At 55.1% G+C, this 121,896-nt stretch overlaps 2 protein-coding genes and 2 long non-coding RNA genes across 33 annotated transcripts; 1 reads left to right on the forward strand and 3 right to left on the reverse strand.

Moving 5' to 3' along the window:
• Positions 1 to 1,038: 1,038 nt before the first annotated feature.
• LOC137842206 (uncharacterized) lies at positions 1,039 to 17,596 on the reverse strand. The gene is made up of 5 exons (XR_011088958.1): positions 17,416 to 17,596; positions 16,373 to 16,597; positions 15,318 to 15,587; positions 13,406 to 15,035; positions 1,039 to 2,428 (listed from the first exon to the last, which is right to left on the reverse strand). It is a non-coding gene; the product is annotated as an uncharacterized lncRNA (long non-coding RNA).
• Positions 17,597 to 28,530: 10,934 nt separating this feature from the next.
• Positions 28,531 to 102,270, reverse strand: RAP1GAP2 (RAP1 GTPase activating protein 2). Of its 29 annotated transcripts, none has more exons than XM_068655840.1 (26): positions 102,064 to 102,270; positions 99,809 to 99,925; positions 84,996 to 85,031; positions 54,428 to 54,512; positions 46,425 to 46,478; positions 46,186 to 46,230; positions 45,625 to 45,657; positions 45,104 to 45,313; positions 44,752 to 44,855; positions 44,129 to 44,207; positions 43,888 to 43,941; positions 42,826 to 42,909; positions 41,821 to 41,921; positions 41,101 to 41,230; positions 40,711 to 40,866; positions 39,910 to 39,981; positions 39,507 to 39,593; positions 39,104 to 39,238; positions 36,877 to 37,014; positions 36,364 to 36,482; positions 35,922 to 36,035; positions 35,361 to 35,478; positions 34,993 to 35,119; positions 33,833 to 33,912; positions 33,412 to 33,450; positions 28,531 to 32,621 (listed from the first exon to the last, which is right to left on the reverse strand). In XM_068655840.1, exons 1-25 carry the CDS (start codon positions 102,111 to 102,113, stop codon positions 33,442 to 33,444), a joined length of 2,337 nt encoding a protein of 778 aa, XP_068511941.1. In that variant the 5' UTR covers positions 102,114 to 102,270; the 3' UTR covers positions 28,531 to 32,621; positions 33,412 to 33,441. The 29 variants fall into 29 exon arrangements, with proteins under 29 accessions (XP_068511941.1, XP_068511943.1, XP_068511942.1 ...); XM_068655842.1 differs by having other exon boundaries at positions 33,833 to 33,909; positions 46,443 to 46,478; positions 102,064 to 102,269; XM_068655841.1 differs by having other exon boundaries at positions 46,443 to 46,478; positions 102,064 to 102,268.
• On the reverse strand, positions 82,476 to 84,989 carry LOC137842136 (uncharacterized). Its single transcript, XR_011088926.1, has 2 exons — positions 83,744 to 84,989; positions 82,476 to 83,650 (listed from the first exon to the last, which is right to left on the reverse strand). It is a non-coding gene; the product is annotated as an uncharacterized lncRNA (long non-coding RNA).
• Positions 102,271 to 105,555: 3,285 nt separating the features above from the next.
• CCDC92B (coiled-coil domain containing 92B) lies at positions 105,556 to 121,568 on the forward strand. Of its 2 annotated transcripts, none has more exons than XM_068655878.1 (4): positions 105,556 to 105,729; positions 110,984 to 111,137; positions 114,820 to 114,867; positions 117,880 to 121,568. In XM_068655878.1, exons 1-4 carry the CDS (start codon positions 105,685 to 105,687, stop codon positions 118,527 to 118,529), a joined length of 897 nt encoding a protein of 298 aa, XP_068511979.1. In that variant the 5' UTR covers positions 105,556 to 105,684; the 3' UTR covers positions 118,530 to 121,568. The 2 variants fall into 2 exon arrangements, with proteins under 2 accessions (XP_068511979.1, XP_068511980.1); XM_068655879.1 differs by lacking the exon at positions 105,556 to 105,729 and adding an exon at positions 109,628 to 110,221.
• The last annotated feature ends 328 nt before the right edge of the window (positions 121,569 to 121,896 follow it).

Consider the following 121,896-nt stretch of genomic DNA (forward strand, 5'->3'; position numbering starts at 1 on the left):
CTGCACCTCCACTAACAGCCACAAAAGAATGAGAAAATCCAACAGTAAAACAACAGCTCACAAAGGGAATCATTTTGCTGCGGAGCAGAACAAATTGAAGCAAAGAAACGGAAAAAGGCCGGGGCGCAGTGGGGAGGGTCCCAGGGGGCTGCGCACCCCTGGGGGAGGCGCTGAGCACCATGCGGAGCAGCAGGGACCCGCGCCACCATCTCCTGCTGTGCATTCAGGACTGCAGCAGTGCCTGCGGGAGGGAAGATTTGGCTATGGCTTGGGGGAGGTTGGATGCAGCATGCAGCATGTGTAGAAAGAGGGCATATACTGCTTTTTAATCACTGAGCCATTTACACACAGAGAGCACAGAAAACAAGCACAAAGCAAAGACGAGCGTTTTGTATTTCACTAAGGATTTTTTTATTTTTTCTGCCTTTACAGAAGACTTTGTTAAATCTCTTTACACATATTTCCAACAGGCCACAGCAGAGCTAAATACATCTAATTAAAAAAAAAAAAAAAAAAAAAAAAAGGTTGGTTTGTATTTCACCAGCAGCCAAGGCCTCACAACAGCACCACACAGCGATCCATGAGCTGCGCCCAGCAGCACAGCACAGCCCTGGGACCACAGGGCTGTAGCTGGAGACTTGGGGTGTTCCTCCTTCCAGCGGCCCCAGGAAGACATCTGCACAGTGCCTCCTTACAGGTTTCATGCCCACATCTTTTTTTCTGGTACTTGCAGCAAAATACAGACCTTTTTGTAAACCCTAGTTCCCTTGAAGATGGACTCCAGGGGACGGTCCTCCTCAGCCTCTTGGGACAACTTGAGTCAGCCTGGAAATTACATGAAGCTGGCGAACATGGGAAGGATCTGTATTGCTATTTTGTAAGTTTAAGACCTTCATATTAGAGCTGGTCTATGCAGCAAACTGAGGGATGAATTTTTACTTCGCATCCATTTTTTTTCCCGAAAAAAAGAGAATAGTATCTCAAAATCATTACGTCCCCCCAGCTGGTATGGCAGCAGGACCACCTAAGCCAAAGCTGTGCTGTTGAGAATTTAGCTCTTCTGAAAGGCTGACTCCGTCAGAGAAACGTTTGTAGGTGTCAGCGGGAGCCTATCAAAATGAATTCATTATCAAAGAGGCTGTAGCCGTCCCACTGCTTCCTCCTTGCTCAGTGACCCACTGCAGCAAGGATAGCTACAACTACATCACCTTAATTAACGTGTCATGTAAGTAGGCTTGCCTGCCGTTTTGTTTCAGCTACCCTGCCACCTTCCCTGTCCTTTGACTTGTTTCAGCATTTTTCATTTCATCAAAATGTCACTGAGAAGCCCAACACCAGCACCATCAAATTTGTTCTCTTCTCCCTCTTGCAATATCCCAAAGACTTCACTCGTTACTGGCATAGAATCAGGATTTTCATAAGCTACAGCTTAAAAAGGGAAAATTAAGTCTGGATCTGACTCAAATGCAAGTTCCATATTTTAATGTTTTATCACCTCAAAATAACATCCTCCTTTTAATTTCCTGAGTAATTCTTGTGCCCAGCTCACCAAATGCTAATGCACTCCATAGGATTCCTACCCAGATCTTCCAAAGCCTTCCACGTTTTCACTTCCATTTCAGTAAGATGTCAGGTTTCTGATCAGAAGCAGCAGGAGCAACAGGCTGTAGCTTGGTGTCTAACGTGTCACTTGCATGTAATGAGGATGTATACAAGAACAAGAAAAATTTCCATAGTTGAATAGGAATCACCAGGTATACATGAACCCAGCAAAGAATTACCTCTAATGTACTGGTAAATTATCTGGAGTCTGGCCAGATGCTTACATTTTCCAGTTGTCTGAACTTTCCCAGGTTCTTCAGTCAAGGCCACTGAAATCTGAATAGTTGCTTGCTTGGTAGGCTTATCATGTAATGATGCTTGGCAGGTTTAATTTTCTTCTTAAAAGCTCCATATTATGGCAAAAGAAACACTATACAGTTGTGACACGAGTAAATTGCTTGGTTATCAGACAATAAAAATGTTCTACTGGTTGCTTTTCAAAGGTGCTAAGGGCGTTTTCAGCCCGGCGATGGCCCAGTAGCAGCCAGTCTTTGCACTGCTTAAGGCTCATGTTAGCACTGCTTCACTGGGATCCACGGCACAGCTTCAGAGGCAGCACTGGGAGCTCCTCCTCACAGACAGGGTGCCGAGGCACCCACAGATCCTCTGCTGGCGATGGGAGTTGCCTTCCCTCCTGGTGCAGCTGCGGGCCTCTGGCAGACTCCATCCTCACTCCTCTGCAGAGCTCACGGCTGTGGAGCAGGACCCAGGCTGCAGCCCCAAATCCCCGAAACGGCCCGGCCCGGCCGCACTGCGCACCGCCTGCCCCCGCTCACTGCAGGTAACGAAGGCGAACAGCAAAGCTGGAAGCTTTTCTGCACCAGCACTAGGAAAAGAAGGAAAGGGAGCATTTAGCATGCGGAACCACATTTCCAAAATATTCAGCATCAACCTTCAGATTCAAGGCCACTCTCTCACACGGTTTCTGTGCAAGTCGGGCATCCAACATCCACCTGAGAGCTCCAGGGGCTGAGCCACCTCCAGAAAACCTCCCGGGGCAGCCTCAGGGAGACAGAACCAACAGCTCCCCTTGGCAGCTCGTTCTGTGGTGTTATCCTTACAACTTTTCTGTCATAATCTACACTTAGCTTCTGCAGGGTAAGCCGTTACTTCTTGTTCAGTTCTCACTGACTAATGAAAGTAATTGGTCCCTGTCTTCTTTATTATGTCCCTCTAAGTATTTGTAAAGAGCTATCATGGCTCCCTTTAGTCCTCTTTTCTCTTCACTTGGAGAGTCCCAATTCACTTTAATCTGTCCTCCCTGACCCTCACTCCCACTCCCACCTTATACATCAAATAACTAACCCTAATTACTTTGCAGATGGATCACATCAGGATGATAAAATTAAGGGGGGAACAGCAAAGTGCGTTGTAAAAACAATCATTTGAATTCCCTGCAGACCCAGAGCTTTCCCAGAGGGGTAACCACAGCTCAGGTAGGGGCAGTGAAGCTCTGCAGCTGTGTTGCACACCCGCCAGACCCCAGCTGGGACTGCAGCTTGAGAGGGGATGTGCTGGGCGGGGGGGCGAGGCAGAGACGTGAGCAGAGGCTCAGCGTTCCCTCTCGTGCTCTATAGCATTAAGTCAGGGGTTAATTTGGATTTACAAAGTGAAAATGTCAAGCTTCATTTATATTCTGGCACCCAGCATTAATTACCTTTCCCTTTTTTAGCAACCATTCTTGTATTCTGTTTCTTCACTTAAAGCTGATAATAAGCTGTCCGTCTATATAACCATTCTGCTGACACAAATCATGATGGATATGAAAAGCAATAAAAAGCAAGTCTAATGAGACATTGCTCAGAATGAGAGAAAAAAAAATTGAACCACGTTCTTTAATCATCAATGTGCAAAGCCAACTGGAATAAATTTGTTTCAAGGAGGCTTCATTTCTATTTAAATGTAAAATACACTGAAGTGTTTTAAGAACCACAGAAAACTATGGATTTCTGATAAAGCATTATCCTTGTAATCCCAGCCAAATCAAAAAGAAAAGACAAACCCAAAACAACCCTCCAGGCATTACAAAGAGGCCAGTGGCTTCTCTTGCTTAGAGTGAAGCATAGAAAACTGCAGGTACGATGGGGTCGCTGAAAACTTGAGTCACTCGTTTGCTCTGGAAGACAAAGGAAACACAGGTTGCCCAGAGAGGTAGTGGAGTCTCCCTCTTTGGAGAGCTCCCAAAGCCACCTGGGCACTGTCCCGGGCACCCTGCTCTGGTGTTCGGCTGGAGCAGGGCTTGGGCCAGATGGACCCAGAGATCCCTGCCAGCCTCCGCCCCTCCATGATTCTGGGACTCGTAAAACTGGCGGCATCATCACAAACCTTGGTAGAAAATCCCTAATGCCGAGGTGACATTATAAATAAGACTATCACCACATAAAATCACTGAAAGAGCACAAACAGTTCAAAAGGTTCAGTCCTTCCTGGAGCTGTGGCAAAGCCAAGGCATCCCTGTGACCACAACCAGCTGGGAGGGGTGGGCTCAGAGCAGCCCTTGTGCAAGCTGCCTGCAAACCCCCTTCACCTTCAGCAGCCGCCCAGCCTTCCCCTGGCTCCCCGCAGCTCCGCTTCCCGCACCCTGCCCTGGTGCCCCCGGACCTGGGCACGGCTCCTGCTGAGCCCCACACCAAGGCCCCCAGCTGGCCAGGGGCCAAAGCAAAGCCCCGCAGTGCCATTGCTGCCAGGCATTGCCCTCCCGAGGCTGCTACCCACACGGCTCTTCAGACCTTGCTGAGTCCTGCAGGGGCTCTGAGCAGCAGCTCCCACTGCTGTGCTGCAGCAAGCGGTGTCCTAAAAGTGCCCCAGACAGACAGAACGCCCCATCTGGGGCACGCCAGATTTCATACTGATGAATTAGCCATCAGTCTTTTTCTTCCTAGATGAGCAGGCTCCGCTTCTAGTCAGTACTTTTCCTCTCCTCCCTCTTACCCTCCCAGTACTCGTATTTTCCCAGATCTAACTCTGAAGCTGTATCTCTAATTGCACCCATTGCAGAGTGAAACATAATGGCTAGCTATAACACCCAGCTCCACTGCAATGATCCAAATGTTTCAGTGCAATATTCCAAATGCTGTGATATTGAAGTGAGCTCTATATTAGGAAGAATTATGAAATTTAGAGTAATAATGACAATCTTAGAGAAGAAAGAGAGTCAATTATACAGCTCAAGGCTTCTGCAATGATACCTTAAAATAAATCAAGATGCCAACGCTTGTTCTATTTGCTCCTCCCCACACACCCACTCAGCACAGCGTATCTCAAATCACCTTTACGTATCTGGCACCCACCTGTGTGGGCTGGGCAGAACTGGAATCTGCCCCTCGAGTTTCTCATCGCCATCGCCACAGCAGTCACAGCCTGTTTGCAAACTGCTGTCACTGCACGCTGTGCCTTGTGGCAATGTCACCCCTCTGTACTGCTGCAGCTCGGGGTGCGCAGCTACAAAGGTCAGCCCGCCGTAGGAGCAAACGGGTGGGCACAGCTCTCGGGACAGATCTCCTGGAAAGGGGCCGGGTCGTGCAGAGGGCTGGCAGCCAGGGAGAGGAGCCGCCTGCAGCAAGGACTGCCTGTGCTCCTTGGTGCTCCCCTCCTGAGCTACCCCAACTTTGTTAGGAACTCTTACACACACTTCACCAACATAGCTGAACTGAACTATACATAACAGCTCATAATCCCCCCCTTCATACAGACTTCTCCCGTAACAAGTGACATCCTAGGCTTTTTAATCACGAAGCAGCCAGAGCAATCAGCAGCCCTACAGCGTGCTTCTGCGCGGGGGCTTAGCAGAGCCCCCACCCTGCTTTACCTCCAGTAGCTCTGGTTTACCTTCTGCTAACCATGCACTGCTTCAGGGACCCACTCCCTCCCTCCTGCCAAGCTGAGTGCGATCAGCTTAAGAGTTGTAGGACTTGAGAACAGAAATTCACTTGAGAGTCTTTGTTTACCTTCCAGATATAGGTCTTTTGGAACATGTTCAGAACTCATTCCCCCCCGCTTTATGCACTAATAAAACCATTAAGAGAAAGAAACTAGATTCCTGCCCAATGTCTTCAGAAATCAAGGCATTAATAAGCATCAGATGTTGTAGAAACCAGCAGTGAGATTTTTGGATAAATGATGTGAAGAAGGTGAGACTATAAATGGCTGTTTCTTATGCTCGGTACAACAGGAACGAGGCACCCAGTTAAATCATCAGGCAGTGTGTAATTAAACTGTAAGAGGCATGACAGCCGGAAGGATAAATGGGTTCAAAAAGGGATTCAATTAATTCAGAGAGGAGAAACCTATCTGTGGCTATTAAGCACCTCAGTCCCAGTGCAACTTCTGGCTCAGGAGGTCACTAATCTGCTAATTACTGGAAACCGGGAGGCTTGTTTGCAGGCAGGGGGCACTCAGTATTTGCCCAGTTCCTGCTGGAGACAGGGTACTGGCTAGATGATTTTGGATGTTCTAACATGCTTCATCTTTCATTTGGGTCTTTTAACATCTCACAAGACGTGCTGTGGTGTCCCCAGCCTCCAGCACCCCTTGTCCACGGGGAGCTGGGGGCCACCAGCTCGGTGCCAGGGACACCCCGAGCTCTGCTCCCGACAGCACTGCAGAGCACGGGCAGAGCAGGCGTTTACCGTAGAGCTTTCAGCAGGTCTGCAAGCCCGGGCTCGGGGGTCAGCCCATGCCCCAGGAGCAGCAGCAGTCAGCATGGCAGAGCCACAACGGGACCGGCCAAGGGCAAGCCGTGGCACTGGCTTCTGTGTCTGATGCCGCCAGAGCAGGACGAGGCTAACACCCCCCCCCCCCCCCCCCCGGAGGTGATGGCCTGAAACTCCCTGGGTGCCTGCACCACAGCTGGGTGCTCCATGTGCCCCAGTTCAGTTCTCAGTGGTTATGAGCACAAAGCATCCCATGGTCTGGGCCTCTGACACCACAGAGACCCCTGCTCCACACAGCCACAGCTGCGAGCCTACAACCTCCTGTAAAAGGCAGGCATTTGTGCTGTGGATACTTGAAACGCCACCCCTGAGCACTGTGTGCCTTCAGAACCCCCCCCCAGGAGCCTCCCCAGGACGTCCCCTGCTGCCCACATCCCTGTGGTGCCACCCCCATGCCCCTGCAGACACCCGCAGCGCACCAGCACCATCCCAGCACAGCTGCCCCTTTGGTGCTGTGGGCTCCTTTCCCCTTTGCATTGCTGAAGTTTAGGTAATAGTTTACTGTTGTAATAAAGTAACTGCATTGGCACAAGATGAACATTAACATTTGCAGTGGAGGTTGAGAAAAAAAACACTATCATTAAGCCTCCACACAGAAAACAATCCCGATCAACAGTGGTGTCACAGCCACAGCTCCCTCTGCAGCACGTATCATTGCTTCTCCTTCAGGTCTTCCCAACTTGAATGCCTCTGCTGCAAACAACAATAACAAACAACAAAATCAAACATTTTTTCCCCAACAAACACCCAGTCTTTGTGATTTCAGATGTTTTTGTTTCCTTGTTTTATCTGCATGAACAGTTTGAATGGTTTTATAATTTGCCTGCACTTCCATTTTATTATATCTGTCTTCCATCTGTTATTTTTATGGCTCATGTTACCATTCTCCTCTCGCTAATGCCAGCGGCTCTACTGTAAAATCGATGTTGCATCCTACAAACTTATCACCTCACTCCAAAAATATATCTTGTGCATGATGGTATAAGAACTGCCTGGAGAAGAATGAATGGATCTTTTATTAATGATTTTCTTGTAGGAAGAGTTTACGCAATAGTTGTACGTGGTGCAAATACGTCTTCTCACTGCACTTTGCAACATTCCCACTGAATGATACAGAGCTCATTCACCAAATGTGAAGAAAAATTGGGCTACATGGGAGTGTCTAGGCTTTAGATGACAATGCTTTCCACATTTTTAGTGTAAGCTCTTCACCTGGAGGGAAAGCCCTCTGCAAACTGGCCCTGGAAGCCCCAGCATTCCTGACACTGCTGTCACAGCAGGAGGTGCACACCGATGCCAAGGTAGCATCAGCTGGGAGAATCAACATACATATAAATATAGATACCCTTAATATTGCAACCAGTACTAAGTTCTCAACTTCAACTAGATAACACGAGTACCTGAAGAGTTACAGTATATGACCAGTTCAAATCCTCACTTATTTGTGGGCAACACTCTGTTTTTCTCCTTGTTTCATAATTTTACAAGCACAAGTATAATTGGCTTGCTACCAAGAGGTTTATTAAAACGGAGGGGGATTAAACTAATGATTGTTAGGAAGACCTAATTTCAGGTATATCAAGTTGTTCATTACACATTTATGGCTACTAACCAGCAGAGCTCGAATAAAGGCCTGTGGCTTTGTTTACCTTGCCAAGGCACTAAGATGCATCCAGTCATGAGAATTCAAAGGTTGAGCGCTACCACACACCCTGCTATGGAGCTGGAAGAAACTAAACTGGTGATGAACCTGAAAGTCCAATAAATATGTGCATAATTTAAAATGTATTAAAAACCCAAAACTACTAAAACATTAATATTTAAATTCCATCCCCTGCAGTGTCACTACAGATTTTGCTGGCAGAGCAGATATTTCTGAACATGAAGGTGATGAAGTCACAGGAACTGCCTGAAACACTTCTTTGGCCAAATTCCTGACATGGATTGGAATAGAACTGTCACAGGCATAAATCTGGCCGCAGGTGTTCTCTCTCCCTCACTGTTAAGAAATACAGCAGTATGAGTTTCTAGCCCCCGTGCAGGTGAAGTGGAACTCAGATGAACGCAGGGAACTGATTTCAGTTGGAGACCTCAGCAAGGAGCTCATGCTGCTGCAAGCACCAGGAATGGCCTCGGGGCTGCAGCCAGTGGACACGAGGCTGGGTACCGCTGTGTGCTGCTGGGTTGCAGTCAGGTAGGAGCATTCTGCAGCAGGTCTTCCAAGCACCCAGCTGTAGGGCAGAAGGCTCAGGTTTTAACAGCCAGTGGAGGGAGGCTGATTTGCCCTCTGGAACTTACCTTTTCCAGTGGGACTCCTGCTAAGAGCCTGACGGTGAAGAGGTGAGGGAGGCTCAGACCACTTCAAATGTGCAAGTCACATCTAAACAGACTCAGGACTACGTCACCTGAGTGACTCCGAAAGCTCCTGTGCCTGCTGCTGGTCATATATCAGTTCAAACACTGCTGGAGGGAACTGAAGGCTGCTTGAGAGAATGGGCTTTCAGTGGTCATTCCTAAATCATTTATTATTTGCTTTCCAGCACCACTTCATGCAAAGTGCTTCAAAACATCAGGATTATTGACAACGCAAAAGAAAATCTTGTGCATGGTCGCACCAGGAAACAGACGCTATGGCTGAGGTGTGTGTGGGGAGAGCTGAGTGCACGCAGAACTCCCACCCGTGATTTAGGGGGAGGGAGGCAGGTTTGCTTCTTACGAGGCTGGTTCACACAGAACGGAGCTCCATGGCTAGCAGGGGACTGAGGCTAATGTTTTACTGACCGAGGACTTGTTTGAGGCTTTCTCTGTTTTAGACACTACAACGCCAAGCCTGTGTAGCTCCCTAGTCACCTTATCCAAAGCAGTCTTTCCCTTCCAAAGGGGCACAGAGACCTCTTCCTAATGCTGCCAGGAAGCGCAGGAGGGTCAGCGAGCACAAGTGCAAGCAGCAGGGCTGTATGCAAATGTTTCAAACCCTCAAAGACACCAAACAGCAGAGCTCCTGGAGAACTGGATGCGGCAGTAAGCTTGCCGGGACCTGGCTCTGCAAAAGTGAAGCTCTCAGTTCCCCGTCTATTGATGATGGTGGGCTAAAGCACTTAGACACCAAGCACTTGTGCTGCCTCTGGCTAATTTGCTCTTTAACTAGCTTACTGTTAGAGCGATCCTTGCATTAGTTAATCCAGAGGCCATCTGCTGAGGATAATGCATTTATTACCAAGAATCTACCTATCTCTATTGTACTAAGCACGCACATGGTGAATCTCAATCATTTTAACTTAGACACTCTATTATACATACCATGAAATTTAACAAGGTATGTCCTATATGGGGCTGTAACATTGCAGCTGTGTGGACTAATTAGATAACACTCATTATTGTTCATTCAATTTGCGTTTGCAGATGCAGGGAGCTGAGTGCTGACTGCTCTCGAGTCTGATTGATTGCTCCCACTTTGCATTCATTAGGAAGGTGGCCTCAGCACAGTAGTTTTACAACATGTGTTTGCTACCACTTAACTGGATGTGCCAGTCAAAAGCCTTGAACTGTGTCTCTTGATTAACAATATTTTGCAAATATGGTGCGGTCTATTTTAGCAGCTTGACAGGCGGACAGCGGAGGCAGCGTGCCTGGTGCGTGCTACTCCCTGCAAAGCCTTCCCCTTCCCGCACGCCAAGTGGGAAGAAATACAGCTGTGACAGTAAGGGCTCCTGACAGCTAGCCAATACATCAGGTTCATAGGTGGCAGTGTCCATTGCTCATCTCCTCCAGTAGGACGTGAATTAAAGAAATAAATGGGCTTGTCAGAAGGTTTGACTTTGTCAGACAAATACCAAACCCATAAAACTAGGACAAACATGGCTCACATTGACCGCTGCACTTTTTCCTTGATGTCTCTTTGCAGCCATAGGCTGGGCTTTTTGCTCTGCTTCTTCTCAGCTCCTCCTGGCCACTGCCAGGCGGCTGCTTGGGTGGACCAGCTCTCGCATGGCTCTGGCCAGCCCCACAGCACCCAGTGCTCTTTATGGAATCCTAAGTGTTCCGTAGGGCCAAGGTTCAGATTATGGCTATCTGTAAATTGGTCAAGATTAGACTACATTTTGTCCAAGCCCATGATAAAGAAACAGTGCAAAAAGCAAATGACATTTGCTAAAAGTAAGTATCATCACACCACCCCCATGTCCAGGTGAAGCAGCAGACCAAGCAGCCAGACTGGAGCAACCCTGAGTGCCCACCCAGCCAGAACAGCCCTGTGCCAGCGGGATGGCAGCGCTGCCAGAGGCTACACCAACCCGCACGGCACCATCAGTGGCGATACTGTGTGCACCCTCCCCTGCCCTTCTGGGAGGCCACAGAGGAGATACTCCAAATGCAGGCCATTGCTGACTGTGTGCATCAGTTCCTTGCAGGAAGCTTTCACAGCTGTGCCTGCCAGCCAGCCCTGCAGTGCATGGGGTGAATTCCAGAACAGCCTCAGCGCACGGTGCACAAGAGCAATCGATCTGCTGTTATCCCTCTGCTTCTTTTGAAAACATTTATTCCAGCTTTGCAGACATTAGTTTAGAGGGTAGAAGAAACTGGTTCAGAAGCATTCCATGCAGCCCTGGGGGCTTGGTTTCCTGGGTATCTCCAGAGCAATTCATCAGCTCCATACACCAGCCCCACTCCAGTGACTTCCAGTAGCAGGCATGAGGATCACTGCAGCGTTCTCCCATACATCAGGTGAGGGATTTGGGCATATGGCAGAGCATTGCGAAGTGGTGAATTTAGTGTGCTGCTGAAGAGGTAGGATTGGGTCAGCCCCATTTCCAGCTGGGTCAGCATTGGAGTACACTTCCCCAAGGACCCAGCTCCCCACTGACCTGCTGCAGTGCGAGCTCTAAAGCCTAATCCTGCCTTCAGCCCAAGTGTTGACTCTGCTTGCTCAGCAAGGCTTCTCAGCCCCCAGGGGCCTCATGCTTTCTTTTTCAAAACAATGTAAACTAAAACCCAGGGAATAACTTCTTCTTGCAATAAAAGCTCCCCAACCCAGGGAGCTGCACAGCCCATCCCGCTGGTGCCTGGCCTCAGGGAACACAGCGAGTGCCCTCGCCAGAGCTGTTCATTTGATGCAAGCAAAGCTGACAAGGTCTCCATGAGCTGATGTCTCACAGGCACTAGGAGTGGTAAAAGCACAGGGGGAAGAGAGGAACCCCACTGGGGATGGCTAAGAAGCTTTAGCAGCCCTTTGTTAGGAGCTGGGATGCCCACACAGAAGGGCAGTGGCATCCTCCTGCACCTGCTCTGCCTCCCCTGGCCAGCACACTGCTGGGCAGTGCCATCCCCAGCTGCACGCTCCTGCGCTGCTCCTGTGGTCCAACCTCACCACACTTCTGCCTCGACCAGGAGACTTGTTCGATGTCACATCAAAACCAGGCACGGGCTCTGAGTGGCAGGTGCAGTGTTACATTTATTAGCTGCAAAACCTGGATGTGACAGCACCTTTACACTGACGAGGATTGACTTTACTACCATTTTCTCTCAATTTACCTAATTAGTAACTAAATTAACTCTTTACCTGTCTTTACCTTGAAGCTTTCTGCCTTTTTTAGATGCTGAAGAATGGCACCTGTCTGACAGCTTGTATTTCTCTTCCATGCATTATATCAATCTGTCTTAATTTAAAAAAAAGAAAAAAAGCTTTGTACACCTTACACCATCTTCCCTGAAAGCTTGTGTCAACTTCTCAGTGGAGTAAAGCCTCCCTGGTGCAAACAAAAACATTTAAAGAAGTTCCTGCAAGAAGCCACACATTACTATGAACAAACACAAGTGATGCCGAGAGATATTGGCATTTTCTTGACAAAATTAAAGTTGTGACCATGTGCTTTACAATCCAGAACGTGCTGCATGTCTCCTTACAGCTTTAAAGGAAAGGCTCCTTGTATTTAAGATTTTGGATCAGCAGGTAATGGTCTTGAGTCAACGCCCTCTGAAACAAATTGGGAACTTGTCAACAGAGGTGGGTGGGTGGGCTTGGGATCAGAGCCACATACCCCACAATAACCACCAAGCTGTTCACCTTGGGACCATTTTGGGGAGCAAGACAGACCAAGAACAGGTAACCCTGCCCAAGGAGCACCCCTGCTGCCAGCCCACAGCAGGGCTTGGCCCCAGATCTGTGGAGGAGCAGCCCGGGGTGCGGAGGGGCAGGGATGCTGCACCCCACGCAGGAGAGGGACGCCTGCCAACGAAAGGAGGATGCTCCGTTCAGAGGGGAATCTCTCTATGGATACATCCCACATGATGGTTCACAGCTGGCTTCCCAGCCCAGGCAAGTGCACTTTAACAGCAGGATGCTGCCATTCAGAGCTGAACTGATTCCAGGGGATTTTTTCATCAAACTCAGTGTTGCTAGGCTGCTAACACAAGGCAGCTCCGCTGCCATCATGTTAGCCAGATGATCTGTCGCTTCAGCTCATTTCAGTGTGAAACACTGTCACTTTTTTTCTCTTTGCATATGCAATACTCACTGGATAGTTCAGGTCTACACATAACATATTTATTCAACAGTAATCGTTTCATTTCTGCAAAGGAAATATGTTCCACTATTCCTGCAGCTGATGGGCTCTGGCATAAGTAGGGAGCCAAGGCTCCAAAAGGAGGGAGAATATGTTTATAGGATGAACCACAGCTGTTTGCAGTATTCTTCTGCCCTAGCAGTTATTTTAATAGGAAGAATTCCTGGAGGGTTATTTGGCTTCTGCACAGCGCATGCTGTGTTCACAGTCTCTAGTTAGGGTATTAGACAAGTGAACCTCCAAAGGCACTCCTGTTCTTGTAAAGCATTTTTAAAAGGGAACAGGGTTAAATTCTGCAGCCTGCTCACACACCAGAAAATACTTGCTCCCATGGTAGCACAAGAAATGGTAGGAAAAATGGTACATTTACATAATCTGCATGATCACAGTGCTCTTCATTAGCATTGCTGAACTGCCCCAACTCCCCCAAGGTACAAGAAGAAATTACTGCCCAGCTTAAAGATGCAGAGCAAGGTGAGTAAGACACATTCCTATAGACAGGGTGAATTGTCTGCCTTCATAGGTATTTACCTGAGGATGAAAAGCTGGAACACCTTGATCCTCTTGATCTCCACGTTGCACTGAGACTTTTATGTGTGCACGCTCACACCGAGCCACAGAGCAGTTTCTGGAGGCAGCAACCCTGGCCAGGCTTTCTGCTGTGGTGCAACAGGGACTGTTTGCTCCATTGCCAAACTTCAATAATAAACTGAAGTCTATTAAAAATTCAGCAGTTCCCTGTGAATCTGTTGCTGCTTTGCCTCAGAGATAATCACTGTCAGGACAGTCCTCAGACAATACTGCTCACTAAATGCAAAACAAAACCAAAAAAAAGAAAGGCAAAAAAAAAATCCTTGCTGATGGGGAAAGCCCCCTGGGAACTAGAATTATTTTAGCCTGCTTGTCACCCAAGGGTTTCAGAATCCTTCACAAGCATGTCTCATGACATGCCTATAGAGCAGCAGCTGTGTGTTTGCAGAGCAGCAGGTAGCACCAGCACCTGCAGGTAGCACCAGCACCTGGGCTGGTCTCTGTCAGCACCAGCAGAGAGAAGGAAGCCCCCAGACCCCAAGGCTCCTGCAGCAGTCCTGGCTCCAGGCGACACTGGCAGCACGACAGAGCAGTGACAGCCTCATCCCTCAGCGGAGGAGCAGCAGGTCCAGCCCACGCTGGCCTCAGCCATGTCCTTGTCACCCAGCCAGAGCAGGAGCCCCAACGTGCCCCAGCACATGCTGCTTTCGTTGGAGATGGCAAATGTTTGTGTCCGTCCCTGCAAGCCTCTTGCAAAGCCATTGTGATTTGCTCTATGTAGCTTAATGAGAAAATGAGTAAATCCCTCCCTGGATTTTTACTTTCAATTCAGCTGTCCAAAACACTGAATATTTGAATCTCTTATAACTTAAAATGTTATGCTCTCATTTTTATTTTAAGAGGCACATGTGCTTTTACAGCATAGGAAATCTGTAGCAGTGCTTCCACCAAGAGGGCTTTATTCACAAACTTATGAATATGTATTGCTGACTATTCATTTGGGGAAACACATTTAATAGCCCTCGTTAGAAATGAAATCAAAGAGCAACAGAAGGGCAGCGGCACGACGCAGCCCTTGGAATGGCTCAGGTCTCTCCGGGAAGAGAGGCCCGGCTGCAGCCCCAGCTGAGCCACTGGCCCGGCCTGCCCGAAGGCCCAGCCCCTGGACCAGCCCAGGGCTGCCGGTGGCAAACCATCGGTCCCACCCAGCCACTGCCCCATGAAGTTTGTTACTCGACCTTTCAGTGAGTAATTGGCCATTTTGTAGAGATACTCGCTGTCATTTCTAACAGTTAATATGCTTGGAAGTCCACTGCCATGCACAGACATCCAATGGCTCTTCTTACCCCAAAATTGCCCTGCACCCTCCTGTAAGAGAGCCGAGGTAGACAGATGTGGCTTCTTTTGCCACAGACACTGTCGGGCAGTTCCCAGCTTTAGCACCAGCTATGGCGTGTTCATCTGCAGCCGGAACCCTCAGCTTTACCACTTGCACAGAGAATTTGTGAAAGGTCTAGTTCATTTGCATGACACAGAGGAAAATCACCTGTTCTCACCCTCTCAGAGACTGCAAACCGTTCTATAACTGTGGCAACAATGGCACCATGTTCTCAGGATGCTTCTCATCTTCCTGGGAAGAAAGAGCACATTGCTAATGGGGTAATCACAATGAGAAAACTCCCCAGACTTTACCCCCCAAAATGAGACTTTTAGATTGCCATGCAACAGAAGAAAACAGGTGCAAACTCAACCAGGCTTGTGATTATAAACTCTAGATTACAATCTGGATGTTCCTAATGATTTGTGCATGTCATGTTTAAGAAAGCTTAGAGCATCTGACAAGAGTTAAATGATTTACATGCCTTGAAAATCTAAGCTTTTATGATCACACAACATAAAAATCAAGTCTCACCTCACATCCAACCCCATTTCTGGAAAAAGGTTGGATCCAACTTTTGACTGTGCTTCATCTCTCCAGAAGTGCCTGCTTGGGTGGATTTGCAAATCACATTCCAGATCAGAGGTTTCAGGTTTGGCACTCTTAAAGCCAGCAACTGCAGAAAAGCATCACTGCCTGTCAGAGCTGACTCGTGCTGCAGACACGCTGTGCAGTAACCACAGTGCTGCAAGGATCAGCACAGAGACTGAGATCCTCCTAGGTATCCAGACGTGTTATTTCTAGCTGAAAGTAATGGAAAATCAGTGGCCTAAATGAAAGTTAAATGCCTTAATACTTCTGTGGAAAAAGATGTAAGAGACCAAGGCTTCAGTAAATAACATCTGCCAAATCGTGTTTCAGAAAGCTGGCCAGAAAAAAAAAAAAAAAAAAAAAAAAGAAAGAAAAACCTAACAAATATCCTGTTACCCACACAGAAAAACAGATAACAGTTTGCTATCACCAAATAATGTTTCTCGCACACAGAAATGCCATCTTTTATCGAGATATTTAGATGAGAACAGAACTTCAGTGTTTTTTGTCAGTGCCATTAGTTTCTCTAGAGAGAATATTAGAGCGCTGCTACCGACAGAACATCAATAACATGGAGATAAATTCTTCTGAAGCATTAATTTTCTCAGCATTGTGAAATCTAACTTATGCATCATCACTATACATCAGTGAGGGGATAATATGAGAAGGCACTCTAAGCACCCTGCTACAAATAAAACAATATAATTCAAGTGGAATTTGTTTTTGAAAGAGGTTTATGTTTTGGTGCCAGACCCTGGGTTTCAACAGCTTCCAATTATAATGCTGCAGCCTGACACACTCATTGCTGCCTCTATCTGCCCGTTTCACAAAAACCTCTGCAATAAACACAAGTTAAAACAAGGGCCAGATCTGCTAGCTCTAAATCAACACAGCCCTATGAATCCAGCAATCCTCTAAGTGCCAGAAAGATAAAGAAAGGAACAAGTGGGAAAACTAAATGCAATTTCATTACTATGGACAGTTACGTGAAAATTCACCTTTAGTTGCGTTGAGTGCAATACCACGTAAAAGACCATTTTCCCTGCATTTCTCAAGCAGGCTTGATCTTTTTCTCATGTGGATGCCCCAATCATTTGGACTCTGTGAATATTTAATGCCCACGTAGCCGATTCAGTGGCCAGCAGTTCTTCTCTTACTGTTTTCTGCACCCCACAGTGAGGATTAAGAGAGAAAAGGACCTCTTGGACCATCAGTCAGCGTTCCTACGAGCATAGGACGCAGGCTCCCTGTCAGGATAGCACAGCTGGGTTTTGGCTTTCTGACAAGAACTGTGTACGAGATTGTGCCACTCTTTCCTCTTATCTGCTTTCCCTTGTGTTTACCTTATCTAGGCCATTACTAGCACCAGGCAAATACTGCAAACATTTATGCATAAGTGTTCCTTAGAATTTTTTTAATTAGTCTCAACCATTTTCTCACTTCTTTTCTATTCTGTTCCTGTGACTTTATTCTAACAGATCTGTTTACTATCAGAGTATTCACTGAAGCAGCAAATTGCACATGATTATTGGAGATTGTTCACTGAGAGTAAAGTGATAAATTCATTATTAATTCTCATTATTAGCTTCGCTGTCCTGCTGCCTAGGGGCCTCACTGAAACCAGAGCCCCATGCTTTTGGTGCTGTAGGAGCGTATTTTAGGAGGCCTGGGTTTTAATGTCACCATCTGCAAATGAAGAAAAAAAAATTTACACTTTTCCACTCCCCAGGGGTCAACTCTAGGAATGAAATAACATATCTATGCAACACATGAGTGTGTTCAAAAAAGTGCTGCCACTTAAGCTCCTGACATCCTTTGCTAATGGCCAACTGTTTTTTTGTTTGTTTGTTTGTTTTGTTTTTGTTTTTTTTTGTTTTGTTTTGTCGTTCTTGTTGTTGTTTGTTTGTTTTCACCTCTAATACTAACCTTGAAATAAAAATGAAACCTGCTGTCTGCTCCTTTGCTACAACACTTCAGTGGTTTGCTTCTGCACTACAGACAGGCCTGGACTGAAGAAGATGTTGCATCTTTGTACACGTACCTTAAATAGATGCTAGTGTATGTTCAGGTTAGGGTAGCATTTCAAAGCCTAGCAGATTCTGCAATGAAAAGGTGCCACAAGTTTCCTCATTTATTGTGTTAGCTGAGTTGGAAGAATACTTCCTGGACACCTGGAGAGTTCACCATCCCTTCTTCAGTGCTCCTAGAATTACAACACCCAAATGACCACTCCTGATATTTCTGTCAGTAACAAACACCTCTTACAGCTCTACAGATTTAGGAGTGGTCATTTTCTTTCTTTGGTATGTTCTGATCATTGGCTTAGAGGTTTTTTCTGAGCTTCGTCTCCAACTTCCAGATCGGGAACCTGGAAAGCAGATGCTGAAACTGCTGAGGAAAGGGTAGGAAAGGAAAAAAATACTGCAGAGGAACAGCTTCTAACACATCCACAGAGTTTGTAAAAATGGGATCAATACAATGTATAAGTGCCAAAAAAACACTGTGCACACAAAAGTAAAACAAAAAGGTGCTGTAAAATATGTTGGGTCAGGAAAATGAATGATCTCTGTCAGCTATTTAAAAGCAATCCAGTAATGCGAACAATCAGAAGTGAAGAAAAATCAATACATTTCTCATGGTGCAGAAATGGAAAACAAGCTGGATTTTGCAAGAGCAAAATCCATGCAAACAAAAAAAAATAGATTATTTTTTCTCGTCAGTAGCATGGTCATTTCTTCAGAGACAGAACCACATTTAGAGCGGCACTGTTTAGATGCAGTAACGCATTTATTGATGTCAGTCAAAATCCCCACTGGGGTCAGTGGTACACAACCAAGTCTTTATACAGTAATTATGAATTATGAATAATTGTTTTATTCCCATCACATTTAATTTAACTGAAAGTCCACTAGGAAGACCTCAAGCAGTGAGAGGAGAGAGCATGCCAAATTCAACCCACTCGCCACTCCTCTGCCTAATTTTCAAAAAGAGCAGGAGAGCAAAGAAGAGAAGTAATACTACTCCTATTAGAGAAACCAGACAATTAGGGGAATGAATGGAGTGTCCCAAAGTGGCCATTTCTATATTCCAAACCATAGCCAACTTCTAGCTTCAAGTAACAGAGGGAAAATTGCATCAGGATGTGCAAGGAAGACATTTCTGTAGGAATTTAGGTGGCTAGCAGGGGAGCGGGGCAAGAAGGAACTTGACTGAAACTGCAAAAGGGATTTGGTAATACAGGGGGAAAAACTTAAAGGGGAAACGGATTGGTGGACAGAGCAGAATGTAGCAGTCCAATTTTTCATGCTGTCCAGCACTTTACAGAGCTACACAATTTATCTCACAATTTATGTGCACAGAAAGACAGATCTATTAATTTTCCTTTCCAAACTTTCTTCTCCTATTGGACATACAGCTAGAAACATCACCGAAATTAAAGACTACAGAACTGTCTCTAAGACAATGGGAGCTGCCAGACTTTAAGTCAGCTCTGGAACTTCAGCCAAACCTTTGTTTGTCATTATTGGAGGAACACAATTATTCAAAGCTCTTCTCTCTGTATCTTTTGGTTGCAAATGCAGTAGCCAGCACTGCTTTTAATTCCTCTAGGCTTCTGAATGTGAAAGGGTAGCCACCCTTGACAGCAGAATTCAGGAAACCTGTGCTTTTAGCAATCTGGGTTATATTTGGCCAGGACACCTAGCCCAGGCAGTGCAGACATCAAGTCCTCTAAAACGAGGAGGCAGCCTCTGTACATGACCCATACACCGTTTCCATTTGGTAACCCAACGCAAGTTTACAGGCACAAAGGCTGGGGATTTTCTGTCCCCCGCAGTTATCCCCGCACAGCACGTTTACTCATAGACTGGTTTCCTGCAGCGCTGTTACAGTTGGGTGACCTCGTCTATCCCAGCACGTTCCAGTTATTGCAATGGACATTCCCACTTACTAACCTAAGTGATACTAACTTCCAGAACAGCCCTGTGCAACACAGGCCTTCACAACACCCTCCACACATCTGTGGTAGTGCTGCAGAGACTGCCCTTCCTTTCCTAACAGCTTACACACAAACGCTTGTCTGGAAGGACGCAGAGCCACAGCCCCGCGGTGGGCAGGGATGCAGGGCCCCAGCTGACACAGCACGACTGTGGGCTCCCAGAACCCAAGCTCTTCCCTGAACAGAGTGTTTAAAGGAGTGACACAGAGGAATGGGTCTCACTGACATAAAAGAGCAACACAGGACGTGACCGACGGCCAGAGGGTATGCAAGCACTACAGGAACCAACCAAGGAACAAAATCACTACTGCCAAAGGGAATAAACTGGTCACTGCTCCTGTTCCCAAGGTCCACTCTTCTGACTTTGCCCACATCACGCTTCCATTTTGCTGAGCTGCTTGTGGGATTAGCCTCCAGATCAAACTCTTCAGAAAAAAAAAAATAAAAAAAAATCTAAGTTCACATGAATCTGTCATCAATCTTATTCCAAACTGTGTGGGGGTGAAAAGCTTCATGAAACTACAAAGAGTTCTGCTCAGTTAATTGGCAGACAATGAAAAGAAATGCAAGGGGAGAAGGCTCTGGAAAGCTGTTTCAAAAAAAAAAAAAAAAAAGTGAGATCAGAGCTTTAATCTTCACAGCACCACAGATGTTACACTCAAGAGTCAAGGCAGCTTTACCATTTTTTTCTACAGCAGTTTAGGACTGTGTTAGCTCCAGTGGCCAAAGCAACCCCTTCGCCAGCAGACAGCTTCTCCAGGGCTCAGGGTGGCCCCCTTCAACTCCCTGACTTCAGCAGAGGCTCCAGGTCTTACCCAGCCGAGGGTGGGTGAGGCACAGTCCTGCTCCTGGCCCTGCCACCCTGGACCCACCACCAGGACAGAGATGCCACCGCACTCCGCACCACCCCCCCAATACAAATAGTTTCTTGGTCCCTTCAGGCTAACTCAAACTGAGGCTGCCATCGTAGGAAAACATCAAGGATGGGTTTCCAAAAGCTTCCGGGTGCACAGAGGGGATGCAGGAACACCCCCCACACACAAGCAGCTGTGGCTAGCTGTCCAGGCACCTCTGAAAGCCTGCCTTCCCTCTTCCAAAAGAGTCCCAGGGATGTCAGAACCTGCTTGACTCCAGCTGATTCCCAGCCCCAATTCACTCCTGAGGATTTAAGGCACTGCTGATAATACAGATCAAGTCATGAAAGTGCTTCTGCAAACACTGTGCCTTGTCCCCTGCTGCGGCAGGAGAGCAGAATTACTCCTTCACTTCTCTTCTGCAAGAGCTCAGGGAAGGAATATGCATCACGAGCATGGTCACCATGGCGACAGCAGGGAAACAGTGGGAGCTTTCCTAGAAAACATTGGTTTGGATCAGAACAAATGCAGGAAATGAAGCAGCTGCAGAAAAACCTTTTAAATTATTCAGCTGGAAGAAATTGTCAAAAGTGGTGTTTCTAAACCACCAGGCAGCAATCGGATCTTCCCTGGAAATCTCAGATAAGACCCTGTCTCCTGAGGGCTGGCAGTGCCATAAGCAGTAGGGACCTGATTCTGTTTTAATGTAGAGACAACTTGTCCTTATGCTAATGACACAAACTGCAAGGACTGAGACTTCCACAAGTGTGCCACTTCCAAACCCACTTCGCTTTCTGATGTCACACCTCTCCACATACCCGCATCTTAATGTCATTCTAGAGCAGCAGAGACAGCAAAAATGGCAAGAACCACTTCTAGGAATAGAGCCAAACTCATTAAACTAAAAAAGTAGTGTAAATGGCATAACTACTGCTTTTTCTGCATATAACACGAAACTCCATAGCAACTCATCAATAACTATAAAAGAGCCCTGCTTAGGACCTGTAAAGATGCAGTGTTATGGCACGGGAAACCTCACTTCAATTAAAGATAAAATATTATTTATCCAAGTATAGTTGCTAGCAGTACAACAGAATGAAAGCCATTATTTATCTCTTTCCTCACATTGCTGAAATCATTCACCGTATCATCAATTTTAATTTTATAGGAACTTCCTGCAGAAGGAACCCTACATCATGCCACAAAAACATAGTGCATATGGAAAGCACAGGGAAGACAATGCATGGCAAGAGAGACATCAAACTACCACTTAAATGTTGCCCATGCAGACACATCAGGAGGTATTGTTGAACCACGGTAACTTCTGAATGTCTGGTTCTCCTGAATTTTAGGAGCTATAACAATTTACATTATATCTAAATTCATCTCTAGAGCTCAGACATGTTTTTAAGATGCTGCAGTAATTTCCATTATTTTGTATTCGTTCTAAAGCTCTGGGCACATAGGCTGGAGGAAAACAACCTACATTTCACAAAACAAGTCAGCTGTGCTGCTGTCTGAATGATCTGTGCAGATCATGCCAAATAGAAGTACTTAGACCTAGAGCGAGTTGGATGAGCCTGTCCCCAGCGACCTATTTCCAGACCGGGTGGGACCCAGAGCACATCCTCTCCATTTTAAGCCTCCGGAGTCAGTACAAGTCAAGTTACAGATAGCGCCTTTGCAAGAGGCTGAAGTGGACGCTTAACAGCCGCGAAGGGGGCAATGCTCTCTCTGTGAGGGTGAGAATCGCTCTCCAACTCGTTATGCAAATACGAGGCTTGCAAAAGAAACCAGAGGATTGGGCTTCCATGCGCGTGTTTCCAGTGCCACCTGCTGTACAGAAGAGGCAGATTCAGAAGCTCCAAGGAACGAAGCCGGAAAATTCTTCCCCGCCCACCTGGGAGCACAGTAACTACCGAAATTAAACACGGAGACATTTACATTTTCAGTAGTTCAACAGCATACCGAGTTGTGTGTTAAAGACACCCACATGTGCCAAACACTTCTAATTTTACAAAGAAAGTACAGCAGCTTCACTTTGAGTTTTCCATAAATTCATACAGCTTCTGGGATGACATTTAATGGATGAAAAAAACATCCATTGTTACAAAAAAAAAAACAACAGGTCCGATGGGATTTCCAGTTCCATTGGCTATGCCACACTACAGTGCCACGTGTCACGGCCACACTGCATGCACCTGGGGATGCACCCCTTGTTCCCAAATAACTCTGCTTTATCCAATAACATGTACAAATGACTGCTACAGACTCTTGCCAGGACTGTGCTTTTCATGTTGTTTCAAGAGCTCACCAGATATAAAATTCATAAATTGGATTTTCTTGTCCATAGGTCCAAACTCAAATGTTAAGAGCAAATTTTCTTTTTAATTAGCAGTCCCCTTGATGGCTGCCAAAGCCACACAAAGCCGTTGATCAGAGCTGAATTGGAACTGCTGACCTAGAAGAGATGCCTGGATTTCATTCTTCTTTCCAGCTGTGGCTAGAAAGTTACTTGATAAATTTCATTGAGGGGTTTTCCAAGGGCTGCAAATCAGCATGATTATCTAGTGCGCACAGACTTTCATTAGGCAGAAGACAAGGCCTTATCAGCTTCCCTAATAGATGTACGGCGCTGTTCTGCCAGATCTGATAAGCGCTGTGGTGGCAGAGCGGGGCCTCAAATTTCAAGCAGCTTCCCCCTGCCGATGCCCACACCGCTGGCTCCGACCCAGGCAGGCAGAGAGCTGCCCTGAGCCAGACCAGGCAGCCCTGCTCGCCTCGCAGGCAGCTCTGGAAGGAGCCTTTGTCTAGCTTGACGGAAAATAATGATCCCAGGAAGGAGACGGTGCTCTGGTTTATCCCAGTTACATCTAGCAGCTGACCTGTGCTCCCTTCCCCGCTGTACCAGAGGCCAGCTGGAGCAGCACAGCCGTTCTTCTGCTGGTTCTGCCACTTCTCATTGCACGTCCAGGTTTTGCTCAATTGTTTGGGTCAGGGGTTTCAATCCAGGAGAAGCAGAACGTCAGCGTGGTGAGTTATGCTGGGTTATGGGCTCAGCACAGTCAGCCAGCAGCATGGAGGGCTGGCGGCTGATGTTTGCTTCTGCATTTGTGGTCAACCTGATTCAAAGTTTTAGGCATGATCTTGTGCTGTGGGTGTAGCATCAAAGACAGCTTCCCATCTGCAGCTGCTTCTGTAACTGATTTCATTATTCTCTTCTGTGATCAGAATTAGAAGTCCATGACATACCTACAAGAAGCAGTGAAGGTGCTTGGACAGAAAAAAATCCCCAATCACCTTTCCATCAGTCCAGTCCTGCAACCAGGTGAGCAGCCTCACAAAAACACCATGTTCTCAGCTGTCTTTTTGCATCTGTACAGCTCAAAGGCAAGTTGAGTAGCATGCCTTCGTTCTGCAGCCTGAGTTTCAAGGAACTTGTTAAAACTAAAGTTTTCAACAAAATTTTCCTATTTGATTGAGGTTGCTGATAGGAATTTTTTGACAGTTATTCACCAAGAGAAGTTAAGATAATCAGGCTAGCTTTCTGCTCTTCTTAAATGAGACTGTCTTTGAAACTAGTGAGATTAACAGGGAAGCTGCCAAGGAACGAGATAAGTTATTTGTTGCATTCCTGATGTTTAATTTCAGTCTTCCTGGCTGACTTTCTCATATCAAGCCCAAATCACTCGAGTCCATACAGGATGCTCTGTAGACTATGTGGATAGTCACTCGAAGACAAAAATCCCACACATGGTTACATGAAATTTGTCTTCCTAATGGCCATGCATGAGAGATTCCCATGTTTGGAGTAGCATGAGGAGTTTTCTTGACTGATGCTGTTGATGAGCAACAGCAAGGGAGAGCTGGAAGCAAATGAATTAAAGACCCAAGCAAACCATTAATGCCTTCTGAAGAAGAGAAAAGGAAAGATCACTTCCAGGTGAGAAAATTAGTCAAGCCTATAAGCAGTTACATATGTAAAGAAAACAGCTTAATTTAGCAAGTAATCTAGTAATAAACTTCTAGGAGGTAAAATGCTCTAATGATTATTTTTATTTTCCGCTTATGCCTGGATTCATGTTTGATTAGATTTTCTGTAGTTCATAAGAAAAGGAAGAGCAACACAGTTTCCAAGTGCCATTCATCCTGTGCATCTCTGTCTATAGAGCCTAGAAAATTAGGATCCTGATTTGAGCAACTCAAGTTCAAAATTATATGGAATAAGACTGAGCTGTAAATTTGTGTACACAGCTTATCATAATTGCAGCTACTTCTGGAATAAATTATGGCGAGTGTCTTAAACATGCTATGGCTGAACTGAAACACGTTCTTCAGCTAAAATTGGAAGAGCTTCCTGTCCAGAAAGCACCACCCAAACTCAAGATCAGACTTAATGGCCTCTTGGGAAAAGGATTTGCAGTATTTGGTTTTACATTTCACCTGATGAGCAAGGCTTCCAGCAATTGAACATTATGAAGCATGTCACTTAAGGATTTGGTCAGTCTCAGCTGTAAAAGTGAACAATTTAGGTCAATTGCTGCCCTCCAAGTCCTGGACTTAAATGGTTGTTTCTACAGCCCTCACATTTTGAGCTATAAGAACTAGGGAAGCAGCTCTTGCAATGAGGTCTATTATGAGAAGTTTTTCAAAGCTGTCTGGAAGTTGTTTCTCTCCCAACTGATTTTAGAGTCCAGATTATTCGGGCAAGTTTCCATATTCTGGCTGGAATATTCCTCTGTTAATTCAAAACTCACCCATCTGCTAGGTATACAAAATATTTATATACATCTTTAAAAGGTATACCTAAATTGCTTGTTTAACTGTCATCATTGTCTCACACTACTCAAAGTTTAACTTTAAATCTCTTGGGGTCGATACTTCTCTGTATGTGAGGCACTGTCAAGGATTTCACACTGCATGAAAGACCTGTGCATAGATGGTGGGCTGCTTTTGCTGCACACTTAGTTTGGTCAGGATCATAACAAATCCATTAAAAAAATATATTAAAAAAAATAAAAAATCATTTCCAGCTGTGCTAGAGTGCTATGAATTCACAATTTAGTTTTGTGTTGCACCAGTTGTTGCTTCATGTCATTTCCCAAATACTCACGAATTTGCAGGTAGCTTAAACTAACTTTTTATCATACTGTAATACAAAACGCTTTTATTGAAAAGTATACATTCTCCCTTGTGTTGGAGGCTATGCATACATTGCAGAAAGTAGTAACTTCAAGCTTCTCAAAAGCATAATTGTTTTCTGTTTGCCTAGTTCTGTGTTATCATCACTAAAAGCCCTAACAGCAAACACTTAAATCACCCAGGCTTTAATATGGCCACACACATTAAGCCTTATCTCGGCTTTTCAGCAGGCGGAGCACTTGCACAGTATTTGTGCTGAAGGGAAGCACCGCAGCGTAAGCTGCCCTTTTAAGGTCAGGGAGCAGATTCAGGTGAAGAAACTGAAAGCAGCGGGTTAGCTGGCATCTGCAAGCAGGCTACAAGCCAGCACCAGGTCAAGAAAATAAGCCTCCAGTTCCTGTCTGCAGGCCACAAACTTCTGTTACTGAACCCACAGCCCCACCAGAAATTTGCCTTAGCTGATGAGAAATATGCAGCTGCAGTGCTTAAAAACAGCAGGAGCAGGGCTCCACAATCACGCAGATGGGGCTGTGTCAGCAGGGAGGAGCAGGTACCCCCGCAGGACCAGTGACACCAGAGCAGGCAGCACCACACACGTTAGAGGGAGCTGAGGGCACGTCGCAGGCACCCACGTTCCCACGACACACACCATGCTTCCCGGGTTCTCCCACTGCCCTTAGCTTATATCAGCCTTTCCCCCATCCCTTGTGAGAAAACAAAGCAAAACACCTTTATATTTATTGCTCACCCCATCAGAAGGGCTCCTCTAACACTGCTTCATCCAAGCGAACAAAATGCCTGGGAAACTCAGTTTGGAAACCTTAGCATCGTTCAAGGAGCAGCCCAACATAGCTCTCCCTCTCAGTCCAACCTTTCTGCTGCCACCCATCTGCCTCTTCTAACCTCCCCAGCAGGTTAATCAGGCTGTTCAGCTGACTTTGATTTGCCACCCAAAGCATTTGGACACTCCTTAGCTCTTCTCAGCAGGTGGCTGCCATGTAGCCCATGCTGAGGTCACACAGTCCTGTGGGCATGTTCCCTCTGCAGCTTTGAGGTTTGCAATGATTTGCAAAGCAACAGTCGGTCTGGTGGGAAAAGAAACTGCTCCGTTATATCTCCTGTTACAGTGAGAGTGGCAGAGGGATTGTCTCTGTGCATGTTCTAATGTAAGAGAGGCTGTGTGGCCAAGCCTCTGTTCACAGGAACCTCAATAAATGTTTCATGCTCATTCGTGACAACCTCCCTGCTCTTTTCTGTTAAATAAATGCACTTGAGTTTAATTCTCATTTGATTTCCCTGCTGTGAAAGCCCTCTGATTTCAAAATCGGGTTGAGGAAATGTCTGAGGAGAGGCCAGCTTCTTGCCCACATTCCCCATGCTGAGCTGTTCAGGATGATGCTCGTGAGCCCCAAGATGCTGGGCAGGGACTGTGGGCAGACCGAGGCACCACTGATGGCTGCTCCAGTTTGTGCTGGGCATGGCATGTTGTCCTTGGCTGAAAATAGGCTAAGTGGGAGGAATGAAATAGTATCTGTGTCTGACATGTGGAGAATGTCAACGGTTGTTCCCTGAGCTCAAAGCCAGGGCAGATCTGTCCCCTCTCCCAATTTGAGCGGACAGTGGGGGCAGTGCACAGAGGTCTCCCTGGCACAGACCCCCAAAGCCTTTTGCTCTCCCCAGTGACTTTGCAAGGTCATGCAAATTGTTGACATGTATTTGAATTCTGGCAGGAGGGAACAAAACCAGGTTGAGCTTGTCTTGAAAAATGTACATTTCCATTACTTTTTTTTTTTTTTATAACAACCATAGATTTTTAGAAGGAAGGAAGAAGGAAGTGACTTCACCTTGGACTGCACTTTGTTTCAGCCAGAGATGGGCTTTGGTGACACAGATACTGACTCAGGGCTGGCTCACTATTTGCTGGATGAGAGCACAATCTGGGTTTGGTAGCTGCTGTGTACACTTCACAGCTGGCAGCAGCCACCGTGGGAGGAGCAGAGCACACATGTTTAACCAGACAGCTGGCCGTTCTTGCATGTTTTGCATGGATTTATTTCTTTTCAGTGGTGATGTGAAATAATAATCAGAGCTAACAACACCACACGCACACTGGTCCAGTTAAAGCCATATAACGCATGTAGACAAAATCAGGAGAGAATCTGCCCTGTGACCACAGGGTGCCTTACTGCCCTGAACGTCTTGTAATCACCCTTACCAGCAAATACAACTGTGCCCAGTGTCACCAGGGAGAACCTGAACTTTGCATGCTTTGTTTTGTTGCTCCTCTGCCACTCCTGGTGGAAGCAGGGGAGTCTGAGGAACAGCGCCCACGCTGCTCACCCATCGCTACAGGGACCCCACGCCCCTCCGCTGGGCTTGTTCCCTCCCCAGGACAAGCATTTTGTTCTTACGCGTGCCTGTTGATGGGTTTTCTCCCCCATCACAAAACGTTAGAAAAATAACACTGGCGAATAGCTTTGTTTGTCATTCAGCCTGAGCTGTGGGGAAAAACGCACCAGACAGGCTTCCTCTGCACAATAATGGCTTTTTCTTAGTGTCCTGGGAGGAAGAGAGCTGGGAAATTAGAGGGATTTGAAATGGTGCCTGAGGAACTTGAGAGAGAAAATCCAATTTCATAGTTCACTCAGAGAGGATGTCCGTAAGGCAGCCAAGATGCCAGAGACTGAAGCTCTGTGGTAAACGAAGCTGTTTTAGAGAAACCAAATTGCTGCTTGTTCATTTTCATTTTATGAAATTGTTTGTTTTCCATACCACACATGGTCTGCGACTGACAGGAACAGGTTTTAGTTCTAACTCTGACACTGCATGGCTTATATTAGGCATACGCTGACTCCAACCCAGACAGAACAGGTCACTTGATGGAAACTCCGATGCGTGGGGAACAGATGCTGGATCCTTGCCTGCTGACCTGGTCCTAGCGTCACTAAGACCAGCAGAGATGTCCTGATCTGCACCTTCTTACACTCTGGTACTCTTCTGCTTTGGATCGTAACTTTATTTGATCTTACCCACCTCAGTAACAGCTCAACTCCAGTCTATGCCATTGCGTGGTTTTCACAGGGGTATAAAGACCCCAGACTGTCCCCAGGGAGCTCAGCTAAAGCTGTCCCTTCATGGACATACATAATATAATACACATACAGACACAAAATATGTTATTTATTGTGAATTTTGCAAAGACACATTTAAGCAACAAAATATACATTTGTGAACCTTTAGTTTTATACATAACAAATACAATCTGCTACCATAGCAATAAATTAAATGTACATTATTTACAACAGACAGGCCACCAGGAACTACAAAGCACCGCCTCTCTACATAAAAAATAAACTTTTGTCAGATACATTTCTTCAAGATTTTTTTTCACTCTATAAACTCTCTTCACATTCTAATGATATAAATTCAGCATTTTCCTTTGCAGGGTATACGCAGTGCTACATTCATTAAAACATAATGAAAGCATGCTCTAAGATTCAGAAATGAGAGCTTCTTGACCAGCTCTAGTGGACAGAGTCGGAACATAAGCAAAGCAGCATGAGTGCGAGGTGTGATCTGCAGAGGTGCCGAGCTCTGACTGCCTTTAAGAGCAGTTATCAGTGCTAACCACCTCTTGCAGTCAAGACAAAGACAGCCGAGAAACCTCTGAGCCAGATCCTCAGTTGGGGTTAACAAGCCCAGTTATGTCAAGGAAGTATCCTGGCCCCTTCAGCTGCCATTCCTGAAGACCCCCAAAACGCTGGAAAGAAGCTGGACCTGTGCTTAGCACCCCCATCTCCACCCAGAAAAAAAAGCACTTTCACGTTGTGCTTGAGCGTGTGCTTGGCTTGGGGAGCCCTCAAGGAGGCCGGTGGTGCCAGCGCCTCCCGCGCACCCTCACCCTTAGGACGGGCCCTGCTGTGCCCCGGGGGGCTGTGGGGTGGGCAGGGATGTACACGAGGGACTGAAACACGTCCCCAGAGCCTTATGGTGTGCATGGCACAGCCCTGAGCCCCAGCGCTGGGCCTGGGAGGCAGACCTGGGCCTGGGCCTGAGCCTGCCCCCAGCAGGATAGCCAACAAGTCTGTGCCAAGCAGGAGGCAGGGTGCAGCAGGAGTAACCAGGGCACCGAAACCCAGGGGAAAAAGGAGAGCAAACACCCGGACAGCAGAGACCTGTCCTACACGGCCGGGAAATCCCACTGAGCCTCCCCAAGCTGCAGTCCTACCTCCGGCGTTCGCTGTGCAGCATCATTTCTGAGTTTGGTGTGAGCTGCGGGCATGTAAACAGTGCAGACGGGACAGGCAAACCGCTGCCCTGAGGCTGACACCAGGCATCCCCGCTGCAGCCCCGAGCCCTGGGCTGCGACTGCTGATCCCATGGAGCAGCAGCCCCGAGGCCTCCTGGGCAGCCCCCGGCAGCCCCATGCTGGGCTCCCTGCGCCGCAGAGCACCAGCACCAGCAGCGGGCAGGAGCTGCCGAGCTCTGACGTGCACTGCCCCACCAGTTAGTGTCAGCGAGGGATCCTTTCTGTTATATATATATATATACGTATATGTATGTGTGTGTCACATGTAAGCACAAAACATTTTGCGATATATATGCAGGAACATCTTCACCCACTGCTGGAGTGCAAATGCCTCCGAGGTTGAACACAACTGCTCAGCAGTCCCCAGCGCTGCTGCAGGGTGACCTAGGACAATCCCAGAACTGAAAGGCTGCTGCACAGGGCTGCAGGGCAGGGCAGATAGGCAGAAGCCGCACTAGAGCTTGGCTAGGACAGGAGCTTTAAAAGCCCATTGTTATTTAGGAGCTGGTTTTACAGCCAGTTGTGAGCAGCACTTTTGAAACTGTCCCAGGAAGTATAGGAGCAGCTGGCAGACCTTGTCTGCCCGGCCCTGCTGCCCTCCCAGCCGGTTGGAACGGCTCAGGACACATCTAACGCATTGCATCTCTCTCCCTGGAGCTTCAAACTGTCCTGTGTGCCTTTTAACCACCTTCCAATAATTCTACAAATTGACCTAGGTCAAAAAGGAAAGTCACAGTTTCAAGTGAGAAAAAAAGAAAAAACAACTCAAAATGAAAAATCCAGACAAGAGTAGCCACTGCATCTTCTACTGAAAGATCTCACAGAGATCAACACCCATGCGAATGATGACATCTATAGAATCAAGCAACTTCATAGGAGAAAAACAAACGAACAAACAAAAACAGCCCCTCAAAACAAGGTTTTGCACCAGTCAGTATTCACTGCAGGGCATAAGAAAACCAGACTTCTAGGAGGAAGAACTGGGGATGGGCTTAAAAGTGCTACTGAAGCATCGTCAGACAGCAGAACTGAACAGCAAAGTATCTGGAATGTGAGACATCCAGAGCTAGCTGCGGACCGGGCTAAATGTGTTGTGCTTTTCCTCTTTCAAAGAAAATCTCAAGATTTAAATGTTATTTAAAAGCAACTCACTGAAAGCAGGAGGGAGTGTCACCACTGCTGGTTATTTGTATTCACTGATCCTCCACAGTGCGCTCAATGCCCATGAAAGCATTCTCTGTTTTTTCCACAATGTGGCTCCTTCTTTAACCTGACTCTTCTCCCAGGAGGGCAACAGCCTTTTCTATTCAAATGTGCAAGTCACACGCACAAGTGGGAGCACCCATTTGGAGCACACATTCCGGTTGTTTCCCAGTTCCACACAGAGCCTCATTCAGCACAGCTGGTTCAGATCAGCCCGGTTTTGCTCTGGCCCAGGTGGGAGGTGGTGGGGCAGGGGCGGTGGGTTTCTGCCACAAGCCCTCGCCCCGTGCATCACCGCAGCCACCAGCCCAGCTGCTCAGACATGCCTGTGCCTCTGAGCTCCAGCTGTGTATGATTAACTTTGGCACTCAAAGTTTTGTTTTCATTGAGAATCATGAACTGACAAAACAGTTTTCACTTGAAATCAAGAACCTTATTTCATGGGGTGTTTTTTGCAAAGATTACAGATTATGGCAAGATGCAGTGCTGCACCTCTGCAGCACTGCAGTGTATTATTTAAAAAATCCATGAGGGAAATCTATGAGCATCCTGAAATTAGTGGACAGACTTCAGTAAACTTTAGACAAAGCTCCATAAGAGCAAAGGGACTTCTGTGGCATGATTAGAGAGGTATTTTTTGGAAAAGGGTGTTATAGGGAAGTCACCTTCCAGAACTCATAATCCTCTTCTTTTAAAGTAAACAAAAGCATGTTCAAAAGCAGAGGGACAAATTCTGCAAGGGGTAAAGCCCAATGCCATCAAAAATCACTGGCGCTTTATACATTTGTTTGCCTGGCAAGCTAACACACAGGATAAGGTAGAACCCACAGAATAAATCCACTCCAAGTGCCAGATTTAGTATTTAGTTATACTACAGCTTTAGCTTTGGTTAATCTTTTCCAGGCCCATGCATGGAGTTTTGGTCAGGGAAAAAACACAGAGGCCACCTACACCATCTCCTGAGCTGCCAAGAGAGGGCAAGTCGACCCCGGCTGCCTCCTGTGCCAGCACCTGAGGAGGCACGGGACACGAGGCTGCATTTGCCTTGAAAATTTGCAACCCAAGGAGCAGAGCTGGTCAGGAGGAGAAGAGAGGGCAGCTCATGAGGTCCTGTGCTGCTGCCCTGCCAGCCCCATGCCGGGCAGCATTGCCCTGCTGCCTCCTGACCCCTGGCAGAGGAGACCAATGATGAGGGGAAAGCCACCATGACCAGCCGCCGCTGAAAGCCCTAACTGCGCCCTGATCACCTGCCCTTCCGTAAGGGAAAAATACAAAAACAAAGTGTTTCCGCACTGATACCACACATACAGGGAGGAGACCCCCGAACCTCACGGGGGATCCACCTGGCCTCCCTCCCGCCCCCTGGGATGGGCAGGCCAGCCTCAGGGGGGAGACTGGTGCTGGTGCCCCAGCCGCAGGGTGCAGGTCTCCCGCTGGGGCAGAGGCACGGCGCTCACCTGGCCCCAGCGCCGCAGCGCGCCCGGCACTGCAGGGGGACATGGGGCGGGTGGGCAGGGGTCTTCTGGGGCAGTGCGCAGGGTGCCCCCGAGCTAGCAACGCCATCGGCTGGGGCAGGGTGGCTGGGTCTCTGCCAGAGGACAGGAGCGGCTGCACGGTGACACTGACGGCTTCCTCCTGGCGCAGGGTGCAGCTGCAGCGGCGAGGGGACCTCGCTGGTAGTGCAGGGTGTGCGCGTTCCCACTGGGTGGTGAAGAGTTTTCCCTTTATTGGAACAAAAAATTCTGAAAACAAAGAAAAAGGATAAAAGCCTCAGAGACTTTGAATATTCTCACTCCTGAAGATATCCCTGCAGTGGTGGCTACGATGTGCCAGCCCCAGTGAAGGAGCCAAAGCCATACAGTAGGGTGCTGGTGTGGCAGTGCCCATCCTCTCAGAGGCGCCAAGTGGCCCCAGGCAGGGAGAGGAGGAGACTCAGGTGATGGGAGAAGATTGGGGCTTTTAGAAGCCAGTGCTTTTGGAAATGGAATTTCCTCTCCTTTTAAGTTTTGTGGGCTCTTCTGCTCAGCTACAAACTTCCTAACAAATACCATGAATTGCATGACAAAAAAGGCTGCAGGAACTCAAGCCTGTGGGAGAACCTGGAAACAAACTTGTAAATGCCTCCAGGCACGAGAACACGCGGGCACTGGTGGAGCTGCAGGGTGGAAGCAGGGGGCTGGCTGCCCCTGTCCCTGGCAGGACTCAGTGCAGCCGCTGCAGCCATGCAGCAACTTCCCTGAAAGCAGGTGGCAGAACTGCTGTGGGGAACATTTAGAAGCACCCCAGAAAGAAATACATACTGCTACGTGGTGGCACTGAGGGGCACCAATCATTCCCATCATTAAACACTGCTGTTTTTCTCAGTCAGTGCTGCCCTCATCTCACAAAAGCATTTAGGATGCTGTAAGACACGTTATTGATCACATATTTAATAGTAAACACTGCAACTGGCCAATATGGGCTATCACTAAAGGATACACGTGAGCACAGATGAGATGAATCACTGTGCACAACAGTGTTAGGAACACTTACCGCTGAAAAGTTCTTGACTTCTTTCTCCTGCTAGTGGCTCTAAATGAAAAACCAGAATACAGCTGAGTTGCAAAAAAAAGGCACAAGAAGTCACCAAGCCCTCCTCCCCGCATCTCCTGTATTTATTCTCAGGAGGACCCACAGCAGCTCCAGCGCTGTGTCTGGGAGCAGGGGAGGTGGGACACAGCACACCAGGGGCTGCTCCCTGCCTGCACGGAGAGGCTGCCCCGTGCTGCACAGCCCTGCCCTACCGGCCCGGAGGAGTGGGGCTGTTCCCCCAGGGATGTCCCGTCTCTGTCACCCTCAGTGTTCCCGTGCAGACCCACACAAGCGCTGCCCTATGCGGGCTCTGCCCCTACCCCATGGCCAGGCAGGGCAGGATGTGGCCCTGTGCATCCCCCCTGAGAACCGCGGCACCTACCGTGCTGGAGCTGCCGTGGCTGAGTTTGTCGAAGCGGAACTTCAGATTGGACCTTGGAGAGTTTCTGTTCTTTATATCTGCTGGAGGGTGGGGAAAAGCAAAAATAGTACTAATCCACGAGCAAGCACGTTTGTTGAAGCTGTAGTGCTGACTGCTGTGCTACCAGCGCAGCAGCCAGGCACTTTAATAGATTGTCACCAGTGTTACAAATATTTAGTCTATCTTGGCTGAATGTTTGGCAAAATCTGTACATTAAGTGGTTTTGATGGAATAAATTGAGGCTTAATTACATTTCACAGTGTTTCTACTGGAAATGCCACTGAAAAGGCTACAACAAATGACTGATCCGTACAAGTATGGGTGGATTTCAATGCTCTTGGCAGGAAAAATGCAAAATAAACACTTTAAGCATTAAAAGAGGCTGTTTTACTCATTCAGAAATTCTCTAATAAAATAAGGAGGAGGACTTATAGGGTGCAGAGATACAAAAAGCAAGCAAGCCAGACTGCATTTTCCAGCTTAGTTTTTCTCCTGAGCTGTTCCCAGTTACCAAGCTGTTAACAGTGGATTTGCAGCTCTGTCTATTTTGCAATGTGCTCCTAAGTTCATAATGTGCGTTTTCATTTGAATCGTGGTTCCTTCCGGCAGGACCACAGCGCACAGGGAAATTAAAGGGTTGTGACGTGCAGGCGAGGAGCAGGCGCTGCAGACACCCCAGGGCTCCCCGAGCAGAGCAGTGTCGTCACCGACACACTGCATTAACAAAGGGCCTGATTTTGCTAATGCCGACTTGTGCCTCACTTTGCTAATTGTCTGACTAAAATGGACAGAATTAGTACAGAGTTAAGTTAGCAGCAGGGGCAATAGAGCCAGGCCCAAGGAATGCTGTTCGTTTATTAAATAATTTGTGAGTCACGGCTCATTCCTTGGAGACAGAGAGTTTCCAAGACTACTGCAAATGCCTGTCAGGAGGGAGTGGAGTAAACAGAGCCACTGCAGAAGCCACCTCTGACTTAGCAGGGAAGCAAACTCCCCGTGGAAGCACAGCACCAGTGCCACAGCCATGCCCCGGGCATGCCCCCACAGCCGCTCCTGCTGCCCCTGCCTGGCAGCTGCTGCGATTCCAGAGCTGCCCCCCCAGGGGATGCCCCCACACCCACCTGTGGGGCTCCTGCTCATGATGACCGGGGTGGCCGCGGCCCCCATGCTCGGGCTCTCACTGCCAGGCGATGCGCTGTAGACAAACACGTCCTGCTTGAAGGGCGACGCCGTGGATGGCTGGCTTCCCTGCATGGGAGAGAGCAAGGCACAGCTCCATCTCCTGCAGCAAGCTTATGTCCCGGGGCTCTGCTCACATCTTGTTACAGCCGTGCTCATCAGAGAGCCCCCAGGAAGGCTTGTGTTCCGGAGCAGACCCCCTGCCAGCCTCCTGCCCTGCCAGGCAGCACCCAGGGACCCAGGGCTGCTGAGGAACCCACAGAGCTCTGGCTGTGTGAGCCCAGGAGCAGGAGCAGGGGCTGGTGCCTACCACGCTGTCGTATTCCTCCAGCGTCTCACTCTCTCCCGCCGTGCTGCTGAAGCTGCTGGTGCTTGAGGAGGAGCGTGAGATGTTTGACCTCCCGTTCTCCTTCAGCTTGATGAATGGCCTAGGAGACAAAGTGATACGGAAAAAAATGACACGGCTGCCACAGGCAGAGCTGAGCGCCTTGTGGGCACCACAGGGACCTGCTGCTCGGGGCACTGCTAGGAGCAAACCCCCTGGACAGCGGGACAGAGCAGCTTGCCAGTGGCACAAGCAGAAACACGAGGGCCTGGCTAGCTCTACACCATGTGCCTGCTCCCGTGCCTGGTTTTGGACAACTCCTGTCGAATACCATTCCTTGCTACTGTTCTTTTTTAAAGATGGCTATTTTCAGACCATAAAGGAGCTGTGCGCATGAATCACCAGAATCTTTTTTTTATCCCTTAATATCAAACTTATTTATACTAAGACGTGAAGATTTTGTTCAACAGTCCCTGATGGCTGTTAGCTACACAGGGGCTCGCAAGAATTTGAGCTCAGAGGAGGACTGAGTTCTGTTCTACTCACCTGTCTTTGTTGGGGCATATTTCAGGGGAGCTGGGGTTGGATGAGGTTTCAGATTTCATCTCTTGTGATGAATGTCCCATATCTGGTGTCTTCTGGGTTCCAGAAACACTGTCGCTGAGGGCACAAAAAAGCAGACTGCGTGAGTTACACAAGAGACTTAAAATGGATGGTCAAATTATATTCCTAGCACCAAGTGCTAAACTGTAAGAGTAACAGATGCTCTTTGGATACCACCGCTTTGATATAAAACAGAGAGAAGGCATCCAAGACACCATAGCCTTGAACATGGCAGAAGAAGCCCTTGTGGCTGCCTAGTGTGGAAAAGGGGGGTTTCAACACCCCAGACACACTGCAAGGCCTCCAGCACCAGCCAACAGCTCCTGCAATGTTTAACACGTACTGGGCGTTTCTGACCCAGCAACCAGGGCAATGTCAGACTTACCACCTTGTCCTGCTCTCCGACTGGCTCTCAGACCCCGTGTGCAGGCGGGGGAACAGCCCTGACCGGCGCTTGATGGGACTCCTTGACTGGTTCTTGGCCGTGGCTGCTGGAACAGGGGGCTGCAAGAAGGAAACAGCCCACGTTCAGAGAGCAGAGCTCCATCCTGGGAACTCCAGAGACCAAACATGCTACTAGGAATTATGCTGCTCACAATTCTCAGCCTGCACATCTAGAAAATGTGTAATACCAGAATTCCTTTTACATCTTCTATGTACTTTTGGGCTAAAAAAATGACAGGAAGCCAATCTTCTGGTTCCTCCACAAAACAAACCTGATTCGAACAACACACACAAAAGCGTGCTGTGCCCGGATCCTCTCCTTGTCCCTTTGTTCTCTGCCTGCTCAGGCGACTGCCACGCGGCTCCAGCAGGGTGCAGCGCCCCGCTGGGATGGGGAGGGAGGGACAGACAGACAGAGGGACAGCAGGACGTGTGGCCAGGCGGCCGTGCTCACCGAGAAGGTGGTCTTGGTCACCTCGCCGCTGTTGTGCGCAATGCCCCCACTCAGGCTGCCTGGGATGCCACCGCCGTGGTGCTTCTTCTGGCTGCCCACCATCGTCTCCATGGAGTGGCTGCGCACTCGGATGGCTCTCTGTGGCCGCGAGGGACAGGGGACAGCGGGTCACCACCACCTGGGGGCCTGCTGCAGCCCAAAGCTGCCCCAGCCCCAGGCCCTGCTGGCATGCAGCCTGCCTCCTGCTTCGCCCCGCAGCACCAGCACCGCCCGCAGCGCTGCCACGTGCCCGCAGCAGCTGCCCTGGCAGCAGCAGGAGCTGCGCGGGCACCGCGGTGGGGTTCATCCTGCAGTCACGGGGTGCCAGGGCTGAGAGCAGCAGCAGGGCCGGGACAAGCCCCGACGCCCTGGCTCCTGCCCTGCGTGTGCACAACCTTCCAAAATGCCCCAAGGAACAGCAGCTGCAGCCCAGCTGTACAGCTGCATTCGGGTGCACACCCCGGCACCTCTCCCTGGATTTGGAGTGGAAAGGTCTGCAAGGAGCCCCCAGCCCTCCCCGCTGCCTGCACTGCTGACAGGTCCATCTACCAGCCCCCAAACATCACAGCGCTGGAAGCTTCACATCCTCATCAGCACAAGTGTTTCTGGTCTTCACCATGCTTATGCTTGATAAACACATCCTGCCCAAAGTGCTTCTGCTGCTCATTTGGCCCGCTCGTCTCTGCAGTGGCCATGGAGGAGAGCTGAGCCGTGTTCCTGTGGCAGCTACCAGCAGCTGCAGCCTGTGGCTGTTCCTCAGCCTTTATCCCTCCAGACCCTGCAGTGCCCTGCCTGCACTCCTTGCTCCCTGCATCTCCAGACATGCTTTCTCTAGGCATGCTTTTTAGCCCGCTCTCGAGGCTGGGAGGCTGGCTGCATGATGATTGCCATGCAGCCTTCGGCACCATGCTGTTCAGCAAACCACAGCCTTCTCCCAGCTGGCCTGAGACATCTGTGCTGATTTTGGTGTAGACTGGTTATCAGGAAGAAGATCCCAGGATAAGGTCTGGTGCCCCTGCTCTCTCCAGACAAGGTGCTGGCTCCAGTCCACTGACAGAGACCGGAGCGGTGCTGTGCTTGGTGTGAACACAAAGGGATGTGAAGAGTGTTCCAAGTCCGCCAGAAAAAGGACCACAGGCACGGCTCTGTGAGCATGAACTGCACAAGTAGGAAATGAGGACAACTTTAATGTGTTTTGACTCAAAACTGTGGTAACCAGAGCTGCGCATACTGGAGGCAGAGACCTTTTGTAAATCTGAACACTCATTCTGGATGCTTAAACAGGACCTGAGCTATTTTTAAAGCCTTCCCTCAGTTGTTGTCCCAAGCACTTACAAATAAGACCACGAGATCTTTTGAAAGTCTGGCACACACTATGAAAAGCAACAGTGAAATGCGCAAGTTAAAAAAAATCTATACACTTATTTTAATTACTGTAGTCACCATAGTAACTGGAGCCCAAACTGGACTATGATACCAGTGTGCCAATTACAGTAAACTTTTCCTTTGCAGCTATTATTTCTGAATTTCTGCTGTGCTATCTACCATGCCATGGCTACGTTCTTCCCCAACCCATTCAATGACAGCTCATGGTAAAGAGATGTCAGAGGGAACTAGCCAGCAAGGGGAGTATTTCTGAAGGCGCCCAGCACCACATCCCATGGTGCACAGGTGGCTTTGCTGCCGGCTCCAGCCAGTTGTAAAACCCCACAGGTACCGAACTCTGCTGCACCCTGCAGAGCCCAGCTTGCACAGGGACCGCGGTGTCCCCAGCAGCCCCACGCTCAGCCCCTCCTGCCCCTCGAGTAACAAACTGCAAGCAAGCGTCCATCAGACCGGATTTATTAGGATCAGCAACTCATACAAAATTTGTCAGTGTCCGCAGGTGAAAGCAGCAGGTCGCTCTGCTGCCAGCCACCCTGGCTGCCCATGACACGCAGGCAGGAAGGTCTCTTCCTGGCACTGCTGATGCCACTTACACCCACCCCACACCTTCACCCTGGCATGGCAGCACCTTCCCTCCCTCGGCACCCAGCACCTCTCACTGCGGCTCCTGTTGTGGCTGACACCAGCCGCCCCCCGCCAGCCGCCCTCCTGCAGCGCAGCGCGCCCGGTGCTCGGCCCCGCAGATGTTTTGCCCACCCCAGGCACGCTTTAACCTTGCTCTTGGCAAGGGACTGGGGCTTACCTTGAACGATTCCAGAAAGCCTCCATGCCCTCCGTTCTCCAGTTTGTCCTCCTCGGGCCCCAGCCCCAGCATGGTCTGGGTGTGCCCGTGGAGCTCGTCGTGCAGGTTGTCCAGCAAGGCGGCACGCGTTCGGTCCTGGGGAGTGACAGGCGGCTCAGCCGGGGCCGGCCTCGGGCGCGAAGATGCCCGCCTGCTCGCGCTGCTGGCGAGTGCTGGCCTGGCTCAGTGCCAGGAAGAGCAGTTTGGGTGAAATGGAGAGAGCCCTCCGCACCCCGCTGCACACCTCCCAGCCTTCGCACAGGGCACCGCAGGGTGGTAGGGGGTGGTTCGGGGTGGTACGGGGTGTTGCAGGGTGCTATAGGGCAGTTTGGGGTGGCGCGAGGCGGAAGGCAGTGAGCGTTACCTCCAGCTTTGCAAACTTGTCTGACTTGCAGCAGGCATTCTCAGCATTGATGAGCTTGGTCAGCAGGAACTCCCTGAACTCAGGGCTCTGGGGGAGCAAGAGAGGCAAGGCTGAATAGCAGCCATCATACTGCTCCTGGCAATTCTGGGAGCGTAACCCTACAGACCCAACAAGGAGCAGTGCCCCGGGGAGCCGCAGCTGCCACCCTGCAGGGGTGATGCTGCACGACGACACACCATGCGCGGCCTCCTGCCCTGCCACAGACTCGCAGTCCTCGCTACCAATAATGTGTGTAAACCCCACAAATCACATTTCCCCCCAACAGGGCATGCTCTGAAGCATCCTGGACACACACACGTATATTCCTCCTGACTTGGTACACGCTTTCAGACTCATTTCTCACCTTCTGAAACACCGGCGGGCTCGGCAGCGGCGGGCCAAAGGAGGGGACGTCCTCGCGGGCCGTGACGGAGACCTGCAGGGCCAGGAGGAGCTGGTGAGGTAGGGGCACGAGGGCAGCCCCCAGCACGGCCCCTGCACCCCAGGCGATGCTCCCAGCCTGGCAGAGGTGCCCCCGCCTGCCGACTGCGGCACCCAGAGCTGCCAGGGCAGGACTGGCTGCAGTGCTCTTTACATTTACTTCCTATGAACTTTGTTTTCATTCATGGCTCTAAGCGGTGTGCTTTCAGCTTGAAATGTGATGTTCTACTGACCTCCTGATGGAAAGCAGAGGGAGAGCAGGGTTTATGCTACCCACGCTTGAGTGCTGTGTTTAGGAGGGCATGAGCTGTCCTGAGGTTTATTCAAGTATTTAGTCAAAAAATCCTTATTAAAAAGTCCAAAATTCTTAATAAATGAGCATGCTACAACATGTGCATGTATTTTATACATGCACCTGTGTATGTACACACACTACGTAATAGTACATACATAAATATTTATGTGTATACATATGTACATTCAATATATACATACTCCGGTTATGTATATATCACTGAGTACACATAAGTGAATGCGAAATTTGGAATTTAAGTCTGTCCTACTGCACAGTTACATACAAACAATGCACATACACGTGAGCTGGGCGTGAACTGCCTGAAGAGGAAACAAAGACATCCATGAGAGTGAGCAGAGCTCCACGGGCACCATCTCATGCCTGGGGCCAAAGCAAACATCAACACGTGCAAGTTGAGATTCCCCCTACCTTGTAGGATGTGTTATCTGTCTCGGGGTTTTCCACCTGTACAACAATGTAGGCATGCAAGAAATTGGAGGCAATCATGTCTGGGACGAACGGCGTGTTCTCTTCTTGAAAGATAATTGCCACAATGTCATTGCCAATGTGTCTCTTCCTCTGCAGCTGAGCGGAAAGGGAAAACGTGGTTGGTAAAAGCAGGCAGCTCTGCCACATCAGTGCTGTGTGTGCAGGCTCCTGCAGACCAGGAGCACAGGCGGCAGCAGCCTTCCCCAGCACACAGGGGTCAGGGTGCTCTGGTGCACAGACTTCTGTGGCTGTGGCGCTGGGTAGGTCACAGCTCCCACACGGCTGTAGCAGCGACACATGGCTGCTGGAAGGTGTCTGTACATCTCTTACCTGCTGCGTATCTCCTTCAGTAAAAGGCAGCTTTGTAGAGACGTGAAACATGATCTCCCTGTCCCTGAACACGGTGTACACAGACTCGGCCCCCGTCTGCCCGTGGCTGACATCCAGGCCTCCTCGAAAACTAGAACCAAAGAGAAATTCAGGGAGAAATGAAGAAATATTAATTGAAAGCTTACCAAAGCCTACAGGCGGTTGTCAGGGACAAGGTGATAGAACAAACCAGCTCATTTATCTTTATCTAGTAGCTAGCAAATGGGAGAGAACAAATCATGCGTCATATATCGCAACTGAGCATCCCGGTACCAGCTCAGGGCAGGCAATGTGGCAACAGCGACGGGCTCAGCACTGGCAGCAGCCGTGAGCATCCACAGCGGCCACGGGGCCAAGCACTGCGCGGCTGCTCCCAGCCTGGCTCTGCTGCCCCTGACCCCGCGGCACAGCGCTCAGCACAGTGTGTGCTTCCATGTCTCTCATTTACAGCTGAGTGTCACCAGATATCGTCTCCAAACAGCAGGAAAGGAAGATCTTTTCTCTTGGCAGTTCCAATTTTTCTGGAAAACTCCCTCAAGTTTGAAAAACAAGCCAAGGCTATATTTGCTTCTGCTTTGTACTGCTCATGAATAAGATGACTTCTGTTCTCGCATGAGAGGTACTTTACATACTATATGGTGTCTTGTTGAATTTATATATAAAATCATTTTTTTTACTTACCCTTTGAAGTCCTGCAGCGTTATGGTGTCTCCCAACAAATTCAAGAAGTTCTTGAAGGCAGCGCTCTCCTCATTATTGCCAAACAACTCTTCCTCCTGGGTCTACAGGACACACAGGCCCATCTCAGGAGGGCAGCCAACGCAACAGGGCTGCGCCGCTCCCGGCTGCCCGCACCTCCCAGCGAGGCAGGACAGGGCTGGGCTGCGGCCACACTGAGGGGGCTCCGGGGGCCAGAGACACCCCAATGCTGCCAGCACCCGCTCTGCACCACCGAACGTGCCTCCCAGCTGCCAGCGTGGGCAGGTTCAGAGCCCTTTCAGCCACCAAGAAATTCCAGCAGTAAAGCTGCTGAGAACAACTTCTGACCAAGAGAAAGATGTGAGGATAAAGCAGGGGTAATGCTGGAACACAGATTAATATTTCATTGGAAAAATCTAAGTCTTAATCATCCTCTGTGTGGTATATTTCAAAACAACAAGACCGTAATTACGGTCTTCCATGAGTTACTCAATCCAAAATAAAATGCAATATGTAAGGATAATTAGGGTGCCTGTCAGAATAATCTTTGGTAAATTATAAGACTCGGCTGTCTCCGTGCTTCGCATCCAGTGTTCCTAGGCTAATGAAAGCATTTTCAGCAAACGCATGTCTGCATAGCCTACAGCCTTCCAAGACAAATGTAACGGTCTCACTGTCTAAACATACATCTGATTAAAACACCACGGCTGCTAAAATGCATTTTCACATCCATTTTTCCCTACAGCTGCTTGCAGGCTGATTTTCATACTGATTTTTCTTCAGCCACATCATATTTTGAGTCAGGTAAACATCCAAGTAGTAAGAAGTGCATTATTCGTAAGGACACCAGTGACACGGTGTCCTTAAACATTGTCCCAAAATTAACTACAGGGCCAAATTTCAGGCTCAGGGTCCCACACGTCTCCTGACAAACAAGCCCTGGTGCCGCAGGACTCACTCTGTGAGCACGATGCGGGGATTACTCACCTGCCTGAACTTCTGGTAGATCACACCAAACTTAAAGGTGTTATTGACTTCGTGTTCATCGTAAGACACTATCATCTGGGACGCCTGGAGGGAAACAAACCACAATTTCATTCGGCTGTCCAAACCCACAACCACCGTAGGGGCCCCACAGCCTCCTGCCTGCCACCACAAGTGCCGGCCCTGCCGTGGCCATGGCGGGCAGCGGCCCCGCTCTGCCAAACCAGCTCTCTCTATGTGGGCACACGTCTGAGGCGTCTGTCAGCCTGACGTGGGCAGCGGCTGCTCTCAGACTTCCAGGTGGTGGTTTGGTAGCAGCACGAGTAATGAAAATGGATGAATGGATTGCCTTGATCTCGGCTACATCAAAGGGCGGTGAAACTGCCTCGTAACACACTGCTGGGCCTGCCACATGAGAAGTCTGCCACATAAAAGGTAGTTGAAAATGACGGATTTGCTGTGTAACTTCCTCATAATGGGTTTCTGTGGCAGCACAAGAGCTCTAGGCCAAGCGATCCCGGAGTGGGGGGACGAGCAAGTCCCGGCTCTGTCAGCAGCGAGGGCAGCGAGGGCAGTGAGGGCAGCCTGCTGTGCCCCTCAGGGACTGCTGGTGAAACACCGCGTCCCGCCACACAGCCAACCGTCCATCGCGGCTCCCCTTCCCACACAGCTTCTCAAGCACAAGCTCAACACTTTTCACTGGGTTTCAAGTCAACCTTAAGGCATCAAACCAAGGCCGTTTCACACCTCACAGCCTTTCCCTCCTTCTCCATGGCCCGGGGCAGGTGCTGTGATGCCTGGGAGGACAGCTCCCAGATGAGACCATGGTGGGTGCACGCAGGTCCTATCCCAGATCCTGTACTGCTGAGCCCAGATAAAATCAGTATCTTACACCCTGCATCTATACAAACCACTGAGGGGAACTTTCGCAAAGGGACAGAGCTAGGAAGATGCAGTACAAGTGCCTACGCTCTGTATCAGAGCTTCTGGGTCATGGGAGAAAGAGAGAATTAACCCTACCTGTCCTTGGCTGAACGTGCAACCAACATGGGGTAAGATCCTCACCTTGGGATACAGAACTGGGTTAAACTTCAGTCCGGAGGCATCATCGCAGAAGGCCTGGGAGCAAGGGAAAAGTGTCATCAGCCCCCGCAGGAGCACTGGGACCCTGCCTGGAGCCACCAGCAGGCAGCCACGGGCAGCCCGGCCTGGGGAATCTGAAGGAACGGCTGCCCCACAGACCCAGCATGGCACAGGCTTTGCCACGCGCTGCATGCCCGCACAGCAGGCACCCCGTGCCGGTTACCTTTGCTATCTGTGGGATGCTAGGCAGCTTGCTAAATCCAGCCAGAGGGATCCTTTCATGCAATGTCTTCACTTTGGATCTGGCAAAGAAAAAGAAATGAACAGATGTTCGGGAGGATCCGGCGATACCAGATGCACCGGAGCTTCCTTGCGTGCCAGCCATGGCTGGCTCTGTGGCGTGCTTGCCGCAGGAGGCTCTGCCAGGCCCTGGGAGATGTTCTGCTGGACTTGCTGGGCTGGGTTAGCAAGCAAAGGCTCATTTTTTCTTTTAATCTCTGCAGATCTTAAAATATTCATAGTTCGGAGGAGAAATGAGACAACAGTTCAGCCACCCTGGGCCCTGTCAGATTACAGGAAGGACAGTGACAGATATGACAGATATTACCCAGTGTCATGGAGAGTTCCACACTCAGTTTCAGCAGCAAATCAAAGCCTTGTGTTCATTATCAGAAGTCAGGCAGTCACTACAGGACAATGCCTCTGGCTTCCCACCCAACCCGAGCCCTTCCATGCGGGCGACACGTGTGTGCTGCCGGCACACCCGCAGCATTTAGAGCGGAAACAAAGCAAGAGCCTTCCAGAGAGAAAACACTTGGCTAAGCACTGTGCTTCTTTTCTCCATACCTGAGTATAATCCTTAAGTATTCGGTGCCATCTGCCTCCTCACACTTAATAGAAAGAATCAGATTTCCCAGGCTGCTGGCCGTACAGTAAAAATTTAAATGGTCCTACAAATAGAGAAAGCAGGTTAAGGTGGCTCAGCTTGTGCACAGCAGGAGACTGCCCTGCGCCCCCCCTGGCTCCTGCAGGTGGCTGGGCACCGTGGCCGTTGCTGCACACCAGCCATCCCTTCTCCTTGCAAGAGGGCAAATTGTAAAATTTGCCTATTTTGCTCACAATTTTAGGACTTTTTTTTTTTCTCCTGGGCAGGGTAGGAGCATTTTTCAGCTGCCTCCTTGCTGCCTCTAGCACCTACCTTCCCCAGAAAATGTTTCCTGTAGGCTCTGGCCTCTCCTTTGCACTCCAGCTTGTACCCATAGGTGCTGGGGCTGAGGTTTTCCTCCTCCTCCTCGCAGATGCTGCTGTCAGACGACGTGGGCGTGCCAAGGTTTTCCGGGTCTTCAATCCAGTATCCCCCGAACTGGGGCAGGATGATCAGTGGGTAGGGGCTGCCCTTATCAAGGATCTGGGGAGGAACAGGGAAGCTGGGCAGCGCTGGGGTCCAGCCGTGGGGCCTCATTGCCCCCTCCCCAGCTGCCTCTCCCGCAACAGCCCCTAGCCCCGCGCCGCAGGGCAGATCCTGCCCCTCTCCAGTGCCTCTTCCCTCCCCTTGAAGAGGGCTCCTGTGCTGCCTGGGAAGGGCTCAGCCACAGAGGTGGAGCAAGGGGAGAGGAGATGGGGTTTGCACAGCTCCTGCTGGGAACAGGATCTCTGCACGCTCCCCTTCTGTCGGCACTTTGGGAAAGGCATTGCCCGAGCGTGTTGCAGAGCACCCACCTCATCGATGCTGGGGTACGGGATGTAGTCTTCCTGGAAAAAGGAATCACAAGACCGCCTATGAGTGTTTGCTCCCTGCTAGCCATCCCCTAAAACCACAGCCTTCCCCAGCACAATCGGGGAGTGCTGCCCAGCGAGCTGGTCCTGCCGACCCGCACCCCAAACCTGACCCAGGCACTGAGTGGCGAGGTCGGGCGAGGCGGCTGAGCCCCCAGCACGGCCTGGATCTGGCCTGTGAGCCCCCAGCATCCTGTCCTGCTGCTCCCTGCTCCCCCGCCCAGCTAGTGGTACAAGCTTCCCCATGCCTCATACAAAACCCAGCCATTTTAAATCACTCTCTGCTGAAATACACAGGTTTGGACACAAAGCTGGATTAGAGATTTACAAGTACCACTCTCTTATCTTTGCAATTCAATCAGCGCCTTGCTTTTAGATAACACTGAAATCCTTTTTAGTCCTTACAGTGACTGTCTTTGGCTACAAACATTAAAGCCCAGATTTGTAGAGATAAGGAGGGGTGCTTGAAAAGATCCATGCTAGAAAAAAAATAAATCAACAAACCTTATGCTTTTGGCTTCCAGTTCTCTGTTCTTCAAGTTTTGGTGCCTGTTTGGAACAAAACCAACAGACGGAATAACAAAGCTGTTTCCAGCAGCACAGGGGGTGCCGGCAGGGCAGGGCAGGACGTTTCAGGACAGTCACCCTGCGGCAGCGGCAGGAGCAAAGCTGTCTGCGGGGAGCTGGCGCACCGCAAAATGGGGACGGGCATGGGGAGGGCAAACCTGGGAAACAGGCCTCACCGACACACCGCTGCTCACCTGCATTTTCTCCAGCATTTCGAAGAATTCTGCAGACTGAAAAAGAAAAGAGAGAAATCTCCTGTCCAACTGAAGTGGGCACGAGGTCAGGCAGCCCCAGCCCAGGCCATGGCCGGGCGCTCCTCCCACTGGCAGCCCCGGCAGTGCCCGGTGCCTCGGCGTGCCTCAGAGCCTGCCCTGCAAAGTGCAGTTCAACCTGCAAATAACACTCACCCCGGACAACTTCCCAGCCTGCCTTGTGTAAAGTTTGATAAATGCTTTTTAGTTATTTCTTTTTCTAATCACATCAGCGCTGGCACCGTAGTTTGGACAACCTTTCTGAGTCCCTTTTGTTCCCAGTTTTTTTCTCAGGCCGCTCAGTCCCCCATTTCCAGCGCCCCACAGTGCCAACACAGGCTGGAGACATGGAGCAGAGCGGCTCGGCTGTCCTGACCCCGCGGCTGGGCAGCATGTCCCGCTCCTGCAGCCTGTCACCAGCCCTGCTGCTGCCAGGGGCTGCCCCGTCCCACCAGCATCCCAGTTCCCCGGCACCTCTGGATGGGCTGAGAGCCTGGGGCAGGCTCGCAGGTGCACAACCACAGACGAGAGGGGGGACTTGAGGAAATGCTGCTCCTGTCTCGTCCTACCTGCACTGCCCAGAGCCCCCTGCTCCTGTGCTGGTGCTGCCAGGGCAGCTGGGGCACAGCAGGCAAGTGCAGTAATGGGGCAAGGGCGTGGGGAAAATTCACTCTTGGCAGCCAGCACCGGCTCCTTGATGCATCGGCACCTGCAGGGCTGTGCCCTGGGCAGTACAGCCGCTGGGGACATCGGCTGCATGGTCCCCCACCCTCACATGGCCTGTCCTGCTCCCGGGTACATGCAAATAGATTATCTAGGCAGACTCCAGCTGTAAATACCAGGGCACTCCCAGTAAACCAATATGTGGCTTTGCTGGAGATATGGTGAAGCAGCTTCTTTCCTCCTCTCCCCAGGCTCCTTTAAGCCGCCTTTGCTCTGGCTATCCCTCGCTGCGTCTGCAGGAGGCTGGGATGATGGTTCACACTGCTGAGCAGAGGCTGGGGCTACGGCCTAATTCGGAATGGGCAGGGAGAGCAGCGAGCAGGACGGGTAGCAGCGGCACTGCTGGTTCTCTGACGCTCTGTGCCGGACATGGGGCAGGGGCGTCACGGCAAAGAGCACGGCACTGGGGTAAGTAACACTGAACTCTAGACTAAACTGAATTTCTCAAAAGACAGAAAAGAGAGAAAAAAAACAGAGAAGGAGGTGAAGAAATGAAAAACACTGGTTTTCTTTCTGATAAACATAACAAGCCAAAGTAAGGCTTGCTGCATGAGCAGCCCAGCGGCTGCGCCAGCTCACAGCGGCTGTGGTGGAAGGAAGACACTGCAGCACAGCAAGGGACTAGCACACCCCAGCAGCAGCCTTGGCCATATTTCTACCCTTAGACTATGCCCCTTTTTTATCGCCTGCACCTGCAGCAAGAAAAAAATGAACCCAGGGTTCAAAAGAGCTCTATGCCCAAACTAGTAGCACTTTAAAAAGGCTTTTCCTTATTTCAAGCTCCTTTTAAGGTCCACTTCAGGTCTCTACAATGGACACATGCTCTTTGAAACAATTAAAATAGTTTTCAGGTCCCACTGCCAGCAGCCAGAACCAGACAGGCAAAACCACAGGGCTAAACCTGATCCAACTTCTGAAGTGAGTTCCGGTAGAAAATGTGTACACACATTTAATAAACCAAACAGCAGTGTGTACCCATTAGGAATTTATGCATACTTGAAGTTAAGCTTTACTGGGCCACAAATATTTTGATAATTACAGTTAAGACAATTATACCTTTGTGTCGCTCAGTCGGAAGTTATGTCACCTGCAGTGGATTTAGCCAGCACAGAGTTTATCCTTACTCCAGTTGAGTCACTGAGCCTATCTGCTCCAGATTGCCATGACTGCATCTGCTTTTTAAATGCACGCAAAGGCAACATGAGTGTGGAAAGTCATTTCCCCTGCCACCTTAGGCAGGGCAAACCTGTCCAGTAGCTTGTCCTAATGACCTCAGGAACACAAAATACTCAAGCCAAAAATGGTACGGTTGTTATTGCCTTCCTGCTCACGTGTCCATGCTCCCTCACAGCTAAACTTGTTACCCTGACAGCACAGAGAAGGGATGCACAGCATCACAGCCCAGCATTCCAGCACAGAAAAGTACATTTATTCCTCTCCTTCAGCACTGAGTCTGGCCCAAAGGCAGGTTAGCTGGGGCAGTGTCTGCAGAACCGCGCGCAGCACCCCGGAGGCACCTTGCAGCAAGCAGGTGCCTGCGGATTAGGAGCAACTCAGAGCAGAAGCAGCAGCACAACCAGTAAATGCCCACATTGAAGGTTTACAAAGAAAATGACACACAGAAAGAAAACTGAAAGAAAGAAGTTAGAAGTTAGACTGCACCAGAAGAGCGACTGAGGACCAAGCACACAGAGGTGCTCGCAGCCAGGTGCCCGCCCCGCACTCCCTGCGCTCCCTGGGGGCGGCACGGCACTCACCAGCAGGCCCCGTAGGAAATCCATCATCGTCCCCACATCGCCCCTGCCACATCAGCCAGGACAGCCGTCTTCATGCCCCGGGAGCTGCTGCTGCTGCCACACGTCCTGACGGGAGCCCAGTGCGGAGCGGGGAGGCTGGGCGCCAGCCTGGACACCATCCCCAGCCCCGACACCTCCCCTCGTTAATGTTTCTCCAAGCCAGAGGCACTGCAGGACTGCTGCTTTGTTATTTAAAAGGGTGGCTCCGCGGGGAAGTGCCTGAAACAGGTTGGGCAGGAAGCAGGCAAAGGTTTGAACACTGGCGCGGCTCCGGGAGGGCCGTGGGGCACGCAGGAGATGCAGTAGGGGAGCCAAGGGGAGGGCAGCAGGTGATGGGAAGGGGGACACTGGGTTTGCTCCCACCAAGCCCACGTCCCCATCTCCCCAGTCCTGCTGCACAGCTACACCTGGCCTGTCCGGGCACCAGAGCAAGAAGAGCCCGGCACAGCCGGAGTTACCAGGCGGCAGGCACCGTGTCCCAACCACTGCCGTGGGGTCTGCCCCTCGCAGGGACCCCCTCACCCTGTGACAGCCACACTGTGATGCAGGGTCCTGGTGAGACCCCTCTGTGAGGCCACCGGTGCTGTGCCCCCAGGCTGCAGGATCAGTGCCAGCACTGCACGCACATTGAGCCACCACAGCCAAGTGCCAGAAATAGCTCGGAGCAGCCTGAGCCTGCCGCAAGTGCAGACGAGCAGAGGACATTTTGATTTTTCTTCCTCACCATTATTTATTTTCAAGCTGGCAAGGTGCCACAGGCTGTCCCTTTGGAAGCAGGGTGCCCAAGCCCTGCTCCCACGGGCTCAGAGCTCAGGACCCTCATCCTGCAAGGCACCTGGTCGAACAGCGCTGCCTGTGAGGCAGGGCACGAAGCAGGGGACTGCTGCCCCCCGGCCCAGTGCTGCGGGGGCAACGTGTGTGGCAAGTCCCTGTGGTGTGGGGTCAAAGAGGGAAACAGGGACACCAGTGAAGGGGTGGTAGGGGAAATGGCCAAGGGAACATCAGAAAAAAGTAATCCACCGGTTTTACACCGTCCACCAGGACAACTGGTTTTGCAGGAGGAGCGAGCTGTCGCTCACCGCCTCTGGGTGGCCAGCACCCAGCTGGACGGGCTCTGCCTGTGCCCAGATGGGTTTCAAACGCATTCCAAATACTTCCAAACCCCAAGCCCTCCCTTTTCTGCTTACTCAAAGGAAGGTGAGCCACAAAGTCTCAGGACACCCAGGACAAGTCAGGCCCATCGGTGCCTCGCCACTCACGTGCCTTTTCTCCTGTCCCCGATGGGAAGCAGCAAATGCCTGATGCACAACACTCAGCCTCCCCAGCTGGAACCTCCTGGCATCTGCCAGCACAAAAAAGCCACAGCCCTGCCGAGGGAGATAAACAAATCCCAACCATAAAACCTCACAGAATCAGCTCCGGACACCCCAGACTGGTGACCCAGAAGCTGCAGACAGGGCACCAGCACCAGCAGGGCTTTCCGGCCCGGGGAGGAGGCAGCACACCACTGCTTTGGCCCAAACGCCCTCGTGACTCTGCCAAAGAACGGGTGTCACAGCCACCAGGGACTGTGCTGTCCCTGTTCCCACCCCCTGCATGACCCTCATCCCTTGCTGTGACGGGGATACCAGAACTCACACAGCTCTCTGGGAAGCACCTTCAAATCTCTGAGGAACAGTGCCAGACCAGGATGAGCACCAAGGATACTGACTCGACTCACTCCTGCTGCCTAGCTTCTCAGCAGCACGGCTAGATCCATATGGTTTTTAGTCGTGTTTGGCAACTCAGGGGCTCCCCGGCACTTGGCAAAGGATCACCCATAGGAGAGCCCCAGCTCCACCTCACTTTTCCAAAAGGACACTTTGTGCCACCTGTAAAAGATTTTGCCATCCTTTAAACCTGCCATAAAGCAGAACAAGTCAGTAATCACCTTTTAATTGCTTTAATTATGTGATTATAAAGACGAAGAACAAGCAGCAAAGCAGGTGCTGCCAGCCTTGCCTGCAGAGCCTGGTCCCACAGACTGTCCTCTACCACCAGCCTCATTCCCCAAGGCCAGCATAAGCCAGGGTGGTGAGGTCCTGTGTGATGGAAGGAGGGACCCCCCACTGCCAAAATGCTGCCCCTGTAGCCCCCAGTGCAGCTCTGCCGGGAGGAGCAGGCCCCTGCCAGCAGGCCCCCTGCCTCAGCATTTCCATGTAGAACACCATCAGGACAGAGCCAGAGGCAGAAGCTCTTCAGGACACAGGTGGTCCTGCACAGCGTGCAGATGCTCACGGTCCATCTGCCCCGTGGCTCCAAAATTAGGAAGTTGTGAGGGAGCACTGCAGCAGAACGAGCACAAGGAGGCAGCAGGGGCTGCACGCTTACTGTCAGAGCACCCAACCTGAACTTCAGCAGCTGCTAGCAGGCCGCTTAACACCTTTCTGCAAAACACAAACAGCACCAACAACTCGCTTCCCTGGCAGGGCAGAGGCCCGGCAGGACCGCGATGGAGCGGCAGCAGCCACACGCTGCTGCCCATGGCACGGTTGGGCCCCTGGGAGCAGCAAGGCCAGGCTGTGGGTTGTCAGCTGTGCGGCGGGTTTCAGTTTTGAGATAAGGTCCAATATGCTGAGAAGTCCTTCCACACATGGCAAGGCTGCAGTGGGGTCACTGTCTGTACGTGGCTGGTTGGTCAGGACAGAGAAAGCTGCTCCCTCTTGCTGCCTGACCTCTGAGGATCCCCTGTAGGGAACCATCAGGGCTCGAGCCAGGGGCTCGTTTCACAGTAAATGTGAAATATCTGAGAGCGGATAGGGAAATGGGGCGAACAGGTTTGGTCCCTTAGAGAGCCCACTCTGCTCTCACAAAAAGGAGAGAGAAGAGGAAAAGCGCTGCCACTAAAAAGCTACTGAATTAAAAAAAAATAAACACCGGCAGATTTACAAAGAGAGTTAATTCCAGAAAGCTTGGGTAAAACTTCAGTATATCATCTGCAGTTTCCATTCTCAAATATCCACGCTGACCCTTCAAGCCTGCCTTCAGAGCCCCTATGGAAGAAAGGTCCTAGCCTTTTCTTTCCTTCTCCAGAAGGAAAGCAGCCCTCATCCCTCAGAAGCCACACGATAATTTTTCTCCCTTAATTGCTCCAACACTCACTGTCCTCAGTTAAAACCTGGGATCGATACCTTACCCCTGTGGGACTGGCTGCTGCCGAGCCCAGGGTGAGCTCCCGCACAGCCACGCAGCAGGGCCAGGCACACGGGGCTGCCCTCAGCCGGGGCCCTCGGGGCACCGCTGCTGCTGGAAACCCCCAAAACGGGACCGCCGCACTGCCCAGAGCCACCCGGGGAAACGTGGTGTCCTCTGCGGGTGGTAAACAACGCGGGGGCTTCGGCTTCCCCTTGCTGGGCGCCAGCCGAAGTCCAGCCAGGAAATTGCTGGCTGTTCCTCTGCCTCGCTGGCACGAGGATGGGATGCACGCTCTGCTGCTGGCACGCGGCTCGGAGCGCGGGCGGTGAGCCGGCTGCACCCTGGGGGACGGCTGCCCGGTGCCGTGCCCCCGCCTGTCCCAACCTGCTGGAAATGCCTGGCACGGCCACAGGGAGCAAAGCAGGGTCCTGGCCACACGACAGAGCCGGGGAGAGCCGTGCAGAGGGAACGTGGAGGCAGCCGCGGGGCTGCACCCCTGCCCACCCCAGCGGGAGGGGACAAACACAGCACTGCAAACACCGACCCAGCAGCTGGGGCTGCATGCACTGCCCTTCTCCTTCCCCCCCGAGACTCCAGGACCAACATCGGTGGAACAGGGAGAGGAGCAGGAGAGTCCCAGGAACAGATGGATTGCTTACCCCACAGCCGCTCAGTGCTGTGCCCTGCTGGCTCGGTCTGCGCGCAGTTTTGCTGCACAGCCATGCTGATTATGAGTGCAAGACAAATTCCTCCCTCCAAGGACTGATGGGAGGCAATCCCGACCATAGAATCGCACCAGCAAAGGAGGTTCTTGCCATTGTAGCCTGCCTCATTCAGGGAATTTAAACTACACCAGGAAAACACATTCTTGCTAGCAGAGCCTCCATGCTCTTCAGAGGAGTTTGCTCACACAGCTGCATTAGCAACGCATTGCACTGCAGGAAGACAGCGTCTGCAGCAAGCTGTCTGCAGCCTGTGCCTGAAATTAAGCAGAAAGTACAAAGTGCACATAAGGATGAACGTTCTCGCACCACACAGCTCAGCTGTGAAACTCACAGCCAGGGAATGCTGCAGAGGCCTGAGGTGTCTCTGCCCTCGGGAAGGAGCGAGGAGAGCTGCCCCAGCGCTGCTCCCGCCCGGCTCCAGGCAGGACCCAGCTGCCAGGTCTCAGCCGTGCCGATGCCGGGCAAGGCGGTGCGAGGAGCAGTGGCACAAGGCACGCACGTTGTGCGCTGCCTCCCTGTGCCTCCGCTGCACCGTGGGCAGGGTTGTGCCACTGCCCAATGCCCTGAGGCCAGTGTGCCCCACTGCCGCACCCCCATGCCTCGCTCCCCCCATCTCTCAGCAGTGAGTCCCCTCCTCTGCAACAGCACGGAGGTGCCACACCTCGTGTCACCAGTGAACTTTGTCAGCTCGCTCCAACTCTGTGCACCCAGGTCATCAACAAAAGTACAAATGAACCAAAACTCGAGAAACTCTGCTAATAATCTCCTCCAGCTCAATATTCTATTTCCAAGCCCCCTTGCTCTTGACAACCATTTAACCAGGTTCTTTGCCATCGCGTAATCCTCTCATCGATCTCATCTTCTCCAGCTTAATGAGTAATTTCCCGGGTGGCAACATATTGAATACTTTGCAGCAACCCAGGGAGAAGAGCTACCATTTCCTTTGTCTGGAAACTCAGTCATTGCACAGATTACTCAGGTTACTCTGACAGCAGCAGAGGAGTTGAGTCCCTCAACCACCGGCTCCACTGCAGCCAAAGATCAGGGGCCAGCGGCCACACTGACCCGGTCCTGCGGGCACAGAGCCGGTGGTGGGCACACAGCCAGCCCTGCCGTAGGGCCACGCGGTCTGCCTGGGCAAGCGGCCGCTCAAGCAGCACAGGGGAGCTTGGGGGGCTGATCAGAGGGGTAACAGCGTTCAGGCTTTGCCCCCTGCCTGGCATCACTGCTCGGGATTGCGTAACGTAACAGGCAGCGCAGGATCAGGCCCATTGGCACGCACGCCCCTCTGTAGCTGATGGTGTCTGAACATGCTGCAGGCTGATCTCCAGAAACCACCTACTTCTGCTCCGCTCAGAACAGCCCAGACTGGTACAGTTGCTGCGTTGGAAGTGCTGCTCTTCGCTGGCTTCAGTTTCCAAAACCAGCACCCCGCCTGGACGGCGCACCCACGCACCGGGACCGCCAGCAGGAGGGGGCAGCGGCCCCCGCGCAGCGCCCGCGCACTCACCTTCATGGTGGGGGGGGCGGTGAGCGGGGGGGACAGCGGCCGGTCCGGGAGGGTCACATCCGAGCTGTTCAGCAGCTCCTGCTTCCTGCAAAACAGAATGAGAGCCGGTCAGCTCTCCCTGCACCCGAAGGTTTGGGAGGAAAGTGAGCAGCGGAGGCAGGAGATAAGGAAACGCAGAGGACATTTCTGTTAAACCAAGAGGCCCCAATGCTCTCTTTGCAAAATAATCTCACATCAGAGAAGAAAAAAAAGACAGCTGCACAAAAAGGTGATACAAAAGTTCTCTGCAGAGCCCCATGCCCTGCAGGGGCTGGGCTGCTCACACACATCCCCACATCTCGGCACACAGACCCACGGATGGGGGAGTGGGCGCTCAGCTCCGCGGTGCTGGCAGGAACCCACCAGGTTCCACCAGGCTGGGGCTTGGCGAGGGCCCGTTGACGGGACTGCCACACCAGAGGGGCACCAGGGCACAGGTGCTGCACTTTGGGGGGGTCTCACAAGGACTTGAAACACTGGGAAAGGCAGGGGAGAAGCAGCTGTACCAAGATCCTGCTAAGAAATGCAGCCCAAAACTCTCTTCAGCCTTGATAAGGTGGACCCAAAGCCCTCCGCTGATTATTTGATAAAAATACACTGTGCCTTTTAAAAAAAAATCACTTCCCAGGCAGACAATCAAATCGTCACACGCAGTGGTAGTGCCAGATGCTACTCTGGGAGTCAGAAAATCTGAGATTTAATTTAGTTTCCTCTCATCCCTGCCAGGTTAGTCCTGCAGAAACTGGGCCAAAATGTCCAACTGTTTATCTCACAGTAACGAGGTTTGTTCCCATGGCAGCCCGCCCCGGGATGGCAGAGCGCGGCGCGTGGGGCGATGCTGCGTGGCGCCAGGCTCCAGTGCACACCAGGCCCCCCCAAAAAAGCAACGGGGTGCCTGCACCCAGCACCGGTACATCGGCAGAGCCTCTTGCACAAAAACTGCCCAGAGGCTGCTCTGCAGGAGCCGTGCTTCACTCCCAGTGAAGAGCTGGAGGGGCAGCCCCTGCCCTGCGCTCCTGGCACAGCCATGCCCGCCGGGGCACGGACAGGGCACCCCCGCACCCACAGGAGATCCTGCTGGGGGTGAGGGGTCTGAACAGCAGCTGCAGAAAGGGCACTTTTAACAAATCGGAACACTCTCACAGGTCGTTTGCAGGGTGCCACCAAATCACTTCCAGAGCAGACCTGGTTTTCTACCAGACCACTGAGGCAACAGCGAGTGCCAAGCCCTGCTGCCACTGCACAAGCACGGAGTGGCTGCCCAGATGTGTCCCTGCTAGTGAAAGAGACTGAGACAGAGCTTGACGAGAGCTGCTTTTTGCTCTTTCTGCCTGTATTTACAACTGCTTTTGCTAATAGACTTCTCCCAGTCTCGATGGACTTTAGCTCCATCTGTTAAGACACATACATGCACACGCGCACACACAAACGTGCACACAGACAAGCGTTCAGCACCCAGCCTGTGCATGCAGGGGCGGCAGGAAGGACCACCTGCCTCCCCCCTCCCAGCCCCCTGCATCGCCACCACCCGCAGCGGGCTTTGCCCCAGCCCTGCCAGCCCCTGGCCCCGCCAGCTGCCCCGCGCCTCCCTGCGCCTGGGTCACAGCCCACAGCTTTTTGCCCCCATCACAACATAAATTAAAAGCCCCCACTCCAAATCACCCCATGCAAAAGAGAAGCAGAGGATGCAAGGGAGCGGGTGAAGGCCTGTCCCTTGCAAGGCATCCAGGTGGAGAAAGGAGAGCCAAGGAGCTGGAGTTACGGTGGCTGCAAACAGAGAGAGGGAAGGCACTAACAGGACACAGATCAATAGTTCCCATTAGTTAACAACCAAGGAACAAGAAATAATGGACTTAAATTATAGCCAGGGACACGGCGGCTGGATATCAGGGGAAATTCAGGGCTCAGCTTCAAACCCCATAGCCCCGTCCCTGCAGGGGGTGGCACAGCCATGCACCATCACCGCGCAAGGCAGGGCGATGCTCGGCCATGCTGGGGCAGTACTGCAGCCCGGCCCGGCCACCAGCACACAGGGACAGGGCTAGCTGAGCCCTGGGGACCGGGGGACCAACCTTTGACACGTCTAATTAATTGCTGGTTGCAGTCCTCAGAGCTCTTCCAAGAGCACCAAGTACCAGTGGCTGTGCCCGGGCTCACCCCGCAGCCCCAGGTGGGACGCGCAGAGGCGAAGCCCCCCGCACGCTGCAGCACAGCAGGTGCCCTCCTGCCCGGGTGGCTGCTGCGAGATGAAGGCACAGCCCATCCCCATCTCTGCTGTGCTGCACAGCCAGGTCTCATCTAGGCTGATGGAGATTGTTTTAAAAAGAAAATAACATTTTCCAGATTTGCAGTGCAAGAAATGAATCGAAATGCTGTAGGACTACATAGGGACACCAGCAGGATTTATTCTCTGACCACCCGTATTGTCCATTGAGCTCCTTCCATGTCTCCACAAACCCACCATGACTCCACTGCTGAAAAAAAACAACAGGATGACAGATTTTTACTATTTGCTCTTTGACTTTCTAGGGCACTACAGCACAGGCTGCTCTGGAGGCAACCACTCGTCTTTGCTCTCCTTCCTTTGAACCCTGTTCTCTGGCTGATTGCACCAATCTGTACAGTGGCCTCAAAGGCATAAAACGTATCAGCCCTCACAAAGATTAAAGTTACGAGGATGCATACAAATAATTTGACTTGATCTGGGATTTGTAACAGGTTGCCATAGCATCACATTTTAAGTATTATAAAATCACTCACACAACTTAACAACATGTTCTTCTATCACATGTTGATGTCTTCTCTGGGGCCAAACTGCTGGAACTGCTATTGCACTTCCAGGGAGAGCAAAACAAACCCATTCACCAGCAGCCGCTTGTAATTAGCCCTGATGCACTGGAAATACATTATGTTAAATTGCAACCATGTCCCACGACTCACTCTGCTGTCAGCTACAGGGTCAAGGGCCATCAGCGTAATTCGAGGAGATTACCCTCTGGGGATGACAAACGAATCATGAGGAAGATTAGCATGTCGTTATCTGTGCAGGGCACACCTGCACGTCCAAGCAACCCCCAGGAGCTCACATGAAGACTGCACCAGAGCGAGCAGGGGCTCGCCGCGGCCCCATCACAGCCGGCTGGGGGCTGGCAAAGGGCTCCGGTCCCAGCAGAGCCCCAGCTGCAGCATGGCTGGACCCTGCCAAGGGATGCCAGGCAGCACACCAGCGCCCTGCAGCCACCCAGGATGCTCATCCCCCAGGGATCCCTGCAGAGCTGGAGACCACAGGGTGGCCAGGGGATGCTGGCAGTCCCCCTGTCCCTGGATGCTTCCTTGCAGCCAGGCACTGCATGCCCCCAAGCCCAGAAGGGCCAGGAGCCCCCCAGCGCGGCCCGCTGCCACCCAGTTCTGCTCCAGGCCAGCACAAGAAAACATCTCCTGCCTGAGCCGCCTGCAGTCTGCAGCTGCAATTAGCAAACCGTGTGAGGATGGGGTGGGGAAGGACACAGTAATATGATTATGAGCTGAAAGCCCGGGCTTGGCACGTCATGGCTGGAACAAACGGCCTCTGCAATCACTGCTGACCTGTCTCTCCCTTGCACAATGGGCACACGCACCCCGAGGATTGGTCCCGCAACACAAGGTCTTGGAGGCAGCACCCGATGGGGAGCGGGGGGCAGCGTGCGCCTCGCCCCCGCCTGGCACCCCAGGGCACCAGCATCAGCACAGGGTGGACGAGAGCATCCTCCGGAGCAGCACCTCCTGGACACTGCTCCTCTGAGCCAGGCAGGCACAAGCTGAAGGACAGCCTGGGCGCCCCGCGGAGGACAGCCTCCTGCAGGATGTGTCCCACCAGGGTGGCCCCGTGCCACTCGCTGCAGGGCGCACAGCGGGCAGGGCTTTGGCCGTGCCGCTCGCTCGCGCCCTGCAAGGGCCGGGGCCAGCACCAGGCACGGCAGAGGCTTCCCGGAAAGCAATGCAGGCATGGCTTTAGTAATTGTATTTCTTCATTTTCCTCATTAGGCAAATTAAGAGAGAAGGCAAAAAGAAAAAAAAAATAGAATCCTACATAGTTAGTAAATCTAATTAAGGAAATACCTTAATGCAGTTACACAGGCGCAACGGCAGGGATTCCTGACGAGGACGGGGAGATGAGCCCTGCCGGGCAGCACTGGCCCCCTCCAGCCGGGGGTGCCGAGGGGGAATGGGGGGGGCCTTTTCTTTTCCCCTTGTTCTGAGTGCTTGTGTACGGGCGAGTTCCCGGAGCAGTGATGACAGGTGAAGTCTCTCTGATCTTCAGAGCACTCCCCTCGCAGCCCTAAACCACCTACAAATTCAGGTCATGAATTTTGTAAACCCTGCTGATGTTCTGAAATTCTGATAAAAACATCCTGTTCAGTGCCGAATCCTGCCTCGATGTGTTATGCTACCACTAAAACAGCCGCCCAGCAGGAGCCAAGCAGCCTGCGGTGCTGCGCTGTGAAGAGCTCTCTGGGAACCCAGCAGTCGGGAGGCCAAGCACAGAGCTCCACACGGCTCCGCTGCTGGGAGCCCACAGCGCCTGTGAGGGGAAGAGCCCAGGAGCTCCACACCCTGCATCTGCTTCATCAGCACCTAGTTATAGATGTCTCCACCCCACAGGGCAGCCAGGCACCCCTGCAGTGATGCTCTCCACCTCTCTGTGCCCTCCTGCAGCACCCCGAAGCACCCCGGAGCACAGGCTGACCGCTGGGCTGGAGCCCCCGGCGTGGGGCTGGGGGACGCGAGCACCCCGCGAGGAGCAGTGGCCAAGCCAGGGCTGTGCGCACCCTGACCCCACGCGGTGCTGGCCTCAGCGTGCACGTCTCCTCCCATCTTCTCACTCTGAAGTGTAATGAAAACTTGTAAATGCATCCTGCCGCTTTGTTCTGTTTGTCCGATTTACCAGACAGGTCCCACACTGACACGGTGCATTCGTACGAACGACGCGTGGGCAGGGGAGATGTCGGCATGCTGACCCCGCGGTGTGCGCTCTGCCTTTTGATACGCTGTGTAAACTAAACGCTCGGAGCATCGCAGGTTACGTTTGTGCCTACGCTTAATTTTGCAGAAGAAACCTGGCGCAGGAAGACACAAATCTCCTGCAGCACACCCCCCTGCAACAAGTTCGGCTGTCTGGATGCTTTATCCTTGAGAAGGACAGCAAAGATGTCCTGTAAATTAACAGCCTCTATATTTGGAACCATCATTTTTTGTCCTTGATGGGCATCACCTTGCCAGCTGCTCCCTGCTTCCTTTATTTAATATTCAGTGCCCAGTGCCTGAAGTTTTCACAGGGGCCGGGCTCCTCTATTGCCTCTCATGCCCTCCCCAGCCCGATGCCCCGGCAGCACAGGCACAGCCTCAGGCAGGCTCCTGCAGCCGGGGGGTGCCGGGCAGCTCCGGCCCCTGCCCCCTGTGCTGCACAGGAGCTGAGCCACCCGCACGGGCTGGGAACCCAGCACAGCGAACACGTGAGGTGGAGCTGCAGTCCTGGATGTGGAAACTCCCCAGCATTTCAGCAGTACCTAACGGCTGGGTTCCCACCTTAGGTTTGAGCCTCCCCTTCAGTGGGTCGCAGAGGAGACACGGGGGAGCTCAGCACCCTCCAGCACAAGGCCTGACTCTGCCCCAGGTCCAGCCCCCAAGATGCTGGGGAGCTCCTGGCCTTGCCTGGAGCTGTGGACCTCAGTTGCCTGCTCACAAGTCACCAAAAAAAAAAAAAAAAAAAAAAGATTTTTTTGGCAACAGCAGCAAGGGCAATTCACTCAGATGTCACTCCTGGAAATCTTCAGCAAGAGCTTAAGTGAGGCCCTGCAGCCCAACTGCACCACGCTCCATCCACAGCCAGTGACCTGGCGGGGTCCCCGCTGTGTCACTGCTCCCTGGGAGGTGACGGCCTCTGGCATGGCCGTTGTGGGGCTGCCTGGCCCCAGCTGCCACCGCAGGCACTCCCACCGTGTGTGCACAGCTCTGCAAAGCTGCAGGTGCTCCGGGGCTTACAGCAGGTGCAGGCAGAGCCCCTGCAGTGCAACGCTTTCCCCAGTCACCTGATTTACCTTGGCTGTGTCCTGGGCTAAGACTGGCCCTGACCTGAAACATTACTTTCTCGCACTGAAGTCTGAGAGTCAGCAAAGAAAGAGACCAGCAGTTTCTGGTCTAGATTTCTTGCAATGAATTATGTATTTGTAAATTGCCAGCCCGCATCTGCGTGCACACAGAGGCTTCCCGACTGCACAGCTCACACAAGCAGGAACCAAAGCCCTGCTAAGAGCAAGGTGACATTTAACTGCAAATGAGTTTAACTTTAATTACTCCTCTGCAGCAAGAATAAATATTGTTGAGAGTGGTTCAGGGCGTCCCGCGCTGGTGCGGGCGCTGCCGTTGTGCTTGTTTCAGTAGGTGCCGGCACGCTCCACGCAGCCGCCCGTCCTGCTCTGCGCTAAGGGAGAAGAGCGACCTCCTGCCTGCAGCTGGATGGAATCTGGATCCTTTCCAACCCGCCAAGGACTTCCCAATTTGTCTCGTTAGGAAAGTAACGCTTGATATGCAAATAATGGCGGAAAGAGATTTTTATCGCTTACAAATTTTGTTCTCTGATCTCACTTCCAGGAGCAGAGGAAGCAGTGATTTCCAGCAGCAGTTGGATAAATGAGCCAAGGGACTCGTGGACTTTTTAAGACCAGAAGGATTGTCTGATCTGATTCCTGAAAACACACAAGCCAAGGAACCTTGGGCAGCCATTTCTGAGCTGATTCAATAATTTGTAAATTAAACAGAACAGCTCCCAGAAACCAGAGCCTCCCACCGCGTGCAGAACCAGCTCCGAACAGCGGAGGGACACTGCTGCCCCCCCGGCCGTCTGTGCCACGGGCGCACAGGGGACAGGAGTGCTTCTGAAGGTGGAGAGAGGCCAAAAACATGTGAGCTGCTGTCTTTGTGAACCCAAGCCCTGCTCCCACCCAAAAAATATGGGAATTTAAAAATTGACTTCACCAGTGCAAAGATTCCATTCCAAATGGCTTCAGAGGAGGGAGTACCTACGAGCATCCCTTGCTGAACCAAACGGTGAACTGACAACTGTGTTAGAAGCCCTTGCCTTATTTCTGGTTGCCTCTAACACAGCTGGGACCAGCAAAGCAGCAGCAGGGTGCCCCCCGGCCTGAGGCTCCCAGCCCGCCAGCTTTGCCCAGCGGGAAGGAACCACCACGGCACCACCTCGAGGGAAGGGGAGCAGCGACGGGACCTGGTCGGGTACGAGTGCCCTGAGCTGAGACTTCTGGAGCGGGGCTGGCGTCAGGAGCAGCCCCGTGCCCGGCGGGAGCTGCAGCCCCGCGCACACCAGCTGTTGGTGCACATTGCTCATTCGCTTCAGCTCGAGCGAGCAGGGCAGGCATGGAGAGATTGATTGCCTGGGAAGGCGTGCGGAGGGAACAAGGTAAGCATCACCCCGCTCCTGCACGGGGAGCTCACTGAAGTCAATTTGTTGTGCTGCACTTTGCTGGGTTGCTAATAAGAAAGGGACATGGGCCACCAGGGACTCTGCAGCTGCCACTGATCCTGCCAGACTTGCATATGGCTCATGTAAAGCAAAATTCAATTGCAAACACAGAACAAAGACTGAATGTAGGAGGAAAAAAAAGAAAATAAGAGCAGGTGGAGGAACAGAGTCCCTTTTGACTATACCGCTAACAGTCCCTTCCTTTTCCCTCAGATTATGTCACTTTGATGGTCCTGGCAGCTTGCATAAGATGAAGCAGTCACGGTAAAGCACTGCTTGAATTCTCACAATCACTCCCGTGAAGGCTCCTCAGTCCACAGCAGACAGGAAAAAAAAACTCCTCAGGGTCTCGTTCTCCCCTTAAGATGTCTATATGACTCTCACTGTCCTGAATAAACCCCACAGCAAGAACTACACTGGGAGGGTTTCTGCTCAATGTGATGGTGGGGGAAGAAAAAAAAAAAAAAAAAAACAGGCTCCCACATTACAGGCCAAATTCTGTGAGAGTTCAGAGCCAGATTTTTTTCTCAGCCTTCAAGTGTCATGCTGAGCTCATTCACAGAAATCTGGTACCTGGTGGAACGGAGTCTCTTTGGGAAAAGCCTTCTCTGTATGACTGGTAAAGCACTACCTCCTTTTCCTGACATATTTTGAGGTGAATGCAGGAACCACCAATGAGTTCCAGCAGAGACAGCCTTCAGAGGACCCAGGTCTCTCCAGACCCCCGCTCGGGGACACGCATCCCTGCCACAGGATGCTCAGGAGCTGGCATTGCCCCTGCCTGCAGATAGCACAGCAAACACCCCTCAGTGCCTCACCACTGTGGAGGCGATGGGTTTGCTCCTCGTGCAAATGGCCCCGCTGCAGCCGGCAGGGCCCTGCTGCCTGCGGGGGGCCAGGGGCCAGGCGGTGCTGGGCTGGGCACTGCTTGCCTCACAGGGTGCCCATGCCCCGTGCACCCGGTGCGTGGCGCAGCCTGCTGGGGGTCTCAGACCCCTCCCTCACAGGCAGGGAAAAGCAGGAGAAGGGGCTCCAGAGCGTGGCAGCCCTGCAGCCCTGCTCCATGGCCAGGGCCTTCCACTGGTGACCCCGAGCCCACCAGCCCCTCCAAGACAGACAGTGAAGGCCCTTGGCCACCTGAGCCAAAATCCAGGAGGTGACCCTGGGAACTGGAAGCCAGCACCCGAATGGGGCGGTTGGGCTGCTCACAGGGTTCAAATCCCATGATCCTGGCCCAGACTGACTCCGATATCCCTGCCACGGCCAGCGCAGATGCCCACAGGACTCAGCTGAGCTCAGCGGAGCCCCTGTAAGCACGCTTTTCCAACTGCCCCACTACAGCACGGGGCTTCAGCACCTCACAGGGCAGCAAGGTTCCCCCACAGGGGCAGGGACAGAGAGGATGGGAGGGGGAGGACGGGGACTACACTTGCTCCATGGCTCAGTTCTGGTGAGCACCCTCCTGGGCTGTTCATTCAGAACCACCAAAACCAGCGGGTTGTTTATTTCCATCCACTCAGCTTTGATGGGCTACCTAAAGCCCCAGAAACGGAGAAGAAAACATCCTCGAGCAGCAGCAACAACACAAGCTATGCAGAAAGCCCACCCACAAAAGCATCACTGAAATCCTGCTCCCAAGTGCACCTGTTGTATGAGGCAAAACAACTACAGCAGCAGCACCAAAACACGGGGTGGCCCCTGGGACCCAAAACTTAGGGGTGGGACAGGGGGAACAACCAGGGCTTCTTGTTATGGGCTGTGTAGTTTATAATGAAGGCTCCAAATAATCAATTCTTCGTTTGTATCATTTTGTTATAAAATCACAACTTGAAAAAAATAAACAAAGAGAAGGAAGCCATCAATCTGCACCAATGCCCATGTTGTCTCCATCCCAAATCAGAAGTATGTATGCCACTGAGATTTGGATGCATATTTCGTACTATTTTTAACAACAAAGTTGCCAGAGCAGCACAGTCCTGGAGGAGAGAGAAGTCCCTGACTGAGAACGCACAGAATAAATCAGAGCACGGTAAACCTTTGAAGCAAAGAGCAACTCACACTAATAAGTGGGGGGAGAAAGCAGGAGCCATGCAGAGCAGATGCCAGCTAACACAATATTGCAAACAGGCTATTTCCTCCAAACACAAAGTTGAACATAAAGTACAATCCGCGGCTTAGTCAATGAAAGATGAAACCATTTGTCAGCTGTTCCTCAGCGAAGAGACAAAGCTGTTGAGCTGAGTTAAAGCAGTCCTGCGAACACCACGATCCCCGACAGAAAGCGCTCTGCCCTGCTCTGGAGCAGCCCCGGGGCCGGTGGTCGGGGTTACCCGGGGCGGTGGCGGCAGCAGCAGGAGCCCGGCAGCGGCTCGGGGAGCGCCGCGAGCAGCCTGCGCTCAGGCTGCGCTCAGGCTGCGGTCAGGCTGCGGACCCCCCGTGCCCGCCGGCTTCGGGGGAACCCTGCGGGTGCTCCCCCAGCCCTGTCCCAGGAACGGCACCGAGAAGGGCACAACCGACGGCGGCGCCGGCTCGCCCGGAGCCCTCTCCCCAGCGCCGGCCCCGCGCCAGCGAGCGGCGAGGGCAGAGCGCTCCTCAGCCCCTCGGCGGGCAGCAGGGCGCCGAGCCGGGGCCGTACCTTTTCTCCTTGTTCTGCCTCCTGGACTTGTGCAGCAGCCCGATCAGCACCACGGCCGCGCGGATCCCGGCCCGCCTGGAGTGCATCCTGCCGGCCGCCCGGGACATCGCCGCCCGCCGCCCGGCCCCGCCGCGGCACCTGCGGGACGGCGGCGCGCCCGCGCCTCCCCGCGCCTCCCCGTGCCCGCGCCCGTGCCCGCGCCTCGCCGTGCCCGCGCCTCCCCGCGCGCTCCCCGCCCGCCGCGCCGCCCCCAGCGCCGGGCACGGCTGCGGGCGGCCGCTGCCCGCTTTTCCCCTTTTCTCCCCTTTTCCCTTTTTTTCCCCCCCGTTTCCCCCGCCCTGCCCGAGGCCACCCGCACGGGACGCGCCCGAGGCAGCGGGGCGGGGACGCGCCCCGGAGCTGCCCCGAGGGACGGCGCTCGGGGATCGCTGCCGGGCGCGGGGAGCAGCGGCGGGCGGGAGCTGCTGGCCCGGGGCTGTAACGGCACAGCTCAGGATGGAATGGCACAGCTCAGGGTGTAATGGCACAGCTCAGGGTGTAATGGCACAGCTCAGGATGCATTTTGCTGCTGCCCAGGTTTTGCTGAGAACAGCCCGTGCGGTACCCGCACCGCGGGGTCCTCAGGGGGACGGGGTTACGTTACAGCCCCCTAAAATCTGAATTGTGCGAAGGATTTTTTCCTGCCTTACACACTTTTCCTTCTGCGTTTTGCAGACATTATTTAGCCGTTCCCCTATGGGACAGCTCCAGCCGTGCTCGTGCCGGGGATGAAGGTCCCTGTGCTGCAGAGCTGCTCAGAGCCAGGGCTGGGAGCGGTGCGACAGAGCACGAGCCCTCCAGCTGGGCTCTTACGTGGGGGAGCCGGCACACCACTTCTTCCAGGCAACACACACATATTTTTTTTATTAAGTAAACTGTCGATGATCTACTTCACAAGCTCAGCACCTTTCCCTGGAAGTCTCTGTCGCCATGGCGATGAAGCAGCCGGGTCTCTCTGCCCTCCTCCCCTTCACCTCCCGCCTCACCTTCCTCCTTGCTAGCGGGATTTTCACGGGAATTAGATTCAGGACCAGCTACAGCATTCTGAACGTGTTCCTTGTTAGAGGGATGAAAACGCAGCCCATGCTTTAGGCATATAGGGCATGAGAACACGGACACAAAACTCCAGTCCTCCACAGGACCAAAATATCAGCACCTGCCCAAAACCCACCCGCGCTCTGCATCTCTGCAGCCAGCCTCAGAGAAGCCGTAATAATCCTATTGCACATCTGGCCAAGCCCATGAAATCGTTCCTCTGGGTCTGTTCCTCAGCCCGGCCTTAAAGCAGAGAGAGCACAAATCTCCTGGCACAGGGGAGACCCAGACCCCCGGAGAGGAGCCCAGCAAATTGTCCCCAGCACAGGTCAGCACTTCTGCGGGGCCCCGCCACGCGCAGGCTCAGCATCCGATGGCCACCTTGACCAGGACACGGAGCACGAGCTGCCTGCAAACCCGCTCAGATGGGCAGTCAATTATTAACAGCACGTGGGGCTCTCCTGGAAGAGCCCCTGACAAATGTGTTTGCTCGGCAGCAAACAGCTCGCGAAGGCCATGGAGCACATCTGCCACTCTCGCTGCTTCCTCCTGCCTGCCACCTCCCTACCGCCGTGCTCGAGGTGATCAATACCACCTTAGCTCTGGCCTTTTCTGTCTAAATATTTCTGCACAATTTCTAATCAATGTGTTAGTTAAATTCAACAAAAATCCCAATGCCTTCAATGCCATTTCTTTATGCGTTCCACTCTAAGTCAGATAAAAAGGACGTGGAACAATATTTCTATCAGCATGCCACATCACTTCAACCCCAGAACAACCTGGCTGCAGCACAGTCACAGCCACCCCATCTGCATTCACCTACACAGCACGCAGCTCTGCAAAGCGCTGAGATTTAAACTTATAGCTAAGATTAATATTTGAATATTTTAACAGATCTTGTGTGGGTCCCTGGGAAGTCTGGGGCAGCAGAACGGCCTCTCCTGCAGCAGCTGAGGGCGCAGCGATTTCAGAGCTGCCCACTTTCCCAAAATGAAAAATCCAACCAGTTCTCAAAGCACCCTGGAACATACGCCTCCTTGGGACAGCATCAGATGATGCCAAACCATGTGCAGTGGGTGAGATGTGAGAGGATAGGAGGAAAAGGTACATTGAACCAGGATGCTACCTTCATTCTCACTGAAAGAGCACTTAACTCACACTGCAAAGCCTTTTAATCAAGTTTTTGTTGGACCAACAAATCCCTTTGCTCTTGCAGAAAATATCTGTCTGCTTCCTTTCAAGCAGAATCATCAGTCTGACAAATTTCTGAGACATAGAGGAAAAAAAAAAAAAGAAAATATAACCCGTTTCCCGTGCCAAATTATATCAATTCTGCCGCACCTCATTAGCTTTCATTTAATGGAGGGGGAGGGGTTTTAATTTTAAACCTTTCGCCTCTCGCATTAAACAAGCAGCTTCAAATTTCATTGAGTCTCTCTCTGTCTCTGGAGACATCTTCCACTGTCTCTCTTCCCCATTTCCAGACAAGTTAAGTATTAATCTTCTCTTGTTTTATGCTGAAGTGCCTTTGTATTGATTTTTAAAGATGTTCAATTCTCTCATATTTGGAAATAGAGAATGACTTTGAGTAGACACACTTAGCCATATTTTCCTCTTCACCCAAATACTGCAAATGAGTCTTCATTGTAATCAATTTCTTCTGGACTTTGTTTGCACCTGACCTGTAATTTATAGGAAAAGGGCAGGATAATTAATGGCAAGGGGCTAGACGGGGCTGCCTGGGGCAGAGGCTCGGGCAGGGAGGCAGCAGCTCACATCCAGCAGCTCACACCACAGCTTTGGCGGTGCCGGGGACTCACGGTGCCGGGGACTCGCGCTCCCTCGCACAGCAGCAGCTGGGGTGGAGACCCTGGAGCCCCCCTTGCTGCCCTGCTACCTACCCCAGGCAAAACAAGCTGCCAGTTAAAAGGTTAGGAAAGGTTAAACATTCTATTTCTAACCAGCTCTACCCTAAGAGCAGCAAAGGACCGGATCAGGAAGCAGGAGGTGCCACAAAGCCCCTTCCCCTGTGCCTGCAGCACAGAACTCAGCTCCAGCCAGGGCAGCCCCCGCGCCAGGAGGTGAAGGCACCCCCCAGCCAGTGGATTTATTTCCCAGAACAGCTTCTTTTACAAGGCTGAGTGAGCAATGCCACAGTAAGCATCTTTAGGATGTGTCCTTGTGACCACAGCCAGGGGCAAAACATTAGCAAGAAAACAGTGGCAGCACAGGCTCCTGACAGGAGCCAGGCAGCGAGGGAGCTGGGCACAGCCCCTGGGCTCCAATTCACCGCCAGCTCCATTCCCCAGGCGGACTTCCAGTCACCCCCCCGGGCAGCACACAGCACTTCACCTCCACGGCGCCTGGGACACGTGTCCTTGGCGGTGATGGCCAGGGAAGGGAGACTGATGCGCTCGGTGCTGCTCAGCCACGTGGACGGTGCAGGTAAACGGGGACCGGGGAACTTCCCCCAAGAACATCGCTTGTCCCTGGGGTGGCTGTGGAGCTGCCCTGTATGTCTTACGTTCTGCTGTCTGATAAAAGGCTTCAGGGCAGATTAGAGCAGGATGGCAGGGAAGCCTTCCTTCCCATCACACCTGGCAGGTTGAAATGGCACATTATGCACCCACAGAATGGTTTCTGCTTGGCAAATGGGGGAGCAGTGGCAGGACGGGCACGGTGAGCCACAAGCATGGTGAGCTGCATGGCACGGGAGCCCCGGGGCAGCCTGACCTGGGAGCAGAGCCAAGTCTGCCGCTGCCTCCAGAGCAGGAGCGTAGGCTCCTGCAGCGTCCGGGTGTGCTGCGTGTCCTCAGTTCATCCTTTACTCTTTTTAAGAGAGGATCCTATCAAATGACCCCGATGCTCCTTCAGCCAGAGCCGCAGCACGGGGCAAGTGCTCTGCCTGCATCCAGCGGGAGGCAGAAGCACTGCCTGCAGCTGGGGGCTCTGTGGGGCTGGGGGGACTCCGGACACCTCTGCTTTATGTGCTGATGCAGAGAGCATCACCCCCCTGAGGGTTTGGGACACCTGGTCAGGGCCAGCACCCAGAGAATACCCTCCAGATGGTGTCTACACCACGATGAAGATATCTTATAAAAACGGGACGCTGCGGCTTGAGAGCCTTAGACTGGAAATTAGGAAAAGCAAGGAGGTTGCTTCAGCCCTGGAGCAGCCCTCAGGAGGCTGCCAGCTCCCACCCATGGAGCCCCCGGCCCCAGGTGGATGGAGCCGCGGCCGAGCTGACCTGGCGCTGGAGCTCGGGGACGCCGCCCAGCCCCAGCGGCCGCTCTGGGCTCCCCTCAGCCTTTGTCCTTCCTGTAAGCGTTCAATGTTACCTCGACAGCGGCTAAATAACCTCTGAGTTAAGCAGCTGCCACTGTTTTATGAAGAAATAAATCTCTCTCTAATATTGCCCTGACGTTTTTGCTTCAGAGAAAACAGTTTTGCAGCTAACTACAAAACTGAATCCCAAGGGGCTGGAGAGAACTCATTTCAGGCTGGAACAATTACACGCCGTGATTAATAAATCACCTGGGTGGCCGGATCATTTATGCAACGCTTGGCATTTTATTCTGGACACTTTGCTAAGAAAGAACGATCTGAAAATACCAGACTGCGACAAGATGAAGCCTTCATTCCCAGTATCACAGAACCTCCCCCTGAATACATTACATGATTAATATTATTGAAAGGCTGTGCATTTACGAAATAGCTTTGGCTTTTGTGTTAATTCTTCAGTGAGATGGAATTGCCCAGGCCGCCCAGAGCCGCCCATCGACCTCCCGCAGCTGCTGACGAGCACATTTCCAGCGGGGGACGCCGGCCAGAGCCCCGGCACCCGCGGCCAGCCCAGCCCGGTGACTCAGGGCTTCTGCAGCCAGGCCCTTGGCCAGGCGCTGCCCGCCAGGCGATGCAGGACGCGGCCCACGAGCCCTCTGCGCCTCCCCTGCCGCAGGATTTACGGCCGCCTCGCTGACAGGGCAGCGCCATAAATACAGGAGATGCGCCAAGCAGCGGTGGTGCCGCAGGAGGGATGGGGGCCCGGGCCCGAGCCCTCCCCAGCGATCCCCGCCGCCACACAGCTGCCACCCCTCAGCGCTTCATTTCACATCACGGTGTCAGAGCCTTCCCTTCCTCAGATGCAAAGCACAGCCTCTGCAAGCAAAGCCCCCAGCGTCCCGGCCGGACCCTGCAAACACCCCCCTGCCCAGAGCCCCCCGCCAGCCCTGCCCCGGAGCACGGCCACGCACCCGGGGTGCTGGTGAGGCTGGGGGCCAGGCACTGCCCCTGCCCTGCCCGCACCACGGAGGAGAGGGACAAAAGGAGAGCAGCAGCAGCGCAGACCGAAAGACAGGAATAGTATCAATCTTCTGCAGAAGGGGCAGTCACATTCCTATTTTCCTGGGGTAAGAAGAAAAGATTTTGGAGCTTGCAAACTAGGGAGAAGGTGATTATAGCATTTCAAAATGTGCTGCAGAAAGAGGATAAGAGTGCGTGCAGGTTTAAGAGAAGTATCATGAGAAACAGAGCTTTAGATTATGTTACATCCAGCCCTAAGTAATCTGATTAGAGATTTATTTTATGGCTTCAGTTAGAAAGACATAGGGAAAATACCAAGAAAACAGGAGGCAGATATATGTGTTTTTCCCTTCAGATGAAGCATCCCTATGCATCCAGAGCTGACAAATCCCCAGAGCAACCATTCAGGCACTGACATATGCATCGAGAGCAGTAAAAGGTGACTTTGGGAGAGCTTAATTACTTTTCAAATTACAGCTGGATACAGAAATCCCACCAATTAGACAAGAAAACTTCCAACCTGTTTTTGTTCTGGGTACAGTCCCTGCCATTCTGACGCTCAATACCCTCTTCAAAAACCAGACACTCATTGTTACACGAGGATCAAGGTCATCGAAGATCAAGACTTTTGCTGCTGCAGTCTTAGGCTGGCTGGAGCATCTCGCATAGATCCCGGGGCTGTAAAAACACAGCCCCAGGATCTGCGAAGCAGCCCATGGGACTGGGGCAGCCGGACAGCATTGCACGGGGCACTGCGCGGCTCTTACCACGATTTCCCACCACCGAAGAAAAGACCTGCCCCAGCCCCCGGAGCAGGCACAGGTGAGACGTGGCCCTGGCGAAGGCAAGGGGCTCCCCTTTGGCACGTGCCAGCTGACGGAGCCCAGGGCCGTGGTGCAGCCTGCATGTCAGTGTGACCAGCACCCACCCAGCCCCCCGGGGGTCCTGGGCACGCGGCGCTCGCAGCAGCCTGCACCGGAGATCGAGGCACCGCCACCTGCGAGCCAGCGCTGAGCCCTGGAGCTGCGGGCGGCTCGGGGCAATGCCTGCACCACCACACACCTGGGTTGGCATGCACCAGGAGCACCAAAACGCTGCCAAGTCTGCACAGCTCCTCGGCTCCAAGGGGGGGCTGCTGTGCCCAGCTGAGAGCCCTCTCCAAATGGACAGGTTCAATAAAAGCAGAAAGCACAACTCAGTTGTTTTCTTGACGCAAGGTCACCTGGTTAAAAGCAAGCAAACAAAGCTGTGAGGGGGGGACCGCAGCCTCCGTGCCCTCCACTGCCTGCTGGTGAAAGGCAGCCCAGGCAGCCAGTGAAGACAAGGCGGCCTCGGCGCTTCAGCACGTGCAGTACAAGCGAGCGTTTGCCCAGCCCAGAGCACGGGACAGCCCGTGGCACCAGCGGCAGCCCCAGCCCGAGGGACCGAGATGCCAGCCTGACCCCCAGTTCCACAGCTCCTGCACCAGGACACCAGGGGGACGGGGAAACCAAACGCACCCGCCCGGCTGCAGGGGCAGCCCAGCACCCCCCCGCTACACGCACACGCCTTGACCTTTTGCCTGACTTCAGCTGAGCGGCACCCACGGTGTTTCATCTCCCCAGCGCAATTATCAGCCTTCCCAGGAAATAAACAGGGAAAGCAATCAAAGCTGCAATGAAAGAACAAAAATTCATTACAAACGAACGACCTCTCATCTCGCAGGGAAGCCACAGCCCGGTCAGATATCGGTACCCATTAAAAATAGAACAGGACCGCCTGAGAGCAGCGGCGGTGTTTGAAGATCAACACAACTTCAGATAAGCTGTGCGTAAGTGCTAGGAAGCAGGCAGGAGGCGAGATGGGCAGATAGCGACGCTGCTGCACACCCGCACCTGTTCGGTGGTTGCAGAGGCTGGGAGAGAAGAGACCTCAGTGGGAAAAGAGATCGCAAAAGACCTAAAACCAAAGTGGGAATTAGAAGGACCCAGAGCTGGCAGCGCTTTGCCCACACACCTCTGCATGCAAGCCACGGTGTCTCTAGATGTGGTGTACTTCTTCCAGTGCATCTCATGAGACCACTCTCTGTACTGCACCTTCCTAACTCCTCAGATCAGGCATCAGTTAAATAAATACAACAACAGTAATAATAATAATAATAATAATAATTAATGATAATAATAATAAAGAGCCATAGCAATGGCCAGCCCCAGAGGACTGCAACACCTGCATTTCCCTGTCCTGACCCCCTGCATGGGCCGGCCAGGCCTCGGCAGTGCCTGCCTGTCCCACAGCCCTGCAGCAGCCAGCCCATGGAGGTGGGCAGAGCAGCACGGGGGTGAGCCGAGTACCATGAAGGTGGGCGCTGCTCCCGGCTGGGCACGGTGTGTTCCCATGCTGGCAGACACCCAAACTCATGCACAGCCCCTTTGTGCCCTGCAAAGGAGAGTCAAGAAGCAATTTAAGCTTCAGCAAGACAGGAAATGGCACTTGATTAACCACGGGCGCAAATTGGTCCTTTCTGGGAACCCAGACGTTCAGCCCTCCTGGAAGCGCGGCTTTGTCTTTGTGTCTGCTCCACACACAGAGCCGGGCAAGTCACTCGCTGGTGCGTTACTCAAGGCAATTAGCTGTTTGCTGCTGCCTGCAAACAGATCCCAGCAAATCATGTAGCCATTTCCACGTGGCCAGAGCAGGCAGAGAGGAGCGGCAGCTGACAACGGTGTCAGCAGCACCTCTGCCCTGCCCCAACCCTGCTCGCGCCTGTTCAGCCCCCGGCGCATCACGAGGGAGCGGATAATCGCTGCAGTGCGCAGAGGATTAGCAGCACCGTGCCACTGCTGCTACACTGCGCTATTAATCTGACTTTAAAATGCACCTGAAACGGGCTGTCATCTGCTGGAGCACTCAAACTGAGATAATCAGAGCTGCTGGAACATGGGCCTGTGTGCCAGGATGGGGTCCGACTGCCAGCGCCGGGCAGGCTGGAAGCAGGCTCAGCAGTTAGGAACCCAGCTGGATGCCTTTCCACAGGGGTGATCCCAGGAGCCCTGTGTGGTGGCTGCGTATCGCAAAGGCATGCAGAACACAAACTAAGATATATCTGTGTTAGCACAGCGATAAAAAATGAATTTGTCTTATCACCTTGGAATAAACTTCGAGCACAAAGGACGGGAAGTGGATTTCACAGTGTGTGGCTATCCGTGCCCACGTAACACAACCCGTACCGGAGCTGGCAGGAGGTCGACTCGGTGGCTGTTTGCCCAAGCACTGAGGTCGGTTCTGCGCCCACTGCTCCAGTGCCAGCCACCACGTGCCACCTCCTTCTGTGCCACCCGCTGGCACCACACCGCCAGGACACGTCCCAGGCCATGAGCAAACGCACCTCACTTGGTGCCGTGCTCTGATCACCCCGCTCGGACACAGCTGCCAGCCTCAGCTGCCAGCGGGGCCAGGGAGGCACCCGAGAAGCAAAAGCCGAGTGAGAAGGGCGGTGCTTGGCAGCCCCCCCAGCAGCCACGGCACATGCAATTAGTCCTGCGCAGGACGGAGTGTCACCCCAGGCACACGTTTTGCCTTTCAGGGGACTCATTAGTCACACGCAGCTGTGGTCTCTGCCCCAGGAGCCTCAGTGGCCTGTGGCGTGACAGGTCCAGGAAGATCACCCAAATTGCAATCATGACTTGCAAAGACAGCCTTGCAGACTGAGCAGGGCCAGGCGAATGAGGGCAGAGCTCTCCATCCATAGCTGCTGCAGTGACACTCCAGATCCGAACACCTCCGGGCTGGATGGGAGCAGTCAGTTCTCCGCCTGCCTGCAGGACAAAACCATCAGAGTCCAGGGGCTGACAGCGGCGTCCACTTTTATGTGAGAAGATCTATAGATGACTTGCTATCTATATATCTGCAGATACCTCGATGTTTCTATATACCTGCAGGTTCTCGTGACACTATTTTTGTAACCATTCCCTCTTCAGCAGCCTTCAGAAAGACACGGCTTTGCTAAGAAGCTTTCAGAAGGCACCTTCCCACCAACCGTCCCAGGACCTGTGTCCTGGTGCCGAGGCCACGTTCCAGCCTCTGCGAGCAGAGCCGAGCGCTGGCGCTGACTCCTCGGCACGTTGCAGTGCCAACCAGCACGTCAGAAATCAGAGCCACTTGGTGGACAGGGAAACAGCAGCATGGGGCAACGAAGCAAATTGCCGAGGGCCAGGCAGAGGAGAGGATCAGCAGCAGAGAGGAGAAGGAGCAGGTGCACGGCGCGGGCTGGAGCCGAGACCCCGGGGCCGTGCCAGCCCCTGCCCGCTGCGGTCCCCGTGTGAGCGCGCTGCCTGCGCCCGGGGAAACGCAGCACAGCGTAGTCATCCCCACAACAGCAGCGAAATTACATGGAAATCATATTCTTGATAATTTGGGGTATTTTTTGCTATGAATGAAAGCTTTCTGAATAAACAAGTTTCAAGATTTCAGCATCAAATTAAATTAGATCAGATTAGCAGAGGAAATAAGTCTTTACAGTACGAGCACTTCCTTTGAATTTCACTGGCAAATCAGTGAACTAAATGCCATCGTTTATCATTAACATCATTAATAAAGCCAGATTCAGGATGCACGGCAAACAAACACCAGTAGTGTGCCCAAGGCTTCCAGAGCCACCAGCACCCCCAGCCCTCGCGCCAGCCCTAGCCCCCTGCGCAGGACACACTCCCACCCTGCAGTCATTTTGCAGTCCCATCCCGCAGCCCAGGGGGGACCCGGGAGATTTGTGGGTGCTTGGTGCTGGGGGGATTGCACCATGGGGAGCGCAGCCAGCCCCAGCAGCGCTCCCCACTCCTCTGCACCCCAAGGATCCCAGTAACTCAGTTACTATCTCCATCTGACACTTTGTTTGATGTGAGCGGGTGAAAAGACGTAATTTGTGGAGTTAAAACACGGGTATTATCTCGATGACACATCCCCACAACAGGGAGTGCGCTCGAGTCAATCATGTTCAGAAACTGGTTTCTGTTGCTCTACGGCTTTCTCCTTCCCTCTTGCTCTGCATCAAAAAAAAAATAGAGAGAGAGAATACAATGTAGGTAGTAGCTAGAAAACTGCCATTTTCCTCGTTAAATGCTCTCACACTGCTCGACCTCATCAAACGGGAACAAGATGCCTGGAGGAGGCACGCCTGGAGCACTGGGGGCAGCCCCGGGCACATACGTGGCAGGAGCTGCCCTTTCCCAAAGGATGGAGCACGACCTGGGGACACCATTTCCCAGCCCGAGCACTGCCAGGGAGAGGAAAATGGACACAGACCCCTGGTTTGATCCTGGACTTGTTATCACCGCACCCCATTTCTCTTGCCTGGCAGCAAAGCTCCCTGTCCTCTTGCTTAACACGCAGGTGAGCAGGGAACCACTCAGCCGGTACAGCCACGCTCCCGTCGTGGAGCGCTGCGGAAGGGCTGAGGGACACCCCTCCTGCCCCCGAGCTCCCAGTCAGGCCGAGGCTGCTGGGCATTGTTAGCACATCACCATGAAGTACAACCCACGTCATCTCAGTGAAAAGAACATCGAGCTCAGCTTTCCAAATTGGAGAGAATTAACACCAAATTGCTTCTATGAGGCAGGAGCTGTCGTAGTCCTTGGTGTGTGACACTGGTAACATTTGAGAGGAATACGAGAGGACTGTGCTTGAAAGGAGTGACCTTTCAGTCTTCACAGAGGGTTCATAATACAACCCTAACCTATTCAAGTACCTGCCAAGCCTCTACATCTCTTCTAGGTAGGAGCCTGAGATGCCCCAACCTTTTACAACAGGCTTTAAAGATGTGAGGATCTCAAATATCGTATGGGCTCCGCTGGCTGTTGCCTGTTTGCTGACTGGGGGTAACTCTGCACATTATGAGCCCCGCAGGAAATAAAGCTCTGGAGATGGAGAGGGACATTTCTCGGCGTGGTGGCCGCAGGGCCAGGCCCCGTGGGCTGCCTGAGGCTGGGATCCCACTCAGCAGAGGGAAAAGCCGCAACCAGCAGGAGCAGTGCAGCAATTAACAAAATAATCCTCAGGAATAAGCCACAGCTGCATTCCCACACCCGGTGCTGCCCTAATCCTGCTCGGGATGCTGGGCACAGGGGGGCACCAGGCTCCCCAAAGCGCACCCACCCCAGCAGCCAAGCAGCAGTGGGGGCACGGCTGGGGGGACACAGCCGTGGGGACACCGGTGGCAGTGTGAGGAAGCAGCCGTGGGTGCAGCGTGCTGGGCGGGATGCTGAGCTCCTGCAGAACACCCTGTCCTTGTGCAAACCAGGACGCCTGGGAGCACACATCCGCAGCCAGATGGTGCCTTTATCGCTGCAGCCATTAAACATCCCTCCCCCCGTTACAACAATATTTGCTTTCAAAAGGCTGATACTCTTTCAATCCTTTTGATTGTCTGCAAACAGCTCCTATTTTGACAAGTTATAAATATAGCAGGAGGAAGGAGATACATAAACCAGCATGGTTTATTACTTCTGAAGCAGAGCTAAAAATAGACCCACGTGGGGTTGCTAAGTCCTCTGGGCAGATGTAATTGTGGATAATCTAGCTTTAAATATGTGAAGGTTGTTTTGATAGCAACAACAACATTTTAACATATGGGACTCGGCCGCACGCAGCAGCAGAGCACGCCACTGCGCCACGTCCAACGTCTCCTGCAAGCAGCGTTCACGTTGCAGAACCCCAGCTGACTGCCTCCGCGTTATAGCTTGGGTTTTTGCATTAATAAACCCCAAAATAAACCCAAACATACATGGCAAGCCACCGACAGGAAAGCATCTAACCAAACACCAAGCCGAGTCTCAGGAGCATCAGTGGAGCCGCGCTGGTTTCCCCACAGCCCTGCCCCTAACGTTTTATACAAATTCGGCTCACCAGATGGAACGGCTGAAAACCCCCGAGTCCGTACAGCTGACAGCACCTCTCTCTTCCTGGGAAAGGCTCTGTGGTCCCGAGCACACTCTGAAACGTGCTCGGAGGATTGGGAGGATTGCCTCGTGGGCGCAGGGCTGGGTGTCTCCGGGGGAGGCGGGCAGCGATAAACCACCCTTCCCCGAAGGGGTGCGCGGAGCCGCGTGCGCTGCACAGATAGGGAGCGGCGCTGGGGCCGGCTGGATTTGGTAAATCCGCTGCCAGCTCTGGGCCCGGCCCGGCCCAGCTGGCTCATGCCCCGCTGCCGCCTTCCCCGGGATGGCCCTGGGCTGAGCCCCTGTGGCTCGGCTGCACCCACGTGCGCGGGTCCCACACCACTGCTGGGCTCTGGCTGCCACAGGCGGCACCGCTCCGGCTGCCAAGCAGCGGCCCTGGGGCCAAGGGGCAGCTCCCCGCCTGCACACACGTTGGTTGCTCTTGCACATGGGGTTGGTGCCTCCAGCCCAGGGGCAGCTCCCGCAGCCTTGCCCCATCCTCACCGCAGGGGCGAGGAGGACAAGGGGAGCATCGACCTCCGCCAAGCTGTGCCTCACCAACACACCTCAGACCCATCTTAAATTGACTTTTCTTAAATTACGTGGTCCCTCAGCAAAAAGGCAGCTCTTGTGCCCATTAGGAGTCATTTCTGTCCATAAAGAAAATAGGATATCATTAAGGCTCCCATCTCCCGGGTTGTTTTTTCCCCTTTAGAAAATTGATGTGATTTTTGACAGCGGATCTGCTCTCAAACACGGTGCCAGACAACGTGCCCACGTCCTCCCCGTGCCCCGCGGCACCGTGTGCTGGGCTCTGGCCGGGGGTCCATGGGGCTGCCACACTGAGCTGCCCCGGTCTGCCCCGGAGCCAGAGCTGAGGGCAGACACCGCCTGCTCCAGCACAGGCCCAGCTCTGCCTTATCTGTAGGCACAAAAGAGAGATAGCAAAGGAACAAACACACACACAATCCAAATCTATTTCAGGCTAAGGACAGCCTGAGCAATCCCGAGCACTGCTGGTGCTCACTCAGTGCCTACCTAGGGCACCTCCTCACCACGCCACCCCGTGCTGTGCGTGGCGTGGGCTCGGCAGCAGCACCCAGCACCGCGGGGAGCTGCAGCACCCTGCCGTGGGACGGGGCCGTCCCTATCTCAGCCCCGCAGCCAGCGCTGCCGCGAGGGCAAAGCCCAGATTTCAGAGAAGCGGCGGGCGGCGGGGACGGGCCATTTCCAACAACGGCCCACACAGTACGGGACCTGCACCCACCCAGGCACGGCGCTGCCCTTTCCCTTTCCACAGCTCAGGGCACCCAAACTGGCCAGGAAAATGCAGCCGACACTAATTTCTTTGCATGAAAAGCAAATAAAGCAGCAGCAGTGAGAGTTGACTGATGATTCATTCGAGCCACCAGACGCTCTGTCCTACTTTCACCCCATTTTCACTGCTTTCTGCATTCCTCCCTCTAGATTTCCAACTCCCATCTTCGCTTCCTGGTGCCACACGAGCACTCCTCACCCCCAGAGGCAGGGCTGCGCGCAGATACAGCCTGGCAGCACTGGCCAGGACGGGCAGGACCCCCAGCAGGAGCCAGAGCAAAGCCCCCACCTGGCTTCTCTTCTCCTGGAGGCCAAGGAGCTGAAACCCAGCCGCCCTGTGCTAACAACCCAGGGCAGCCAGGACAGCGATGTGCAGCTGCTGGCTCCCGATGGGCAGAGATCCCCTGCATGAGGAGGGAGCCGGGTGGCCGAGCAGCAGCACCCACTGCCCGAGCTCGCTTTGCTTTTATTTTGCAGTCGGAATAAACAGCAGAGAAAAGCCAAATGCTCATGTGCCTGCAGCTGGCCACGCATGAGAGGAGGCACCAGGCACGGGCAAAGAGCCACGGCCTGGCCAAGCCTCACGGGCTGGTTCCTGTGGCTGTGCTCAGCCAGCACCGCAGCAGCCGCTGCATCTGGCGCTGCGTGCACCATGCACTGGGCAAGTAAAGAAGGCCAGGCAGCGCCTTCACACACGCCTATCTCCTGCCAGAATAAGAGGGCTGAATCACACTGCCTGGCTTTGGATACGAGCCCAAACCCGTTCAGAGCGGAGCTTTTTTTTTTTCTCTCTCTTCAAAGTTTTGGTGTTTTTTGGAAATCATTCTGATTCAGCGCAGGACCCTGACCCTAGCGCAGCCTCCCAGGAGCACAGGCAGAGCAGCTCCAGGGACGCGTTAAAGCAGGCGGTGACAGCCAGGATGCTCGGGGCGTGCTGCACCAGAGCCCCCCAGAGAGCTGCGGGCTGGGGCTGGACTCTGCGAGCACTTCACGTGCCGAGCCCTGAGGAAACGTGCGGGAGGGGAGCAGGGGAAGCAGAAAGCGCCCACCCCGGAGAACAGCCCCGTCCTTCTTCCACAATCCTGATTAGAACAAGATTCATCCCCCCCCCCCCCCCGTGCCCCCGCCCCCGGCCCGGCCCTGCCCGGCGCAGCGGGGCCCGGCGCCCCCTGGTGGCCGCTGCGGGCGGTGCCTTGGGACGGGTCCTGCCGCGGGGGGGGGGGGGGCGAGGCCGGGGCGAGCCCCGCGGGGTGGAGGGGGGAATCCCAGCGCTGCTGGAGGACACGGTTAAAACGCTCAAATCCACCCGCGGCCGCCACACCATGCACGGGCACCCGCCCCGGGGGGGCTGCCCCAGCGCCGCCAGCACGGCCCCCCCCCCGTGCTGCCCCCAGCCTGGGCACGGCCCCGGCCTGCAGAGCCCAGGGGAGCAGCACGGGGCTCGTCCAGTGCCTTGCACAAGCACTGACCCCGGCAGCTGCACAGCTCTTTGTACACGCAATTCGCACACCGGCCCCACGGGATCGGCTTTGCTCTTCCATTTCCGCACACAGCTTTAATAATTTCCCTAGCAGGCAGCCTGGTGAGGGGACCACCTCTGGAAGCTTCGGAAGATCGGCAGCTGCAAAAGCAAATGAGAACCAAAGCCTGCCTCTGTCTGCTGGAGCCGGCTGCTTTTCAGGCACTGCTGGTGGTGGTTATTTGCAGCGGAGCTGAGGCCCAGCTGGAACGCGCGTACTACGACAGGCAGGGTATAATTGTAAAGCATTCATTTGCATGCAATTACCCATCTTAAAGGCGGCAGTAAAATCAGAGGAATTTACTTGGACACAACCTGCTCTCCAGACCTTGTCCTCACAGGACCTAAGCACATACCTACAAGATTATTGCAATCATCAGTGCAGCTCCTGCCAAGAAACTAAATCATTGCCACATCTCCCCATTAACACAGCTCTGGCCCATCAAATATTAAAGAGCCTCAAGCTTGGACACAGCTCATTTTACGAAGGTCAGGGCAATCTCATCTCTCTGCACCTTCACGTTCTGCCACCATTCCCATTACCAGAGGAGCATCACATGCTCTTTCACATGAATTTTAGCCGTGCACGTGCTAACTTGCAGTGGTTGGTGTACAAGGCTCCTCTGTTCCACACAGACACGATTGCATCATTGTTTTTGCTTTATAAGGATAAAGCAAGAAGTGGTTCTTTGCCTGACGGTGTAACTTATTTTATAGATTTTTTAAAATATTTGCTGGTTTCTCTTTACATCCTACTGATGATACCAGAGAGAAACCAGTCAGAACCCAGAGGGCTGAGCAGGAACCAGCAGACGAAGGGTCTCTGAGTGAAGGACAGCCCCTGAGCAGCTCGTTGCTGCAGCCTTGGGAAGAGCTGATGCTCATCCCTGTCCCGCCGCAGCTCCCCACCCTGTGCCGGCCCCAGGGGAGCACCAGACAAGGAGCTCAGGACCCTGGGGCTGGGAGGCATCCACAGGAACCTGCCTGGCCCCCAGGAACCCTGCACTGAACCTGCACCTCGGGTGAGAGTGCAAATCAGCTGAGTAAGCTCACCTGGCCCAGGGCTGCTGCTGGATATGCAAAGTTCCTTTGATATGATTACTTTCTTGCCTGGGGTTACATTCAGGCTTCAGAAGTGGATTTCTCTGCAGTCTGGCTCTGCTCTCCCCTTCCTGGGAAGCACGACCCGCGCCATGGAGCCTGAGCGTGTCCTACAAGCTCTGCTGCCCCCGTACCCCGAGGGGCAGCGATGGCACCACAGGTCCGGGAGCTGCTGCCTGCCCTCTGCAGGTACCGCAGGTGGCACAAGAAGAAACAGCAGCAGTGAGCCGAGACAGGGAGGGCTTCTTCTGGGCTCAGTGCCCCTTTTGAGATTTACATGGAGTAGTTAAAGAGTAAAGGAAAAAAAAAAAAAACACACACAGAAAAAGGAGTGTGGTGGAATTGGCCTGTGCCAGCATCCCACATCCCACGCCTGCACATGTCAGATCCTGCTCCCAGTCTCCATTTCGCAGCCCCTTGGTGCTGGTGCCGCTGTTGGCAGCCCCAAGGCCCCAGCGCAGGCTCCCAGCAGTGCAGCCCTCCCCACGGACAGGCACCCCCAGCTGCACCCCGACACCCCCACAGCCCTCTCCTGCCTGCTGCCAGGGCCGCCCCCCTCCCGCACAGACTCCGCAGGCTTCCCGAGAGCAGCCCCTGGCCACGCACGGTGGGACTCTGAGCATCGGAGCTCCCTCCAGAGCAGCCCCTGGCTGGCCGCACAGCCGCAAACCCCGCGCTGCCCTTCCCCATCACGCCGAGCAGCCTCTGCAGAGCCGGGGCCCCGCTGCCAGGTTCGCTTTGCACGAGGCGGGGGCACGGCACTGAGCTGCCGGCCGGGAGGGCACAGCCAGCCGGGCACGGGGCACAGCAAGTCCCGCACTCACCACAGCTTCCTGGGCATTGCGGAGGCCGAGCAGCGAAGGCGGCAGCTCAGAGCCCCCCCGCTGCACAGGGATGCTCGGTCTTCTGCGGCGCGTTTGCTCGCCAGTTGTACCTGCAGGTACGTCCCAGCACCTCCTTCACCAGAATTAGGACAACCGAATCCCTGGCCGAGATGCCAGGGCTCAGTCTCTCCTCCTGCGATGCTCCCCCTCTGCAATGTCTACTCATGCTCTCCAGTTTCAAGTCCCTCAGACATATTCATGGTTGCCATAGGAACTAATGAAAACCAAATTAAAAAAAATAAAAAGGAGCAAGATAGAGGGAAGAACTGCTTTGAAGCTGCGGTGCCACCTGTGTGTGTGAGTTCATTATCACGACCAGCAGACGCCACAGGCAGCAGCAGCCCCACAGCCCCGCTCGGTTTCACCAGGTGCCGGCACCGCAGGGCCGCAGGGACACGCAGCCGCCCTGGTGCTCCCCACGGGGTCTCGCTGCCCCGGGAAGGCTGCCCAGGAGCTGGCAGTGACGGGACCACGGTGGGGACCCTGCAGCGCCCCACTGCACCGGGGTCCCCTCTGCAGCCAAAGGCTCTGGGCCACAACCAGCAGCCACTCGCTGTTCCGCCTCCGCCAGCCTGCCACCAGTCAATATTGATGTTTGCAGCACGCACGAGGCTTCTTGAAGTGCTCCTTGGCTTGTAGGAAGCAGCTTGTCTTTTTGTTAACAAGTTATAGAGCAGAGCAAATTGCCCACGCCTGGTATCCTAGCCAGAAGGCTGCAGTAATAAAAAGAGGGCGTTAGAAAACCAAAACTACTTTTTTTTATTATTTATTTTAAGGGCTTTTACGAATATCTAACGTGGCTCTGGCTGGGCCCCAATTACAGAAACATTTAATGATGCAATCTGTCCACAAAGCAGAAGCGCTGAGAGGCTGTGGAAAGCAGCAGCTGCAAGTGCCGGGGATGGAACAGCTCCAGGGGACGCTCAGCTGAGCAAACGCGGCTGGGGCTGGCCCCCGGCTGCTGGTGACAGGGCCCAGACCTGGGGACAGGAGCTCCCGCTCCACGGGAAGGCTCAGCGCTTGGAGGGGCACTGGTTTTCTGTATGTGACAGCACCGGGACCAGAAGGGAAAACCCAGCAGCCCAGGGCACGGCTCCTGGCCGCAAGCTCAGCCTTGCAGCAGGAGGCCGGGCTGGGCCAGGCTGTGGCTCCCTGCGCAGCCACAGGCGCCCCCCGCTCCCCAGGGGCCACAGCCCAGCCAGGCTCCAGCAGCATTTCATGAGCGTTTAAAATCATCTCTTGGCCCTGCCTTTGAAGTAAGCGTTTTCATTCCTCTCTTGTGCTCCGAGAGGCTTTGCAGACATGCAAAAATCAATTCCCCCATGGAAAATTCATCTCCCCACACCCCTGGGGGAGAAGCACAGCTCCCAGGTCCTCTCCCAGCCGACAGCAGGAGCTGATGCGGCCCCGGCCATAACTGGAGGCACCGGGAGGGGGGACACCGGGCAATGTCGCATTGCCGAGCGTGGAAAACAAAGCGAGTGCTCGAGCCTGCACAGCCCTGCGTTATGTCATAGCTGCATTTGGGGGCAGGTGACACACTTCAGCAGCAAAGATCTTTTGCTATCGCCAAAAACGCATTATGTAGGGAAAAAACATCAGCAGCTGCCCCAGATACCTGCTGTCCTCAGGCAGGAGCAGTGCCAGCGGGGAGCAGCCGGGGCTGAGCATCACTGAGCTCACTGCGAGCTGCTCAGGCACAGCTCCCAGCACAGCCCCAGCCCTGCAGCCCCCCAAAGCCTGGGTGCCCCCCAGCACCCCACACCTCGCACCTCTCCCAGGGATGGAGCCCAGCACCCGGTGCAGGCAGGAGCTGCGGTGCACACCATGGGCGCTGGCACCACAGTCTGAGCAGGTGGCGTTTGCCCCACACGTTTGGCAAAGAAGTTCAAACATATTTCTGCAGCAGCACTGCTGCACAGGCCCTGAAAAATAGATAAATTAATAAATAAATCAGGGCAGCGGTGTGCGTGGCACAGCTAAATCCTTCCCAGCACCATGGGAAAAAGAAAACTCACCAAGATGCCCCCCCACGCTCCTGAAAGCTGTAAACGTCGATTTAAACTTCTCATTAGTTCAGTGGAAACCTGAGCAATGAGCTTAGTAACAGCATTTCTGTTGTGCTATTTACAAAGGGCATTTTACAGGCTTATTCAAGCAGCAGGTCCCCGAAGGCTTTCTGTATACTTTTCCATTAATGAATAATTTGCACAAGTAATGATTATAAAGGGAAACTGCATGAGCAGTTACCCACACGTATTACCTTGAACTCGAGGGAGGCCTGGCCAGAATATTTCTGTATTAGCACACAGCGGCGGTAACAGCGCTGGGAGCCACAGGAGGGCTTGCAATGGAAAATCCCTGGCTCGGGCAGCAGGAGGGGGGCACAGCACGGGCAGGGCCCGGCACGAGAGGCATCCCTGGTGCCGCAGGAGGACGGCGTTTCCTTTAATGCCGAAACCTCCAGGAAAGCCACAGCTGCTCTGATAGAAGACGATTCCCTGGCAAAGCATCGAGTCACTGGGGTGCTCAGGGGCTGTCTGGGCGGAGCTGGCTCAGACCCTGCACCCCGAACACATTCCGTCTTCAAGCTCATGTTCTGGAACAAGCACGGCTTTCGCAGCCACGCTGCCCGCTGCCCTGACAGCAGCCGAGGGGACGGGCAGCAGCCCCCTGCAGTGACACCACGGGGTCAGCAGGGTGAGGGGCACCGCACACCCCATGTCCCACCAGGAGCTGCCCCCTCCCCAGACTGCGAGATCCAAATCCCAACCAGAGCAAACCCGGACCTTGCTGGCGACGCAGCCAGCAGCCTGCCCTGCTGGCTCCCATTCCCATCCCTCCAAGCCCAACGCCCTGTGAATTCTACCACACGTGCCATAAACCCGCTAAAAACACAGCGCTCACATCATCCTGTTCACCAGAACCGCTCGCTGCATGCATCACCATACACTAACGGAGCAGGGGCTGTGTGATGTGCACAGCAGCAGCCCCACGAGCAGGCAGGGAGGGCACAGACACTGCCCTCAGCCCCGCATGGCTCCGCTCTGCCTGGGCCGGTGCCGTGGGGTCGGGAACAGGCACAGCGCGGGGCTGGCACCCCGAGCCCCCCCTGCGGCACAGCCACCCCGAGCCTGCCCCGTGCATGGGGGTAGGTTTGGCTGGCTGCTTGGTTTTTAAGGGCAGAGCATCCTCCCTCTGCTCTAAGCCACGCTGGCCACCATGCATTTCACACGAGAGTGGTTGATAAGAGAAAAGCGCGGTACTCACTTCATCTTCAGGCTGGCGAGCATTGTCTTGTCGATCCTGGGGAGAGAGCAGAGCAGCGCGTTACTGTGGTGGCACAGAGACACGGGCTGTCCGGCCTTGGGACCCGTCCCCAGCTGTCCACGTCCACCTCAGGACCCAAGGAACAAAGCCCGTCCCCTTGCCTCCCCGGCCAGCTTGTTCCTGTACTTCCCCCTTAGCTCTACTCAAGGTCTGGCTCTCCCATCGCGCTCCCAGATTCATTTACCCACACCCAAGCTCTCCCCACAGCCTCCCAGAAAGCACGGATTTCATGAAGACAGACCTGGGACAACGCAGGTGCACCCGAACATCGCCCCCGACCCCGCAGCTCAGCCCTGCAGCCTGACAAGCAGCACGGTCCCTGGGGCGAGGACTCCAGGTGCAGCAGGGCACACGGCCTTTAGAGCTGCCTGGGCTGCCCCGCTGCACGAGCACAGGTCCGGCCCCGGCCCCGCACCTCGTGCCCAGGTGCCCGCACTGGCTGCGAGCGCCCGCAGCCGCCCCGAGCCTGGAGCTGGAGCAGCGCGGGGCAGCCCCGGCGGGATCCTGAGCCGCATCGCCTCTGTATTTAGCACTGGTAATAAGCGCCTGTCTCCACAGAATTATTATGGTTAAAAACCATATTCATATTAATTAATGCAAATCATAGTAATGTCTCAAAATGCAAAATTGTGTCTTTTGGCAGTAACTGCGAATTCTGTGTTGTCTGCTACATGGCGCACCAAAAAAACACAAACCAAACCGACCCAACCCAACAGAACACTGCTGGTTTCTGCCTTGTGATCACAGAAAATGCTGTGAGGCCGCAGAAATGCGTTTTCCCCTCCACCAGCAGCCCTACCTCCCCCTGCTCCCGGGCTGGGCGGGTGGCACAGTGGGGCCAGGTCCCCTGCACCCTGCCGGGGCTGGGCTGTGCCGGCACCAGGGGTCCCGCCTGGCACGTCCCCACTGCCCGTGGGCAGAGCCACAGCTCCCCGTGCCTCCTGGCCCCTGCCCTGCTCCGTCCGCTGCAGGGGCAGAGCCCCGAACCTGCGGGGGCTCCCCTGTGGCTGAGGAGCACCGGGTGAGCCCGGAGGCAGCGGGTCAGCAGGAGGCTCCCCACCTGCAGCACACACTGAAGCTGTCGCCCCTGCCATCCTTGCAGGCCCCCACCGACATCTGCCCGTGCTCACAGCTTGCAGAGACCTGGCACACTGCCGCCCGTACACACAGACCCAGGTCGGCTGCTCCTAGTGCTTAATATTTAACCAGCCTGCCTGCAGACCTCGTCGGACATTAGGTGGGGTTGAGCACCGAGCACGCTGCTGTGAGGTCTCTGCTGCTGAGCTCTGTAACGGGGCCAGCGAGCTGGGGGACGGGGGAGCGGGGCTGTGCCCGGCGGTTTGGGTTCCGTCAGGAAGGAAGCATGAGAAGAAAAATCAGTTGCTGTTATTTTGCCTCATGGAGAGAGGAGAAAAAAAAAAAAAAAAGAAAAAAAAAAAAGAAGAAGAAAAAATACAAGAAAGAAAACCCTCAGCTGGGGAAACCGCAGTTGCGAGATGACTAAACTGAGCGAGCAGCGTGGTCAGGCCCTTCGCAGCGCTCCCCTCCCGAGGTGGGGCGATGTGAAACAGCGCACACCCCCGGCTCTCCTCCCCACAGCACAGGGCTCGGGGTGCCTCTGTCCCCCCGGGACCCAGGAGCAGAGCTCAGGAGGACGGAGCCGCCGACGCAGCTGGGCCTTCCCACAGAGGGGCTGAGGCTGTGTGGCGGTGGGGCGCAGAGCCCGGCAGCAGCCCCCCCCCGAGGCTCTGCACTCCCCGGCAGCAGCCCCAGCCAGCGGCTTGGCACCTGGTGGGGTGACACCGCCCGCGGCACCGCGCCCCTGGGTGCCCAGCGCCACCCCCGCACCGCGCTCAGCCCCGGCCACCCCGGGACGGGCACGCCGCTCCCGAGGCCCCGTGGGAACGGATGCAGCCGGCAGAGAGAAAAATAACAACAACTCACACACAGCTCGGGGCTGGAAATAGCAACTGCAGCCCATAGAAAGAGGTGCCTGGGTGTGCCCGGCCACCTCTCGTGCTTATTCACCAGGTTTCCACAGGAAGGGCGTGTCGGCCGCAAACCCGAAATGACTGTGAGGAGATGAAGAGATGCAGGTACACGGCTGTGGCAGGCTGCTGCCTCGCTGTAGGCCTGCAGAGGGGCCGCGGGATGGTGCGGAGCTGGGGGACGCTGCAAGGAGAGGCTGCCCCAGGCACACAGCAGCCCCCTGCCACGCAGGCAGCGGCACGGCACGCGCTGCGAGCTGGCCAGCTCCCGGCACCGCACGGGCACTCTGCAGGGAACACAACTGCGAGGGGCATCTTCCCGAGGGGACCCCGGGAATTCGTTTGCCCACCTCACCTGGGACCTTCCCAGCAGCACATGGGAATAGGGCTTCGCAGAACCCGATCCTGACATATTTTAAGGCAGCACCCTGCTTCCCCCAGCAGCCAGCACTCCACACTCCAACGGCAGCAGCGCCGCGTAGCAGCCAGCAGATGACACTTTTCCTGTGTTACTCTGGTTAGCTCTTATCTCTTCCCTGCAACTGCCAAAGCAGAGAAGGAGAACAAATAAGCGAAGCCTGGATTACTCCAAACACCCTGCAAAGGTGAAGCTAAGGGCTCCAGCCTGCATTTGTGCCACTTGATCACAGCTGAGGAAGTGGTCAGCAAACGGCAGCTCGAGGGATGAGCCCAGCGTGGTCAGGGCTCCAGAGCCAGCGCTCCAAAAGGTGGTGGCGATGGGCCAGGCATCCCAGCAGCTGCCGTTTCTTTGCACCACAAAACGAGCCCAAGTTTCACAAAACTGATTTACAAACAAGTTACTTGGAGTGCTTTCTTCCAATCAAAGAAAAAATCCAGCAAAATGCTGGACTTAAGGCACACACATGGCCAGAAGACTTTGCCGACACTTGACGATCCTGCTGCCGTCCCCCATCTCAGTTACTCAGCATTTCCCCCACAACGTTTCATGCAGCTCAGCTCAAAAGCCACCGGCCCCAGCGCTCCTCCCAAAACCGCCGGTGCCTATCAGGCTGCCCAGCCCTGGAGCCAGCCGCAGCGGGCAGCCACCAAACGCAGCCTGCAGAGCCGCCGGGCACAGCAAGGGAGAACGTCCTCCTGCCCGACCACCAACGGCTAAACAACCCCCACGCTGTCGGTGCATCCTTCAGTTCCTAACCACGCGGCACAAACTTGGAACAGGCATAAAATATTTTAGGAAAAGTGAAGGAAGGGCAGAGGAAGAACAGTGCCATTTTCTTAAAATCTTTCCCTATAGATCAATACATCTCTGAGAAAAAGGGACACAAAAACCAAACAGCCCGGCTGAGCTCAGGGTGCAAGTGGCCACCGCAGTGCTCTGTGCAAGGACAGAAGGTGCAGGGATGACCCGGGGAGGCACCGACGGCCCCGGCACCTCCCGTACGTCAGGTGGGAGCTCCATGGGCTGCAAGGTGCCGGAGGTGGCTGCAGGCACCGCTGCCCAGGCAGGACAGGGCAGGCAGCGCATCCCATGCAGCAGGGCAGGAGGAGAGGGGAGAGCCCCGCGGTGCCCTTGCGGGTGCCGTGCCCACTAGTGCTCACCCACCACGAGCCCCACGGGCGCTTCCCCGGGCACCGCAGCACCCTCCCCTTGGTGCCGCGCTGGGCTCCCTGAGGGCACCAGGAGAAGCGCGTCCTGCCCAGCGTTGGTGCTGTGCCGGCAGGGCCCCGCGGTGCTTCCTCACCGGAATGGCCCCAGAGAAGCCAAAGAGGGAAGAAAAGCCGCGAGCGAGCAGGGTGCTGAAGCGAAAGCCACCCACCAGCCATAGCCGCCGAAGGAGACGCTGCGCTTTCTGTGGAACATGGTGGCTGCTGGGCACCGCCGGGTGCCGCGGGCAGGGGCACGCAGCAGGGCCGGCAGCACGGCCGCACGGCACGGCCACCGCGGCGCTTCCTGGCAGCGCCTGCTGCGCCGGGGCGGGGGACCCCGACGCCTCCAGGTCAGCCGCCTCGCAGAGGCGCATGCACACACACACACCAGAAAAAGTCATTTCCTTTTTTTTTTTTTTTTGTTTTTGTTTTTGGCCTCAGGCTTTTCACAACCTTACGCTGCAAATATCGTATTTCTCCTAACGAGAGCCGCTCGGCAGCACGCGGCGGGCCCGGCGCAGGGCGTCCTGCTCACAGGCACCAGCCAACACCGCCCGACCACAGGAGGCTTTCACAGCTGCTGCCCCTGGAGCTGCAGGGTCTCAGCGGGGGATCCTGACCCACCCTTGCAGCTCATGGGAAATCCCACCCAAAGCACTGAATCTGGGGAACCAAGAACCCCACTGCCTCTCCTCTAGTGGAATATTGCTCCCCAGCAGATCCTGCCCCAGCTCCCACCGCCCAGCCAGGGGCTCCTGCCCTGCGGCAGCACCACCCGTGGGGGCTGTCCCAGCCCGCTCCACCTGGCCACCAGGCAGCTGCCACCGGGGTTTTCTCTCCTTGGGCTGCTCACCAGCTCCAGTACAACCGCAGCGTGCATCTGCAGCCTGACCACTACCAAAAAAACACAGTCTTTGTACAACCAGGCTTTGGAAAAGCCATTTAAATGCAAATGCTGACCTCTAGCTGGGTCGGAGATTCCATAAATTACAAAGTCCCAAGAAAACAAGCGGCTGTCCTGCGACAGCACTCGGGCACAGCGGGAGCAGCCCAGCCCGTGCTGGAGGCGAGACGCATGGCTGTGCCACAGCCCCTGGGCACCCACAGCAAGCCCCTTTCAGCCTGCTCCCCATCCTCAGCACTAAGGCTCATGGCCGTGAGCACCCATCCTGTACTGCAGTGAGGCAGCACGATCCCAGTGCTCACAGGGAGCATCCCCTCGGCCTGCGGCGGCCGGGCAGCAGGGGCTGCTGGCAGTAAGGCTCTCCTCCGAGCACCCAACAGCGTTACATCGAGAGGCATTTGGATTCTGTCTGATGTGTGAAAGGAGGGGGGAACTAGGGGGCTGGAGAGAGAAATAACATCCAGGGAAAAAGCTAGGATTGAAATCCAGCCATCCCAACTCCCACTTTCCAGCCCACAGCAATCTCTCCTGAAAGGGATGAAATATGATGGAAATCCTTTGCATTTTAGAGTTCTTAAGGGCGTTTACAAAAAAAATATATCCAAAATATGCTGCTTGCTTGAATGCTGCAATTTAGGTACCATGAAGCATTTGGAGAACACATTTGTGGGGGGCACATTTGCTTCCAACCTCATACTCCACGTTAAAGCTTTGCAACAGCAGCAGCACAACGTTAGCTGTTCCTTCAGCTTCCCCTAGGTCACGTCTCTTACACATACACCAGTGGATTTCTGCCCAGCTCTCCCAAGCTGCTCACAATTTCCACGCCTGAATATAGCAGCAGGGAGCTTCCCCGCATGGCTGAGCTCTGCAGTGCATCACAACACAGCTGCAGCAGCTCCAGCACACCCTGCAAATACCGGTGCAGCAGCAGGTAGCGACAGCAGTGATAGGAAGCATCAACCTAGAGTCACATCACACCAGAAACAGCTTGGAAAGCAAGGGAAAGCAGGCGGCTCTTCATTTAAAAGCAGGCTCTTGCAGTGCTGTAAGCACCAATTAGTGCATCTCGTCCTGCCACTTCAGTCCCCGTGTGAACTCGCTGGCTCAGAGCCGTAGGAGGCACCGCGTAAACAGCGAGGGCTGCAGGGAAGCAGCGCAGCGAGCGCCGGGCGGGCCTGCAGCAGACACATCAATTGTTTTGAATATTAGTTTAGAGACCTCTACATTCAGCAGTTAAATCAACTCCGGCAGATACACGGAAATGGGCATTCGGGCCAAGCAGAGCTCAGAGTCACCCCAACAAGCCACCCGGTTCCAACCACCTCACATCGGAGCCGCGAGCATCCTGCGCCCCCGCAGCACGCACACGGAGCGGGACCGCAGCAGCGCCTGCCCCAGGCAGGAGGCACGAGGCACCTGGCAGCGCCGTGTCGCCTGCTGGAGTTTGTCTGCAGTGACATTCATTCTCTTGCTTTGCCTCTTCCCTCCGAGGTATTTCACACAGTTGGGCTCAAAAAAACAGAGGAAAAAAAAGAAAACTCCTCCTTTCAGAGCAGATGCAGCCAAATCATAATTGATCGGCCAAATCTAGGAAACAAAAGCCTGGGGGAAGATGCCTCCTTGGTACCATCTGCACGAGACAAAATTAAAATTTCCCAAGGGGTCTCTGACAAAACCAGGAGAGCACATCGCGCCTGACTCACCACTGAGGCCCAGATCTGCTCCGCTCCACACTTGAGGCTGTGAGCGCTGCGTCCCTGCCCCCTGCCTTTGGAGAGGACGAGGGAGGTGCTGTGCAGCTGGCAGCAGTGAATCAAGTTGTTAACAAGCACACGAATAAAGCCAAGCTCTCCTGGCGCACCAGGCATCGCAGCTACCTGGCACGCTCCCCGTCCTGCCCCCCGGAGCCGCTGCCATCTGCTCACTGCCGCAGGGGCCTCGCGGGCAGGAGGTGCCCGAGCTCTGGGTGGCTCCGTCGTGCACACCAAGCGAGCACAACAAAGGAGCAAGACAGGGGAGGGAGCGAGAGGCTGCGGTAATAACAGCATGCTGACAAGTGCATGGCATTAAAGCTTTATGAGCACAAACTGCAGGGTTGCGGGGCTGTTTACAAGAGGCAGAACTCTGCCAGCACACTGGAGCCGACGGCCGCAGCAGGCAGCCCCCCCGGGGCCATGGAGCTGTGCCCCCGGTGCCCAGCTGCGGGCGGTGACGTGGAGGGGCCACGCCATCAGGGCTGAGCCACGTGGAGGGGGCAGCTCAGTGCAGCACCAGCCCAGAAACCTTCATGGATGGAGAGCCTGGGTCCGAGGGGCCTGGGGACAGCAGCACGGGGGCGCAGCAGCCAGGCCGCCCGGTTCCAGCGTGGCTGCTCGTGGCGGGGCTGCAGCCTGCAGGGCGCTTTGCAGTGTGGGGCACAAACCCCACCAGCTGCTCCAGGCCCACAGAGAGGTGATCCAGCAGCTGCTGCAGGATAGGCACAGACCAGATTTTAGATGCAAAAAATAGAAAAATAGGAACTGCAACCGCTGGTGAGATGCTCGGGAGGCAGCACAGGGTGCCCGTACGGCTCCTCAGCACGGACAGCGCTACCCGGCTGAGGGACGAGCACCCGGCGCGGGCAGGGCAGGGCTGGCACCGCGTCCCTGCAGGCAGCAAACAGCCCACGCAGCCAGAGCCGAGTTCTGCCCAGGAAGGGCAGCGTAATTCTTCCCTTTGTTGTTCAGGCTAAGAGAGACTGATTGCATCATTAGTGTTTTAATATTGTATGCGGTGCACTGAGGGTATTCATCTTCCCATTATGATTCTAAGGAAGGTTGTGGGCACCCAGAAATATTAGATTTTGTCCTGGCAGGAAGAACACGCTGTGCATGTCATCAGCCTCGATATACACAGCAAAAGAAAACAGAGTCCGAATTAATTCTGACTCAGTACATGAAGTATTTTTAACAGCGTTTTCTCTCCTTTGTGGTAAAGTAAAATGAAGAGAGGAACTCAAAGCCTAGAACAGCAGCTTCCCACAAGCCAGGGTTTTAAACCTTGCTTTTCAAGGAGGCTGTTTCCTGCTCGATAGCCCACAGGTCTGCACCATTAACCAGCTGCCGAAACCAACTGCGAGCGGGGGGGCAGCGCTGCTCGTCCCCCCGAGGCGACCTCTGGTACCAGGCAGCCGGGCACGGAGACCCCCGGGGAGCACCGGCACCTGCGGCAGCCACGGGGCCGCTCGTTGCGGCGGTCAGGCAGAGCTGTTCGTGGGGAACAGCAGGCAGTGACCGGGGAGGGATGGAGCCCAGCCTGTTTATCTAAAACCCGTTTGTTAAAGTCATTAGAGAAGGCTCATTACATCTGGGGCTTAACCGGGAGGAGCAGCCGGCCAAACAGAGCAACAACTGCACGCACACACACACCGAAACACAGAGCCGATTCCCAGCAAAATGCTCAACTGGCCAGAAAACAACGAGGAAGTTCAGCATGTCAATGAGTGGCTGCCTTTCCTACACGCTAACAAGGCCGCTCTGTTTGGAGCACCCCCAGCCCAAGGAACAGACAACGGGGAGAAAGCACCCGCTGCAAGTGCTCGGAGGGGAGATGGAGGCCGAGCGGCACCCCCGGCCATGCAGCTGGGGCACAGGGCACTGTGCTGACGGGGGTGCTGAGGGCCGGGTTCGGGAGCTCGCTTTGCACCTGCAGCATTCCCGTGTGGACAGCAGATGGAGTGCAGGGGGAGCCCCACGGGTCTCGTCCCTGCAGGCGCTGAGGCCCCACACAACTCGGCACAGCCCAGGCTCCAGCACAGCTTCCACGGTTTTGAGGCCGTTCCCTGCAGCTGACAGCTCAGGGGCTCGTTCCCTGCACCCCGGGCGATGCGGTGCCCTGTTGTCTGTTCTACCAACGTGGCTTTGAAGTGCTCTTCCAGGCAGCCACCACTCCGCGCATCGCTCTGCAGGCAGCTGCAGCAGCACCGAGCTTGCCCTCCCCTAGCCCAGCGCTTGCCCCAGGCAGCTCCCTGTGGGGCACACACGGGCAGCTGCTGTGTCCCAGCAGCGCCCAGCCCCACTCTTCACTGCAGCCGGGCGCTGCTCACAGCACTGCCATCAGGTGAGACCCACGCCACCTCACAGACCGCCGGTCCCTCAGTAACTATTCTGGTCCACTACGACTTTGAACCTCTTGGCGCACGGAGTAGCTGGTTTTCTCAGGCTCTTGCATTTCAGATCTCCATCTCGCTAGCGAGGAGATGAAATTCCCCACAGAAGCTCTCCCTTTAGGAAGAACCTGTTCAAGCTCACGGATGTGCTGCGTGTCCGTCCCTACCCCCAGCCGCAGCCCCCCTGCCCCTCTCAGCCCCCAGGAGGTTGCCTCAGACAAGCAGCAGCCCCCGGTGCCCATGGGCAGCGCCTCCCGGGGGCACCCAGCACAGAGCTTTCTGTGCCCGCTCACACAGCGCGTGCAAGCATCGTGCGAGGGAAGCCCACGTGCAAGGCAGGGCAGCGCCGGGCAGGCACCGCTGCCACCACATCCCCGCCGTGCAGCCCCGTGCCCGGTGCCACCCCTGTGGCCACCCCACATCTGCCACCCGGCCGTGCCGTGGCCCCAGCACCACGAGGAGCGGGAGCTCGTCCGCTCACCCAGCATTTCGTGGCCTTGCTGGGGGAAGACGTGTTAGGGCGAAACCTGACAGACCCCAATTCCTGCTGCTCTCCCCCAGATTGTCCCCATAGTGTGCACAGCACCCCCACAGCAGCACAGGAGGCAGCCGAGGGTCACTGTGAGCGTTTGGCCTGGCTGACACAGCCGGCTGGCAGGGGGTGCGCCACCAGTCTGTGGAGAAACTGTGGCAAGACAGAAAAAAAACTGCTTACACTGAAAACCAGGACTGGCAAAATGCGGGGTGGGAGGAAAGCACAGGCCTGAGAGAGACCCGAGCGTGTTTCGGCTGGGAACGAGGAGGTTTATGAGCTTTAAACACAAGGAACCCCTGGGACAGCCCCCTGCCAGCAGCACCAGGGAGCAGCCCGCAGCGGCACTCAGTGCCCTCACGAAGCCGTCCCACGGGGCGCTGCCACAGCGGTGGGCAGCCCATGGGCACCCTCGCCCCTCGCTGCCGCGCTCCCCGAGCCCCTGAGCAGGAGGTTGAGGAGCCGCTGCCTGCAGCCAGATGCGCTGGCACCGGGTCAGGTGTAGGCAGCAAGAGGCACCCAGATTCAAGGCCAAACTTGTGCAGGGCTCCATCTAAATACTGCAAACCACACGCCCCAGATTTGGACACAAGCTTGTCAAAACCTTGCTAGATCTTGCCCACATCACCTGTATTTTTCCACCATTTTGGGTGGGTTTTGCAGTATCTGGGCTAGATTCAAATCAGAACCAAGGAACAGCTCTTTCTGGCTTGGCATCCAGCTTGGAGGCAGATGTTAAGGCTGAGCAGGGATTCATCTGCCCCCACGAAACCGCAGAGAGGTCTGGGGAGAAGGAGCTGTTTTTAGCTCCTGGAAAAAAAAATTCCTCCTGGTGGTGTTGCTGTTGAAGTCCTGCTCCTGTTTCCACAGCAGCCACTAATGACAAACAGAGCAGCCCAACGCCAGGTAGAAGAGAGGCAGCAGAAGCAGATGGACTCTGAGCAGCCCCCAGGACCCTGCCACCACACAGACAGGCTGAGTGGTGAGGGAGGAAGGAAGGAAGGATGACAAAACAGATATCAGCAAAGGGGAGCAGCTCTGCTGCTGTGGGTATCGTGAACTGCCCTTTGGGAAGAATCAGCTGCAAAGGGAGAAAGAAATATTTGTTAAAGCTGGTGCACGCCAAGAGTGAGCCTGCCGTCTGGAATCACACTTCTTGTTGAATCTGAATTTAGACTCGCTGGCTCGTTTCCAGCCCTCAATACATCACTCCGTGTGGACAGATATTACATCCCTTGTGCTGCTAAAGCAACAAGCAATCTGAAATAAAACAGCAGAGGCTGGAGCATGCAAAAGATGAGGAAATAAGACAGTAGCCAGCAGGATTCATCTCATGTCCTGCGTACACCAGGGATGCAAACGACAGGCTCGCGCAGCCCTTACCAGCCCCGCTGTCAGCTCCCACACTGGGCTGCCGCTCGCGCTCTGCCTGCAGAGATGAGCAGGATAAAGAGAAGCACGGTGCTCTGCCCTGCCTGCCGAGCAGACATGGTGCTTTCTTGTCTGGCAGAGATAAGCGAGAGATCTTGCTCAAAAGCAGAGGGGAGGAGGGTTACCCCCGCAAAGGGTGCCCTGGGCTAGCAAAGGGACGCGGTCGGAACAATCTCTTCCCATGTCCTATTTCTGTCAAATGCACAGAATATCGCGGGCTCCTTGGCAATGAGGTGCCCTGCTGAAGGCAGGAGTGCAGCCTTCCCCCCAGCCCCACCAGCAGTGGGGCAAACACCAACCATCGCAATCCCCCGGAGACAGATACAAGCAGAGCGCTGGAAAGCTCTCCGGAGTTGCTCCTTTGAATTTTCGGTATTTAACAAAAGCACTGGCAGCCACCCCGCCGAGACACTGCCACACGCGGGCACACAGCTCGCACGTTCCTGGATATTCCCCGTGCCCATGCCTGACACGGAAAGTCTGCATGCCTGAAGTAGTCCTTACATATTTAAACGCAAACAGAAACCAAGAACTGGAAGGCATTTCAACAATAGACCTCCCAGCTGTGCCTCACATTTACATCCAGGCAAGCCCATCCAGGGTAAAAACAAGGACAAATACAGATTTAAATATTTGCTGCTAAAGGCTCATCATACTTGTCTATATTCCAGTCCCCACATGCTATTTAAATATTGCCGTACATCGTGATGGCAGCTCAGATTTAGAGAGATTCAGAAGCATCTTACCTTGATTTTCTGGCTGCTCTCTCTGTGCAAGACTAACACGGCGAGCATCAGCACCGGATAAAGGCAGGGAAAGGGAATTTCTCCACCCCACGGCAGCCCCGAAGCGCAGCTGCAGCTATCGCAGCGCCGTTCCCAGCACTGCGCCCAGCTCCTCTCACCTCGCGGCGAGCACGGCCGCGGCCACGAGCAGGAGGGGCTGGAGGCTCAGCGCGGGGTGCGGGCACAGCTGCGCACCCACAGCCCCCCGGGGCCCAGCACAGCCGCACGCCTCCCCCCGCAGCACCAAGCTCAGGGCTGAGGGCTGGGGCCGCGTCCCTGCCCCAAGGGGAGGACGAGGTCCAGAGGCAGCGGGCTCTCGGCAGGGTGTGCAGTGGTGTCACCGGGGGCTTCTGCAGCCCCGCCGGGGTGACAGCCACCAGCGAAAGCTGGGGATCGTACCCCAACCTCCCTGGAGCTTTCAGGGCAAAAGGGCTGTTGCAGGGAGGGAGGCAGGGAAGGCTATTGGAGTGGGAAGAAGGAAAAAAAAAAGGAGAAAAAAAAATCTTTGGATTCAGTTGCAAAACAGACTTCAGCCTTTATGTGTGAGCCCTTTCATCCGTTATGGCTGAATTGAAGGCAGACACTGGCTGGGACCAGGCAGGAGTTTCCAGGGCTAAAATCTGGATCCACTGAACTGGCAGGCAGAATTCCTCCTCCAGCCAATGGGGCCAGGTGTAGGGCCACCCTGCCTGCTTCACAGGGCACTTGGCACAGCACCACATTGCTGTTATCCAGCAGAACCCATAGGATGCTCCTGGACATGCGGTGCTCCTATCAATCCACGCTGCATCACTTTGGTTCCACTGGGTGCTGAAGAGAATTAGTGAAACCAATGGAATTCCCATTTTTGGCACCACTGGCATCTGTCTAACAGCAATAATTCCCAAGGGAGTGGCTTCAGCTATGAGGCCGCTCAGTGCAGGGCTCGCAGCTCCCTGTGCCATGTCCTGCCCATGCCCAGCGAGAACCACAGCGGCCTCTGCCACCCAGCTCTCCTCCCCACTGCCAGCCCCATACCCAGCGTGGTGCTCCCCGGCAGCGGGTGCAGGAACACCTCCAGCATCCCGGCCCAAATGAGTGCAAAAGGTCCAAGAGCGTGATATCGAAGCACAGCGTGGGCATCCCGCAGGGTGCTGTTAGAGCAAAGTGTCCCGCAGGAGCTGCCTGCCCCACACGGCAGTGTTTGTGGTACCAGGACGAGAAAAAAGCCAGCAGGGAAGGGCTGCATGCTCCCATCCCTCCTTCAGTGCTGCTCGACTGAGACCATTAATTTGTATAAATAATAAAACCAATAAAACACCTGTTACATTAAGCCTTCCAATGGATCACCCGTCCTCTCGTTCAGCTGTCCCACTACCATCACTCACAGAACAAGAAGCAAATGCGACATAAAGCCCCGGATCTGATTGACGTGACGATAGCTAACGTGACAGCCTGCAATGCGGCTGGGCACCCCGGCACCACTGTGCCACCCGGGGCACAAAACCACCCCCTGAGCGACGCCTGCACAGCAGCGCGTGGTGCACTGGGGTGAGCATCTCACTCCTGCCCACCAAAGGGGACGGCGGTGCCACCAGCCTTCAGCTGTGTTACAACCTCCCTCCCCTCGGGGTGCTTTGCTTGCACTGCTGACCGCGTAATCCAAACACAACTCCTATTCCATTCTGACAGAGACATCTCCGATCAGCAGCAGGCCTAAAGACATCCCCAACAGGCAGCTGACTCCTCCCTGCTGTCCCGGAGCAGGCTCGCAGGGGCCACCCTGTAAGCAGTGCCCCGCAGCAGGCTGGGGGTGGCTGTGGGGCAGCGTGGGGCGCAGCGCAGTGAGCTGAGGGTGGGTGGCAGAGCCCGGCACAAACCCGTGGGGACGTTGCCTCAGCCACCACAGGAGCTCAGGCCAACGGGACGGGTATTTTAATTGTTTCACTTTTAACAGGCAGGTGGGAACCTGCCTAAAACACTGCTCAAAGGGAGCGCTGGGCTGGCTGTGTGTGGGTACCCTGCTCACCCTGCAGACGTGGCACAGGAGGTGACAGCCAGCCCGAGCCCCACCCCATACCCCCCACTCACCTGCTGCCAACGTGAACCTGTCCCTTGGCAGGGATGCAGGCACCACTTAGAGCTGGCCACTGGTGTCACAGCCACCCAATACCTTGAGCTGGGAGGGAGCCACAAGGTTCATGGAGTGCAGCTCCTGGCTCCACGCAGCACCACCCAAAAACCAGACCCTGTGTCTGAGACACTGCCCTAACACCTCCTGTCCCCAGGGAGCAGAGCTCAGCGCCTGCCCCTCCTGCCCCTCCCGAGCCCTCCAGGTGACCTCCCAGCCCTCTGGGAAAATCAAACGGATCTGGTGGAATCAGCTCCAGTAGCACTAAACACTAATTATAAACCACATTACATGCATTTAAGTTCCGCGCGATGTACACACCTCAATGGTGAGATTAATGTGAACTTTGACAGCAATTTGCAAAAAACAGTTAAAAATCAATAGCCAGCACGGTGATTTGGATTTTTTTCACAAAGCAAAGGAATCACCACCTCAGGAGCCAGCTGGCAGCAGCAGCTCGTGCTGGGAGCCAGGCACCTCCTGCACCCCGAGCTCGCTGCGCCCTGCGAGGGGCCCTGGGAGCAGAGCCCGGGGGCACCCCCAGCCCCCCCCCTCCTCCCCTCGGGCTGCTCTGGGCAGGTGAGTGCTGCGAGGCTCTTAAGGGCTCTCCTAGCAGATCTGCTGCAATACAGAGGGAAAAGCTTTCAGCCACGTAGCCACAGGGGGAGGTGGGTTTGCTTTTTGTTGTTTGTGTGTTTTCCACTCTTAGCAAGCAGGGAAATGGGCGCTGCGCTATAGGTTTCTGGAGGCCCACGAGGCTTTTATGGTAATGACATTTTATCACCAAACACTCGGATCTAAAACGACAGCAATGCATATGCATCAGAGGCAGAAAAAGCCATGGCACAGCCCCACAACGTGGCTCCAAGCCATATTTGCAATGAGTTTTGGAGGAAATTGTTGTGCTACATGCATTAAGCAGGTCCTCAGCAGGTGATGTGCCCGACCAAAGGCCCGGGATTTGCAGGAGGGGGCCTGGGGAGGCAGGCAGCAGTTTGCCCTTTCTGCTGCTCCGAACCAGAGGTGTGCTCACACCGGGTTCCTGTCTGCAACCACCGCTCCCAGAGCCTTGCTCTGAAGCAGGGCCCAGCCTCAGACACTTGCAGGGCCCCAGGAGCAGAGGCTGAGACCCAGCAGAGCTCCGGCCGTGCCGCAGGAGCTCACGGTGAGGGGTGGCAGGGGCAGCCCCACGGGGCCGTGCCGTGCTTCCCGCACCCCCGGTACCTGCTGGGCGAGCCCAGGTCCGCCCGGCTGACGATGCGATGCTGCTGCGGGGAGTACAGCCACTGGAAAGCCGTCAGCGTCCTCTCCTCGATCCGAAAGCGGCCCTCTCTCACGTACCTAAAAATAACAACAAGACAGACTGAAATATTCATTAGCGCAGGATGGGAGAGGGAGATGCAGGACACGGGGAGCAACTGGCTCAGAAACGCTGCCTAAGGATGGAAGGGAGACAATAATAGTAATAATTGTGTGTTCCTTAATGAAAGCAGCAAAATTACTGCCCATTTGACCACCTCCCTGCGGGGTCCCCCCGCCCAGCAGCCGCTGTTCCCACGGGCACGCTGCCGCAGCCCTGACAGGGCTCTGCTCCCGGGCACCTTCAGGGACAGGGACCCCCCGGCCACCCTCGCTCCTGGCCCTGCTGCCACCAGGAGCAGTGGCCCCAAGAGAAGCGGGGGCAGATGCAGCACGGAGCCTCGCAGGGGTTCCTGTGCCCCAAGCCCAGTGCCCATGGAGCTGCCGCCAGGTGCAGCCCCCCCGACACCCCTCAGCCAGCCCCACTCCTACAGACACACACAGAAAAGGGGGGCACGGCCGGCAGCCACCGCGCATCCCCCCCGCCCTGCCCGCTGGCACGCCGAGCCCCCAGCACTGCTACCAGCTCCCAGAGCAGACTAATGCCTTTCTAACATTGTTCTGAATGTCAGGCCAGATGTTGAAGCTTATTAAACAGTATTCAAGTGATGAATCAATGGTTATTATTTTGATTAAAGAAGTGTGGGTTCTCCATTACGTGAGCAAGATGTAACTGCAGTTCCCATCCTTCAGTGGGAACCTCTGCTGCCTGCCTCCCCACAGCCAGCTGCACTTCACACGCCTGCCTCTGAATATGGAATTTCATCAGCAAGTGATTAATTATTTAAAACCTCTGTAGCAAGGTTGGAGACACACACACACACACACACACACACTCACACGGAATTTCACTTCCTGTGCCCATTAATTGGGACAAACAGAGGCGAGAGGAAAGGGCAATCAGGAGGGCGCAGCCCCAGCAGAAATAAGCCAGGGAGGCTCGTGGCGAGTCTCCAGGACAAGCTGACCTGCTGGGTTTCTTGGTATAAGGAACCAAGGGCAGTGCAGTCCCAGTGCTCCCTGACAGCTCCTGCACGTAATAGTGCTGCGAAAGAACTGACAGGAAAGCCAGAGGGATTTGGGGGAAGGAAGGAGAAGGAAAAGAGGGATGGCAGAACAGCCAAGCAAAGCAGCCATTATAATACTTTGTGTCTCAGTGTGCAAGAAAAGGTGTTCTGGGCTGCCAAGGGGAGGAGAAAACGGAAAAAAAAAAAAAAAGAATAAAAAAAAAGAATAAATAAATAATTAAAAAAAAAAAAAAAAAAACACTGTGGAATAACCTTGCAATGGTTCCCACTCTGGCAGTTGCCCAGGCTCGTGGGGCTCCCAGCCGCAGCTGGGACATGGGGACAAGCCCTGGGCCCGCTCCCAGCTCCCGCGTCACCAGCAGGGCATTGTCACCCGGAGCCACTCCATTCACAGCCTGGCATCGCTACAGCGCCCTGCTCAAAAGTCACACGCTCTGGACGTCACAAACTACACAATTAAAAATCAAAAGATACAGAGAAAGCTTGTTTGCAATGTCAGCCTGTCCCAGCTGCTCCGAGCACTCCATCCCCAGCAGCAGTGGGTCCCCGCGCACCACGGCTGCCTCAGCACCCCTTCAGCCCCACGGCAGCAGCCACGATGCTCCCCAAACACCCACGCGTGTCCCGAGACATCCCGGGGGCAGCCACACCAGCCCGGTGTGCGTGGGACCAGGACGCTGCCGGTGCCCCCCACCTCTCCCGTGCCGGGCTGGGACATTTCCCCTCTTTGGGTCCCTGACCCTCCTCTACCTCAAACGAACGCCCCCCACCCAGCCGCAGCCCGGGGCTGCCCCTTCCCTGCCCGGGGACACGTCCCCATCCCAGCACCCGGTGCCCCCCGCGCCTGGGGCTGCTCCGCGACCCTCGGGGTGCCGGGAGGGGCTGGGTGCCCCCCCCCCAGCGGAGCACCGGCCTGCCCCGCCCGCCCCAGCACCGGGGGCTGCCCCGCACACCCAAGCCGGGACCACCGCGCAGAGTGCGCCCCCGCCGTGCGCGGGGACCCCCGACCCGACCCGGCCCTGCGGGGACCCCCGGGCACCTCCCGCGGCCCCCAGCTCCCGGGACCCCTCCGTCCCCCCCGGCCCCACTCACCAGCGCACCAGCTCCCAGCGCCGCTCCCCCGCCGCCTTGCCCGAGGCCATGTCACCGCTCGGGGCTCGGCGCCGCACGGCGAGGCGGGGCGGGGAGCGGAGCCCCGGGGCGCTCCCGATGCGGGTCCCGGTGCGGGTCCCGGTGCGGGCAGCGCGGAGGCAGCGCCGCGGCTGGGCTGGGCTGGGCTGGGCGGTGCGGTGCGGAGCGGTGCGGAGCGGCCGGGCCCTGCGCGCTCCCCCTGGCGCCGCTCCCCGCACCCCGCGCCCGGCCCCGGTGCCCCGGCGGCGGCCCCGTTACGTAAAGCAGCCGCAGGGCCGCTCCCCGCCGGCCGCCCCGGGCACCACGCGGGACCGGCAGCGGGGGCGCGCACCCCCCCTGTGGCCCCCAGGGAACGGGTGCGTCCCGGAGCCGGCGCTCAGCGAGTCCCCACCGAGCGCTGCAGAGCCCGGGGGTCCCGGCTGTGCCCCCCTCCGGTGCGGTTACGGGAGGCCCCTGGTGCTTAGGGAACGGACTGGAACTACTTTTAGATGTTATTTCAAGGAGATTCAAATCACGCTGAAAGTGGTTTCACAAAAGGAGTGTTCTGTCCCTACATCCTAACTTTTCTGATTTGTAAGAACAAAATTTTGCAAGTTCTCATTTGCCGGGTGTTGTACACGATCCAGCAGCTTCACTTAAATTAAGGAACATCAGTAGCCCAAGTAAGTACCTTTCATTAGTAATTGCAGAGTCCCGCTCCTGCAGGAGCTGAGCCCACCTAGAGCACATCAACACCTCTGTCTCAGCTGATCCTCACTAAAGCAGTGCAGGGCTCTCTGTGGCTCTCCCAGGGTCACACACGGGGATTCAGCCGGGGTCTTGTGCATGTGGGCAGTGACCCTCCCTTGGGGGGAGCCCAGAAGCAGCACCTGCAGTGACAGGACAGCATTCGTCAGCTGGCAGCCTGCTGGGCTGCAGGGAGCAGCATCTGTGGCAGGGCCAATAACTTTGTCCTGAGCTGGACGCTTTGGCTGAAATGATGACAAGGCAATTGTTTATACTGAACACAACAGATTTTAATGAGGCTGAGAGCAAGCGAGCCCACTCCCACTCCCTCTGGCCTACGCAGCCCCCAGCAGGGCATGGCCACAGCCTTCTCCGATCCCTCGGTGCTCCCTCGGCTTCTCTCCAGCACTCACTCCCTGGCAGGGGCCAGGTGGGGAAGCAGCAAACGGGGCCAGGTGGGAACAGAACGGGTGCGGGAGAGGCCAAGGTTCTCCCTTCTGCCCTGGAGCCAGGGAACCAGCCTGCCCTGGTCCAGCACACCTGGTTCTGCAGGCCTGGGAGATCTAAAGAATGAAAATAAATTTTATTTTAGAAAAAAATATATAAACTAATGAGGTTTACAAATAAATAAATGGCACAGTCTCACAGGAACCACACATTAACGTATCAGGCATCTCCCATTTGCCCCTTTGCACTGCCAGCACCACATTGATCACAGGCGGGTCTCCCTTTGGGGCCAGCACACCCAGGTGAGGCTGTCGGATTTGGCCCCATTATTTCCCGGCCCAAGGCTGCCGCAGGGAGCCCCGCTCAGCCCCGTGGCTTGTCCTCAGCGAGCGGTGCAGAGCAGGAGCTCCTTGGGGGACAGCAAATGGCACTACGTAGCTCGAGCAAATACCCCTGCGGGTGAGATCTCTCCCAGCCCCTGTGGAAATGTCAGGCTAGCGTTAAACGCATCGAACCCCTCTGGCTTTCAGCCCTCTGCGGAGCTCCTCGCTGGGCTGCTCAGAGCCGCTGCCGCCCGCCGGGGAGCTCCCGGTGCCGGTGCCGGTGCCGCTAGGGGTCAGTGCACACCCGGCGCTGCCGCCGCCCGCAGGCTCCGACCCTGCCGCGGGGCCGGGGCTCGGCGCCCTCCTGGTCCCCCAGCGAGCGGAGGGGCCGGGGGCGTCCTTCGGGGGGGCGTCGTGTCTCCGCAGGGGGCCTCGGTGCGGGCACGAGCGGGGGCTGCGTGGCGCGCTGGGCAGCCCCGGCCCCGCGCTCCCCGCCGCTGCCCCCCCAGCACTGAGCTGGCTGCCCCCGAGCGCCCGACCTTGGTCGTTTGCAGGCTTGCGTTTTATCCGGTGGAAAATCGATGAAAGCTGTACAAATCTGGTGCAACACGATGCGCTCAGAACCTGCCCTCCCTGTCTGTAACTCGGGACTGCCAAAGCAAGCGCAGGAGCTGGGGGAAGTGGCAGTGAGATGCACAGAGCAGCCCTGCCACACACAGCAAACTGAGCGCACCAAGGGCATCGGGGCAGGTGCTGATCTGCGGTTATGATGGGTGCGAGATGACCCCAACCAGAGTGCACTTCCCTGAGCAAGGAAGTCTGCCCTCCTCACCCAAATATCCATCACCCCACAGCAACCTGTCATGGCAGAAAAACTCGGTTTTTTACAAGAAAGTTTAGAGAAGGCCCACAGCAGTCAGTGTGAACAGAGCAGTGCTAGGAAGCACCAAAGCTCTCAGCTGCACCCGCCAGGAGGCCTTAAGCAGAGATGTCTGAGTAAGTCATGGAAACCAGAAGCTTCCACGTACATTCCTGTCTGCATGTGCAGACCTTCAGACCTCCCCAGTCACCTTTTCTCCTGATGTGATGATTTTGCTCTTGGTATGAATTAAGCTCACTGTCCATAGAGGAGTCCTGACTCCAAGCCCAGCCTCCCTCTGCCAGCAGCCTGCACCCAGCCAGGCTGTGCCACAGCACCCAGCACCAGGTAGGGATCTGGGCTGCCTGCTGCAGCACGGGGACATCGCAGACCCCCCGCGCTGTACCCATAGCACGTGTGATGCGGGCAGTGCAGGGCCGTTCCGTGGCAGAGAGCAGGGCTGTTCCCATGGCACACCCCGGGTCGCAGTGCGTGGCACAGGCATTGTCAGAGCTCGGGGACACCCCAGGAGCAGAAAGGACGCGGGGTGGCAGCGACACGGGGCTGTCAGTGCGGGCTGCCCTGCAACACCCCCAGTGCGGGCTGTGAGCTGCCGGCACCCTGCGGGGACAGCGGTGCGGGGACAGCGGGGGGGGGCAGCGCGGCCCGGCCCGGGGGCACTGCCGGATCCGGGCTGAGGGGCCGGGGGCTGCCGGGCCCCGCCGGGAGGCACGGGCAGGCCGCGGGCACACCGGGCCCGGCCGCCCCGCAGGGCGCACCTCGCGGGGTGAGCGGCGGCCTCAGAGCACAGCCCCGGGAGCCCCCCCGCGCCCCGCCGGCCCCGGGCTCCCCGCCCCGCGGGTCCCTCCCCGCACAGCCCCGGGGGGGGGGGGGGGGCACCAACGCCGTGCTCGGGGCCGCGGCCGGGCGGGCGCCGTCAGCACCGCGGACAGCGGCGGCGGGGCCGGGGGGGGCCGGGGGGGGGATCCCGGAGCCCGGCCCGGCCGCGAGGGGCGGCCCCGGGGCCGGTCCCGGTGCCCGCGGGCCCCGCTCGGCGCGGCCGAGCCCCAGTTCCGGTCACGTTGCCGCCTGTTTACGGCTGCGGGCGGCGGGGCCGGGCCGGGCCGGGCGAGGCGGGGCCGCCGCAGGCAGCGCGGGCAGCGCGGGGAGCCCGGAGCGGCCCCGGCCCGGCCCCGGCCCCGGTGCGGCCCGGCCCGGCCCGGCCCCATGACGCCCAGCGGGCGCCCCGCGGGGCCGCGGCGCTCCCCGGAGGTAAGGCGGCGGCGGCGGCGGAGGGGTGGGGGGGGGGGGACGGTACCGGGGGGTGGGGGCGGCATCGCGGGGCGCAGCGCACGGGGGGGCCCCGCGGAGACGCCGAGCGCGGCCCGCACCGGGCCCGACCCCGCCGGCAGCGCCCCCGGAGCCGCGGGGGCAGCACGGGACGGCCCCCGGCCCCCCCCGGCCCCCCCCGGCCCCCCCCGGTGCCGCTCGCAGCGGGCCCAGGCTGCGGTCGGTGCCGGGGCGGGGCGGGGGGGGCGCTGCGCGGTGCTGCCGAGCCCCGAGGCCGCGGGTCCCCCCCCGGGCTCCTCTCCCGGCCCCGCCGCTCCGTGACCTTCCGCAAGTTTCCGGCCCCCCTCCCGTCCGCAGCCGCCTCCCGGCACCGCTGCCAAGTTGTGCTCGCCCTGAGACCGGGAGCGCTGAGCGGCACCGCTGCTGTGTGTGCTGGGCTGGGGGCTGCTGGCAGCCCCGGCGGGATAAATCATCCACCTGTCCCTGCAAACCTTGTGTGTGCCCTCAGCCTCCCCAGGTAATTGGCCCGTTATGAGGAAAAATGATGTGGATCTCTGTATGACCGCGTCTGTGCTGGGCTCTGCACAGATGCAAAACCACCGCTGCCTCTGGAAGGCATCAGCAGGGGCCGAGGTCGCTTTCTGAGGTCACAGCTCTGGGATTCGGGCTGACGTGCACAGGCTCCAGCTGTTTGGCCTCAGAAGCCAACCCTCAGACGAGCTGTCCGTGATGATCAGTTCTGAGCAGACTGGGAACCGAGCCGCTCACTGTAGTTACTCTGAGAGGTTAACTCGCTTTGTTTTTAGAGAAATAAGAACTCTGATGAATTGGGATGGAACTGCAAACCTCACCAGGCTCCCAGCAGTACCAGAAACACCCTGCTGAGATCAGCATCCCCAGCGCCCTGTGTCCCAAAGGCTGCAGCGTAGTGATGGAGGGAGGCAAAGCACACTCCGCTGTGGAGGCAGAGGGCAGGACCACGAGCAGGCTCAGCACTCACAGCTGGACCCAGCTTGGGAAACTGGTGGGGACTGAGCCCAGAGCCCCCACACTCCCCGTCAGCACCTTGCCGGGCTTGGAGAGCAAAGTCCCTTGAATGCCCGGTGGTGTTTGGGTGCCTCACACGTAGCGTGGCACCTGGTGCCTCCCGAGGCATGGCCAGCGAGACCCAGGAGCGCTTGGCCACGTCCTGGAGCCTTGTGAAGGGGCACGGGTTTGAGGTCGGCAGGAAAGTTGTGGCAGGGTGGATGCACCCAAGTGGCACATTTTTCAGCACAGTCCTAGGCACACACAGGGCTGACACCCCAGCAAACCAGGGACAGCCGCACAGGCACAGCCCTGCAGGGACAGGGGCAGCTCCGGGGGCGGCTGCCACTCCAGTGGGTGCCTCCTTTCCAGCCGTGCACATGCACGCAGCCAGCAGAAACAAGGCACCGAGCTCCTTCAGACTGAGGGGAGCACTGCCTGCCCTCGGGCTTTTACAGCAAGTGACTTTTGCTGGGGCTGCAACTTTTACGTGACTCCCCCAAGCCCCGCAGCGCACAGCCCCCTGAGGCCTCCCACCAGCAGCTGCTTCAGCAGCTCAGCCCTGGCCTGGAAGCACAAAGTCACAGCTGAAGCCACGAGGGAGGGATGGGAGCAGCTCGCTCCCAGCCCCTCGCATTGCTCGGAGCAGTGCAGCCGTCCCATGGGGAGCTGTGCTCCTGAGGCGAGGTGCTGGTGCTCAGCACCCCGGTGACCGCGCTCTGCCTCGTGTCGGGCTGAAGGCTCCTGCCCTGCCTCACGCACAGGCTGCAGGGCCATCAGCTGGCAGACAGCACGGCTCTGTAGCACGTTATGAGGTCGGCCAGCAGCAGCAGCAAATAACCCTTATTAACTCCCGACACCTCCCAGGTGATTTCGCTGTGTGAAATGACCAGAGGCACCGCAAACTAAACGCTCACAGTGCAGCTGCAATCTCTGCTTAACTTCAAAAGCAACGGAGGGAAAGCAAGTTGCTGAGAGTTCGGTTTCGAAGTCCTTTTGGGTACTGAGTGGGGACCTCCCGGCAAGCGTTCGTTCACAGCCAGTAACATCGGAAATGCTCGAGCAGCTTCCAGGTGCTGCTGAAGCTCCACAACTAAACTGCAGCTTCCCCAATAGCTCTGGGCTCTTGCATCATCACCTGTACCCCGGAGATGCCAGGTAGCTGCTGGTGGCACCACTGCTCCTCTCCACGGGGAGGCAGGGGCTGGGGGGGAGGCATCTCCTGCCCGGGGCATTCCCACAGCCCCTGCCCAGGGCTCTGAGTCTGTGCTGCCTGCTGACATCCATGGGGCTGCTGGAGGCCGCACACATGTACCCTGTGGCAGCCCCACAGCTCCCCCGAGTCATGACAGGAGAAGCATTCAGGTGGGCGCTGAAGAAATCCCTGCCAAGCGGTGGGCTCTGAAAAGCTCCATAACTGGGGAAACCAGTCCCAGGGCTCAGGATCCGTGTGGGATGCTAAGTTAATAAATGGACAGTTTGCCACCTAAAGGAGGGGAGGAAAAGTTGAGTGGAAAGATCCCAGCCATTTCTACCAAACACATCTCAACCAGACGGAACAAAGTGCTTGAAAATAGCACCACGTATCCTCCAGGGCTTTGTCCAACCTACTTTCTGACACTTCCAGAGAAAAGGTTCCACCCCTTCCTTACAGAAACTGCTCCAAAGCGGGGGCACACCTTCCCTAGCCCCCCCGCCACCAGGGCTGCAGGAGGGCACGCTGCGATGGCCCGAGTGACCTCGCCCTCCAGCATCAGCTCCTTTCATTGCCAGCTCACATCACACAGAACAAGTGCCAGCTCTCCTGGAAGCCATTAGGACACAGACCTTTTAACCTTGTCTGTTAATTAAGATGTCATCAGGAAAAGTTAACTAACCTACAAGGCTTCAAAACCATCATCATGCCATTCGGAAGAATGGGAGTGATTAGGATGTAAAGCCTATAGCAATATTTTTTCCCCCAAAATCCACTTTGAAATGACAAACACCGAGGGCCTACGAGTCCCCTGAGGTCCCAGGCAATGCCCCTGGTTGCTTTGAACCGAGCACGTGAACCTTACGTCCAGGCAGGCAGGAACAGGAGGGCCAGTTCAGGGCAGTTTCCACTTACATGACATTGTTCCACAGGGAAGCTTTAAGCTGGTATAAATCATACCTCTCACAATAAGTGCTTAAACGAGGAGCAGGACCTCTGTATCTGTTGCTTTTATGTATCACACCAGCCTTTTTGTGCTTTTCTATAGCATTCATGCGTTGAGCGTTTGGAGCATTTCATTCCCTGAAGAGCAGATCCATCCTAAAACCAGGCATGTCATTATTTTGCCACTAGAAACAGCTCCCTGAGGCATGAAAATAGCCGATAACAATCCACCACATATGCCAAAGCCAGTTCACATTACACACTTTCCTTATTTCAGGCTTTAGCCAGATCCCTGCAGCCTCGCAGACCACAGCGAGGGCCCCAAGCCCCTCACACAGCTCCAGTTTGAGGCCCTTACCCCCAGGGCAGGAGGCAGCCACAGCAGAACCCAGCTTGTGCCAGAGCCGGCTCCAAGCACCCTGTCCGTACACCACTGGGACCCCACAGCAGGCAGAGCAGCAGTAGCAGCAAGCAGAGGGCCAGGCAGATCCCAGCTGTACACATGTGGGGGGCAGCACCCTGTACAAGCAGAGCCCCCCCCCAGCACCCCCATGAAGAAAGCAGCACCGCTGTGCTGGGGGGTTTTATACCAGGGCTGGGAGAAGAGGGCAGCTGCAGGGCATCAGCGCTGTTCCAAGCCCTGCAGCTGTTTCCTATAAATAAGGAATTTATAGGCTTAAATAAATTTATCTTTAAATGAGCTAAAAATTCCCCATGTATCTCTTGGTGGCTGTAGCTCTGTGTGGTGGGCTGGCAGGGCATCACCTTCCATGGGGCATCACCTTCCATGGGGGCAGGAGGAGCAGGTCCCTGGGGGCTGGGGCTGCTGCAGGCAATACCCACAGCAGGGGCAGTGGGAGAGGTGCTCCCAGGGCTGGAGCCTCACTGCGGCCCCTTCCCTTCTCATGAAATAGGAGACCTGATCTTAAGGTTTCCACAAACCTTTGGAGGCCTTGGCAAGAACAGAGCTTTGAGCTAGGAACTCTGCCAAGATTACTTGCTTTGGAATCAAGCTTAAATGGGGTTTGATTTGGTTTAGGCTGTGGGAATTAGCTTAAAATGTGCTACATTAAAGGACTGGGCTTGCTCATAAACGTGAGCTAAAGCACTTGCTTAGTCTTCAAGTTCGTATTGAGAGAAACAAAATCAGCTGTGAGTGAAGGAGGAGGTGGCAGTGGCAGGATGCAGCGTGCTGTCCTTGGGCTTCCTGGCTAAAAGATCCCAGCGTGTCCAGCAGCTTGCTGCAGGTTCCCCTTCTCCCAGGCTCGGTGTTTGGGATAAGGACGGATTCCACATCCACACAAAATGGTATTTCCCAGAATTAAGGATTCTTCCAGAGGTTTATTTTTATCTCCCTGGTGCAGGTGGGCAGCTCACGTGGCTGCTTCACGGAGCAATTACCGCGCCATGAACTCCTGCACCCCGGGGCCGAGCTACGGGCTTGGAGCTGGCAGCAGCACGTCTGTCGGGTGAATTACCAGTGGAGATGTTCCTTCGGCTGTAAGGCAGCACGAAGCTCCTCGCCACGTAACGCTGATTGGATTAGACCGAGCATATTGTATTTTTCATGTGCTAGATCTGCTGCCGCAGTTGCTGCTCTGTAATACGTGGCTTGCCAAGTGACAGCCCAAATCAGCGCTGGTGTGGCTCCCACCTGGGGACCGCGGGGGGAGCAGGAAGCAATCCTGTCCCAGATGTAATCCTGCTCAGCGATGAAACATTTCCCAGGGCCAAATTTAAAATAGAAGCGAGCTGTTTCAACACACACATCCGTACAGCAGCGCTTTCTGTTTGTGCAGCATCAGAGCTCTCCAGCCCACAGCGAGAGCTGGCACCGGGGATGGGGCCGTGCGGGGACTCGGGGGCTGCTCCTGCGGGACCCCCGGTGGGGTCACAGCCCCTGCACGGAACCGCCTTGCCCGCAGCCACATCCCTGGGGGGGACAGCGGGGAGCAGGTGCCCGCGGTGCCCGGTGGCTCTGCCTCCTGCAGGGGCTCCGGGACCGGCTCTGCTCCCGGGGTGCCGCGGTGCCGCTGCTGTCTGACGGCAGGCCGTGTCCTCTCCCCGCAGGCGTGGACCGCAAGCTCGGTTGCGATGGAGACCGTGTCCCTGGAGCGCCAGATCCAGAGCGTGCAGCGGCACATCGCCTTCCTGAAGAAGGAGCAGATGGAGCTGCTCCACGACCTGCACCTGGAGATCCTCCGCCTGCAGAAGCACTGCTCAGGTGAGCGCCTGGTGCCTCCCCTCCTGCCAGGTGCTGTCTGCCCCGGTGTCAGGAAAGCGGGTAATAGGAGAGCAGTCCATGTTCATAATCCGTAATTAGGACCCTCTTCCTTTATTTTAACTCAGTGCTTGGGGCAGGCTTCTGAAAGGGGATCAGCCCCACCAGCTCAGCGCTCTCCCCAGGCCGCGTGCCCACACCCAGCCGTAGTTTGACTGCAGTAGTCGCTGCCCTGGAGGTGTTCGCTGGTCTAAGGAAAGGAAAAGAAACCCAAGCATCAGCCAGCAAGGTGGTCCTGCCTTTTCTTTCTATGATTTGTGTCCTCAATGGTATTTTGTTTGTTAAAATGTAAAAGCAGTTCTTCCTTTCTCCCTGGTGCTGGTAGATGAAGGGAAGGAAAAGGGCTGAACTCCACCGATGATGGGGGTGCACGGGATTGTGCCAAAGTCACTTTCAGGACCAGGGGAATGTGATTTTCTTGTTTCTATCTTGTTACTGTGCATTATTTCCTGTTATTTGGAGCTGTGAAATCCCCTCTTTCCTGCCAGCCCGGCCCGGAGCAGCTCGGCACTGGTGCTGTTGGTAGTGCCCGTGTCTGCTGCCCGGTGCTGTGTGAGCACTGAACCCACGGCACCAGCACATCCACTGCCAGCCAGGAGCACGGCTCCACGCAGGGCTGCAGAGATACTGCCGCCCTCCTGGCCCCCGGGGAGCCTGGGCTGGGGGCAGGTCCCCGCAGTGTGGGGGCTCTCCCATAAAACCCCTCGCCCAGCAGTGACCCTGCTCTGCCTGCCACTGAAATCCATCCCGGCGCTCTCATCAATAATTCAGCTGCAGCGAATTACTCATTGTCTTCCAGCTTCTCGTTCTCACTGGTTCCTGGGAAAGAGACATGACGGCATTGCTAAAATTGTCGGTTTATTCCCCGTCCTTCCCCAGCTTTGTCTGTTGTGTTTCATTTCTTTTAATATCTGGGAGGCTGAGGATGAGGCAGTATGAGACAGCGGGGCTCTCAGCCCTGAATCACGCTGAGGGGTTCAGAGCCACCCGTGGCAGAAATGGCCCCGTCCGCGTCTGCTGTTTGCAATCGGCTCTGCCCAGCCGCGCCGACTGGCAGCACCGTGGGGCTGGATGAGTGCTGTGCCATGAGCACGATGTGTAGTTCTGCGGTGCCGTTCCGCTAGGAGCAATGGGGGCAGAACTCCTGTGCAGCTCTGGGATGACTTTGGTCATGTTTTCCGTGCCATCCCCTGCGATGCAGTTTGTGTGAGAGGAGAACTGATCACTCAGCACTTCCCCGCCTGGTCCAGGTGCGTAGCTCATTGCTGCACCTGGATCTGCTGTTCAGACCTTGGATTTTTGCAGCGTGACCTCGGTGTCTGAGCAGCATCGCTGCCAGCCCAGCCCCCAGTGCATTTCTGTGTTGCTGCTGCCCTCTGACAAAGCCCTGGCAGCATCAGGGTGCTGGGGCCCTGGGGGCACCTATTTGGGGAGGGAGCCAAGTGGTGCCACACGAAGTGACCCCAGGGGGGCTGCGCAGGGCACACAGCACCAGACCGGGCTGGATCTGGCAGCAGAATAGCTGTGCTGATAAGGGAGCTTCTCTGAGTAGATAAGCCCACAGCTTTTCTGCCTCAGGACCAGGGCTGGCACAGGCTGTGCTCTGTGTGCTCTGCAGCCTCCGCCACCCAGCGCTGCTGCGGGGCAGTGGGATGAAGGCAAGCTGGGGAGGGGGCCCCGGCACCCGCTGGGCTCCACACCGCTCCCCCAGCAGCACGGGTGGGAGGAAGGGGCCGGCGGGGCTGCAGATATTGCAGGGGGTCAGCTGGGAGGCTGGCCCTAGCGAAGCCCTGCAGCCCAGCATCTACAGTCACAGCGCTTACAGGAAGATAAATGCAGTGAGGAGCAGTGTGCTATGATTCATTTATTGGAATAAACTTCACGTTACAGAGCAGAGTTGGCTTTCCTCCCACTCCCATTTTATTTGCGAAGCATAAACACAGCAGAAATAGCAATAGATCCTTTCAGACTCTTCTGTTTCTCCTTTTACTGGAAGATGAGCTCAACTCTTGTGGCAATAATTAGCATGTTCCCCAGTGTTAGCAGAACAGCAGCAGGGGAAGCTCGTGCAGGAAGCAGAGCCGGGTTTCCAGGAGGGAATCCGTGGAGGCAGCGTGGTGCATCAGCAACGTGCAGCACAGAAGGTGCTGGCAGCCCCTCTGCTCTCCCCCACGTCTACCCGAGCACAGGAGCAGCCCGCTGTCTGGAGGGCAGCAGAGACCCTGCGGGCCCCGGCTGCTCCCGAGGGCATGGATGGTGTCCCACTTCTGGGACCGCATGGCCCCGGGCACGGCAAGGGCGTCCTGGACACTGCAGAGCGCAACCACAGCGCCCAGTGGGGTGCCAGGTGGCGGGGGGAGCCCCTCAGAGATGGGCGAGGGGCGAGGAACACGGAGCTGGAGCGGGCTGCGGCCCCTCCAGGGCACGGCCACGTCCCGCTGTGGCAAGGCCGGGGCAGAGCAGCCGGGGCAGAGCAGCCGGGGCAGAGCTGCCACCGCACGCATCCAGCCCGCAGCCAGAGGGGGTTTGCTGCACCCCCGCACCTGGCCCAGCAGCAAGGAGCCCGCTCTGCGCGTTGTGCAGCAGAGCAGCGTTGTCTGTTCAAACGGGACACTGCTTTAGGTTTCGTTTGGAATATCTCTGAGACTCCAAACCCATTATTTTAGCTTCAGAAAAATAACACAGCTGCCATTGATTTCCAATGGGGCAGTCAGGAGTGCTGAAAGCTTTCCAGAAACTGCATTACGTTCTCAGTTACTTCTGCATTCTCACTACAGATTTGTTTTCCAAGACAGACGGGCAGAGGAGCCTGAGCCAAGCGTTGCGCTTCGGAAGGATGGCAGTGATGAGGATTAGAGTCAGCACGAAAGCAGATTAAAAGAAAAATGTAGGGCAAAGATTAACCATTTGAATTCATATTCAGAAAAAAAGAGCTCCAAAAGGACTGACTACTGCTGTTAGCTCCTTCCTTCTCTCTTAGCTGCTGCTAGTCCAGCAGTCTGTCATATTAATTCAAAAGAAATTGTAAATGTTTGCAGGTTAAAGGCGAGCTCCAGCAGGTCCCTGAGCTGTATGAGCCCTGGAGAGCTGGGTGCTTTGGGGCTGGGGACCCTGGGGCAGGCTCGGCCCTTTGGCTGCGCGGTGACGGGTCTGAAGAGGATTTTGTGGGGTACGCGGTGCTGCAGCAGCGCCCTGCTCCAGGCACAGCGCAGGGACAAGGACGTCCCGCTTGCGTAATGTGCAGAGGCAGAGAGAGCAGGCTGCAAGCAGTAAATTATGAAATACTTCAGGCAGCAGTTTACACTTTGGTCTATTTTCAGTCCGTTGCTTTGCTCTTTGTCCTGATTTAAAGCACCGAAAATGGTTCCAAAAAAAAAAAAAAAAAAGGCCCCATGGGTGTGAGGGAGCCTGCGCTGGGGCAGGACCTGCAGCTGCACCAGTCCCATCCTGGAGCGGGGCTGCTGCAGGTCCCGAGGCTGCCGCACAGCTCAGGGATTGCCAGGCACCGGGCCTGGGAGCGGCTGCGAGCGCTGGGGCCGGGCAGAGGAGCCAGGGCTCAGCCCCGGCAGGAGAGGGGGAGCAGGGGCAGGGGCTCGGGCTCATCCCCGTTTGGTTTCTCTCCTAGAGCTGACCCACGACCTTGAAATGAAGGAGCTGGAAGCCCGCCAGCAAGGTAGGATCTCGGTTTGCCTGCGCTCAGTGGGGTGTGCGGGCTGCCTGCATGGAGCCTGGGGGCGTGGGGTCCCTTGTCCCCAGGGGGTGGTGGGGCTGGGGTTGGCTGGGAAGCCCACCTGCACAGTTCACAGCCTCTTAGCACCGAGATTGAACGGCCTCAAATGTCTGTGCAAAAAAAAAAAAAAAAAAAAAAGGGTTTTGCATGTGAAAGCAAGCATCCCTAGGGTTTGCTTTGCTAATCCCCTTACACAGAGCCCTTAGGGGTAGTCCACGGACCCCCAGGGAGCGTCTCAAAGCCTGCCAAGCCTTGAGCCCCAGGGAAAAGCAAACAAGGGTGTTATCAGTTACCCCCTGAGCTCCTCTCACCATCCTGAGGCACCACCAGTTCCTCACTATGACCCGCAAAATGATCTCCCACCTTCCAAAGTAAGGGGGAGAGAATTGCTGCTGCACCCAGGATGTCTGCGAGCGGCTGGCGTCAGCCTCGTGGGGCGGCATCAGCGCTGCGGAGCTGCCAGGGCGCATTTCTGTGTGCTGACCCCTGGGTCCCGGGGTGGGTCGGGGGCGAGGGGGGTGCCCGGGCTGCCCCTGCCCAGGCCCTGCAGAAACGCATCCCCCAGCACCGCCCCGGGCTCTCCTTCCTGGTGTTACTGCCCCAGCCTCGTGGCCACCTCCTCTCCTGGGGCCCGGCCACTGACCCGAGCCCAGCCCCGCGTCCCTGCCCGCGCTGCAGGGACCATCTGCAGTGAGCACCGCCCGCAGGTCTCTGCCCATCCTGCAGCCTTTTAACAGCTCAGGAGTACGAGCACATTTGCTACATTTATGGGGCAACAACCTAAATTAAGATGCCATCAAATGATCGCTCTTCAAATGCCACTCATGTAATAATTACCGCGTGCAGCTGCCTCCCTTAAGATCTCATTAGAAAGCATTTTTCCTCAGCAGAAGACACTTAAGAGCTGAAGCCATAAAGCGGTTGCAAAGCCTATCATAAAAAGCAGAGCTTTTCCACAGCCACGGGAGCGCGCCTGGGCACGCCGTGTGCGCTGCACTGGTCCCAGTGATGGCACTGCGCTCCTCGGCCCCACGGGAGGGCTGCGCAGAGGGGCTCACAGCCCGGCCAGCCGGGGGCACCTCGCCTGGCGCAGAGCTGGGTCCCCACGGGGACACTTGTGGCCATGGGGCAGGGCTTGTCCTCATACAGGGAGTCCCCATACCTCAGTGGGCCAGTGCGTGTCCATCGCAGGCTGAAGGCTGCCTGGAGGAGCCCCGAGAGATGGGCCCCTGTGGCTGCGGTGCTCCCCAAGCCCTGTCCCCAGCCCCTCCTCCCATCAGGATCATTGGGCAGAAGGGGGTAGAGAAATGCAAAGTTTTGTTACCCAAATTGCTCTACAGATGGACAGTTACTAAAGGCAGTCTCTTGATGCTGCTATGGGGAAGCAGAAGGCAGGGTGGGTGCGTGGGGGGTGGCCGGTGCTGTGCCCCTGTAGGCAGGTGAGGGAGCCATGGCTGGAGCTGCCACGGGGCCCACGCAGGCTGGCTGGAGCAGTGCAGGGTGCTCAGGAGCAGCGCACAGGGCTGGTGTGAAATCACACTTTTTTGGGTGCCACCGGCGTGACTCAGCAGGGCCGGGGCAGGGAGGGCACCCATCACTTGCGGGGTGTAGGGAGAGGTGGCGGGTGGGAGCCGCGGGGAACCTGCCACTCGGAGCAGCGCCTCTGCTTCAACAAGTCCCGTCAGCGCCCCGTCGCTGGCAGCCAGCTGCTGCCGGCAGCAGAAGAAGACGAACAGGTCAGGCACCAGCAACCGGGGGTGACGGCGTGGTGAGTGCATCGCAGCTGGGAGAGGAGCTGGCTGCCTGCTGCCTGCGCTGGGTGGTGCTGCTGCAGCCCCGGCTCCAGAGCCCCTCTGCTGGGGGGCTGCCAAGGGGTGCCCCCGACCTCCTCGCCCCACCTCACCGGAGCCCAGCACACCCCAGAGGATGGGGAGCGGTGAGCCCGCAGCCCCTGCAGGGGGTGGTCAGCCAGAGGCGGCTCAGCAGTTCCCTCTGAGCACACGCCACCCTTCTTGGGAATGGTTTTCGGAAAAGGTTTTCCTTCTGGAGAACGGCTGCAGCACGGGGAGGAACTGAGCATAGCGCGGCAGCGGCAGGGTCCCTCTCCTCCTGTCCTCTGCCTCACGCCCAGCCTGGGGCTGCACCCCAGCTCCCGACCCCATGGCTGCCTGTAGGCAACTGCGGGTGCATCCCTGTGCTGCCGGGGTGCTGCGTGCCAGCGGGATCGCTGCTGCTCACGGGCGCTTCCACTCACACCTGGAACCGGCCGCCCCTGCAGGGCCCTGGTGTCAGCAGGCGGAGGCCAAGCCGAGGGTGGGACAGCGGGGCGAGGCGCTGGGGACGCGGGGCTGTGCCTGTGTGGGGAGCACCCGGGGCTGCCTGGTCCCACCCGCAGCTGCACCGCGGTGCAACGGGAGCGGCTTCGGCTGCAGCGCCTGGCTCCTCCTGGGTGTCCGTAAATAAATGAACACGTTTATGTGCCCCCGTATAAATAGCCACATGCATGTCCGTCCGTTTCTCCCTGGGCCCTCAGCTGAGCATGGCTCGACTGCCTGGTAATCCTGGATTAGCACCCTCCATCCTCTCTAATCTGGCTCTGCAGCCTCTTGGCATGAGGGCAACAGCACTCAATAAATTGGGTTGATTGCTTTGCTGCTGGGTTTTTCTCCTCTGTCCCAGCCTGTACACTAGCCCCATCGAGAGGGGATCTCGTGCCTTGCCCCAGAACACAGGGAAGGGCTGCATGTGCTGGTGAGCTGCCCACGGGGAGTTTTCAGGCCACGGTTTCCAAAAGCACCTGAGCAGCCCGGTGGCACAGCATGGACGTGCCGGCATCCTGCTGAACCATGCCCCTGGGTCTGGTGCCCTCACAGCCACCTCCACGTGGGGAACTGCTCTGTCTGCTGGGCAGAGCCACTCCTGCCTCTTCCTAACCCCCCATGCCTTGCCCTGCAGACGTGCTGGACCGGGAGCTGGAGGAGAGGTGCCGGGTGATGGAAGCCCAGCTGCAGGAGAAGGAGAAGGACAACCTGGAGCTGCGCAAGGAGCTGCGCCACAAGGAGACCCTGGTGGCCGCGCTGCGCTCCAGCCTCCGCAACAAGGAGCGCAGGTTCCTGGAGGAGCTGAAGCGGCGGAGCCACCGCGTCACCATCCTCGACACTGAGCTGCAGAAGCAGACGGAGGCGGCCGCCTACCTCTCCCTGCAGCTGCACGCCACTGCCCAGCGCCTGCCGGGACCCCGCACCAGCGGGCGGCCGCCTGCTGAGCAGCCCCCGCCCGAGGCCAGGCCCCGGCGCCGCGGCCACCGGGCACACCCACGGCGCCCTCCCGGGGACGGTGCCCACCCCAGGGACCCCGCACGTGAGGAGCACGACGCCATGCCCGACCCGGCCCTCTTCCTCTACACCACACGGCCGCCCGCCCCGCAGCGCCCACCAGAGCCCCCCGCCGAGGCCCGGGGCACGGCCAGCGCTGCTGCGGCCCCCCGGGCGCAGAGGTCCCCCCGGCCACCCCCCCAGGAGCCCGCAGCCAGAGCCCGGCCAGCCAAGGGCGAGCCCAGCAAGCGGCCAGGGTCTGGGCCCCACGGAGCCTGGGCCCGGGAGTAGGCGGCCAGCGGTGGGCACGGCCCGAGCGGCCGGGAAGGCGCTGAGCCCGGCGGCACTGAGGTGGGCGCCGGCCGAGGTTGCTGCCCCTGTCCCCCGGGAGGGGAAGGAGGCAGCGGAAGGTGGGTGCCCTGCCCGCACCCCCTCCCCGCTGAGCAGCCCACGGTGCTGGGGCACGGAGAGCACGGTGTGGTGATGCTGCATGAGGCTTGCCAAGGGGGAACAGCTGAGCAGCTGTGCAGAGCTTCCAGGGGAAGAAAGGCAGAAAATTCGTGTTCCCAAGACAAGCAGATCCTCCTGTTCCTGCTGCTGCTGTTCCTTGGAGAAGACGCCGGTCGTGTTCCCCAGGCCTGGGGTACCGGGTGCACAGCAGGAAGACCCGTGGCTTGGCACAGGGCTCAGCACAGCCCTGCCTCAGGCACCCCCGGCTGGGCTGGGCTGGAGGGGCGCAGACACCGCCAGCACAGCCCTCGGTGCCCAGGGGTTGCCAGTGACAGTCGGCCCCATTGGCACCGGAGGGGTTTTCCCCCTCCGCAGGGCGGTGCAGCTGTGCCAGCCATGTCCCAAGTCACCACTCCCCTCTGCGGGATTTGTCTGACTGTCACACGGATTTCCCCCACGTTACATGCACCTGGCAGCCTGGGACAAGGCCGATGGAGATGACCCACAAGCTGGAAGGCACCCGCTTGCAGCACCCGGTGCTGCTCCTCCCGTGCTGCTGGAGCAGGTTCCTGACACATCACCTGCGATGGGCAGGCTCTGGCCATGCACCAGCGCTGTGTTTGTTGCTTGCTCCCATGGCCAGGTGTTGGTTTTTCACCACAGACAATAACCACGTCAGCAAGGCGCTGGTGAAGGTGGGATCTCGTGCACCACCGCCCTGCTGGGGCAGGACCAGCCGCAGGGGCAGCCCCATGAGGAGCGCAGGCCGCACAGTCCTCCTCGCCTGCGTCCCTTGGGTGCTGCAGCTCCCTGAGCCGGGCTCTGGGGAGCAGCTGGAAGAGGCACCGTGGGGCTGCCGGCTGTCCTCCCTCCCAGCACCACGGCCTGTGCCAGCACTCAGTGTCGGCCCCTTCTGCCTCGCCTGACCTCAGACCAAACCAACGGCTTCAGCTGCTCTGAAGCAGAGGTGTACCCTAAATATGGACGAGCAGAAACTGGGACAGGAAGAAGCGGGGCAGGGGGCAGGGCTGGCCTGGGGGCTCCAGTGGGACCTAAGGAGCCCCGCAGGTAACCAGGAGCCAGGCGGTTCGGGTGCCAGCCCTCACTGCCCCCGAGCCTCGCGCTGTCGGGACACCGGGGCAGTGTCTGGGAGTGAAGCGCCCAGGGCGCAGCACGGCCCCGTGTCCCGCAGGGCGATGCAGGAGGCAGGAGGAAGCTGTGTGCCACCTCAGAGCCCATCCCCTCGAGTTCAGTTTGAAGCCCCTGGAAAGCACCGTCCTGCAGCAGCCGGGCTGAACCCACCTCGAGCTCGCCCGCAGAGCGCTCACGCAGTCAGAGGTCTCTATTTTTGTAGCTCAGTGTTTATATATTAAAAGGCTTTTACGAGATTCTCAGTAACAGTCCCCGGGCCAGCCCTTTGGATGGTTCAAACAGCCCCCAAGCATACCCTCTGCACCGGCAGGACAGAAATGAGCGGCTTTTGCACCTTTTCTCTGCCTGTGTCACGAACCTGCCTGGTGAAGCGCTGGGATTTGGAGGTGAGGCACCCCCCAGCGCTGCCCCTGGTCATTACTGATCTCTAAGCACACCCCGAATTTGCGAGGAGCCCCCCGACACAGCAGCCCCGGGGACAGCTCAGGGCCGGGCCGTGGTGGGGTGCCTCGTGGGCCTCGGACCCAGCTGCGTGCTGCAGGCTTGGTTTTATTTTAATGTCAGAGGGTAAAGGAACCTCTGCGCCGTTCAGCCGAGTGTTACTTTGGCTGTGGTTTGCGCAGCGGCCTTCCCCCTCGTTTCTAGACAATCCCGATACACAGAGTGTGTTGCGTTTTTATTATAAAATTGTTGATAAAATCATGGTGGTCGTGACTGACCTAAGCATTAAGAAGGGGAGGGAGTGTAAATACCTTCCTATTCTCTGTAAATACCTTCCTAGCAATCAGCATTTTTAGTGCCTAGCAATGTAAATGAAGCAACCCTGTGGGAGCTGCAGGATCCCTCCCTCTTCACCAGGAATTAGCAGCTGGCTGGAGGAGTTCATCTCATCTCATCCCCCCCATGACTTCTGCCCTTCCCAGCACCCCAGCAGTGTGGATGAACGGGGAAGGGCAGCGGGGCCGGGAGCAGGGCGCTGTGAGTCCCCGCCGGCAGCCCTCGGGTGCGCAGAGCCTCCCGGTCCCCCCGCAGGCCTACGAGATGGAGGTGTTTGGGGCTAGGCCTGCGCTTCCCGGGGGATCCTCACCCCCGAGCCTGGGGACCAGCTCTGTGCCCTGCACCTACTTCAGTCACTGCTGCTGCTGCTCCCGGGGAGGAAGCTCTAGAGTACTCTATATACACAAATATATATACATATATACATACGTGCACTTGCTTTGAGGGGAATACACTGTATGATTGTAATAGAAATTATGTTGAAATAAATTATTTTAATCTTTGTATTTATATAAAATGATCAGAGATCAAAAAAAATCAAAAAAAAAAAAAAAAGGAGCAAGGAGGCAGCATTCCTATTTTGTTAAGTCGGCCGCTGTTGGACGCAGCGAGCCCAGGGGGGCAGCAGGGACGCGGGCAGCCTCTGACCGACCCCCGGGTCCCCGGCTTGGGGACGAAGCAGCGACCTGCTGGCTGCGTTTGTCCCGTGCTGTCAGACTCCTTGGGAGGCGAAATGGTTAACGTAGCTTAAACCTGCGCTGTATAGCTCTGTGCATAGACACGTATAGACCGAGGAGTGTAACTGCTGACACCTACATGCTTTGTATGGAACAAGCAATGTGTAATGTTGACTCGTAAAGCTTAATGATTAGACTGGAAATGGATGCATAGCAATAACGCTCAGTTGTTAAACAATATCTTATATATATATAAAACACGATGTGCTGACAAGTCTCTGTGTGCAGACTAACAGCCGGGCACCGTTCCTGTACCCGCTGGTTTTGTTCTGCAGCTGTGCAAACCCTAATGGTTTTGGTGCGTTGGATTTGTTAATCCCCTTTTCTTTGCGTTATTACTCTTCTGAAATCTCTCTGAGGAAGGGATGCCTCACGTTGCACAACCCGCAGCACAGGCGGAGGAGCTGCGCCGAGCCCTGGCAGGCAGAGCCAGTCCTGGTGACTCGCACGCTCCCCTCGTCTGGCTCTAGCCCCGGGCGGGCTGGTCGGGAAGCTCTCCCTCTTGACCCTGTTAATTAAAAAGCCATATTTTCTGAATGTGC

Source organism: Anas acuta, chromosome 19 (genome assembly GCF_963932015.1).
Source record: "Anas acuta chromosome 19, bAnaAcu1.1, whole genome shotgun sequence".
Classification (NCBI taxonomy): Eukaryota; Metazoa; Chordata; class Aves; order Anseriformes; family Anatidae; genus Anas; species Anas acuta.

What these genes read in the sequence shown, in the direction of transcription:
- RAP1GAP2 (XM_068655836.1), bottom strand. Translation starts at nt 77,354, where the DNA reads ATGTGCAAGAGCAACCAACGTGTGTGCAGGCGGGGAGCTGCCCCTTGG. An exon ending in GTTTTCAGCCGTTCCATCTG is followed by an intron (nt 54,513 to 76,872) that starts GTGAGCCGAATT and finishes TCTGTTTTGCAG; the next exon opens with GAAGCAGGAGCTGCTGAACA. An exon ending in TGGAGGAATACGACAGCGTG is followed by an intron (nt 35,120 to 35,360) that starts GTAGGCACCAGC and finishes TCTCCCATGCAG; the next exon opens with GGAAGCCAGCCATCCACGGC.
- CCDC92B (XM_068655878.1), top strand. Translation starts at nt 105,685, where the DNA reads ATGACGCCCAGCGGGCGCCCCGCGGGGCCGCGGCGCTCCCCGGAG. An exon ending in GGCCGCGGCGCTCCCCGGAG is followed by an intron (nt 105,730 to 110,983) that starts GTAAGGCGGCGG and finishes CTCTCCCCGCAG; the next exon opens with GCGTGGACCGCAAGCTCGGT. An exon ending in CCTGCAGAAGCACTGCTCAG is followed by an intron (nt 111,138 to 114,819) that starts GTGAGCGCCTGG and finishes TTTCTCTCCTAG; the next exon opens with AGCTGACCCACGACCTTGAA.